The sequence below is a fragment of the Aythya fuligula genome, chromosome 1, assembly GCF_009819795.1.
Source record: "Aythya fuligula isolate bAytFul2 chromosome 1, bAytFul2.pri, whole genome shotgun sequence".
NCBI lineage: Eukaryota > Metazoa > Chordata > Aves > Anseriformes > Anatidae > Aythya > Aythya fuligula.
The window spans coordinates 103602669-103746847 of NC_045559.1; the positions used below are offsets into that span (position 1 = coordinate 103602669).

At 42.1% G+C, this 144179-nt stretch overlaps 3 protein-coding genes across 4 annotated transcripts; 1 reads left to right on the plus strand and 2 right to left on the minus strand.

Annotated features, from left to right (window-relative positions):
- Positions 1-3192: 3192 nt before the first annotated feature.
- On the minus strand, positions 3193-59545 carry HUNK (hormonally up-regulated Neu-associated kinase). The gene is made up of 10 exons (XM_032207778.1): positions 59258-59545; positions 39908-40200; positions 32172-32227; positions 26392-26527; positions 24448-24575; positions 18556-18691; positions 13881-14049; positions 12880-12963; positions 7865-8045; positions 3193-5488 (listed from the first exon to the last, which is right to left on the minus strand). The coding sequence occupies exons 1-10, from the start codon at positions 59543-59545 to the stop codon at positions 4842-4844; spliced, it is 2118 nt and encodes a 705-aa protein (XP_032063669.1). The 3' UTR covers positions 3193-4841.
- Positions 59546-82382: 22837 nt separating this feature from the next.
- Positions 82383-128205, plus strand: SCAF4 (SR-related CTD associated factor 4). Of its 2 annotated transcripts, XM_032200485.1 has the most exons (21): positions 82383-82573; positions 94505-94588; positions 95218-95262; positions 96609-96770; positions 98790-98925; positions 101443-101582; positions 102135-102311; positions 102624-102724; positions 103281-103328; positions 104493-104601; positions 104937-105104; positions 106276-106361; positions 106957-107147; positions 109295-109395; positions 110415-110528; positions 111227-111383; positions 112853-113007; positions 118446-118608; positions 118754-118834; positions 118935-119123; positions 126859-128205. In XM_032200485.1, exons 1-21 carry the CDS (start codon positions 82544-82546, stop codon positions 127698-127700), a joined length of 3279 nt encoding a protein of 1092 aa, XP_032056376.1. In that variant the 5' UTR covers positions 82383-82543; the 3' UTR covers positions 127701-128205. The 2 variants fall into 2 exon arrangements, with proteins under 2 accessions (XP_032056376.1, XP_032056366.1); XM_032200475.1 differs by lacking the exon at positions 103281-103328 and having other exon boundaries at positions 82384-82573.
- A 2705-nt stretch (positions 128206-130910) lies between these two features.
- On the minus strand, positions 130911-135503 carry SOD1 (superoxide dismutase 1). The gene is made up of 5 exons (XM_032207748.1): positions 135358-135503; positions 134612-134705; positions 134048-134117; positions 132207-132321; positions 130911-131470 (listed from the first exon to the last, which is right to left on the minus strand). The coding sequence occupies exons 1-5, from the start codon at positions 135430-135432 to the stop codon at positions 131360-131362; spliced, it is 465 nt and encodes a 154-aa protein (XP_032063639.1). The 5' UTR covers positions 135433-135503; the 3' UTR covers positions 130911-131359.
- Between the last annotated feature and the right edge of the window lie 8676 nt (positions 135504-144179).

Here is a 144179-nt window from a genome sequence, read left to right on the forward strand (position 1 = left end):
TCTGTTTCCTTCTGTGAAAGATTGAAACTATTTTGAAATAAAGCCTCTGGTGGCTTTTATTTTCTTGTCTTTGTTTTAGATGGTGTATTATCTTTACTGGTTGCAGGAAATACAATAAATTGCAGTATTTTTACATTTATAAGTAGGAGTGCTATTCATACAACATTAATAAACATATTTCTTTAGCATCTCAAAAATGCATTAGTCCTGTTTTTAGAATATTAACCAAAATTTCGAAACAAGTTTAGCACCTCACTTTTAATCAATAAGCCTTTTCTTACTTCTTCTCTCTTGGGTATTTCACTGCCCCAGCATCAGCAGCCACACCACAGGGTAGCTCATATGAACTCCAAATCCTATTTCAGGCTCTGTCCTGACACCCTTTGTTGCTAACAGCAGCTAATTGCCTGTACCTAAATAATAGAAAGCATCATATTACAAGCTTCATTTGATTCTACATATTTAAAAGACTCAGAATGATGTAACCTGTTTTCCCTCTACATAGATCTGCAAGCCATCTTTGTGAAAGACAGGTATATGTAATGCACACGTCCTAGGAAACACATGCCAATGCCAGTGTTTGAGAGTGTTTTAGGAATGAATACTCAAGAAGCTTTCTTGACAGAAAACCTGCTGCAAATAATATGCTCCCTCCCTTCTGAGGGAGCACGCTTTTCTTGATGAACAGTGAGGACACTAAGCTGTACCATCTCCTGGTGTCCCCCCACACTGTTCCTACTGGAGGCCACCTGAGACGTGAACAAGCCATGCAACCAGGAGGTAGGGAGCTTGCTTAAGGACTGTAAGAGTCACATCCATGAATGAATTTGCCACACAGATGTATTTGTGATCTATAGTTCTCGTTCCACAGAGCTATGATAGCTTTTTAATAGGAAAAACGGGTATTGCTGCTATACCCAGTGGTTTTGTTATGCTCAAGAAGGTATGTGGGGAAAGTTCACCGAGTATTTGAAAAAGCAGGGAAGAAGCTTTTTTGCAAATCTACTGCACACAGAAATAGCTTCCCTGAAATTTCTGCTTTCTTCTTGATAAACAAGGTCCGGAATCACATTAACCAGATTTGTGCCTGGCTGTCTCTGGGGTGGCACTGACAAAACATTTTACTGATGCTCTGAGGATTTAGGAGTCACCTGAAAACATGACCCCATCATCTTGCAGTTATGCAGAGGGATTTTGTTGTGAAGATCAAATGAGGTAAAGTGCAAAAGCATGAAAAGAACTGTTAGTTACTTTAAGGATTTGTAAACCTCATTATTCTGCAGTTTTAATATTTATCAGCCTACCTACAAGGCAATGACAAAGAACAACACCTTTAGCAACAGATGCTGTGTTCTTTGTCTTGCTGAATAAATTTGACACCAGTTTCTCTAGGCAGTAAAGTCTAAAAATTACTTTAATACTACAGATCCTGAGCTGCTGTCCAGTGATCAGGTAGTCTGCAAAGCCCTTCAGGTGCTTCACCACCGGTCCACTGACTCCATTGGGTTGTGGACATAAATAGCACCTCAAAAAGGCCCCATTAACCACAGTGCTTTCCCCTTGCACTTAAAGCTCAGAAGTGCCCTCTTTCCCCCAGGGCATGACATGAAGTGTAAGGTGTGTTTTCAGATCTATCAAACGGGTTCATCTTGGGCTTGGTGCCAAGCCTGCTGCAGACATCTGAAAGAGACCTCTGCTGATTTTGGAGGTCTTCAGAATAGCTGCTGTGTGAAAAAAATAAAATCAAAAAGGTAGGAGGAGGAAGAAACAGTCCTTACAAAAACAGTGAGATCAACAACAGAAATGCTCAAGCTGAAGCTGCAAGCTTGACAGTCTGTTTGCACGGCTGTGTTGAACTTAGCAAAGGTCCCTACAACTTGAAACAATATAATCTAGAGGCACAGAAAGCTGATCAGCAAATACTTTTGTTTGTATCAGTGTGAATTCTTATCTGTGGGACTCACCTGGATGCCCAAGAGCTCAGTTCCCATCTGAATTCATCGACTCTATTCCCGTTCTTGTAACTCAAACAGCTGGGCACTGTTGGGGAGCAATTCATTCCCCTATTTCAAGCCTCTATTTTAAGGTAAGGAGAACTGGAGTTCCCTATCAGCCTGCACTGGTGACGAACAGCTTGGATAATGAACACAGATGAGACGCGCAACCTGAAGGGGGCTAATGTTATGCAAGGGAAATCCCACCCTCTACTAATCATCCACCTTTTAGCTCACTCAGAGTTTAGAGGCAAATCAGCAGCCCTTGCAAAGGAACAGCCTTTGATGGGAGAATGTAAAGTCACTGGTAATCCTCCTGTCACCTTGGTGTTTCACTGGTTGCTTTGTACTTACACGTTCCTTGCTATATAGTGACCTCGCAAACAAAGTCAGCACTCCATGGCAATCTTGTTCAAAAAGTACATATATTTAATAATGATAACAAATACATTTTTTCCCCTGGAATTTCCACTACTGTATTTCAATTAGTCCCTTACATGGTCACTGCGGTTTGACTGTACATAGCTACTGTCTAAGCTGGATACATGTTTATGTTTTAGCAGTGTAGTACTCATATATTCTCTATAAATATAATAAAAGATTTAACATTTCTGTTTTCATTCTGATTCTTACATACATTTACTGGGTTTTCACAAAAAATACATGTCTCTTTCCTGCCTCCCCCAACCTTTTATTGGGTTCCAAATAAACCTGAGTTTGTAATTCAAGTCAGTATCTGCCATCAGGTACACGAGCCTGATGCACACACACGACGGTGTTTCAGTTGTCCCTGCTCACTAGCTTTGCAGCGCAAACGTGTTCTTAGTGTGAAAGAAAAGAAAATGGTTTGATGTTTTTAAACAAAAGGAAGAGATAAAATGGACCCCTGGGATACTTGGCTGTTTCATACAAATAGAAGATAGCAACTTTCAATCTCAAGACAAGCAAAAGTATTTCAGGGCTTTCTTAATAAGTGAGGATTTCTATGTATATAATTTTAGAGCTGCATTAAGTACCACAGAGGCGTGCGTCCTCACTACCCTGAAGAGTACAGTAGGAAGCACGCAGACTCCCCCGTACAACCTGACAGGCTGCTTTGAAGCCGAGGTGAAGGTCCCATCTGCAGGGATGAGCATTCATGCTCTGCTGGTTTTTCCAGCAAGCACTCAAAACACTGAACAGTCCAATTATCCATGCTGTTAGTATTTGGACTGATGACCTTTTTTTTTTTTTTTGTGGAAAATGAGGAATATGCACTCAGCTATGGGCTCTGCTGGGGACCCTTTCACCGCCTCTGGTGGCCCCGCTCCCCTAGTCCTTCTGCACCTCATGAAACTGGAAGGAAAGCTTTTCAGACAAGGGAAACTCTCCATATTCATACAGAAACCAAAGCAGTGGGGCTCCAAAATCATTTGCAATAACACTGATAAAAATAGGACGTGGGTTCCTACTGATGCAAAATCCCTATATTCCAGTAAAGACCCCAATAAGAGAGCAATGATTCTGCTGCCCCATTTGTGGAATGGCGAGAGGTGGGTGGGCAGCAGTGGGGTACCCGGGGGGGGACTGGATTAGTACAAGCTTTGCTGAGATGTCCCGTATACACAAACACATATGCAAGCGCAGTACAGACGAAATAAAAGCATAGTCTTTGGCTAAACCTTCTAGTTTATAGGAAATGGTGAGAACACAAAAACAGAACCAAAAAATGTTGCCAACCTCTCAAATGTATCATTTACTTAGAAAAACAAGACCAGTATGCAGAACAAGTTGCCTTTTAAGAAACTTAATCTTCACAGCTCATAACAATACCAAATTTTTGGTAACCACTGCATTACCAATCTTGCAGTATAAAATGGCATTGGTACAGGTTCACATGTCCTTTATTAGTCTCTTTAATTCACTGCAGTCTCTCAGAAAAGCCTTCAGGTATGTCCAGTGCTGTGTTGCTGTAACAGGGGCTACTGCAATCCTGCACACAGGAGTGGAGCTAGTACAGCTACAAAAATTGGAGGTGACTGGGTTGTTTAAACACAGCGTGTTGCAATTGGGATTGCTGCCTAAAGCATCCACTTGCAAACCCATTACATGAAAGGAACGGGCCTTCAGTATGGTAAATTGAATCGCCATGGGATGTACCTTGTTTTAAAATAATTGTGTTTCTTCTGAATAACATCATTAAATCATTTTCCTTAGAAAAAAATGATTCCATTATTAGCTACTTTATTATTAACTAAGAGCTGCTTTGACTTTCAACATTCCCGCTTTTTCTAAATGTTTAGATCACCCATGTCTTTATTCAAGCTTCTACCAACTTTATCTTCTTGGCAGTGCTTTTTAGCAAGTTGATTTTGGAAACAGCATCTCGAGTTTTTCCACTTGTCGAGCCACGTGAGCAATACCTGTAAGAGCACAACATACAGTGTGGCACAGGCAGGTGGAGCACGGACAGTTTTACCACTAGTCCTGATGGGACCAGCGCTCATGGCACCACACCAATTACCTTGATGAATCAAATCATTAATGCTCGGCGTTCTTCCAACCTACTTACTGCAATACTAGATCACAGCAGTGAAAACACAGACTGACATGGCTCTTTCAAGACATGTTTTACTGTACAGTCAGATGTGAAATGCTAATATTTCTTAACAGCCCAAGCAAAGCCCTCTTCTTTCAGCTTTATTATGTAGGACAACCCCTTCCTTACAAGCAGATCTTTGACTTTCTACGCTGGACAACTGTAGTGTATTACGTAGCAACGGTAACATGCCTGTGGCTTTCCCCTCTTTTTAACAATTAAAAAGGCTAGGTCCCAGACAACAGCAGTACAAATCCTGGCCTGCCAGATTAACACTGGCCGCTGACGGCGTCTGCAGCATTGAAGGTGATCTGCGTGGGGCTCATCTGCTGCAGCTGAGGCATCCGTGCTTCCAGCGGCTTGTCGCTCACCGACTGCATCGTCTGGTTCCTCTTCCGCAGCATCTGTCCGATCCCCATCATGGGGAACCTGCCCCTGCTTTTAACACAGTTAGGGCTGCCCAGGGGGTTGTTGGAAAAGAGCTGAGTAGGGGACACAGCTTCTTCCTTTGTGGGATATGCTTTTTCCTCGTACGTGAAAGAGACTTGGGTGGGGTGGACGGGGGAAGTACTTCCTGGCTGAAAAAGCGGGGAGAGTGTCCTTTCACTTGAGCTTTTGTAAGGGAAATTCATGGGCGAGCCTAAAACCTTGTACTGGTGGGAGGGGGAAACCTGGTCTGTTTGGTCCTCTCTGTCGACAGACTCGAAGGAGTGCACGATATTCAGGATGAGAGGAGAGTCCTTGGCCCGGCCCCCGGCCCGGGCTGGCTCCTGCTGTGGGGAATCCTGCCTCTTCAGGAGCCGTGGGGTCCTGGGCAGTGGCGGCTGGACCTCCAGGTACTCCAGGGAGCTGGACGTGACGCAGCCTGTCTTGGTCACCACGGGCTCGTGGAAAGGGCTTAACCCGCCGGTGGAGTCTACAAAGCAACCAGAAAAGGAACCAGAAGAGCAAATGGCAATCAATGGCGCTACCTTCTCTGCCTTGTGGCAGACAGCATCAGACATCACCTCTAACAAATCTGCATGACAAATGCACCAGCTAAAACAAATGGTCTGAGGGATACACTCAATGCAGCACTGAGGAACCTGATCCTTGTTTGATACTCATGCTGTTGTTTCATGGGTAATTTATCTGCCACTTTCCTCAAATGCAGGAAGGGCACTTAAAGTGAGTAAGACAAGGACATGAAAAAGAAAACCACTGATGTCGTCAGCTGTTTGTAATAATTATATCCTCTAAGGCAATGTCTGAGAAATCTCACATTTCTCCCTTGCATGTTTTTAGCTAGGTCTGCGTACTGTATTCACTCACATACCTACAGACATAGGGAACAACAGTGAGTTAATTCCTAATGCCTCTACTTGCATTTTGGAACAAAATCTGTTCTTGGTTTCCCACATGTAAATACGGAGTAACTGCATTGGCCAGACTCAGGCTGTTACAGTTGGAACAGATTTGCTGCACTGACTTCAGCGAGAATCTTCCCCAAGCAAGGACCGAAAATAAATGGAACAATCTTTTCAGGATTTGGCCCAGTAATACAAAACAGCCCATGGAGAAGATCTACTCAGTTTCTACAGAATGTTGGCACTCACGCCAAGATAGTTGCAAGAAGAAAAAAAAAACACACCACATTTTGCTGCGTTTAGGAAAAGCTAGCCAAGGAGTCTGCTTTGCTAGATTCCCCCTGATGGAAAGAATAGCAGACTGGCAGTTCATCACTGTCCATGACTTCTCCCATCCTCACTCTGAGAGAACAGGGGATAGAAAGTTTCTGAGGTCTGCAGCCCTCGGGTCATAGCCACAAATCTCACGTGTATATCTTTTGAAAGGGATGGTCTTGGCAGAGGTTGAGATGTCAATAATGGGCGTATGGGATGAAATCACATGCATTGAGAATAGCTTGGGAAAGGCAGACCGGGTTTAATCTGACTAGTCTCTTTCCAAAACTGGTCAAAATTATTTGACAAGCATCAAAACACAGTTTCCATAAGCACAGAAATGCTCTAGTTGAGATCTGGGTGATTTTCAGGTTTTACATTAGTTCAAAAAAGCAAGGAGAAGCCTGGAGAGGAAAAGAATATCAACTGCTTATTGCCAGCTGTGCCACACTCCCAAAAGTAGTGGCAAATTCTGAAAAACAGATTCTTTTTCTTTTACTTTTTTTTTTTTTTTTTAATTTTTCACAAAAAGTATGTCCTATTTGTGACCATCTCTACAGATTGCTGCTGCCTTACAGCAGAGGTGCCCGTGCTGCCCGATGAACACCATTTTGACACTTCACGTTGAAAGCATCAAATGGTAAGTTATGAAGGTATGAGAAAGGCAATGAAATCACCCAAATCCAAGGCTCTAAATAACCGCCTGACACCACAATTAACATTTTAAGTTACTGTATTTCTCCATGCTGGTCTTTAGTTACCCTCCCTTGTTCAACAGCCAGCTACGTCACCTTCCTGCTCCCCTCTACGTCCTGCCCACATATGCACTCCTGCAGCCCCATTTTCCCTGCTGACTGTTCTTTTCCCCTCCTCCTTTGTCCTGCCATCCTCAGAGCAGGTCCCACCCAGCACTCCCCAGGCTGCCTCCTTCCCTACATTATTTATGTTTTCTCTTCTACATCTGTCTCATCTTTTCCTGTTAATGTTTTTCTTCCTCCTTTCACTGCTTGAAATACACAATGGTAGGCAGTGCCTGCCACTTTTCCTCTTGGCTGCCCATCTCCCCTTCCTCCACCATCAGCTGCTGCCATTACTTCTCAAAGGTGGCCACAGGTACCAGCACTCTCCTCAGGGTCAGCAATTTCATTCTGTGCTGCCCCTTATTCCTCTCTGAGCAAAATGCATTTGTTGGCAGAAAGAAGCTTCCCTATCAGCTTTGGTTTGTCAGTGAGCAGCCCAGCACTGATCTGGGGTGGGTGTTGATGCTTTCAAAGTGCCAATGTGAAGTACAGATGATTTTGTACAAGCACATAAAAATAGGAAAAGATTTATTTTTTTTTTTTAAATGCAGTGGAAATTCTGTCACATAAAAAAAAGAAGTAAAAGTGAGGATTCATGACTGCTGAACATTGTCATGGTTTCCTCAGGATGTTTTGTTTAAAGTTTGACTACATTATTCCATCCCTGTTCACATCACCACCTCCAGAGCAGGCAGCAAACGCAAGCACACGACTATTTACTAACAACCATATGCCACGTAAGACACTCGTATTGGTACAGGCAGACCCATGCAAGCACATTCACGGGAAGGCACATGCGCACAGAGCCACGCTGGTATTTCTCTCACTGACCTTTCTCTGCACCTCCAGCCTTGGTAGCTTTTCGGTCCCTCAGCAGAGCCTTGGTGTTCTGTATCTGTGAGATAAGACAGGAAGAAGGCTGTCTATATGAAACTGGACTTTTCTCAGCTTTCTTTGGGAGCTGACGGTGAAGAATCTCCCCTTTCTTTTCTTGCTCTTTGAGTTTTTTGTCCTTTAGGTTGTAAAACAAACAAGAACAATTTGGTTTACTTCAGGAAGTTTCAATGTCCTTCACCCCCCCAAGTTATAAGCACACCACTCACTGAAGTCATATTGAAAACAATATCTTTACAAGGAACTTGTACAGGTTACTCAAAATAACTGCAGCTTCCACATCACATTTTCCTCTGACCCATTTGACATGGTGTCAGGGTTCCCATCTGCACTGACACACAGAGGAAAAGATGCTTTCAGAAAATTAAAGAAAAAGGACAGCTTTCTGTTCGGAGGTCATTTGTCCTAGGAGACCTCATTCAACCAAGTACATGAGGATTTGTGTTCTTTCAGATCTGAAATTTGCCTGCCCATTTAAACACAGAAAAAGGTCTTTGATTCCTGTTTATTGCACTTCCTCTGATATTTCAAAAGATGAGCTGCACAGCTTTAAAGAAGTTCAAACTTTCTGAGTCACTCATCTCCTCTCTGGGTAAGACCTTGAGGAACGTGGCCTTTGCTGTGCATCCACAGGCTCTGATTCTACGTGTGTGTTATGCTGTAAGGCAGCAACGAAGTTGGGATTGCAAACATGGAGATTTGAAAACATAATTTTGATGTCCAGTGATGACAGAGGGAAAACTGTACCCATGCTCCAGCTTTTGAAGAGTTGTTTTACAGTAAAAATTCACTGTTTCTTTTCAACAGGAATCACTAGGTTCTGTAAGCTGCGTAATACTCCTCATTGGCCACTGATTTCAGAGGCAGCCAAAGGTATTATTTTACTTCTAAAACTCAGGCATCAAATTTATGGCTTGCATTTTGCTGTCACTCAAAGACTTCAAGAAATTCCCACTTTTCTTGAACAAACTCGTGTGCTTTTTGGTTTTAAATGTGAATCTCAAAGAAGTGGGGCTTTTGTTTTGGTTGCTTTGAGGTTGTTTCTTTAGAGGGGCACCTGTGTGATGCAAAGGAATGTGCATAAATGCAAGAGAGGGAAATAAGGATGTACAATACATTTTGTTTGTCTGTTTCTTCCATTAAACACCCCTGGAAACATGTTAAGACACATAAGAGGAAAATCACTAGGCTGCACCCATTTTGATCACTGCCACATCAGACAGAACTGGGCACTGCGTAGATGGTGTCTGGGCACTGCTGGGCTCATTGATCTTTGACTTTTTGGAAGCTGTGGAGTCAGAAGGAAGAGCTTCAGGAAATCACAAACTAAGACTCTAGTCTTATTACAGAAGCTGTGACGTGACTGGGGAGAGAGAAAGAACCAGGGATCCTCTGGGAACTCCTTCCTGTCTTCCTCCCCTCCGTGTACTGCCACACACCCATTTTTTCCCCAGCCTTCTCTCCATATATCCCTTATTCACTCTGGTTTGTTTTCCTTTAGCCATCTAAAGCTGGCTAACTCTTCCACAGAAACAAACCAACACTTTTTGGAGCTGTCATCGCTTTCCTTGCGTTATATCTCCTTGTTCACCTGATGTCTTCCCCCTTGCCTTTAGAGGCTGTAGCCACGTCAGGCACGGAGCATTTATACCTCCCTGCCTGTGCTATGCCTGGAACAATGCAATGTCTGATCCGTCCCAGACGCTATCTTGGCGAGCACAGTCACTATTGATGACAATGAAATAATAACAACAGTAATAACAACAATAGCAGTAATAACAATAATGCTGTGTGAATAACAGACTATAACAATAAAGTCAGTGGGAGCTGTGCATTTAATTCCGAGCCCACCAAACTATTTTTTTCTTTCAAGGATGTAAAACTCTGCTGCCAAGTTCAGCAGAGACTGGGTTCTACCAACTATCCTTGTTTTTAAAGGTACTTGTGAGGATGAGACCAAGTGGTGAGTATATAAAGCCTACAGGAGCCAATCACAATTGTTTAAGGGCTTTTTGCTATTTTGGATAGGTGAGGAAAGAATTTGCATTTTGGCTGCTGCAGCATCTGTCAGAATGCAGGACGTTGCAGCGCTGCGATCATTTTAGGCTAATGGTACGAGAGCCAAGCCAGAACTCCTCACCGCTCTCCTCTCAAACACATGCCACGTGCCCCTGGCTTTGCTTTCACACTGCTGTAATGTTTTATAAGCAGCAGTAACACAGTTGTACCATACAATTAAAGCGCCGATGAAAAAGCAAATCCACGCATCCGGCATTAGCAATGAATTACTTTACCCTGGATGAATGTTGTAAATAGCCTTATTTTTAAAATTTACCAAGACTGCTTCTCTTTGATGATAGTGGTGGGAGGGGAAACGGCCAAAATCCTAAACTCCCAAGGTGCCGTGTGCTATTATATTTTAAAAAGGAAAGGAAGTGTTCCTTCAGGGGAGTTATAAAAGTTCACTCCTCACCGTGCTGTACGCAGTCGTGCAATGGCCTGCTGTTGCACAATGAAAGAGTTGTGCCGGTATGTTATACTTGAATAGGTTCGGCATTACATCAGCCTCTGCTATTTCCTGTCCTGACCTCGACCCTAAAATCTATCCTAGTCCCGGCAACGAACTTGGAAGGAAGATAATGAGTATTTGCCTTGGCTTTGCCTAATATTGTGATAGGACAACGACACGAGTTCTTATAATTACAAATTCCTCCAGCCTAAGCCCACCAGCTACTCAGAGGGCAGCAGAAACCGCCAGTACTGGTCCCCTGGCTTTGCTGCAGGGATGACTGCTCATCACCTGAGCTGTCTGCAACCAAAAAGAGGCAGACAGACGGCTGTCTCTCTCCATACTCCTACACTGCCCCAGTGCCCTGAGTGCTCAAGTGAAGCCAGCCTGCAAAAACACCCGTCTGCTTTGCCCTGACAGCACGTATCTGCACTCTCAGCCCCAGCACACCACTGCTACCATGCCAGTTTGGGAAAAGAGGGTCTGGGCATGTCTGCTGCATGCATGCTGTGCTGCCTGCCCCAGCCACAGACAGTGCTGCTGGCAAGCAGCCCCTGACCCCCAGGAAAGTCCTCATTTCACATGGCGGGAGTGAGATGGGAGAAATTCAGTCAGCTGCTTCTGCTGAACCCGACCACCTCTCTCCATGGCATTTCCATGGCAACACACAGCGATGCTTCCTTTGCATTATCTGCCCAGGGACCAATACCTCCCAGTCCCAGTCTGGAAACAGGGGATGGGTAAGGGGACCCTACCTACAGCCCACAAATTTGTCCGAGCTTATGAATTCTGCATCTCTGGGTCCCAAAGGCAACCACTGATCCCAGCAGCACAATTCAGACACTTCCATGGCTGGGTTCCCACCCCCTGAAGGCATTTTTGAAGAAACGTCTCCCACAATTACAAGTGGCAGGAGCATCTCAGGGTCTGTGTTCACCCAAGCGTGCTGTTTTAAATGTCCTGGTACAATCCCCCCATGTAAACACAGCTAAAGTGATATAAACATGTTTTATACCCAGCTATGCCCATGAAGAAAGATATTATACTGTATTATTACCACAGTGTCTGCGCTGCAATTGCTTCAAGATAACTATTTCAGGAAAGAAAGGACACCCCCTCATCCCCTAAATAGCTACACTGGGACTAACTGAACGCAGGAGAGGTTTTGGAGGGAGCCTTTATCCCTAACTGTGCATACAAACAAAACTGGGGTCATACAGTGACACCATCATTAGTTTTCAGTGATCCTTACAGAAGTCAAATATCAGCTCCCTTCCAGGGGTGCGGGGAATACAGGAAGAGCACAAAAACAGAGCATGCATTTCTCTCCTGGCTATGTGCAGGTGCCCAGGCAAGCCTTGCTGCAGAATTGCCTGTATGTGGCGTGGATGCAGACACAGTGAGCCAGCCATGCAAGTTAACTGCCACAGAGTGTTTTGAAATACAGTATTCATCGAGCCTACCCACTGCTGACACACGTTAAGTGAGGTGGTTCTGATTTATGTAAGGAAAGAATGAGAAGTACTTTGCCCTGATATTTCCATCTGGCTTGCAATTCAGCTTTTCTATGAAATTTGCAAGCAGTCTCTAAAATAAACAAACTCAGCCATAATACAAATCTGTCCCTGCAATTAGATCATCAATCCAACACTGGAGAGTAGCTTTTGAAACAGGTAAACTCTTCAGGAATACTGCTATTTATGTTGTTAGATAGGACTTGCACAGTTCATGCAACCCTTGTAATTTTAGTGCTTGGCAAAGAAACAGACAAAGAAGAGAAATCCATACAGAAGAAGCTTCCTATTATCTATTATGGATTCCTCTAATAAATTACTCCCTCTATTGCAGGAAAAAAGACTGGAGACAAACAGAGTGAAAGGTGATTTGGTTAAATCTTTTCTCTGGCCAAGGGAAGTGTGTCACAACACAGTGAGCTAGTTCTGCATCAGTTCTGCTGAAAAGCTTTTCACCCAGATAGAGTTTTGTACTAATACAGTTTTACATTTTCTAGTAGTCAAGTCAGGACATTGCACTCTGCTGTGCAGATTTATGGCAAGTCACCGGGGAGAGGGAACCCTGGCAGTCACACAGCTCTCTGCCCTGCACCACCAAGGTCTTTAGACTCGAGGCAATGCAGTTAGAGTCTTCTTCAGCAACTTGCACATCATAATGAAACTAAGGTTCCCCCTGAAGAAGTTTGTGTTATTTTGCTAAATAGAGCATTTAGTTTCCTCATGAAAGCTGAAAGTTGTCTTTAAACTTCGCCCTAAGGGGCTGCTATTTGTTCCTTCAAAAAGAAATTGAGAGAATTGCCCTGTGCAGCCAAGACCGCTGATCTTTTTTTCTTCACAGCTCCAGAAATTCATTGTCTTATCCCAACAGCTGGGGATCCTCAAATTCAGCCTGCTTTCAAAGTACCTTAAGAAGCTTTAATGAGCTTTACCTCATAGGAGTCTTTATTTGCCTTGTACTTTTCTATCTGGTATAGCTGGTTCTTGTGGCAAATGTTGTCCTGGCCTTCAGACTTCTGTGGAGAGAGAAGCACAGAAAATCAAAGTATATAAGATAATTAGAGAAAGCTAATGTTTAGCTACTGCTTAATGGACCATATCCACTCTTGGCGTTCAGCAGAGTCTCATCAGCTTACGGATGTGGTGAATTTGGTCCATTACATTTTAAATATCATTGATGGCATCATCGTTAAAACACGCTTGCTAAAAGAACTGAGAAGAGAAAAACTAAGGTGCTGTTGGGGATAATTTCTCAAAGAAACAAACGTTAAAAATAAAACTCCATACACAGAATTATAGAATGGGTTGAGTTGGAAGGGACCTTAAAGATCATCTAATTCCAACCCCCTCTAATAGACCAGGTTGCTCAAACAAAATACAGCCCACCCTATTGACTACGCAACTCATTCAGGAGCCTACAGACTCTTAACTTTTTAAGACTCCTCGCCAGACCACAGATAGCTGTGTGGAGAGATAGCCATGGGAAGAGAGACTGCAGCTTGCCTTGGTGCTCTTTGCCCATCCTAACAAATGGGCTCCCAGCTACATGAGCTGGACAGTTGTGCAGCACTAGCACTGTCACTGGATTTTAAGGAGAGCAGCACTAAAGAAGAGAAAAAATGACCTGGGAGAATGTTTGCAAAGTCAAGCAGGCCAAACTGCATAACACACTAGGCACAGCCTGCACAACAGCCTACCTTGGGGTGGCAACTGTACCATTAGTTTTCTATGGAAAGATCTTCAAAAACATGGAATCGTGAGACATCAAGCCTATAAGCAATTACCTCAGCAGCTTGGGGAATTATCATTGGAAATTATGCTTTTAGTATGAAGGAATAAAAATCCAGGCAATACCTTGAGAGCAGGGAATCTTTAAGCACTTTTTTACCCTCTCACCTGCTTGTCCAAAGAATCAACACCAAGCAGAACTTACCCTGAGGCTTGCCAAATAACGCTCCAGCTTCTTATTAAGCAGAAAGTAGATGGCAAGCGTGTGACTTGCCCTGTTTGAGAGCACAGTGTTGATGACATCGCTGTTCTTGTAGCCGAGCTTCTCAGTCATATGGAGCAGCACACTTTGACTGAGGTCCTCCAGGTGGATTCTGCAGAAAGAGAGGTGAAGCACATTGCTTGCACTGTCCTCCCAGTGACAGAGCCTTGCTAGCAATGGCAGAGAAGAAACCTGAAAGGCTCAGTAACATGGCTGTGATGAGAAAGGCAGACTACTTGGGAACCATGTGCACACTGTGGTAGCTGAACAAACCAAGCCAACCTATCACATCCTACCATGACATGAAATAGCACTGCGATGCCCAGGATGTCTCAGTTTGTCACCCTAGATCTGGCCAGTGAAGACTGTCAAGATCATCCACCCGGTTTTGAAGGAAAAGATGTAAAATCCAACTTAGGTGGCTACATTTTCCTTTCTGAAATTACTCTTTAAAAGACACCACAGTGTTCAGCTTCAACCCTCACCTTTTGCACAATATTTATGCACTAGGTAGCTAGAGCATTTCACCCCAGAGAAAGGTGACACACAGGGAGGGTTATTACAGCAGCTCCCAAAATGGTAAAACTGCTGCTATACTCATATTGGTTAGAAGCAGAAATACAACATGAGTTTATGGATGTACTTTTCTGTAAAGTCCATAATAGACTTAGCCAAGGCGAGAAGTGCAGTACAGGAGGCTGTGGAAATAGCAAAGCACTTTCACAGTGTAAGTTAAAAACAATTTTTCCAAAGAACTCTGCTCCTGTTTAGACACCTAAATATGCTGGCCAGATTCCCAGATGTACCTGTCAACTCCCATCCACCTCCAAAGAAATGCTGGATTTTGTCTGCTTTCTAAAGGATATTCTTTGCTCCCAATATCAAACCTAATATTTGGCTAAGGCAACTAATGGAAGCTTAGGTTATGAGTTTTTTACAACCTACTTTCCCCCCTCAAAAGGATAATTCTCTACCTTTCTCACCCCTGCTCTCCTATACCACTGTCCTGTACACCTGTGATGTGAGGAATGCCCAGAGAGCAGTCTGGGTCTGACATAAGGACTTAGACAAGATGAAAAACAGACTCTGGAAAATCTCAACTAACTGTTTTCCTTTATTCAGCATGCTAATGAAGATTCATTGTGCAGTTAAAAAAAAAAAAAAAAAAAAAAAAAAAAAAGCTTGAGTGTTTTTTTTTTTTAAGTTCATAAGCAAAACTTATCTTGGCCATTGCACATTAAGGCATTTGGATGGCAAAAAGAATTCAAGCAGTTTCTACTCGAAATGCACAGCAAAATGGGAAATATTTGCTTGCCTATTTAACAAAAACAAGCTCATAAAAAGCCTGAGAAATTATTTGCCTGAAAATGCATTTTCTGCTGTTCTTCTACCTTATCTTCATGTTCTCCCCTTTCCTACAGTGTTGCTGCCTTGGAAACAATGGTGGTTACGTTAAAATGGTAGAAGAGAACTGCAAGAACAGAACAGTTTCTTGCTTGTGCTATAAAAAGCATGATTAAGAAAGAAAGTGATTCCTAGCATATTTGGTAGTTGATTTTTCAGAACAGATAATATCTTACCCACATTTGCACACTAACAGAAACTTGAAGAAACCCTATTGAAGCTGACTCTAGAGGTCCTTTTGGAGGCAATCAAAAGGAGGCAAATTATGTCTTTTAAATATTTCAAACTTTACAGCATTTTCCCAATAACGCTTTAGTAAAGCTCTACAAATTCTAGGTAGGTCAAGCTTTGGGCAGAAACTAATTAAGCTAATTATTTTGTATCAATTTAAAAATAAAGAAATAATATCAAAAAAAAAAAAAAAAAGGAAAGGAAAGACAGAATCATGATAGCTTTTATCCTTTACAGGTTCACTGACTTCATCATAAAACCTGTGTTCTGAAAGAAGTAGTTATTTTTCTCTTATTTTCAAATAGAAAAAATAAGAAAAAATATGCAACGAGAGAAAAAAAATGTAGCTGATTTATTTAATAGCAAAGGGTACCTCTTCACATTGATACTCCCTTTAAAAGTGCTTACAATAAGTAAGGATTATGATCATCACTGTATCCACATATATTCATGAGCAAACATGCTCTCTCTATAGTTCAGTATTGCATTTTCTTCCATTCTTACATTTCATTTGCCTGCTGTTAGGAGGGGATGATTAATGGGCACTCCATAAACAGCACTGCACAGCTTTTCTACCTAATAGAGGTTGGCCACTCTCCTAAATCTCCGACCTAATTGGACTAGAGAGTAAGCTCTAAAGTGACACCTCCACCACAGCCTGTCTGTCTAAGGGCTGATAATTTCAAGCTAACCAAGTCATGAAACCAAGGCATGAAAATGTACCTACAAACTCAAAAGATTTCTGAAATCACATTTAAGCCATATTTCTTTTTTTCCTCTTCTGCAGATAAGACACACGCAGCAAGAGAATTAAATCACCCATACAGCTCTCAGTTACACTTACATTCACTTACCAGATGCCACGTTTAGCAGATTGATTAGGCTCATTATGACAGTGATTTCATTAGCTTAACAACTCATTCAGTTTACACTTGTTTTCCCTTTCTTTACCATACAATGTTCATATGTACAGTGCACTTCGGTACAGTCCAAAGCACCATGGAAACTCAGATTTCCTTTTGTTGCACAGCATACTACTCAGATTAACTCAATTGCCCTTAAATTTCAGGCAGTAATGTTGAGATAATGAGTCTGTCTGTTCTCTATCTTATTCCCTGCAAAACAATCATTCTTACGGGCCATTTTTATACTCTGTCCACGTACATCTGAGGATCGCATGCAGCCAGCCTCACAATTGCTTCAGTGGATGGCTCTAGTGATGGCACCCGTTGGAGAACAAGCATCCAAGCTGCTCAACAACTATCCAGCCATATTTTGAGAGTGAGAGACATTATTGTCCTCAGGCCAAAGAAATGCATAGTTGAAGCAATTCTCCACAAAGCAATACTTAAAACGCTAACTCAGGAAGGGAAATGCCTGCTGCTAAATGAGGGCACCTCAGCTGCCTATACATATAGAGGGGACATGGGTAGCAGACAGGACTGTGACCTGTAAGCCAGCTGACAGCAACAATGAAAGGAAAAGTCTCCAAAATTTCATGAAGGCTGTCGTGAGTTTTGGGACCCAATTTGATCTCCTGAGCTCAGTTGTGAGCAGTATCAAGCGCTTCAGCAGTAAGAGACTGGCACTGTAGGTGCCTGTCAACCCCACAAGGTTTGGACCTACAGCTATTCACCTGACTAGAAGGTGACCAGAGGGGAGGGCAGGTGGGGAGGCAGTTTTGTGGCCTCAAGTGAATGCTCAAGTGAATGCTCTGTTTGCATGGTCTGAGCTTGCCTAGGCACTGAGACTGTCAAGGCACTAACACAAAGAGGTGGCCTAGTTGATGAACATGAAATCATATTGGGTAGAGGACAATGGTTCAGGCATTCAGACAAAGAGAGGTTGTCACGCCCCTAGGTGTATGCTACATCAGGTACCTGGCACTTGAACAAACTTTAGAGTAGAAATTAGGCTCTTCTCTTAGGAACTTGTCTCTTAGTGAGTTAAGAATTAAATTTTGGGGCACTATCAAATTTTAAGCACCAAAATCAAGCTTTAAGTTGCTGTCTTTGCCTCAGCACTACTTTGGATCTTTGTCTGAGAGCTAGTAACTACCACAAGGAATCCTCCACAGATAATAGATTGTGTGTGCTGAAGGGCTTTGATGCAGGAAGGTTGTTTTGTCTGATCAAATAAAGACATACATTTCTAAGTGAGTTGCCTGAGGCTCTATTTACATTCATGGGAGAGAAACTCAGATCTCCTGGGCACAATGTCATCCTACTACAGAATCAAAAAGAAGTCAGATGAATCATTCTGTAAACTGTGCCCTTATTTCTCTCCATTGACTGTAAGGAGAGCCCACGTTGACTTGCTCATGTGAAGACTCTATACTGAGAGGTGTTGAAAGTCAAGCAAGATTATTTCTAACCAAAGTGGACCAGAAGTATTTTTCTTTCTTTGTTTCTTCTTTTTTCCTTTTTTTTTTTTTTCTTTTTTCTTTTTTTCTTTAGACTGATATCTGACTAACCATGAGATTTGCTACCTGTTTGCATGTAGTCATGCATTTAGCATTGCACAGGTATTCAAGATCAACAACCAACAAATGAAGGTCATTTAACTCTGACCATTCTCACTACTGTTTGCATATTTACCTAATCCACGGAACCTGCCATATGTATCACAAATAGGTATAGCCTCTACTGGAAAAGTAGTATGGGTCTACTGACAAACAAGGAGAAGATCAGAACTGATAAACTATCTTCACAAACATCTATTCTAAGGCCTGCAGCCAATTAATCACCTGATCTGTACCCTGGACCACCCCCCAAATGCATCATATGCCAGCTTCTGATTTAAGGTTTGGTTTTGGTCATTTCAGGAAATACATATTCAATGGACAATCCAAAAAAAACCTTTAAGGATTGAGTCAGAAAAGCAATCCCAGAAAATGCAGTGGGACACTGTCACACAAATGAAACTGTTCACATTTTAACATCAGTACACACTGGCTGTTTTTTTCTGCTCTTTCACACAGTACCTGTTTGGATATGTTACATTAGGTGGTGCTCTCCCGGGGTAATTCTCATTAAGCCACCGATTTGCAAGTGCCTGCTGTATGTTTGGTCTCTTTGCAGGATCTGGCTCTAGCAGAGATCGTAGAAAGTTTACAGCCGCTGTGAAGAAATCAAGAAAAAACAAGAGCTATGTCATATGCTTTATGACTTAACACGGTAGTTGAGATGTTATGCTGTGTAGCCTGACCCCAGAATATACTAAAAATCAACTTTTTCCTTCTAGTATGCTCAAATGTCCTTGAGAAAAAGGAAAGCCTGATAAGAGATTAGTAACTAAAATAAACGGAGATTTATAGAGTCATAAAGGAGAGGAGAAAAAGAACTTTTTGTTTCAGAGCTTGTTTGAAGTTTCTGAGTATGCTAGTCAAAATTTTTGTCTGAGGACAGGAGACTGGAGTGAGATTAGAGGGAAATCACTCATACTCTGTTTAGAGTAGAAAGAGAGTGACTGGGAGTGAGTGGAGGGGAGGGAAGGGATGAAGAGCTGGGAGGGAAGACATGGAGAATTGGGTTTTCTGCCCCCGTTGACATGGGGAGAAATCCTCTTACAATTTCCATCTAAACTACAGTCAGGTGCAGGAGATTTTAGCAAAATTAAGAGTACAGTAAAATTAATGGACTTTATTCTGTTTTCAAATACCATAGCTTCAACTTTCAATGACATTCCATGACACCTTGGGATTTTCTTACGACAAGCCTCAAAAGTAATTTTCCAATATTTGTAAATAACGTGCTTCTTATATGGTTACGAACAATGAAATCAAGAGATTTGCTAAAAGACTCACAAGAAGTGAATATCTGAGCTGAAAATAAGCTCTATGTTAAATATTCCTGGTCTTTACTCCTTAAATTATCAAGATTAGATTTAGTTTATTAGCTACAAAACATTAAAGAGTTAGCTATGTCCTCTATCATTCTCTAAACAAAAGACAAAGAAACCTAATTCTGGGAAAACCAAAACCAGAATGAAACAGTCCAGTGGAGATGCTGAGTGCACCCTGAACAAAGTCAATGGCAAACAAAGGACACAAGTGATGGCTTCCAGCAGTTTTCTCCAACTCATATGGATGGCATCTTATAGGCTTTTTTCCACCTCATTCTGCAGTAGAGCTGCAGCTTCCCTCCCAGACTCTCCTGAGCGTCTTATCTATTTCCAGACCTTGGAGAGACCTTGTATGGAGACATTGGGCAGTAGCAGCACAGGACCACTGCTATGCTTTGCCTGAGGCTTGGTAGAGTTTCTGAGGACTGAAAAATTTAACCCTACTTCAAGTCTTTGGATTTAACAGCGGTGTTTTAGATTAAATAGAGTCTTGTGTTATGTAAAAGTTTTGCCAGAACTGCCTTGCTGATTAGGTATATGAAATGCACTGCTCCTCTCACGGACAGATCCTCTGCACAGACACAGCACCGCTGCCTTTTAAGAATAAAATTCTTTTCTGTGAGACTTCTTCATGTTTGCCTGGTTGTCTACCCAAGCATTCTCAGGTCTCCAAGCCCACCCACAGCAAGGGACAGGCTGGATGGGCTGATGTGCCAGAGCAGAGCAGCAGGAGAGGAAGGGAAGGTTTCTCATCAAATAAATCAAGGTTAGATGTGATAGGTGTTGACTCCTAGCAGCTTGGGTAACCTCTGTGTTCACCATCCTGCAACCATCAAACATCAGCCAGGGAAGGCCCTTAGAGGATATCTGTTTCAGTGCAGGCCTAGTGTTAAGAAGTTTATATTTGGAAGAGAGAGAGTTATGATTATGTATTTACCAGTTCAGCTAGGCATGAGCTTATTTTTTTTTCTAAGCTCTGTCTTCACAAATAGCTGATTTATGTGAGGTACTTCACTTTAAATCTTTCCCAACATTTTTGTTATTTTCCTATGACAGCAATATTGTGGAAACAGCAGGAAGAAACTACATCCAAGTTCATAAATCTCCTGGAAGCCGATGTTAGGACTGCTCCCTGCGTACCCTGAAAGCCCGCACGTCAACACATCTTGGGCGCAGACCCTTGTTATGGGAAACAATCGCCCCATTGTTCTGCCATTTGAGTTCCTCTCTTCCCAGTACTGCCCCGTTAGGAGCCGCATGCATCCCACGGGCTCAGAGCATGCTTCTCAGTGCAAAGCAATCCCTCCCCAAACCGACTGCCAACGCCCTCAGCCCCCAAATGAGCCAACGGCTCCTTAAAAACCTTGATTTTTTTCCCCCCTTGTCAAAAGACAAAGTAAATGAGGTTTGTGAAGCATTACAAAGTGCAGCAGATTCAGAGCAGGAGAAACTGATTCCAGAGAGGGGAGCCTTCCAGGGAGATTCCCTCACCAACCGGTCCCAGGAGATGCAGTAGAGATTTTTAACAGCACCTTTGCTCACCTGAGCTGTTAGATGGTGTGAGGAAGACTGGGTCTTTTTCAGTTAGCCATGCAGCTGTAGGACAGCTAAATTAATCCCCCAGGAAACAAACACGAAGATAATGAATCGATTTTTGGACCCACTGCATCTGAAGCCGCTTTTCATGCTGAACCAAGTAGCTTCATGAACAAAGGACACTGTGAATTATCCCTCCAATGCTTCATTATGTGAGGGAATGTGAGGGCCTCATTTACAACGAACTCGAGGACAGCACTAATCTGATTAGCCAGTGACCTGCACTTGATGGAATTTTGTTTCCATGGTGTAACTTTGGGGCAAAGTTTGCTCTTTTGACAAATGACAGACCAGGACCATGAGAAAAACAACTCTCCCTTTAAACTTCCTTTAGCGTATTGAGTTCAGTAATGAACAGAAACACAGAGTGCTTCAGGTATGAACTACGAGACCTCTGCTACTTTCATTTGCTTTGACATGAACAAAACCAGCTTAGTGTCTTGTTTAGAGAATGCCATGCTTTGAGTGGGCCCTGGTTAAAATAGGTATACAGGTGCTGCTTACAAAACTGGCCAGAGAGAATGAAATAAGGTCATTTCACTTCACAAAGCCATAAGTAAGCTCAGAACTACAGATGTGGGCAGATGATTGCTTGCTGTTCTTAAGAATTTACACAGACCTCAGCTTGACAACACTGCCTCTTTACTCCTGACAGTGGTAACATCTAGCTGAGGTGCAGTAACTTCCCAGGACTGACTTGATCAATGGTTTGCAATTAATCTGTACTTCACAGAGGAAATATAAGTCATCAGATGATCCACATATTCCTGGAGTTTAAATGATCGACTTCTGAATGCTCGTAAAAAGTGACACTTCATTTCTGCTCCAAAAGCATGGAATACGTGGCAACATGTGCAGTAGTTAGTGTCTGATAGGCTTTAAAAAGGGAATCACAAGAAAGTAACATCAGTTGATGCTACCTTTTAGACTCTCAGCTATGAAAGACATGGGTTTCTGTAACAAAAAAAGACATCAACCATGCAGAAAACTTATCAAGTAAAGGAGCTGAGGATCTAAAAAAAACCCTTTTTTTAGAGAGATTCTTCTAATCTCCACAGCACTTCTCTGTTCTAAAAGGAAGACCATAAACACACAGAAGCAGTACATTGAGAAAAAAAATAATGTGCGCAAGGTGAATACCAACTTCCTTAACAACTGAACTCAGCTCACGTAAAATCAATAATCAGATAGCTGTGTTGTTTATGCAGCTTAATGAAAAACAGTTTCCTAAGTGGGAAAATCAAATACTAACCCCAAATTTTCCCTGTTGCTACACAGTTGCTTTGGGTGTCCATGGTCACACAAAACTGTAACTAATACAAATAAAATATACTCTTGTTTAGTGATAAGAATAGCTATTTTTACAACAAACCCTGCATTCAGTAGCTGTGAAATTAAATGTTGAAAGAGAACATAATGAACAAGCAAAACAGACTACTGCAAAAAATCTCTTCTGTGATCTCTGTGAATTAACAGAAAAAGAAAACCTGATTTAAGAAAAAGATCCGTATACCTAAGGAGTTAACTAATGAAACAATTTTCAGGGCAGAGGAGAAGATTTTCTACCTACTGACCCAAAGCCTAGGTGTGTCAAGAACAAATGTCATCTTAAATCACAGCTTGCCATGTTGGTGAATGTGCAAGCCTGTTGACTTAAACCAAGAACCGATGCATGACTTTTTCACAGTGAGTAAAGGTTAACATGTTTAAATCTATCCCATTAATTTTCCATCATCTCTGAAAGTTCAAGCTGCTGTTGTTCTCACAGGATAAACAAAATATTGTTTTCACAGGAGACCATATTGTTAGTGAGCCACAAATTCTACAAAGACATGACGGTTAGAAAATTTGATCTCCATGATAAAACTGTAGGATGACTGAAACAGTAAAATGAAGCCTGTCAAAAATAATGTTATCTTTTTTGCTACACAAAGTCTGGTCTTCCACAGGCCTTTCAAGGGTGATTCAGACTTTAACACAGGAGTTGTCCCCGTAAAGTCAGTGAAAACTCCCACGTAAAAAATGACTGTGGTTGAAATAAAATGACTGGGGAAACAGTACATTGGATCAAAGCGACTGTATAGTCATTATACAACAGATAGTTTTTGGTAAAAGTCTCACTGTGGGAGGTCCATTTGGTAAAATATTTGGCAAACTTGGGAAATCTTTACTACTATATCCAAGTCCCTGAATCCAAGAGTAACTGCAATTGATGTAGGATTTGGCTTCCAGATCAATACAATATGAAGCAGTCATCTGCTTTATACAGTATAATCCGTCTTTTAATTTACTCAGTGGGGCTTTAGAACATGTGCTAGAACATTAAAATAGCAATTTTGTGCAACTGAATCCTACAGGGGAGTCCTCAGAATGGAAATACCAAATACTCTAACTGCATCAAATACATGGCAAGACTTGAAGCATCCCAGCTCACTTGTAAACCTACCACTTTACAACATGGCAGCAACATTAGCTGCTGGCAGAAAATATGTACTTAATACAGATGCTGAGCAAATGAGAAACAACATACACCACTTGCTTCACAGATAAACCATGTGAGAAAATCCTTAACTATCTACTTCTTCTACTTGCCGGGAAATCTGTCCTTGGAGAATTCGTCTTGCAACACAACTTTCAAAGTTTTTTTTCTTATACCCCATGGCAATCGTTTGCCATTATTAGCGATCTAAGTGAAAGTGTATGATCTTTCAAATTTTTCATATTTGCGGTATTTTAAACCTATTGAATGTCCCTTGCAAACTGTCTGCAGATAAGAACAGAAGCTCTCCATGAGCATCAAATTTAGCATACAAAAATAAAACCTAAGTACAAAACATAGTTTGTTCCAAATGCTGACACAGTCTTGCTATAAGCTGAAACATGATTCTGTTGCCTAGTGACATGGCTTTGAAGAAGGAATTAATATTTCTAATATTAATGCAATGACAATTTTGCATTTTCTGAACACACGAAGGTTATCACAGGCTACTGTCCCAAAATAACTTTCTGAGTGCATGTCATTATTCCGTAATGAATGTGAGGTCATTCAAGGTAGCTTATCGCTCAACCTTAATCATGATAATGCCCAGGAACGTGTTATTCCAAAATAATGAGTTCATGCATCCATACCCTACACTAAAATCATCCGACCACGCAAAACTGACCAGCTATTTTCTGAAAGCAATTTCACAGATTTTCACAGATTTGTTCCTCTCATATTCAGTACAACTTGGCACTTCTCCAGCTTACATACAAAAGTCAAAACAAAAGGAGTTATACTACACCAACACCTGCAGATCTTTTGGAGAACAAAATGAAAAAGAACATTTTTCACGATTAGTGTGCCATGCTGGTAGCATGACTCACAATCAAGAATTCAATGCAATGGTTCCAACCAACTGGATCTGAATAGGTCCAAGCATATTCCTTTGATTACCTGTAGAGAGCTGGGTGGGAAAAGGGTTCATTTCTTTGTCCACCATTTTCTGGTATAAAGCTCTCAAGCTGAATGGCTCCACAGTAAAAGGTAATGTTCCAGTCAACATCGCATACATGTTTACCCCACTAAAAGAAAACATACAATAAAAGAAACCAAAATGATCAGGAACAAGGAAAAACTTAGTTTGAGGTTTTAGTGACTGTACTTTGTTTTAAATGCCTAACAACTACTAAACAGGATGGAAAATGTTCTCCTTCTGTTGCACACAATGATTTGGGCAAGAGTTTACAGAGATTTGCTCATGGAGGGTCGCACAATGTGTAAGACATAAGCTGGGAGTCACAGAACCGAGTCCAGCTGTTAGGCAAGTTCTCAGCTAAATGCCAGTCCACAATTATGTCTCTCCTCAGGCTGCATAAATACTTAAAGTGCTTTCAGGAGCCTTATACTGCTGCTGCCCTGGGTGTGGTGTGACTGCCCATGTCCATGGGTACATCGCAAGTCCTGGCTTGATACCAAAAGGCTTCCACTGGCCTCTGGTGCAGCACAAAGATCAGGTGTGAACAATTAAATTTTTCATAGCAGAAAACTTATTGCTTATTTTTACCCAACAGAGTCAGTGATGAAAAGTGGGTTGGGTACTCTTGTTCTTCTCTCCCACAAAAGGACTTTAAATTCAAGTGAGTGGAATTCCTTCCTTTTGGGAATTTGTTTCCTCAGTCTACTGAATAAACGTATGTGAACAGAAAGAATCTAAACCATTGTGCTATTACGAACCATGATCACAGCAAGCATTTGTTCAGCTACAAGGAAGGGTAGGGTTAACTGTATTTTTCTTTCTTAAATAATAAAAAAAAAAAGCAGGATATTATTACTGGAGAAGTTTAAATGGTTTACAGGAATGACTGTGTTCTGTTTGTCTGCATTCCAGTCCCAGTAAGAGTGCCTGCATTCCTCAGGGCTGATAATCTCCCCCTTGATGTGGAGGGATGGCCCACTGCTGGAGTGAGAAGTGAAGTAGCCATGTGATGGGTGAGGTGCAGGTCTCCTGGAGCACAGACTGCAGATCAAGAGTATTATGGTGTCACAGGGTGCTGACCAGATCAGTCTGAGAGATGAAGTTGACCCAGGTCCTAGTCTCATATGTAAACTATGGCCAACCTTTCTTAGCAGTAGTAGCACTTATACAGCACTTTATGTTTTCAGAGTATTCCAAATACTTGAACTAGGGAACCACTACAATCTACTACTTCATTTAAATTGATTTGTGTTTTACTATCCCCATTTCACTGGTGAGGGAAAATATTCAGATCCTAATACAAAAGCTAAAACTCAGCTAATCTTACCTAATTCCTCTCTGGGAGAGACAATAACTGACACCATGGCCATGGCCAACAGTAGGGTAGTGGGAGTTACACAGTCTAAAAAAGTACTGCAGATAAATTCATTGCCTCCAGAACACGTTTATAGCTTTCTCCATCTCTGGCACAGGTGATTTTTGCCTCTTCTTTTGCCTGAATGTTACTAGGTTCTCAGGCTCACAAAATTTCTGGCCATGTCTTCGTTTTAACTACTATGCTTTCAAAGGGATGACCTGACTAGATTTCACATTTCCTGCTAGATGTGACTGTGGATAATGCATGGAGACCATGTGAAAGTTTGAAGTTCCTTTGGGGAAAACAAAACACAGTGTTGGTCCTCTTGTGCCAGAGCCATGTTTTCTACTGTGCCTCAAAGTCAGTGATGAAGCTGTACTTTACTGCAACCTTGCCATGCTATGTGTTCTACCAATCTACATACAGCTCTATTTCAAATCAAAATATCAGTGCAATTTAGTTCACAGAGTCATGTTAATTAAAACAGATTTTATGCTTATTTCTCATTTGAGTAATGGGTAATGATGACAAGTAATAACAATTATAAGCTAGAGAAGTAACTCACATGGACCAAACGTCTATTTTGGGCCCGTATTTTTTCCTTGCCAGAAGTTCAGGGGCTGCATATGCTGGGCTCCCACACTGGGTGCTGAATGGATCAGAATAACCCAAGATTCCTGCACAGTTGCTCAGTCCAAAGTCTGTGAAAAGCATAGAGACAGAGTTATGAAAGAGATAGATACAGTAAAAAAGCGCTAAAACAGCAAGGAAAAAAAGCACTTTTTTTTTTTTTTTCAAAAGCTAAGCAACGAACTGTCTAAGAAAAAATCATTCACATGAAAATTTTTTACAATTTGTGCTAATAAAAAGAGATTTCAACAAGCAATAAAAATCATCTTAGAACACACATGATCATCAGTTTCACAGACAAAGCAATTATGTTTCACTGGGAGCTGGATGGCAGCAACTGGAGCTGAGTTTGTCTCATGCCCTCACCGCATGATGGGCATGGGGCAGAAAGCAGCCTCGGATTGTCATGGGTTCTGTACTGGTACTAAGAGGCCAAGCATTGCTTCTTCATTTTTTTTCCTTTAAATCTGTTAAAGGAGCCATCAGATTTACGGCAGGGAGGTTGCTTTCTTGGGACTAGTGTGGTGATTCACAAACACATGGGGTTGCAGAGTCGGCGTTTCAGCTCTGAAGCAACACAAGGGAGATCTTGGAGCAAGAAGGGGAATGTGTTGATTTGGCTCTCCCTCCCCTTCTTCTGTCTTGAATTATTGTATTTCTGGCCCCTGGGTGTATCTGATGTTCTCTGCTGGCAGTAATAGCAAGGGACTGGCAAAGGCTGGCATCATGAACTGATCAGGAACAAGACGCAGTGTCTCCGCACCAGAGGAGGCTGCAGTTTCACAAGTGCTCTCAGCCAACCCAAGCCCAGGCTGGCGCCAAGAAGGGAGCTCTCCCAACCTCTTTCGTCTGCTCCAGCGCTGGTATGGCTGCAGGGTGAGCTGTGTTTAAGAAAGGATCTTAAAAATTAAACCACTCAGCAAGGAAAGAAATTTGCAGAGAGCAGCTGTGGAACGGGCTTGCCGCTCAGTCACACCAGCAGCAGAAGAGGCTGGGGGCAATGTGCAGGCAGGGGTGTGCAAGCCCTGTCTAGTGGTAGCCCACACTTGGCTTGGTAGAGAGCAAAACTACAGCCTCAGAGATGACAAGGGAAGGTGAGGAGAGGTTGCAGAGGGTCTTGAGAGAAGGCAGCAACTTGACATGATAGAGGGGAAGAAGTGAGGCAAACTGGCAAGGAAGAGGAGGATGCAGGCAAAGCTGACAGGCTGGGAAGTCTGCCTTTGTAGCAGGGCATCATATCCAGGAGCAGAGGATCTACAGAGGTCACAATAAAAGAGGTTCACGTTTATTAATAGCCTCCCATTGATGACAGCTTCAACAGAAATACTGGTATTAAGAACACTGACATCTGTTTGCCTCCTTTTTCATTCATCCTCTCTTCTTAAAAATTCCCCAAATGTAGGTGTGTTTAAAATTAAAAGTGTCTTATACATAAACAATGCAGTCCGGAGAAACAGACCACTGAATCCTGTTCCTAGAGACTCATGTCTTTTTTATCCACGTGTCTCATAAAACAGCCTTCTGTGTGTGCAACCCACCTGCCCAGCTGGGCTAAAAGCATTACATCTTGGAGGCCAAATATAACAGGCTACTGCTGAGTCCATGCCACCCTCCACAGTCACTGGTTAGAGTCTCTCTCCCTTATCTGCCTACATATTTGCATGAGACTTGAAGTAACAACCTGTCAGCCTGTCCTTTAGGATTCACCCTATGCCAAATGTGGCTAAAATTAGACAAGAGTCCCTCAAGATATTAAAAGCGCCCTGCTGGGGTGTTCACATAAGCCCTGTTCCCTTATGAAACTGGGCTAAAAATGAATAATGTTTACCAAAAAAAAAGTACAAAAATGACTATGTGGGTTGGAGTGTCCAAATGACTGCAGAGTGCTTGCTGCTTGCCTGGCTGGCTCTCTGTGAGGGAGGCAAGCCCAGCACCACCACATTTAAACAGCCAAAGAGGCTCAGAGGGGTTTGTTGGAGAGCACTGTAAAAACTGTAGGGAGGATCAAGGCAATTTCCTTGCCTCTGATGGAAAACAATTGTCTCTGGACACTGCTTAATCATCTCTGCTAGATATGTATTATCCCTGGGGCTTACACAAATACTTCTGAGGATCCATTTACTTAATTAATTTATTTATTATCTATGGCCTGAGATGGGTTATGTCAGCTGTAAAATACTGTTTAAAACTAGAAATAATACCTCTGCAGGGTATTACTCATGGTCTTTACCCTACTGTGACATACCACCTCAAAATTACTTGACTGTAACATAATGCTTCACACTCAAAATAAATAATGGCTATATTCTGACCCGGTATAAACCAGCATCTGTTTATCATTATCAACGGAGGTATCCTCTAGTGAAAGTTTTCGCTATCTTATTTACTTAAACTATAAACATCTTATTGACTTTTTCTCAGCTCATTCATTACAACCAGGCTGGTATACTTTTCTTTTTCTTTTCTTTTCTTTTCTTTTCTTTTCTTTTCTTTTCTTTTCTTTTCTTTTCTTTTCTTTTCTTTTCTTTTCTTTTCTTTTCTTTTCTTTTCTTTTCTTTTCTTTTTTCTTTTCTTTTCTTGTTCCTGTTGAAATTAAAAATGCCTGCAAATGCCTGCATACTGGGGACGGGGATTTTATTGCAAAAGAAATGGAAATATTGTTATGAATACTGTGGCAGCACATCGTGATCGCAGGGTCATTTGTAGTAAGGATGCGTTTTTATCTTGGTAAGAATGGTATTACCACCAGCATTGATAATTTTACTGCCATTCCTGTCTCTTTCTTGGGCTTTTTTCAATAAGCCTAGCTAATTACAGAATTCAGATCAAAGGCCACACTTGGTTTTCCAGAGTAAATATTATGACATGGGAGCTCCACCACCCCCACTCTTCATACTATCGAAGTATCGCATTGCACTACTACTTTTCAACGCCTCCAGGAAATCAACATTAAGCTATGGATACATGGCTATCTCTGAAGCTGTGACAGTTGGATTATGGAAAAAGGCATTTAACAGCACAAGCCTTAGAATAAAGTGAGAGATCATGGACAAGGTTGACCTTTGTCTGCGGCAGCAGAGCTTCACAGACCTCAGTAGAGCTACTTATGGGCAGGGTCCTTTTGGTGCTGTAGATCCTTGAGCAGAGTGGCAAGGACTTTGCATGGTCTGTGAGTGGCCTTTTATGGCACCTTAATCAGACACCTACCACCATGGGCTTGTAGATAAAGGGAAGTGAATTACTTCCAGCATTGCTGATCCTGATGTTCCTTGATTTGAGACTTACCAAGCAGCTAGCAGCAAGTCCACTTAACACAGCAAATGGAATTTTTCTAATAATACTATCTAAGCACATATTCCAAACCATCTTATCACATAGCTAAAAAGAATAACAAAAAGTAAGGTGTCACTTAGCAGCTGTGTGAAGAAAGGGATTCAAGGGATTTGTCTCTCACTGAAATGCATGAGCAAGCAGGGACTGTCAGTGTCACTTTATGCTACATTTTTCATCTTTCATTCATCTCTTCTGTTTCCTTTGTGTGTTTTTTTTTTTCTTTTTTTTTTTTTTCCCTATTTTTTATATTACACAGCTATTACAAGAGCAACATTTTCAGTAGATACTAGAGTGTTTGCTGCTTCACAAAGCCTGGAGACTAAGCTGCTACTGCAAAGCAGTTAATGTCATCTGGTTTTGTAGCTCAAAGTCTCTTCTTGAAAGCATGACAAGCAGCACATAATTCCTCTAAACATACTCTTCTCTAGTGAAGAACCTTCCTGGGCAGCACTACATGACAACACAATTGATTCATCACATTTCTAGAAAGATAGACTACATAAAACATTTTACTGAATGTGGAACAAGATGAGTGAGGGAACAGGCATGGAGGAGGAACAGGAGTAAATTATCAGGTCTATTACACCAGGCACAGACATGTGCTGGAACATTTCCATTGCATGAGTTGTGCAGAAGCAGGACACGGGACAGCCAGCTTGTGTGAAACATGGGAAAACAAATCCTAACTGTTTGGGGTTGTTTAATAAAATAGTGGCTTCTCTGGAAAATTAGATCAGAGGTTTTCCTTTGGGAATGGGAGGAGATGAAACAATTGACTTAAGCTGACTGTTGATAAAACACAAGTGTTTGAGCAGACTATGACTTTAAAACTGTTTTTACTTACAGTGAAATTATTACTAATAAAGCAACCTTTATTTTTTTATAACATACCCATTTGGACGGTGCAATTTAATTGCTTTGTTTTAAGATACATACTGTGTACAATCTGCCTTGTTCAAAACATCAGGCTGCAGACCTGAGGACAATTTATCTCAGCTAGCTAGGCTACGGAAGATCTGTCTCTTTCTCTATACGTCCCACACCACCCACTGTGAGGAGACCTTTCTATGCAACTGAAGCAAACAAAACTGCAGGAACAGCTCTGAAGTTATTTTTTGGCATGTAAGTTTTAATTGTACACACATCATCTGATTAGATCTGGTTTTGGATGTCAAGTTCACATACTGTTGTGTAATCAAACACCCAATAACAGGAAAGCTATAGAAATTCTTTAAATCTATCAGATGTTCATATAGCACTGTTGCAAACCATCTGGTCTCACTTATCTGCTAAATCAAGATAATGGGTGGTATCCATCATTACTGATGAATGATTCATGGTAACATATCAGTATCCTCTGACCCATAACTGAGGTAATGCAGCATTCTCTTTTGCTTTTATTTTCCCAGAGACATTTGATTCACTACAGAGTAATGACTAGAAGTCATGGTAGTTCTTCTAGAGACCAAATTCCCTGAGTAATTTTTGAGTATTTCAAATTTCATTAACCATGCTCTTCTTGCTTGTTTCAAGATGTATGTGCTTTATACATTAAAAAGACTGTCCATTTGATCTGAATGCTAAGTGTTTTTCATCACTTTTCAGGTGATAAAACTTTTCAAAGAAAGTCAGTCAAGTGTTTAATTTGTCTGCAGCCACAGACACTGCTTTGGCAAAAGTGTAGGCATAGAAATAAATATTTTTTTTATTTTTTTTTATTTTTTTTAGTGAAGGGCATATTTTCTTTTCAGTGCACACATTAATGTTAATGGCAGTTACACAACGGCAGTGAGAGACTATACCCACAGATGATTAATCTAAAACATCTGCATAACTTGAATGAATTGAGTACTGCACACAACTGACACCTGAACACAATCAAGTCTCTATTGTTGATCTTTTTTATATTTTTTAACAGCCCTCTAAAACAATTTCTTATTGGGTTCTGGAAGCAAACTTAACAAATATAAATAAAGGACCAAATTTTGCTAGATGCTAAAAATGCTTGCAACTCCCACCGACTTCAGCGGAAGCATATGCATATGGGGGCAGAATCCAACTCAGGAAATGCAAAATTATAAAGATAATAAAATAAGTTACTTCTGCGGTGTCGGTTCTCTAATTCTTTACAAAGTACCTGATTTAAATAGGAAAGCCGCTTGTTAGAAAATGAAGGATTATACCCATACCCAGTTAAAGCTGAATTATTTGGAACATTTTTTCACAAGATGCTGTCAGGAACAGCTTGATTGCTATCTATACTCTCCCAGCTCCTCTTTGCAGCAACATTAGCAGTTGTCACATGGAGGATTATGAAGTCTTAAAATTCTCTTTATAAAACCACCAATTTTAATTACTGGAATTGCCGAACTAGTTTCATACCAATAAGCTTGATATTGTTGTCTTCATCTAGCAACAGATTTTCTATCTTCAAGTCTCTGAAAGAAACAAAATATTTTGAGTGAGCCTCTGAAATAATGAAGCAACTTCCCATCACTCTCATCAGTTCATTTACAAAATTCATATATATAATAACGGGTATTATGAAAGCAGCGCACACAGTTCCACATTCAAAGCAGAAAGCCCCATGCACTGTCTCCTCTCCGTAATTACCAGTACTTTCACATACAGGTTCACACCAACTCTTCATGCACAGAAAGAATTTACAAACATTTGTCAGTAAATCCTGTAATTAATCAGATTCTTTGAATTTCTTGTGTACTTATAAGCCTGCAGAAACCTTGTACATGGGAAACATTTCAAATATGTTTCTGAATTGGAGGTCATTTTCTCGTTACTCTTCATAACCAAAGTCTCTTCATTGGATGTAGCTGGAGAATAAACTGCAGAGATTTGAGGAGCCAAATGTCTCTTCTCTGATATTGTCTACTGTTCTGGGGACCACAATCAGTCTCCCCATGGGGATGAGACATCCAAACACTTTACAAAGGTGGTCAACACTAGAATGCTAGTATAAGGCTGAAATATAATACAAGGAAGAAATTTTTCACAGTGAGGGTGTTGAGGTACAGGAACAGGTTGCCCAGAGAAGCTGTGGATGCCCCATCTCTGGAGGTGTTCAAGGCCAGGCTGGATGAGTCTTTGGGCAACCTGGTCTGGTGGGAGGTGTCCCTGCCCATGGCAGGGGGTTGGAACTGGATGATCTAAATGAACTAGATGGCCCCTTCCAAACCAAACCATTCCATGATTCTAAGATTCTCACGTGCTAGAGTTGAAAATTGAGGCTGAGGGATTGAAATGGTTTGCCTAATGCCATCCAGTATGTTAGTAAGAAAGCTGAGAGAAGTCCTCACACAAGTTTTCTGAGTGCCACTTCAGTGCTTTCTCCACCGTTCTATTCTGCTTGACCTCCCCAGAACCACTTCACAGACTAGGGCCCAGACCAGTTTGGGGGGAGAGAAGATAAAATGAAAACAGCTATCTGCTACTGCCAACCAGTCTGCTGACATGTATTTGTGAGCACTCCATTCACATTACATGTGTTCTTTCATCATTTACGAATGTGGTTGTGCATTTCTAAACCATGTTCTACATAAGCAAAATATCACAAAGATTATTTTCCCTAAAACAGTGAATGAATAAATAAATAAATAAATGGTTCAAGTACAGTATAAGCATTAAGTATAATATGAAAAATCATTTAGGTTGCTACACAACTTCCACACGACTTCTAGGAATTGCCTGTGTCTTTCTTACAAGAATTTTTTCCACAGTCCAGACATAAAATATTTCTATTAGCATGCCAGGATATCAATAGCTCAGACTGCCAGTGGTGTTTCTCTCAGTACACTTCGGAAAAAAATGGATAATAAAGCCATCAGCTATAATTATGGGGAGTCAGTGACATCCATGTTATTTTGCCTTTGTAAGGAAGAGGGAGTAATGAAGAATGCCTCTATTGCAGATGAAGATATACGCTTAATAAAATAAGACAAGTAAACCAACCAAACCAAACAAAGCACTTTCACAAGAAAGGATCTGGGAAATAAAAATAACTGTGACCAACTCCAAGCCTTTTTTTTTTTTTTTTTAAATGTCCCTCTCCCCTCATTTTATGTCCATGCTATCTTTCAAAAAACTCTAAGAAAAAAGAATATTTGCATGTAGGATGACACTCACTTCACCCGTGCAATCACAATGACCATCTCCCTATTGAACAGATGTTTCCATACCCTAGCTAGCATTTCTTGCAGATTTTCCTTGCTTCATGCATGAAAAGAAAGAGGGGAAATGATACATAAATCTATTGAAGAAGAGTATTTTGCAAATCTCTGCTATTTGGTGGCATTCCTCTCTTTGCAGGAAACTCCATGCATTGCAACGCGCTACAAACCCACCTCTCTGCCTCCTCCAAAGGGAGCTTCTGCCGTATGGTAACCACCACGGCTGAGAAATTGCTTGGTACAAGAGTGACGTGCCTTGCCAGATGGATCCAGATCAACCCACTTCCACTTCCCCCCACTGCCAAAAAAGGGCTTATTTCTTCACGTGTCACGCCTTTATTGCTTGCAGATGGAGATTTTTCCACAGACAGGGTGATTAGCCTCTAGAAAGATATCGGGGCCAGGTATTTAACAAGAGAGAGTGCCAAAAAAACAGTATGGAAAAGAAAAAAAGACTTGAAAAACCAACAGAACCAAGTGGGACTTCAAGTCGTACACTGAAACACTCAGTACAAACTCTCAAAGCAAGAAGCAAGGCAATTTGGAAGTTCCAAGTACATTAAACATTAGCTGAAAAGAGGTAAACTTTTAAAACTAGAGGAAAGAATATAGAAAGATGAAAGCTGTAAGTTGAGGCAAAAAGACATGCAAGCAATTAGAATAACAAATGAGTGACAGAAGAGCTAAAAATAAACACAAGATATTTAAAAGGATTCATGGTTAAAAAATAAAACTAAGGATAAATATTACAGGGAATCTTAAAGCTATCAGAGGAAAAAAAAAATAAATATAGCTTCAGTATAGAGTACAATCAGACCTGGTTAATTAAAGCCATTCACCCATACGTCTATTCTCAGCAGACTTGCCAGTAAGCAGTAGCTGATCTAATAGTTCATATGTACCACATTTTTGTCAGTCCACGTCAACATGAAAGCCCTTTTTTTGGTGTGTCGCTGGGAACTAGGACAACAGATTTTCACTCTTTGGTACAACCTAATGAAAAGATTCCATGTGAACCTGTCTAAGAAACACAAAGCTGTACAAAACCAGACCAAGAAAAGCCAGATTAGACCATAGCTGGAGAACCACTGCTACACAGACATGGACTATCCAGAAAGTGCAGGGCAGCACCACCCCGCAGCCTGATCCCACTGGGATGGCCACCAGCAGTGCTCATAGATGACTGGTACCGATGTATGGCAGGAACCTGGCACCCATGGCCAGGGCAGCAGGAGTGCAAACACAGCCTGCTGGTCAGAGGGCTTATTCTGTGAATACTTTAAGTGATTTTAACAATACACCAAATCACCCGCTATTTCTTTTTGACAAAAAGCGTGATTGTACAATCTGGTTTTATGTCTCTCTTAGGATCATCTTGTAGAGACAGCACTGATTTCCCTCAAGTTCCTAAATGTTTTATTATGTCAGTTCAATCTGGTTCCAACATAAGTGTTTTTGTTTGGTTTTAATTATTATTACTATATTATGATTATCATTATTTACAGACAGGCTTATCTCGGTTGCTACTTTGTTTGAATGCTTACATTAATTCCTTGCAATGGAAAAAAAAATAGCACCATTACATTGAAAAGTTAGGGAACAATGAATTTCATGCACAACATTATAAAAAGGTTGACAAACAAACAAAAGCAAACATCCCACCATACGTATTCTGGTGAGATTTCTTTTTGCACGCTTTTTAATGGTATTATACTGCAAGGCAGAATGCGGGTTACTTGCTATGACACACATAATGCTTGAAGTCTTTCTTGGAAGATACTGGGAAGACACGGAGCAATTAAACATTAGGCATATATGCAGGTCCCTGCAGACTCAGAGGTTCCTGTAATTCTGAAAATGGCTTGCACTTTTCAACAGGACACAGCTGCTTTGTGACTGAGGGCCATGCAGCTGTACACGTACCACAGTATGGGGAACTGAGGTGGGGAAAAGACATGCAGTTGCTGGAGACCTTCAGTTCAGAGTGGGACGTGATTCATAGGATGGCTTGTTTAGGTTTGGAGTTTGTTCTTCTGTTGATGGAGCTGATTTTTCCCTGGCTTTGCTTAGAGATTCATAGACCACTTTGGAAACCCCTACTCAAGCCAGTGATTCCACAGAGCAACACAAACCTGCTTCACTTAGCACACTACCTTAGGCTTGTGCCACCAAAAATCACATCTCAACTACCAACCCACAAACTCACTTTGTAGCCCCATGAAAGAGCTGGGAAGGGTGCAGAGTTTTGGGTTCATCATCGTGTTAACACACATTTCAAAGGCACTGCTTTGTTATCAAAGTGTTGCTTACTGAGCCTGATTCTTCTATCAGCCACAAAGTCACTGAATTCAATGTGGTTGACTCTGTAAAAGTGGAATTTGTTCCATTGTCTTTACTAAAACAATGTCTAGTTTGTTTACAGCAGAGCAGTCCAAGAGACAATGCCTAAAGGTAATTTTGAAATCTGACATAAAATAGAAAGACAAACCAGCTTTACACTTCAAAAAGAGAGTTTGTTCTGTAGTGCAGGATCTGTCATAAATACTGCATCAGCAGCCAGATTACTGGCACTTAAAATTAATGGGATGGAAGTTACTAAAGCCAGCACACGTCAAATTAGTGGGTATCAAAGAAGGACTCCCGTAGCACCCTAAGCAACTGCATCATCATACCACCTTACACTTCTTGGTGTGCTAGGGAAAGAGCAGAAGGGTATTATGGAAAAATATACAAACTCCACTCAAAACCTCAAGTATTTTCTTATGTCTCTCAAACTCCTGATCTGCTTTTAATTACAAAATGGCAGTGGAAGGTATGAATATACTGCCACGAAGACTGAAAAAGGGGGAACACAGAAAGCTACCTTTGCTACCAATACATTATTAAATTCTTTTCTTTGACATCCTGACAGTAATTGCACTGAATGGGATTGAATTTTGTTAAAATTACTTTAAAAGGGTTGTTGAGAATTTCCTGTGGGATGCAGTTGCAAGCACCAAGGCTTTCACTTCGTTTTCTCTGTTGTCCTTATGCTCCCAAGGGGCTTATTGTTCATCCTGCCTTTTGACAGCATGAAGGCCTGTGTAAACACCCTCTGAAAAGAGAAAGCTTCACCAGATACTGCCATTTGGGTTTGTTTTCTTCTGTCAGAGGGAAAGATAAATATTCCTACCTGATTCACAGTCGAGCTTGTTGCAAGTGTATTTTTAGCAACCAACCAGCTCTTCTGATAAAAGCAATGAAACACAAGTGATTACACGGAATTATATTTAGAATAGCTGCATTTCTTTCTCCAGAAAGTGGCCACTGAAACCTGGACACTCCTCATCAGAGATGCTGTTCCTACACTGGGGTGCTTGCAGCTTTTATATATCATAGAAGAAATATTTATAATTCAAAATATGGTCAAACTCAAATAATTTTTTAATCTCTCTAATTAAAGTGAGGTTTCTCAAAAAACTTTAGACTGCTTGCATGTCACACTGCTTCCTAAAAGAGGCTTTTCTTTTCAGTTCTGGGTCCCTTCTCTTGTCAGAGTGCTTTTCTGCCATGCCAAGTCTTGATTGTAAATCATGAAGCCAGCTGAGTAATGTTCATCAAATAATGTAACCAAATTTAATGCAACTTCTTTCTGGCTTTTTTTCCATCCTGAATTATAGAAGAGGGCAAGTCATCTAGATTATTCCCTGAATAATGAGGACAAAAATGCCGGTGACTTTTGTAATCAAAGGTTCAGTGAATACTTTTCAATGCTCTGCCTGATTCAGGGTGAATGATGAAAACATTTTGAGAGAGGCAAACAGCAGACCGCTTCCTGGCCTACAATGCCGTGTTTTGTTTCACACACAGCGAATGTGAACACCCACAGATCACCACCTCAATGAAAGCTCTGTTATTTTTACCTGTTTTAAAAATAACAACAATAACAACAACAGAACACTGTCATTTCATCCAGGGTGAGCATGAATCAGACTTCTGCACTATTTTTTCCCCTCTTCAGTTAAGCAGTCTGTTTTTATAGCTGCCACGGTCAAAAGCCCAAGAAGCTGAAGGACAACTCCTGCGGTAACTACTAGTCCTTGTCCCTCTATTGCACACAGAGGGACGGGAGAAGAAATTTGGATTGGGCTGCCCATGTTTTTCTTGTGTCTCTGTGCTGTTCTACATACCTTGTTAATATAGTAAGTCAAGATGCTAACAGTTAAGCCAGAGAAAATATTTTATCAGTATAACTAGAATTGGACCTGCTAGTTATCCAGATGTATAATGATAGTTTGGATCCACTGACCAGCAAGTGAATCAGTCAGTCCCGCCAGCCCACCATAAGCACATTGGATACCATGACACTAAGCAGCGGGCAGATTTCCCTGTGAGAGGTACTTCTGCTGCTGAACTCAGTGCTGCTGCTAGAAACTCAACATCCTCATCTGTTCCTGACAGGTTTTTCTCTGCCCTTCTCAGAAACTTTGACCTTTTTCTTTCCCCACACCTCATCTCCCTACATACAGGATATGAACTGATCCTTTAAAGCAATAAATAGACTTCTTCCTTTTCCATGCCCCAAACTGTAGGGTTAATAATTTAAAGAGATCAGCAGTTCAGCTGCTGATAGAGAACCTGCAGACAAGACCTGGCTGCTGCTCAAATATTTATGGTGCAGTGGTACCAGAAGCTTAGCTTGAGATAAGACCTCAGTGCACCCGAGGTTATAGGTGCACGTAGCACCTACCCCTAAAGGACTGCAGGGAACAAGCAGAGAGACCTTGAGACCAAAAAAAGCAGCTTTCTGGGTGTGTGGAGCTGGGCCTAGCAGCGTAGCCTGGTGGTATCGAGTCCCAGATCTGCAGAATTATGCAGGTGCCTCGCTCCTGCTACCGAGAGGATGGGGCCTACATGACGTGCTCAGCGCCACGTGGCAAATCTGTGGGAGTTCAGACTTGACTCCCGTCATCCCAAATTTAGAAAGTGTAGTCTCCTTCTTAGACAACATCCTATAAATACACCTAGGAACAGAATAAGAGACATACTGGGTCAGACCAAAGGTACATCAGCCCACCATCCTCCTGTCTCCATAGCAGCCAAGAGCACATAAGTGGAGAAGGAAATAGGGGCAGGCAATCATGTGTGGTATCTCCACCTGTGCACTCCCAGCCTCTGCCAGGTGCTGCTCATGGGCTTCAGGCAGAGGTACAGTAAGGCTATTCCTTATTCCGAAACCCTCAGCAGACCTCTATTTGATTAACTTGTCCTGTTTCCCCTTGAGCCCAGGTAAACATCCTGCTTATGCACTGATTAAAACAAGGTCCTAAAGAAAGAAACACATCACACAGCATTGCAGCAGCTCTGGATTTCTCCTGAGAAGACACTGCAAGATGAAGTGAACAGCTGCATACTCTGGATTGTACTTCCCTTTCTCCGATCTTGCGAGGTCCCATTGGGGCAATACAATTAGTGGAAAGAGCAGAGAAGAACAAGCAAGGGACTTCTGTGAACCCATTTAGGCTTCATCCTTGACAGACTTTGGGCAAACCAGTTCATCTACCTGTACTGCTGTATTTCCACCAGCGAAACAGCAGACATGACCTCCTCAAAGACACAGTGAAACCATACAGTAGTTAATGTTGGTACTGAGCTTCAAAGAAGCAAAATAGTACTAGTGTAGTACAGACCTATGTTGATGTAGTACAGGCCTATGTTTAAGGACATGCAGTTGGTGCAGCTACTGTGCACTTTTTCTGAAGTTAAACAGTTAGGTAAGTTCTTTCTAGAGATACTGTCTAAAATATGAACAACTAAACAATATCTTAAAGATTAGCCAAAAAGCTGGCTGTAATAGATTTTCAAAAGGAAGTCACCTTGCTATATAAATACATGCATAGACGCCACTTTGAGGCTCTGAGGTAAATTTGTTCCAGAGAGGGTTTTAAAGATTACCTGTGGACTACTCCTGCCCGATGAAGATGTTCTACTGCCAGAATAAGCTGCCTGATGTATTTGCGTGCTTCATGCTCTTCAAGTCTTTTTTTCTCATAGATCTTGTGCATCAGGTTGCCACCAGGGCACAGCTCCATGACAAGGTAGTAGCTGTTCTCAGTTTCCAGTATATCCAACAGCTGGGCTATATTTGGGTGGCGGATCATCTGCTGGATCTGCCCTTCCCGTCGCAGATTCTTAGTGACATAAGTGTCCTTTTTGGCTCTTTTCTTGTCAATTACTTTCACTGCCACCTAGTGAAAAACAGAGGAGAGGGGAGTTATTAGCAGTCACACACTGATGATTTATTGCTTTAAACCTGCACAAACAACCTCAAAAATAATAAATAAATAAATAAATGGCTGTAATTCCCAACTGTTTCAGTTCATACACCAATGTTTCAGGCACAGCTGCCCAGGTCAGAGAAACAGCTGATTTTGCAACCCCAGCCTCCACTAACAATTACTCCCTTGTGCGATGACAGATAAAAGTTATTGCAAGGAAATAGGTAACAAAGGGAAGACAATGTTCTCATTAACCACTCCCAAATACTGAGCATATTTAATGCTGGACATATAATTTCATCTACCATCTCAAAAAGTCTCCAAGCTGGTATTTACAAGTTGTTAACTGTCATTTTTGGCTTTTTCTGGCTTAGGACATACGACTTCAGATGATCTGCTTCCATTACAAGTTCCTGAAACTATAGCCAACTGTTAGTTTTACATTACTGAAAAGAAAAAAAGAAAAAACAAAAACAAAAACAAAACAAAACAAAACAAAACAAACAAACATAAAACACAGTTGTTTTGGTACCACTCTCTTGGCACATTTCTTTTTCTCTTTTAAAACATACATGAAAGACAGTCCCCTTGTTACTTCTAGAACTGAACAACTCTGCAAAATGCAAGAAGGCAAAACTTTTTTTTTTTTAAATGTGGGTACTAAATTGCATACCACTCAGAGCTGTCCAAGTCAACTGAAGCCCATCATGAAAGTATGTAATAAAAACAAAGAGACTCTGCACCACAGCCTATGACACAGTCTAGCCCCTGTTGAAGTGCTTTCATTCCTACTGCTGGTGCAGACACTACATGAGAACAAAAGGACAGGACCAGTGAGGATATCACTCTTTTCTATGCTTAAAGAATCTGATTCCTGTTACTGTTTTAATGCAGGCAATAAATAATTGCAATTAATTAGTATCTGCCTTTATCTGCCTCAAATTTGTAGATACTTATTTATTGAGATTTCTTATTTAGAGTGTGTGCTGCAGACTTCCAGGTCATCTGCGCCAGACAATGATTTAACAGCATATGCCAGCAGAGCAACAAAAGGCACTGGATCCTCCTCCCCTGCCCCTCATTTCCTCAGAGCTCTGCAACAAAGGAAGTCCTTTAACGCATGCACCAGCCCCAGCAGCTCACTGATCATTACCCAAGTGACAGTTGTTTGTCGGGATGAGGGAAGGGGAATACAGTGCTTGGTATTCCTGTGTGATGCTGAATTTTACATGAAACTGGTTGGAAAGGTTCTTTTTTGCACAGGTATGGGTCCAAGAGAAGGCAGAAAAAATGCCACAATCCCTCTGCCCTCCCTGATGGGGGCACAAAGATGCTACACTTGCATCTTTGCTGCATGCCTTGATTTGGCCTTGGAGGACCTCCTGCATTAATTTACTCCTACGATGAGAAGAAATAACAAACATGGGGAAAATCTTGGAGTTTTACTGACTGGATTGCTCATTCTCAACATCCAGAGAGTAGCTCAAGCCAAACAGGCTTCCATCCATCTCCATCTTGTACAGCATCCCTCCTCATGGCTGACAAGCTACTCACAACACACTTGCTTCCAGCTACAGCCAACTACATGGTTAAAATCCACGGCATTATAGGCTGCTGGTCTTGGGCATCAGGGAGACAAAGTTGTTCACAAAATGCCTGGCCCCCTCCCTGCATGAGAAAGTGTCACATCAGTCATGTGACAGCTCCCAGTTTGGCTAGCCTAGCCTTTTTTCTACAAGAAATAGAAAGTTTGAATTAGTAAGCAATTTGGTTTTTCTTCAGAAAATAGAAGCATTAAATAAATAAATAAATAAATAAATAAAAATACGCCCAGACTGTTTAACACAAACTCCTTGAGTCAAAGTCAAGTTTTTATGAGCAGATAAATTGGAGAATAAAACTACAGGAGTCTGGGCTTAATAGTTTGTCTTAACAAACAGAAGTCAGCATCATGGCATACGTTATTGGCTGGACATATTTCTGCTGTTAAAAGATGATTCTAATGAAATACCCTTGATAAGAAGGCAAGGCTAACCACCACATGCGTGACAGCTGCCTGGGTGAAATGTGGAGCAGCATCAGAGCCATAAATGCCTGGAAGCTACATTCCTGACTAGTCACATTAAAGAAAGATCATTCTGTTTTAAGATAAGACAACAGGCAAATCAGAGCTTTACTTAACCATTTTTGAAAGCCTCAGGTGATTCACCAAGGAAACAGTCTTAAATTAGCATGTTCTTCAATCTAATGAAATAAGACCAAGAACACAGAGGCTTGCATGGATTATTTGGACAGCAAACCACAAAAGCTATTCTGGTGAGGACAAACAAATTCGTGGGTAAAAGAAACATGATATACCAGTTTGTTTGCTGGCAGCACAACACAACCTCTGTAAAAGTTGAGAACAATGCACATGAAAATGCTGCTGTTTTCTGCAGCTGCAGGATACACAACATGGGTTATTAACAAAATGGAGCAGTAACCTCTTGTCCATATCAGGAAGTCATCCTGAACTCATTGACTAAAAAAAGCACGTTACTAAACCCATGCATATCTCCTACGCGGGCTGAGCATGGCTGTGGGGAACAAGGGCAAACACCTGAACCCAGGAGACAGAGCCAACTATGTGACTACTTGCAAACTTTTTCACCATCACAAAGAATTAGTCATCTATGTCTTAAGGACAAATTTTCTCTTTGATTTTGACAGATGCTTGGTCAGGCACGCTATCTATCCCAACAGAGCTGCCTTCAGACCCCACCTTGAGTCTGAGCTGCCTTTTCCATACCTTCAATATCCCTTGCATTGGGTCCAAGAAGTCCATCAGCACAGCTAACAGCCAGCTGACAAAGGAGGCAATAACAGTTTTGTTTCAGCAACAGCTTTGCACAGGGGAAAGAGAAGAGTAAAACACCAATTAAGAGTACTGAAAGCTTGCATTTCCCATATCAGAGAGGACACAAGGTTCTGTGACACCTTGCTTGCTCCTGGGACAGTGCAAGCAGGACCTTGCTTCCACTCCCAGTTCCATGCTGCAGCACATGGTACTACAGAAATATTTCAGATGGATGAAATATTTATTCTCTCTCCATAGATTTTCTCTCTCCATCTCAGGGATAATTCAAAAGCTTTAAAGAAATCTCCATATGTCTAAAGAAAAAAATACACAGTTGACCCAACACATAAGCATCCTATTGACTGTCAAACAGATGTTCATAACTGCTTCTAGCTGTTGTGCCTCTCCATCTCTCTTCATCCCAGCTCATCTTCGTTACAACTCCTTTCATTTATTCTTTTGCTCTTCTAGTCACTGCCCTTTCCCTTGCACTGCTCTTCTTGCTTTTGTTTTCTCGTAGGATCCTTTTTCTTTCATAAATGAAATGCACCCCATGATAGGGAGTCAGCACTGTCAGGCAGAGCTCCGATGGTTTGTTTTGGTTTGGTGTTGTTGTTTTGTTTTGCTGTAGGTTTTTTGTTTTAGTTTTTGGTTTTGCCTGTTTGAATTTCTTGGATTTTTCTCCAATTTACAATTCATTCTTAAGCATACAGAGGAAATCCATGGATCAAAATGTGCGCTCAGTAACTCCAGGATTGACTTAGCTCAATATCCTTGATTTTGAGTTCATCCAGAGTTACACTGAGGTAAGTGGAGACGGAATGTGCCCTGACACATTTAATATGCACAGACTCATGTATGGTGCATATGCACACACACACCTGAAAATTTCATCCATGCAGAAGGAAAAAGCATTCAGTATAGAAAATACCCTAGATGCTAGCTAACCACAAAGCAAACACATTCAAGCTTTCATAACCTACTCAAGATAAGACAATTATTCTGTTTTGCTCTCCCAAGTTTCACGTGGGGGTTCTTTGCATCACGCTTATCTCCTGACTTGAATTGCCAGCCAATATTGGCATAGAAATAAAAATAAATGATAAAGCAAGTAATTACTCTGAATATGTATCAACAGTGGCTCTTGACATTCAACACGTTGCTTTTGGCTAAATCTTTGCTGTGTAAATAAATAAATGGTTTAGGTTATTCTGTGTTATGAGATACGAAGATGAGTAATAGGCCGTATTTTTGGTTCCAGAGTCCTAGAATTACTGTTGGAATGAATTACTTTCCTGAAGTTTATGGTGTGACACATCATATGAGCAATTGCTGCTTCTCTCGATCGTTGCACTAAAATAGTTCAGGCTGGGCTAAAATGTACTGGAACGGAGGTGAGGGGGAAGTGTAAACACCACTATTCTCCAAAGATAGTTGTAGGAGACAGTTGCATTGCTTGCAGAAGCCAGCGGCTAAACCAACATCGGCAAATACAGGCACGTGCCATCACCCAAATAAAGGCACGTTTGACACGCGTGGGAGGAGGATTTTTGCCACTTAGTGCTTCAGGAGGGTTTCTGAAGCTGCAAGAGAGAGGCAGGGGGTGGAGCTGGCTGGCACCAGACAGCACAAAAACAGTCACAGCAAGGCCCTGAGAAAAAGCAAGAAGAGACAGTTTAAAGGACCAGATGTTGCCTGGAGAAAGCTGGGAGCAAGGGCTTCAGCATCCAGAGAAAGCACATTTTGCATGCTCTTTATAAACAACCATACCTTCACACATAAAATTGCAACAAAACATGGAAGGCGGCTCAGGGGAAGTGTTCGGAGTTTCCCCATGATCCCAAGTGAGGACAACTAATGCCTTTGTTCCTCCTTGCCTATTCCATTCTTCCCTTCTGCTCCTCAAATGCAAGGCGGGGAAAAACTTTATTATGGAAGGAATGACTTGCCCAACAGACAGACCCCTCTGCCTTCAGACCTGACCACAGACAGACCTCAGCAGACCACCCCACAAAAGGCTACCCATACCCAGTATCCTGCTGACGAAGCTATCTCTGCCTTTCTTCTAACACATGCTGTCTCTGGCTGACCCAGCACGCAGCGCACAAAGGGTTTCTGCTGGGCTCACACTGCCATCTCCCAAGGGAAGCCCAGGGGCAGCCTGTATGTCTTTGTGAGAGACACACTGTGCAGTCCCACCTCCCCAGATCTGTGCCCTGACAGCACGCCAGGCCCACAAAACTGAGGATGGGGATGTTGTGCTAGGAAGGAGGAACCTCCCAGTGCTTGGTGGGCAGAAGAACCACAGAATCACAGAATCATTAAGGATGGAAAAGACGTCCAGGATCATCTGGTCCAATCGTCCTTCTACCCCCAATGTCACTCACTAACCCATGACCCTAAGCACCACGTCCAACCTTTCCTTGAACACCCCCAGGGATGGTGACGCCACCACCTCCCTGGGCAACCTGTCCCAATGCCTGACTGCTCTTTCTGAGAAGCAATGTCGCCTCATTTCCAACCTGAACCTCCCCTGGCAAAACTTGAGGCCATTCTCTCTAGTCCTATCACTAGTTACCTGTGAGGAGAGGCTGACACCCAGCTCCCCACAGCTTCCTTTCAGGTAGTCGTAGAGAGCAATAACCCACGGTCATCTTTTCCCTGCCCCTTCTGGGGCATGTAACTCCAACAGTGACATTCAGAGAAACCATGGGTCAAAGAGTAATACTTTTGACAGGTATTCCTGCAGTGTCCTGCTGATGGGAAACCAAATGTTGGATACCACAATGAAGTTGAACAAACACACAAAACAAAAGAACATTGGAGGGGGTGGCAAGCCAAGCCTGCTATGGAGTTGATTTTCAAATATATGCAAAATTGATGGCAGTGTAATAGTGGTTTTGTTTGTTTGCTTGTTTGTTTGTTTGTTTGTTTTGTGGGTGGTGTTTGTGTGCATGTGTTTTAAGTTACTGGGTTTTGTTTGTCTCCAAAGCTGCAAAGAGTTTTATTCAGGCTATGATTTTGCAACAAAAACCTCTCTCTACCTAGCTTTTCCCTGGTGAATCTCAGGCTTCATCCAGTTACGACACACCATCATTCCGCCCGAATGAAACTAAGTTAGCAAGCATATGACTACCAGTGACTTCAGTCACACTGTATGTTAGCACCCAGGGAACCCAGGTCCCAATTTCGCCTCAGGTTTCTTGCTCGCCAGATTGGATGCCTTTACGCAGGCTGTCTCTTGGCAGGCGGATGAATCTCAATGGAAGCAAGCCTTCCTCTTTGCCAGAAAATGGGTTTTCTCAATGGCCTGTTTGCTAAGTCGAAGTCAAGAGGTCTTAAACAATACTCATGTCAGACGCTTGCGGTAACAACTGGAAGAACAGTTTCATAGCAATAGCCCCGGTCTAGCAAAAAATGTTATAACATGCTTAACTTTATAGAGAACAGAAGACTGCATGTGACCTTGCAAAATCAGGGTATGACATTTAGAGGACTCTTTAAGAGTTTTCCCACTTATCCAGCCACTTGAATAGTTTCCTTCTGCAAATTCGCTCCTAACTTTTAATAAGAGGAAGCCAGTTCCTGCAGATCTCTGCCAAAAGGAGCTCCAGCTGAACTGAGAGGAAGCTGGTTTGAATAAGAATCCAGCAGGCACTGTGGGATTTGGCCAGGAGACCAACACAACACAAGAGGAGAAACTTCAGCTATAGACTACTGGAGGGACACCTCCTCCCCTCCCCATCTCCACATCCCTCCTTTTTCTTTTTTTTTTTCCAGGAACTGCTGGTGGCAGCCCTGCTGGAGGTGATGCCAAGCCAGGCAGCCGAGCCAGTTCTCAGCACTGTCCCAGTGCACCCTGACCATTCACATGGAACTCAGAGCTGCAGGTTACCGGGTGCAGCCAGGACGGTCAGTGGGAAAGACTGAGCCTCCACAATAAACCAAACCTTTATATCCTGATTTATGCTTAGAGGAGAATGAGACAAAGAGCCAGGCCATGTAGGTATTTCATATAGCCATAGTTAGTGCAAGTCGATCTCCAGCTGGTTTTTTGAGGTGACCAAGACAACTCTTGCAGTGAATTCATTTTCTTTTTTTCCTTCCTTTTGGTGACAGGTGTCTGGCATCACTCGTAGCTTGCTTTGTAATCACCACTGCTCTCACTACAAAACTCTGAGCTTAGTTTTCAAAGCTGGATGGCGATTTTTGGGGGCCAATTCAGGGCATACTAAACAGACCTAACTTTGAAGCCTGCACAGTTCTCAGCGTATTCTTGAGAGCAATCCCTTTCAGGGTATCTCAGGTTGGGCAACCAACCAGGCATATAATAAGTTGCTTTTCATAACTGAATCCAAGGATTAGAAAATGCTAACTTCTTTCACTAGACAGTGTTTATTCTTTGCTTTAGCTGTTAAAGCTTGGTAAATTTTATAGTACATCAGGGGAATATTTTCATAGATCGTAAGTACCAACATCTCAAGAAACAAAGCATTAAAGAAAAGGATCATCCAAGTAAATGCATACCAGCAATCAATAAGCTGTACACCTGCAGAAAGGACCACGCATACTCTGCTCAGGACAGGGAGAAGTCAGAGCTTTTCTGCTCAACTGTCAGACGTGGCTGAGTCCGTGCACCATTACATAAACACAAACTTAACTTTCTCCATGGCCTGATGCTGGACATTCACCGAATTACCCATCAGTCTGTAGCAGCCAATTCAGAGGTGCCAGGGTGGCACTTCTGGAGGAACTCCCCTCAGCTACCCTGCTTGGCTGCCCAGTTCCTTAACAAACGCCAGCATCCTATTCACCTTTCAAGAACTGCTCTCAAAGCAGACTGCAGAGCATTTCTAAAAGTATTACAAGAAGATAAATGCTTGTTAACCATTCTCTTTACAGCCTAGCCATTCACGTCAAGGAAGTAAGCAATCATCCAAACCTACAGCAACGCGTGAAGGCAGACTTTTCCACAAGAATGACATCTGTTCTATTTATCAAGGACAGAAAAGAACAACCATTCAACCATGGCCATCTGATACCTTTTATACTTGCCTTGTGTGCTTGCTATGAATAGAATAGGAGGATCAGAGACTGAGTTAAATGTGCATGCATGTGCATGTATATGCACTGAAAAGGCTTCTCAGCAATACAATTAGAGATGCATTGAGATTTCATGTTAAACAAGCAGTATCGTCTCTCTGCTTCACAGTTGAGTGGTGATGTTCAGCCTTTGATAACTTTTGTGTTTGCTCTTTGCAGGACAGCTGAATTATATATTCTGTTTCATTTGTATTTGCTCTGGAATTAGTAAAATCAACAATTAAAAAACATAGGGAGGAGTCACTTTTGTTAAAATATTGTCTTCTCTTCAGAGTCCATGACAGTGTAAGCCAAGAGTTTGGGGTTTAGCAAGAGATAAAAACAGCTGCTGTAGAGATAAGTACAGGATAAATGTCTTAGTTCGCAGGGGACCACTCTCTCTGTTGGCAGACTAGACAGCCAGGAAAACTTTAAATCAGCCCCTAAAGGGGAATAAACTTTTATAAACAGGAAAGTAGCTCAGAGTATGCTCATTCGTATACTTCAGATTGAAGGTAGCTTGAATGGAAAGAATCAAATCACTGGGAGATAAGAAAAAAATCTTACCATTACCTACAGTGCAAAGACAACAGTATCCAGCAATGTGCATAAGGATTCAGATAAGCAAATGAACCCTCTTGATGTCACAGCTAACTTAAATGTAATCCTTAAAAGCATAAGCAGGATGTATTTGTTAAGGTAAGAAAAGGTATTAATTACACCTGTACATGGCACTGGGCACTATTATTAGATTACTAGATCTAGTTCTGGCACAAGCACTTCAAGAATGATGTTAAAAGTTTGCAAAGAGTTCTGAAAAGAGCTTCAGGAACAGTCTGAGGTCCAAGAACTGTTTGTCACAGTATCAGACTGAAGCTCAAAAATTTTAATTAAGAGAAAACTAAGCAGTGATGATGATTTTCTGCAAGTACCTGCAGGAGGAAAGGGCTGCTGATAACAGACAGCTCTTTAATAAAACAAAATTAACTGCCCAAAAGGTAACATTGGGCAAACTCAGGCTGTAAGCACGATCCATGTTATTCAGGTGCAGTGAAGCAGTGATAGGAACATCTTATCTTACAGAGATGAAAGTAGATTTTGAATCCCCCCACCCCCAGAGTGTGCAATAGCTCAACAAAACATTGCTACAGATACGCCCAAAGAGAATACCAGCTCTTGTCTTACACAGGAGGTCAGGCCGGATGACCACCGTGATCCCTTTGAGCTTTAATAATTGTACAGGTGAGAAGCATCTCTGGTCCCAGCTGAGACAGGGGCAAGGCACAGCACAGGAAGACTGGAGTTGAGCTAGGCAAGGCAGTCTGGGAGCAATTAACAGTCACATCAAGGGATGCAAATGTTGAAAGCTCCATCCGACATCCTTTCCTGAGCTCTGTGGCACAGAAGACACAAAGTGTCACGAGGACTCAGGCAAATATTGATGCTTCTGCAGACAGCCCTACTCGCCCACGCTGCTGCTGCTGCCTATTGCATCAGCACAGTCGAATTAGTGTTTCCATGAGGAGCCAGAGTCCTGATGTATCAAGGGACTGGTGTTTGTAAGGACATACTATAGGGCTGCTCCTACCACGCTATGTGCAAGGGCAGACTGTATGAAGGCTTTAAAACAGTCAATATTGCAAGGCTGTGAGCACAGACTGGTCAGAGCTTCCTCATGATCTACCTTCATGCCCTTTTACATGGTACAGCATTCCCCGTATCTCTGCAATGCTTCCTCCTCCTTCAGTCAGTCAGGAAGGAAACAGAGGTAACTGCTGATCTAACACACAACTAATGCCTTGTTCGACATGGTCTATTTCCACAGAGCAGCTCAGCTTCACTGGAGGAGAGCCATGCCCAGCCATATTTCTCTTCAACATGCTTTTTTACTTCATGCCATATTTACAGGTAACATCAAGCCATCCTTCATGGGTAACTACAGTTATCCTTTGCTGGACATACTTCTGCTCAGCTGTTTCCGTAAAGCTAACTACCTTCTTCCCCCTCATCTTCTGCTTCACTCCATTTTCAAACTGAATGAAGTACCCTTATCTGCGAGCATCTCTGCCACCTGACACGGCCAGACCTTCAGTGACTGCCAGGAGATGGTTTTGAGGTAAGGGGCTGCAGCAATTCTGCCCTTTCCCATGTGTTCTGTATGGAAATCCCCACAAATTATGCTTTTCCTTGGTGCTCTATGTCCAAACCAGCAGAATGTGTACGATGCAGGACTTTCAAGAGCCTGTGCTGCTACAGCACTGGCACATCTACAGGCAGGACACACGACTTGTCCTGAGTGGGTCATGGGTGGGATCTGCCTGGCCTTTGGCAGAAAGAAACCAATTCCAGTGACCTTTCACTGCTCTCTTGGTCAGCTAATTAATGGGGTAGCAATAACAGTGTCCCCCGAGGGACAGGAGCACGTTTTACCTTGCTGGCCTCTAGTGATATCTACACAAGTCAAGAGAGATTATGCAGAGACCGATGGACGTGGTGGCGGCAGAAAGCTGGAGGTGGAGATAAATGAGGATGTGATACCAAGGTTCCCTAAGAAATCCTTATGAGTTTGTCAAAACCAGCCTTCAGGCCTGGGCCATGTGCTGCAAGAAGAAAGCATGTGTCTGAATGCCTGAAATGGCTGGATTTGCCCAGCCATTGAAAAGTAAAAATATTTGCCTGGTATCACTTTCCAAATATTAGCTATTTTGCAGAAAATGGCTCTTTGACATGCTAAAAGACCATCCATCACTCAATTCGAGATCTCTTTTGAGCTCAAGGTATTAACAGCTAGAGGGAAAGATGTTTTTCAGGTCCTGTTACATGAGCACATGGGGGCCTGATGTGCAGCCACTGCAGCTGAGGGAAAGCTGGCTAAGAGGAGCAAGGCCCTTATTTTACATGGAAAAAAAAAGATGATGGCTACTCACAACAAGCACGAAGGAAGCTGTGTGATAACTTCTGGGAAACCAGAGGTCCTCTTCACCCAGACACAGCCCCCAGTAAGCTGCTAGGACAACAGGAAGCAGAGAGCGCTGGAGCACAGCAAGGCATGCTCCATGCCTTGGTCACAAATGAACCATATCCTATCCAGCTGCTTCTGATAAACTAAAACTCGCGTTTTTAACGCTGAAAACGTCTTCTGTCACAGCAAGATGGATGAGGATCTCGGGTTACTTGTGGGGAAACAAAAGCGGAGAAGTGATACCGAGTAACATTCCTCCAGCACCACTCCTCACAGGAGAAACCTTGCGGCTAATGCCGCTTGCCCCTTGCATGATCACGGACCTGTGGCATGTTTCATATTAAGCAGTCCCTGCTTCACATTTTAGTGATCACATCCATAACTGGACTTACAGAAGACCAAGTGTCCCTAATTTAAAGTGCCTTAACACCAATGCAGCTTTATGATTAAAAAAAAAAAAAGGGAAAAAAAAAGAAAAAAGAAAAAAGGACGTTTGTTACATCAACAAAAAACACTGCTTTCAAGGCCCAGTTTAGTAATTTAAAATACAGGAGATAAAATATTTACAGTCATTGGGAGCCAATCTAAGGGTGTTGCCAATAAAGTTTATATATATATATGTTCTCTCCCTTAGTTCTGTGGACATTAATCACAGAAAATAAATTTATTCTTTGAAAAAAAAAAAAAAAAGAAAAGAAAATGTTTCCATGACAATCTTCCACAACAGGCAGAAAGCAAAGGAACTTCATTATATGTAACTTATCTTTTTTTAGTTCTCTTTGTTGCGATGATTTTCCTGGTGGCACCTGATCTCGCACCAGGAATGAGAAGAGCTCGACTGGGACCCACGTTGGAAGTGCCAGACTTGCAGCTCAGCAGCACAATACTGCAGCAGAGCATGCTCATAAAAGAAAGCTTTGGTTGAGGCAACACCAGTTTTTCTAGGTGATCTCTCTTGGGGACCACTTTAAATGCTCAACCACTCTTTCCTGAAGTGGTCTTTCCCTTCGGGAGGAGGAGGTTTGACTCTGTTCCCTACAAGCACTGACACCAAACACAATTTTGGCAATGCTTCACCTCAACAGCTTAGAAACGGGCACCTCTGTCCTAGCATGGGCCACGGGGTCATGCCAGTGGTTGCAGCTTCTCTCCTTCTGCAGTAAAACTTACCAGAAAAAAACTCCCTGTCTCTCTTCATCAGCGCCAGCTCCATCAGCCCACTGAAAACACTGGCACCGCTAAGTTCATGCCCTCGAGGAGATTGGCCAACAGACAGCAAGCACATCAGGAAAGTAGAGCAGAAAAGGTTTTACAGAGACACAGAATGAAGAGGTTTGAGGTTTTTGCTCCTCAGCTTAGCTGAAAATAGTAGTTAAGCCAATCTGGAAGAGAAGTAGTGCAAAGTGAGACCACACTGCAGGCAGAAGGTACTCGGGATAGCCTGCATCTATCCTGGTCCAGCTGCACCCCATACTGCCAGGTCAACACCAACACAGCAACCCACGTAACTCTTCTTCTGGCCAATATCTACATAACCACTGGTTGTGGATGGTTTTAGATCCCTCTCTAAGATCTCAAAGACTAGCATAATATGCACGCAAACTTTCAGTCTATTTGTCTATTGTTATTTATACGACACAACAGCTTGGCTTTTAGGCTATTATTGCAATTCAGTCACCATCAGGGCCATCCCGTCACCTCATGACTGCTTTACTTGTGAGATTGTTTCCTTGCGAAGGGTAAGTGCTGCTCATTAATAGCATCCACTTTCCCGAGTGCACGCTAACAAATAACTCACAAGGGCAGAGGGGCGAAGATGCCTAATGTGTTATGTCCACTGAAAAGCATGAAGCTATGGTAGCATTCCCCAGCTCATTAGTATAAAAAGGGATACAGCAAACTGCAAGAGGTGGAAAGCTAGACGTGTTTTAATTACTAACACTCTTGTAGGTAAGGCATGCCTACAAAAACAGGCTCGCAGCTTTACACATCATTAAATATGTTAAAAACACAAAACTTGGGAGAACAAATACAGGGATCCAGATGTGAGTGCCACAGAAGAACTACACCTGGTATCAATTCAGCCTCAACACTCAGCTTCCCTCAATCCTGCCTATGCCACTAAAATTATAACGGTCTGTATGAAAAGCAGCACATTGCTGACATGCACTGTTAGTGACGTCCTTAAAACTGCTGAATGTAAACTTGAAAGCAGATTATCTCAAGAGGATAAGCAACTGCCACATGTGCATCAATTCAGCTCATTGCAGAACAAGTTGCAAGCTACAGCTGATAAATATTAAAACAAGCTTCCTGGAAGCAGCAGACTGCAATAATGAACAGGCACTCTTGCCTATTCAGGCCTATTCTTGCTTACTCCAAGCATGCAACACAGAAAAGGGTTAGAGTCAAGAGTGTGGCTTTATAACAAGTGCCTGTTGCAACTGGTTATCCTCCTGATGAACCAACTGTTAGCAGGTGCTCATACAAGAGACTGAGCAGGTGAGCACACATCAGCAGTCTGGTGTTTATTCTGCCCCGTGCTCAGATTCTTAAATGAACACGCTTTGGAGAACTTTGTGCTGACAAAGCATCCAGTTGTCTGGTCCTGCTTCCAGCCAAGTCCTTACTCATGTCACTGCAGCCATGACAGCACCCTTGAAATCCTTCTCTGAAGTATTGCATGTTAATAAAAGCATGTGTTTAGTGGCTTCAATACAAATTATGCATTTGCGTGCACGTACACAAACCTCTGTGAAAAGAATTGTGTCAAAGCTGTGAAAGCAAACACTTAGAAGCAAAGAAATGTCAAAATTAAGGCTGCAGAAACACCCTCATTTCACTTCCTCGGTGCATATAATTAAGAGCGGCATCATAACACATCATCCAGGTGTAACAGTTGGCAGCTGTTAATAAAAATCACAGGAGAAAGCCACCATGCAAATTTATGGTAAGTACTTTCTTAAGCAAGCTTTTTTTTGGGGGGTATAGATAAAATGTTAAAATATGTAGAGGAAGAGCTAAGAAGAGAACTATTAATTAAATACTTGCAGTGAGAGCACAAACACATTGAGGAAACTGATATACAAGTATCACTGGAGGAAGGACAATCTGCAGCCTGACAGTATTTGGGAGTAAAAACAAAGGGTTGGACTGAAAGACCGATGGTCACATTAGAAACTCAACTTTTGTTTGCAGTAAAGTAACTTTCTGGCCCACTTGCTTGGTAAAATGGCTTGGAAGTGACCCCCATACACACACAGCCCCCCAAACTTAAAAAGTTATGATCCTAGAACTGACTACATGTGAGTATAAGCCACATTTCTCTGTTCCCAAGCCAGCATTACTACTTGGGCAGCCCTGGATCTTGCAATACAGGCACGGCTGACGACGGCAAATCCTGATGCAGAAGTCCTTCATGTGAAGTCCCCATCAGGTTTTGGTTTCCCAAAGGAAGAGCAGCAATGTTGCAGGGCTGGCACAGTTATCAAGGGCAGGAACAAGGCAAAATCTCACCTGCTGATGCACCCAAAGGCTTTTGGCCACCAAGTCAAGCCCCAATCCCCTCAAGTCCATGGCAGAACATAAGAGGAAAAGAGTGAATTTACTCAAGGCAAATTTAACTCCATAGCATGTGTTAACTTTGCATAAAATGCAAAGCATAAAATGTGTATGGCGTTGTAACATCTACTGATGTGTGCTGGCATTACTTCTGTCCATGTTTCTCTGTGTCCATCTGGCTATATTATCCTGAAGGGTTGGTGAGTTTCCTAGGGGACACTGCTGGAAGACAGGAATTATGCAAAACGCATCACTCCAGCCTTTGCTCCTGGTAGCGAGCCCATGAGCAACTCAACAAATGTCCTCGATGCCAGCAAGGGATTAGAAACGGGATGTTGAGACTAGGGTACAGATTGTCTGACAGCCTTCCCCACCACAGCAAGGATTTTAGGAGCCAACAGCCTCGGCTGGTGTAGGGCAGCAGCAGTGTTAGGTCAGAGGTTGGACTTGATGATCTTGAGGTCTCTTCCAACCTAGAAATTCTGTGATTCTGTGATTCTGTAACACCTCTGCATCCCATTTTGCCTCCCTGCAGGCAGCTTGAGCCCTATGGTTCAGCACCCACCGCAGAGGTGGAGAGCCATGCAGATCCCCCCAGCTCTTGCACCCATTGATCTGCTTCAGAAGGTGACGACAAACTGTGATGTCCTAGCAGAAATGCACCCACTGTGCCAGCGTGTAATTCTGGAAAATGCAGGCAGAGCAACGTGCCACCAGCAGGGCACAGAGCCTGCAGGACTGCTGCCCAGGTGCCCTTTGAGAACACCTCCCCTGTTCCTTCCCTGGGGCGCAACAGCCCACGCAGCCACCCCGGCACTTCCAGAAATCTCAAATGCAGTGTTTTATTTTATTATTATTTTTTTTTAACACAGAAACGCATTCTGAAAGCAAACCCTTTTGTGAAAAGGCCACTTTCGATATTAATTGCTTTGCCTTCATAGAAGCTGGTAAACTGTATTTTTAGCAGCCACTTCCCACTAAGTAGCATTGTTACTGAAAACCACTCGATTCACTGTAACTAAAAATGTCTCCTTTTTGAGCTTAACAATAGCGCTAAAGAAACTGATAAACATGTTTTTTGGTGGATGAGAAGTCAAATGATTCAATTTGCTTCAATGTCTTTTTTTTCTGTCGAGCTAAAGGTTGTACCTAAAAGTAGACAAAAGCAATCTCAGGTCAAGTTTGTTTATAAAGACTCATGCTCACGCCGTTCTCTCCCCTCAACATACTGCCATCCTGTGATGCTGTATGGAGTTATTGAGACATTTCATCGGGGTCCACAGAGGATGACACAATCCATCCGGTCTACCAGTAGAGCATATTACCCCCCTGCACTGACAGGAACCCAATTTCAGCTGTCTGAAACTACACAAAGATATCATTTTGCAATATTGCCCGCTTTCTGCTGCCCAGAGATAGACCACGCCGAGCCTCAAGCTTGAAACAATCCGGGAGTATCTTGTGCACAGGCTGCAAAAGTTAGCTGAATAACAATACAGCTAGCTCAGTGGGGTTTCATAGCCACAATTTAAATCTAAATTGGCTTGCTCTTCATAGAGAAACTACACTTCCTTAGGACTGGCAATAAAGACTGCCTGAGCTGATCTGACAAATCAGCCTTTTACTCCAAAATCTTAGATTATAGGCTGTGATATTTTTGTTCAAAAGCAACGGAAAGAATAATCTGTTCAGCATTCTCCTGTGCTCAGCTAAAATACACTTAATTGCATCAGGCATTACCAAACATTTTTCAAGCCCAGAAAATAATAACATGCCTGACATTATGGTAACATAAACCACAAGAAGCACTGCAGCAGATTGGATTTAAAGCCCAGCGCTGCAGACACTCACAGCTAAGGTTTAAGATCTCACCTTAGCTCACCCTCCCGTGCTCAGGCGCTCGGAAGAGCTGCTGGTTGCAGCCCCACACACTGTACTCCAAATGCATAATCCAGCCAGCTGCCCTTGGAGCAGCTGGTAAAGCAACTAGCGTTTGGCCCACAGCATGCACCATCTCAGACTCTCTTGAAGACCTCTTTAGCTCCTAGCAATTTCAGGGTGAGGTAATGGCAGATTTTTGGCATTCACTCCGCATTGCCTTGATTCTGTACAATGCATTGTGTCAGTGCAATGGATCCGAGCCTAGCTGGGGACTCATTAATCCACAGATTTCATTTCTAAATACACAGTTTTCTGAAACAATAATGCGCATTAACTCCTCCAGAGTTGCTAAAGTCTGCTGCAAATCAAAACCTGGTTGGGCACCCCTGGCTGAAGTCAGATAATCTGGTGACTGTAGCAGCTTGGCCTGTGCCAAACCAGCTACCAGGCATTAGCAGTGAGACCCCTACTTCACACTATTAGAGCAATTTTATTGAAATTCAGACAGCGCCTTTGCTTTACAAAACAAAAATCAAATGTCAATTATTATTTTTTTTTCCTCTGAAAATACATGCAGGCACTAATCCTGGAATAATAGACTCATAAAACATCAGCCTAGAAAAATGCAGCGACTGGGACGATCCAGCGGGCTGTCCGCAGGAGAAGGCTTTGTTTCCACGGCTCACTTTGCTGAACTCCACTTGCAGGCGCACTGCCTACTCCCTCCTGCAGATTAACTTTTCCTCTGCAAGTGAACGGACTGGAGGACAGTTTCTGGCTCACCCCACTGACTGGGGGACAGGCCATAACAGGGCGATGTTCTCCCCCAGCCTTGCTCTGAGAGGATGTCCCGAGCTGGGGGAGGGAGGTGGGTATGGAGAGGTGTCAAGGGGCAACTGTCACATAGTCATGCGCTCTCAGGCAGCCCTGATAATGCCATCCTGACTCTGGTTTCCACCCCGGAGGAGGGCTGTGCTCGGCCTCTGGTGGCCTCTTCCCACAGGACCTCCTTCCACGAGCCGGTACTGCTGGTCCCAGCTCTCCCACTGCCTCATGCTTTCCCTCCCCGTTCAATGCACACGCTTGCTTGCCAGCCCCAGCCTCCTCTCAAATGCACTCCCAAAGAAAGGAGCCCGGGTAAGCAGATGTTTTTCTTCTCTTCCTCATGTTACAGCCAGAGCTCTGTCGCCTGTGGTGGGCTCCGTGTAGGCAGAGCTGCCGGCAGCTGCGAGGCAGATCCAGTTTGGGCACGTTTCAGCCTCTTTTGGCTGGAGGCCACGCAAAAGTGTGGTGGAGGAACATGCCCAGAAGAGCTGAGTGTCCATCAGCTTCTCTGCCGGGAGAGATACTGGACCCGATGATCTCTTGAGGTCCCTTCCGACCCCTACCATTCTGTGAGATACTCATGTGGGGTCACGCGTGGGACGGAAAGCATTCCCCCCTCCGGTGAGAGGGAGGCACCTCGCTGAGATAGGGCCTCACCTGAAGGAAGTCATTAGCTGCCCTTATCTCCCATCCGTTAACTCAAATCGCTCATCCATAAATACCTGAAATTAAAGAGCTGCGTTGTCTGGGCGGACGGACCCTGAATGTGTGAATTTGGAGCTATGCGACCGACCTTTTACCCGCTGAAGCCGACAGCGAGCGCCTCCTTTGACCCCGCGGCACAAGATCGGGTCAGGCAGAGCTCAGAGATCATCGCACCCGGCCACGAATAAGGACACAGGGGCTCAGCAGGAAGGAAGGGAGATCCTCCTAGAGTTTCTGCTCAGCACTTTGTCATAGCATGTGTTATTCAAGACACTGGGGGGAAAAAAAAAGGAAGGCAGCGGGCCTGGGAGCTGAGACAGAGGGGCGTGTGGTGGGCCTTTTTATTTTTTCCTCTTAACAGACTGAGATAAATGTAGCAATCCAAAAAAGTGGAGGTGGGAAGGACGTGTGTGTGCATGTGCCTTTTATCAACGAGAGGATCATTGGATGTATCTGTTACCAAGGAGAAGCACACGCTTGGTAACAGAAGAGCACAAAATTATTTTCCTCTCGCGTTCCTGAATGATAATAATCACTAACATTACCATTTTTTGTCCCGATGAAATTCAGAGCCCTAACTCGAAATTTCATTCCACAAGAAACTTACTGGAAGGGGAAAGAAAAAACAGCCAGGAGTGCAGGAACGCATACTACGAAGACGCAGCCGTACCGACAGCTTATTTAGGGTGCTGGAGGGAATTGCCGGAGGTGCTTGGTCCTGGCAGTGCAGGGAGCTTGCAGTAGCAGTAAGGTGTCCTGCGTTAGGTAGAGCTTTGTTATCTGGTCTGATCCGACAGGGCAGCTCTAACGGGAGCAGGATAACTCCTCTGTGGGTCCCGAGCTGGGTGGACCAAACTAAAGCACCCGCTGCTCTCTATCGCGTGGTGACACATCCTGATCGATGGGCAGGAGGCTCCACTAAGGGGCTGGGGAGAAGAGACGAGGAGCAGAGCCCCTCGGCGGACTTTTCTTACTAATACCCGAGGAGGGGGAGGAAAAAGAAAAAGGAGGGGAAGGTTTTACCCTGCCGGCACTCAAAGCGAGCAAACCCGGAGGGGGGAAAAGGGTCGGTGCGCCTTCAGCGGAGCATCCCCGGGGGGCAGCAGAGCGCCCCGCCGCCCTCCCCGCGCCGCTCCCCGCCGTGCCCAGCCCTCCCCGGCCGGCCGGCCGGCTACCTTCTCTCCGGTGAGCACATGCAGCCCCTCTCGGACCTTGGCGAAGGAGCCCTCGCCCAGCTTCCTGCCGATCAGGTAGCCTCCGACGCGCTTGGTGTGCTGGAAGTCGCGGAGCCGCTCGCGGGGCGGCGCGGCGCTGAGCCAGGCGGCCAGCAGCCTGCCCTCCGCCGCCACCGGACCCGGCACGGCGCTGCCACCGCCGCCACCACCGCCACCGCCACCGCCGCCGCCGCCACCGCCACCGCCAGCCACATCGCCCAGCAGCCCGTCCCCCGCCGCCGCCGGCATCCCCCGGCCGTGCAGCCGCCCGGCAGCAAAGTTGCTCGGCGGAGGGCGCCGAGGGGAGGAGCGGGGCGAGGGGGGGGCCCCTTGCTGCCGCCCCTCTGCCTGGGGACGGCGCCTCCCTCTGCCTCCGCCTCCTCCTCCTCCTCCTCCTCCTCCTCCTCCTCCTCCTCTTTCTCTTCCTCCTCCTGCTGCTGCCGCCGCTTTGGACTGGCGCTAATTTCATCCCGCTTGCACGGCCCCGCAGCCCTGCCCCGGGGGCTGGGGGCTCGCTGCCCGCCTGTCCCCAGCCGGATGGGGTCCCCCCTTCCTCTGCCACCCCGCCTGCTCCCCTCCCACCCTCCTGCCTTCTCTCAGCCTCCACCCTCACACCCCAAAGACTTGGAGCTGCCTGCAGCGGGCTGTCGGAGGGCAAGCGGGGCGCCCTGCCCGCAGCACCCCCCGTGAGGATGCTGCTGTACCTGGCCGCGGCGAAAACCCCGCTGGCGGCTCGCAGGGCTGCTTTCCCGCTAGGGGGCTTGCTCTCCCGTGCCACCTCTTTTTTTTATTATTATTTTTATTTTTTTAGGCTCTTCTTTCACTCGTTAAAAAGTGTCAAAGCGGTTTTACTCCGTGCCGCCTCCGCTGCACGCTGAACGCTGCTTGAGCCGAAGCCCTCTGCTCCCTGCCTCCCGAGGAGCCCAACCGCAGCGCTAATAGGATTTCGGCTGGCACAGGTGTTGATTAGCCGTGTGCTCCTCTCACAGCAGCTTTCGTTGACAAGGCTACGCTGGTAAAACTTCCTAATTTAAGCCAGAGCTGAGAAACATCATCATTTTACCCTCCTGACTGTAGCGAATGACAACTGGGAGCCTCCTGTGTAAGTCCAGGCTTCGAAGTATTCAGGACAAAAGCACAGCCAGGGCTGCCTTCAGGCAAGGAAAAGTGTAGGGAAAGAGAACCAGGGAGGCAGACTCACTCTAAACCCTTCTGGAGCTCAGCTGGCTACCTTCCCCTACCCCACTTTCACTCCCTAAAACTTCTACCAAAGCCTCCAAAATTGATTCCCTGTGGCTACGTGCACCATAGATCCACTTCTGGGCTGCAGGCTGCTGTGCCAGCGCGATGCTCCCAGTAGCTGGGGTCCCCTCGGATGCCACAACGTCTCTAGTTTTACCCTTGGCTGAATTTCGCGCCATTATCAGCCTGTCCCAACCCCGCCAAATGAGCCAGGGCTGGTAAATCCCGCCAATTGTGAGCAGTCCAGGAAATAGCTTTGTTGAGGCTGCCTGAATCAAAGCTGGAAGTGGGGAGGTGCCCAGGGCGCCCCGCTGTTCGAAGGGAAGGTGACCCCAGCCTTCCACAGGTTGCTGTGGTGTGTGTGAGCTTTTTAACAACATGGATTTATGGGGGGGAAAGTTGTACTGAAGAATGGAAGGGGAAAAATCCTTCCGTGCATACCATCCTCAGTATGCATGGAATGGGGGCACAGCACTGCCACTGTGTCCTCCCAGGTTAGGGACACCGTGTGACCCAGGGCATCGCCTTCAGCGCCTGCATCCCTGCTGGTGCCACCCAGGAAAAAGTTCACCCTGACACCGTGGGGCTCAGGCACCCGCTGAGTGGTCCCAGAGCTTGCACGAAGCTGTATGCTGAAAGACAGACAGACAGGCAGGCAGAGGTGTGTGCCCTTGTTTCGGCTTACAGCTCCCACTCAGCTAACAGAAAGGTGGTCTGGGGCCACCGTGAAGGTTAAACAGATGTTAACAGTAGGCTATGTTATTTTCAGTCAAACACCTAAAAATCAGCCTCCTTTAAAAATTAAACAGGCAAGAAGTGGCCATTACAGAAAACATTAGTGGAGCTCCAAAAGAACCCAGTGAATTTTTATTTTTTTTTAATTTGCTCAACTTGAGGATGTAATGAGTTGACAGTGCCCTTTTAAACAGGCGAGACTGCTCCCTTCTCACGATTTCTATCCTGTCCAGCTGTGCCCATCAGGGTGCAGTCTGGATGGAAGGGGGATCAAAGGCTGCATTCATTTCTGTCCATGCTTTAATTTAAATTTAACTCCAGTGTGCTTTATTTTGAGCCGCAGTCCTCCTAGGTAATGACATTTTCTGATTAACTGTTGAAATTACTAATGAATTAAAGGCAGTAGTCTGTCTTCAGGTTGCAAAAGCTGTAATAACAAGCTACTAAAAATAATTTAAAGCTTGATTTAAATCTGTGAAAGCAAAGAAGTTCAGAGTTACCCTGACAGTATTGTCCTTGGCCGTCTGCACCATTCTAAAATACTGTAGTGAAGTGCATTGTCGGTGGGCAGACGGGGAGTTTTGCAGCCCCGAGGAAGGCTGAGGCCCCTCTGCACCATCCCAGGTGCCAAGGGCTGTGTCCTTCGTGGGGTCAAGCTCCATGGCTGAGTTCCCAGGCTCTGCTGCCATGCCGGGGGAGGATGCAGCTGGGGACAAAGCTGTAAAGAGCTCGTCCAGCAGCAGAACGAAGGAAATGCTTGTGACCCTGAGAGCCCATCAGCAGAAAGGCTCGTCTCACCTTGCTGGTGCCTCCTCTGGTGCAGCTGCCAGTGGCAGCTTGCCAAACGCTCCTTGCAGGAGCACGGGACCATCGCTGGGGATGCTTGAATTCTCCTTACGCCTCACCTGCGCGTGCGATCCATATTAATTGCTTTCTGGAGTGGTCTGAGGTCCTTGAGCAAAGGAAGGAAGAAACTGCGTCTCTTTTCAACAGCACAGGCCACCGAGGACCTTCTACGTTTACTGGCACAGTAAAAGTCTGCAGCAGCAGATGATGCACCTGATACAGCCAGGGTGCCCGTCCCCCTGCACGTGGCAGTGCGGACAGAAGTGAAGGACACGGCTCTTCCAGCACAGCAGTGATGGCCAGGATCGACTAATAACATCATGACTTCTCTTCCTATGGGTGAATGCTGCAGATACCGTCTGGCTGATGTTCACAGTCATATACCTAAATCCTTGGGGTCTTGTAATCGTAGAGAAAGATTACTTCACCTTGCAGCAGCAGCAGGAAGGGGACTTTCACAGTTAAGCTTTCGTAAGCTTAAAGCTTGTGTTTGAGAAATATTGAACAACGTTTGTCCTCAAAAATATTCGGGACGAATATAGGTGCAAAAGTGCTTGAGTCAGTAAGCGTTGAAACTATTTGCTGACTTTTACACAAACGTGTTGGCAATGGGTTTATCTGCTGTTGTCTCTCTGAGCTCTGATCTAGCTTTCCCTGTGCTCCCACTGAAATCTTCAGCTTGCTCTCTGCCCTGCAGCTTCTTTAATGTAGCTCTGTGCAGCTGATATAAGAGTCAAGAGTGTGTGATGACTGGGAGGTATCATGAAAGAAATTGAATTTAATATCAAAGTAAGCAGCAGGGGGTAGCTGTGTTGATGTTGTTATTCTTTTCCATATTCCACTAATTAAGAAGTTCCATTTTTGAACTTAAATTGCTGTGAAACCCGTCTTGCAGTGCACAGTGTCAAAATTTAGCACCTCAAATTTAAGCTCCATTTACATGTGAGGGAACACAAGAGCATTGCTTAATTATGCCTATTGGAAATCCTTATATTTGAAAAAGCCTTTGGATATCAGTGATGGAAGACATGTAAAAGACAAGGAAATCAGACTTTTGTAAATCTCTGGAATTAGTGTATCTTTTCATACTGCATTTTTCCTGAAGTTCTCTGTGGTAATTTTTTCAATAACGGTAGGGAATAAATATGTAACTCAAATCTGGACTGTCAATACCACAACCTAGACCATCACACGTATGCGAAATTTAAAAGTAAGTATGGCCAAATTCAACTTAAGGGTCTTGCCATGCAGTGGCCTCGAAGACGAGGAGGGCTTGCAGAAAAAGGTGCAAGGTATTACAAATGCAGTCAAAGCCCCCACAATGGACTGCCAGGTCAATCCCCGGTGTCATGTTGGTGCACTGTTAATGTGCTCTCAAATAAATTTAAATGAGCTTGTAGTTGAAATGAAGCTTTAGATTTGAGTAGGGACTGACGCTAGTCCAAATGATCCTATAAATGGTAAATGCGATGCTAGACAGCATTGAAGTAAGTAACCTACCATGAAGGAAATTCAGAATTAAGATGCCCTCAAGCCATGAGGTTGCATCTCCTTCTTCTCCTTTTCCTTGGCAATAAATCAGAAAATGTGCCAGTACTGCAGAGCATGATATAGGACTGGCGATTTTCCCATTGTTGCTGCAGGCTGAGCACCATCAGCCCGTGGCTGCTGTGTGCTCGCACCTACAGTAATCGCTGATTTGGGGGTTGAAGCAAGTCAGCTATTTAAATGCTTTCTTGCAAGACAAGTTCCAAGCACCTTGTTTACATCAGTGCTAAAATGTGAACAAACCAGTGACTCACTTCTGAACTAAGATTTCCATGTTTTGTTTAAGCCTGAAAGAATTTTGTATGACTGAATGCATTGTTGGAAAGCACAGTTTTACAGCGGTGAAAGTACACGTTACGCTATCACAAAACTATTAGGGATATGTACTCTGTACATATGGGCTATGGGAGGGCTCACGGACAGGATCCGAGGTGCTCAGGTCCAACTGGTGTCTGCCTCTGCTTGTCCTCCCTTACCCCTGCCACAGGCTTTGCCTCCTATTTCTCCACAGACAGGGGCAACAAGCTGCCTATACCTATATGGAGCCAGGTGTGTGCAGGGGGCAGCTTTGCTGTGCTCCTTCCTTTAAGGGAGGTACAGAGCACAGTGTTAAAGCCGGGATTTCATGCAGAGCAACTCTGCACTTCTCAGCTGTGGCCCAGCTTCCTCAGTTCCTAATAGATGTAGGTTCCTATAGGTTCAGGATCTACTAGTTATACAGCTCATGAACTACGCGAGAGTTCATCTCTGACATACAGAAGGAGTGACGTACCTCCCTGATGGCACAGTGAGTCACGGAAAAACAAACAAAGTTTATCCAGTCACCGTTCTAACTGCTGGTCATGCAAATCCCATCATAAAACTGATATAAACACAAATCTTGTGGGTATAGTTGGTGTTAATTAGAATTTGGGAAGCCTTACATATTTAATCAGATTAAAAACCTTGACATGAATGCTGTCTTGTATTCAGCTATGAAAATTCATCTTGGTGCACTGAAACTGAAAATACTAATTTTCCAAGTGCCTTCCATTATATACAGATAGACTTCCTTCATGATTACTGCAAACCTCACCTGCATGTCATGGTTAACTAGCTGCAGTCATGTTGCTCTGTACGCCACTTTCCTAATTTGAAACCACACCAAAAATTCAAAGCTGGGAATTCCAGATATGAAGTGTGCATTTTTTTTAAAAAGGTGAATACTTTGACATACCTTCAAGACCTGGCACAGTCCTGAAACATTTCCAAAGTGATATTAGCCTAGTAACTAATAAAGAAAAAAAAGAAAAGAAAAGAAAAGAAAAAAAAAACTTAAATTGTGAATCCTGTTTGAGTGATTTTACCTAAATGGGACTTGGAACCTGAAATTTCTAACAATTCCCAATTAGCATAATAATCTATGTATTTATCTTTAATTCGCAAAATTAGTTTATTTATAAGATTCATGTTTTGGTAGGACAGCTCATGCAGGAAAGAAGGAGAAGACCTGGCTTTTGGTCCTTGCTTTAGAGTTTTGCCAGCAGTGAAAGGCTGCAGCAGGTGTAGAGGACAAGCAGTGGAAGAAGAAACAGCATAAGGATGGACCTGACGATGCCGATGCTGCACAGGAAGAAAAAGGCCAAACTGAGCACAGGTGAATGGAGGTGAACTTGGAGGAGCACATCTGATTTTGAGTAGAAACATAGTTATAGAGCATCAGGGGCTCTACAAGAGCTTTTAGGTTGGAACTATGGTACCTGTGGCCTAGGGTACTTTCTAACATGTTTTGACACCTTCTGATTCCCCCCTGGTTTTATATCTATGACAAAAGCCTGAAGGAATTAATCAGTACCTGTTTACCACCCTCCATTTAGTTCATAGGTATTTCAGTCAACGGGTAACCCAGCTGGATGCCAGGCTTGCAGTACTTTACTTTGCGTGCTTAAAAGAAGGACCAACCAGAGTGAACTCAAAAAAGGAGAAGAAATACATTTCTTTCTTTGTTACCTTGAAATTCTTTAAGTTTTAATAAGGGCTTTGTGTCACACAAGCTTCTTCTGTTCGATGATTCAGTGTTGGTTTAATCCTGAGCATATAATGTGTGCCAGTCTGTTGTTACAGAAGTGTCTGTGATGTGATTTCTTTGCAGGACCGAGGCAGAAGAGCCAAGGAGAGATCACGCTCTTGGTCAGGTGTAAAAAACCCTAGCGGCACAGGCATCAAAAGGGGGTCCTTTCAGTGAATCTATTTACTGTAAAATGCCCGTAAGGTTAAATTATTTTGTTTAATTTCCCTGCAGTTGTTAACTTTCAGATAGTCTGCACGCATGCAGATTGTTTAAAAAACAGACACGTAGCGCGCTGGCCACTGTTCTTCTTGCACAGACTCCCACGGGACACGTTAACCATAAGCCTCGCTGCCAGACCCTCCGGCACAGATCTGAGCAAACAGATGGGCCTTACAACGTGCCCTGAAAGTCAGCGGACTTTGGCTCTGCTAGGCCGCTGGGAGAAGTAAATTCCTGAGCTGAGCATGTTTCACAAGGAAAGCAGAGCTTACACTCTCCAGATGTGCAGATTCAGGGTGTGCCGGCGAGAGTGCTCTGGCTGCTCTCAGCTGTCAAGATAGCGCTCGGAAGAGGAGAGGAGGAAATTCCTCGGGCAGCCCCAGTCCCAACCACACAGCTTCACTGGTCCAAAAGGGTCGTTGCAAATCCACAGCCCCAGGATCGGTGCAGGAAGCAAAGATTGGAAACAAACAGAGCATGCAGACAGTGTTTATTTAACACGGGACGCTGCTCTTGATAACGTAGTTCATGCATGATATTCTAGTGCAACTTTTTTCTAAATGATCCAAAGTTTTCCTGCACTACATACCTATTCTTTGTTAGCCTGGTTCTTTTGCTCTTCCTTAGCAAAATCTGGGGACTTTGTACAAAGCCCTCCTTCCAAGGCTCGCTTGCATCCCACTCACATTTCAGCCCACAGATGAATCTCCACTGTGCCCTCTGCACACTCAAAAGGGATGCTTGCTCCATTTATTTTCAGCTTATTGCTTCTCCCTTACATGACTTTCAGTCCAGAAGTGCTAGCAACAACCTACTGCATTGTTTCTACATGAAGATCCTGAATCTACAGGCTCAAAGCAGCCTCCCAGCACTGCCAGCTCACCTCCTCGGCCAGCTTGCCTGCACTAAGCTGTGCATCTAAAAACCATTACTCAGGCTTCCAAAAGTCACGAAACTGTTCTGCAAGTAAGTGCTAGCTCTTTACATTCTCCCTTCTTGGTTTCTGTCTCTTTAGGTTAGGGCTGTGTAGGACATTTAGTCTAGCCCTGAACATATGTGCTCCTTCAACTGTTTGTTTACACGGGTAGTCCATATTCATATGAACACTCCTGCTTAACAAAATCATACTAGTCCTTATCAGGAAGTTTTACAAATTAGGTCCTAAATATGTGTGGGATGATCAAATCCATTTTGTCTATAAAAAGAGTTACTCACTTTTTTTTTTTTTTTTTCCTTTTTCTGTAGAGAACTTTCAGTGAGCATGTCCTTGCAAGTTATTCAACGGAAAACTGGAAGCAAATAAAGTCCTTACATTTTTACAGGTAGACTTTCTAGAGATATTAAGAAAAAAAAAAAAAAAAGTGATGGGTTCATGCATTTACGTGATTGCAGCACCACTCAAAGATGTGTTTGAATATGCCAGGATATCAGGTTGACTATTACAAAACACAGTAGATTATTCATTTCTGCACCTGTTTCTATAGCAAACACTTTCTCTCTTGAATCAGCACTCAGTTATCCACCTGGCTGAGGAACACTATGTATCATGAAACATTTGGCACGGAAGAGGAATTGCACATGAAAGCTTTGGCTTTGGTATCATTCAGACCCTGCCACTCCCTGTTTGCTCTTAACTTGAATGACCAACAGAGAGAAGGTGACTCAGGCCCTAGGTGGGTATTTCTGCTTATAAAAAATATCATCTTAGTCTATTTAAAGTGTGGCCCATAACTGCATACACAAAGGAAAAAGAAGGAGGAGGAAAGAAAAAATGTTAAATTATCAGAATATCCTGCACTCATGTAACCCCATCTGGAAAACCACATCTGGTTCTGTTCTCCACAACTCAAGAAGTGGGCAGACCGAAGAAAATTCTGAAAAGAACCATGAGAATGATTAAAGACCTAAATAATACACTTCACAGTGGAAGAACTCAGTCTTTCTAGCCTAGCAGAGGGAGATGACGACTGTTTGTAGTCTCTATTGCTCAGAAGTATGAATGCACACTCACAGACAAAGCTATAATGAGATCCAGCGGTTAAGAGCTGAATCTAGACAAATTCAAGCTATACAACAAGACACACATTTTTAACAGTAAGGGTAATTAACCATCACAGCAACCCCGTGAGGTGCTATGGCAAATTCTCCTTCTTTGGAATTTTTTAAATCAAAATCAGATGCCTTTTTTTTTTTTCTTTCTTTCTTTCTAAAGACTTTATATTTCAAGCAGGAAGAAGCCTGATGCTGTGTGTCAAACAGGAAGGAGGGCTAGAGCATCACAGTAGCCCATGCGGCGTTACGAACCACAATTTGGAATTATTCTTTTGTAATGAACAAGATTCTCTGGGAAGAAGCAGGGTGAAGATTTGCCATTGGAATTAGAAGTTATGTTGCTGGAAGACTGACAGTGAAAAGGTGAAGCAAAGCACTATTTATAGGCAGAGACGTTATCTTTCATTCAATCCACTGATACAGTTTGATCAAGCTTTCACTAGCTTGCCTGGAGTTTCTTCCAGCTATATGCATTCACCTAATAAAATATTTTATCTCCTGACAAACCCAGCTTCACTTATCATGGAAAATGATTGAAGATCTAGTCACAAGATTGTCAGTATGAAATTCAAGGGGAGAGAGAAGCAGATTTACAATGAAGATGAGAAACAGCTGTAAGACATGGAAAGGACAAAATGGATAAATCTGTGTTTATGCGAAGAATCCAGTGGCATATTTATATACCTACTGATTAGGTACACAGTCAAAAGCCAGAAATTCTTGGTTTCTATATTGCAACGGTGCTGAGCTCCTGAGCATGCATGGAATTTGGCACACAAGTTTAGAAAATTGATAATGGCTCATTTGTTTCATCTTTCTTTTAATCAGGGATATACGTTTCATTTATGGGGAAAAAAAAAAAAAAAAAAAAAAAAAAAAAAGCTCTAACCTTTGAAGACCTTATGCCCCTCTTCTTTCCCTCACGTGCATTTTACAGCATTACAGGGAGCCTGACAAATCAGCTGGAACATCTGCTCCCCCTCTCGGTCATGGAATTGAAATCCCACATATCCTTAGACGCAGTGGTTTCAAACCATCCGGGCATGGCAAAGTGTTAGCTGCATGCACAGCAACGGGATAAATAATTTACAGACAACTACATATGGCTACGTATAATATAAAGCACATCCTATTTTTTCGATCCATACCCGCATTGTATTGTGCAAAACCCCCAACTCTTCAGAACCAAGAGTATCACAGCTTAAAATTACTGCTGTCGTAAGAACCATCAGTAACAAGCTTGATTTTGCAGAAATGTTCAATTGCAGGACCAGGAAACCTTGAGCTGCCTTCTAGCCCCTATAAAGACCTGAGATGGAGCAGGAAAACTGAGTGTTGAGCACCCAGGGTGCTGTAAGCTTGTTTCTAATGGCAATAATCCTGCAAGCCCCTCATAGAAACAGTTTTACTGTGCCAGACAGTCAAGTGAGCATGAAAACCCAATCGACTGACAGACAGTGAAGATTATGTACCAAGAGGATTACAATGAAATACCTAGTTATTAAGTGCACTGCAGAATTCTGAATCACTTACAGTTATGATATAAGATACATGCTCCTTATGTGGAGAGCCTGACTGCTAAAACACAGCAATATAGGATAAAAAGTAAGACAGCTGAAAAGAAATAGGTCTTCATCTTGAAACAGAGTAAGCAGTTTTATGTGGATCAAAGACGCGCACAAATATATTAAAAGCATGATATTCAAAATGAGTCCATTGTTACAAAAGTTTATTTCTAGAAGCTACCCTACTGATAGAGTAGGATAATATATATATATATGTTTATACATATATATAAGGATGAGTACTTGAGGGAGTTAAAGGTTTGGGCTCTCAATAGCCAACCAGTTAAGCAATAAGGAGGGATATAAACAAGTCATCCTCTGACTAGAGCAAAGCCTGATTTCATAAAAAAATACTCAAAATAAACAAAAATGCGTACAAAAAGCATAATGACATGAGCTTCAGATTCTTGGTATTCTAAATAAAATGCTAGCAAATGTCATGCTCATTCAAAGCTTAACACGCGCATCTTCACCATACATGCAAAATGTATCTCATTTCCAGTTGGTTGGTTTCCAAACAGCGTTAATAGCAAAAATACAGAATGGTTTTAAGAATCTTTCCAAATGTCAGAAATAATTACTTCTGAAGTATGCTTCAGTCACTACATTCAAGCAAAATATCTAAATAAAAATCTTATTTAGAACCACATGTATTCAACATTAACGTTTCCAGATCTGTAAGCTCGTGGCAAGATATTTTTCCTGGAATCCACTACAAAGTTATATTTTTACAACATACCTCATATTTGTAGATAAAGATTAATCACAGGAAAACAGAATAAAGTAACTAATATATCAGAAAATGTTTGCAATGTACATGTCTCACTACACAAAAAGCCCCAGCCATATAATCATTAGGAAAATGATGCACGCATGATACACGGATGCAGGACAAGGATCACATATATGAAAGCAGTGTGGTTACAATTAAGTTATCAGGAGAGTTTTTGCAAGTATACTAAAATTAAAAGACAGAAGTTATCAATTTATTCTGGTTTAACTTTAGTATAAAATATGTATAATAACTACATATTATACTTCTATTTATACACCCACTTAGATGGTACGTCAACAGAAAGTACTGCAGTGATCTTGAGTAAATAACTCACTTCAGATAACGTACTACGAATCTCCTTATAGAAACTCCTTAGTTGCACTATAGAGCACAAAGGACACATCTATAAGTACAAGGATGTCAGGTGTGGCCACCTGAAAATAAAAGAGTTACAAGCCAGAGGTTGCTCGAACATACAGGCTAAATGCTTTGAAGGCCTGCGGCAATGTCGGGAAGGGCATGCAGCGGGCCTGCAGGGCAGCCAGTGTGTCCTGTTTGTGTCAGTACTCAACTTTTACATACTCCCTACCAAATTACACACCATAACTCATTTCAATCAGTATCAGAGGCAAGACCTAGGCAAGGAGGAGGAGGCTGTTTGTTGATGGTCACATCACCAGCTTTGGGTGGCATTAATTTCTGTGTGTTAATATCATCCAAAGAAAGGGTCATGCAAATTGCTATTAGTGTTTCATCGCCTAGCAACAGCAGAGGAGAGAAACCAAAGTATTGCCAGACTATGGAGTTCCAGCAAGCTCTCACAAGGCAAAATATTGCAAATATATAATGAGTCCGCAGAGTAACAAGACAAAATTTAGTAATACTGCTCTTTTTAACAGGAAATTCAAAACAAAAATTCTGAAAAACCCTAACGACTTAATTTCCCTGAGATGCAGGAAGGCTTGGGGCTCAAAAATGTTGACCCCCCAGCAGTTTTCCACAGGTAACTCTGGAGTCTTGCCTTCTTTGCTCTTGCTACCTGTGCTAACTGCATTAAAGCTGAGAGGGGCCTGCTTCTCTGCTTTACAGTCAGCCTCGCTCTTGCATGGTAGACGCGTGTCCCTACAGACAGAAACTGCAGGAGAGACTGGATGGCTCAAGGAAGAAGAAATCAGCTATTTAATCTTTGCTTCCCAGACCATAATTATTGAATAAACCAGGCCAGTTCTGTACACCTCAGCCACTCAGGAATACCACTAGACTATCTAGGGCCCACACTAGTCAGCAGCTAGCAGACACCACTTCTCATCAGGACCTACCTGATGGTGTTGGGATGCTACTCACATATTGGTAGGTCTTTCTCAGAAGAGTCTGAATGGCTTGGAGGACAAAATCCTACCTTCAAAAGTATTTGAACCTACCCAGGTGGGTGGCACTGGGATATCTGACAAGGGTCCTTCTCCCAGATGTCTGGCTTGCCTCCCACAAGAAACACTGCGTCTCACGGCCATCTGGTTCCTGTGGACTTTTGCAGTTTTCTAAATACTTTTGTAGCTTGAGGAAACACTTTTGGATTTGCTGCTTTTTAAAGAGAGCTTTGAGACTGCGTTCAAAGGCAGAATTCACCATCTCTGTAAATAACAAGTGCAGCTGAAGGATATACTGCCTGAAAACTTACTATGCCACCACTCAGGCCTGGGATGGCTACTTATAGTATCCCCACAAAGCAACCAAAGTTTACTTTATGTTCACAGAAGGATTTCAAGAGTACTCTTGAACCAATTTAGAAGCTTCAGCAACCAACCAAATACCTCTCTAACTAGAACCTTCTGGTTGTCTCAGCAAAGTACATCAGCTGTTTCCATCCCAGCCATGGTGGCAGAACACTAGCTGTGCTATAGGGCACACTGTCAGGAAGTTATGCTGACAGTCTACAGCTTTTCTGCAGAAAAATAAAGGGCTGCCCATCTGCAGACCCAATTGATTAGCACCCTGTATGATAACTTCACATGCTTACAATGGGATTTGTGTGTTTAAGTTAAAACAGCCTACATATGTTTTGTGGGAGGCTATGCAATTAGCTGAAAAAATCACCTCACCAGTGGATTGTTATTTTGATAGACTTAATTTCAGTTAATGGGTTCAGCAGCTGTTTTCAGACCCTACCCACTGAAATGTAAATACGTCTCCTAACATATTAAGGAGAGTCAAACACACACCGGTATGTACTTAAGTTTCCTATTTTCTTGTTTTGCAGTGGAACACATATAGACCTTTACATCTCTTCATAAATGCCAACCCCTCTGAGACTGTCCAAGTGAGTAGTGAATTCACCCAAGAGGAACCATCAAGTACATCTTACAGAAGGGTGCCAGGGCCAAGGGGCTGAGCCGTAGCACAAGGACGCTGTAGCAAGGCTACAAAAAGATGCCAGGACTGCCACAGTACCTACCTCCACATCTCCGTTACATACAATGCAGATTGCTACGTCAGCCATTTCTTTGTAGGACTTGATTTTTTCAAAGTAGCAAGACAAACCACATCGTATAACTTAGGTTCTCTTTTTAAGTAGGGGAAGAGTCATACATGCAGAGTAATATTTATTTTGGCAAGGCCCATTTTGATAATTTTGTATATTTGAAATGACTGTATTTGTATTAAAAAAAAAAAAAAAAAAAAAGTTCTGCAAATGAAGTAACAGTTGAGCTGAACAGTTCATGGCTACAGAAGGCAATGTATAGCACATGCATTTAGTAACAGGTACGTTCACACTACCAAGTACTGCTTGAACCTTTGACCTGAAAGAGCAAAACAGCAAAAGAAGGCTTACAACTCACTACCAAGCACCTACACACATCCAGTCAAAGTACTGAGACCTGGTTTGCACAAAAAAATAAATGAAAGTATGCAGTCTGGATAACAATTGTGCCTCATTCCAGCTAAGACCCTGCTTGGGACCATCAGCAAGCCAGCCCACCCACAGTGCTTCTCACAGCCCTTCCTCCTTTGCTCAGCTCATGATCTTTCATCTCCTGCCAGTGGTCAAATATTTGACATTGGCATACAGTCGACAGCAGACATTTTCCAACTGCTTTCCAGTCTGTTGATTGCAGTCTTCATACTTCCTCAGGCCCAGGACCCTTTCCAATGTCTCATGTGCTTAGTGCTTGGATGTGGCTCTTCGAAGCTCATGCTGGGGTTCCGCACTGCTTAATCTGGTCTTGAATCGCAAAACTACCATCAGTGCCAGGGGATAAACCATCTTCTGCAATTATCTTTTGCATATAACAATGGGAATAAACTGGCTGTTAGTGGCCATGGTGCAGTATACATGTGAAATATAGCTAAACATATTATGAATTTCCTACCGAGAAACACTTGATGAAAACATACACTAAATGTTTTCAAGTTGTTCACAATTATTTTTCTGACCTAGCCTGGATGCATGGGCTGGGGAAGCTTGTAGACAAGTTGGCACTCTCCATTAAAACACTTACTACTTTTACACAGAACAAAGCAAAGTGTCTGGAATTAAATTCTAAAAATAAATCAGAAAAAAAAAATGGTGGGGGGAAGAAGGCTGTGGGTAATGGCAGGTGAAATGGACAGAAGGTCTTGAAGAGTCAGTAAGTATGGCTATTGGTGTGAATTAAAAACATCAGTGAGCCCCTGGCAGACACTGATAAAAGGTTTATTCAAAGAGCTGTGACCCAGCCTCCCCGTATCACTACCCTGTGAGACTGCCATAGGCACCAGTCCAGGGAGTCCACCACACCAAGCAGAGCAGGCCAGACAAACCACTCTGACTTCTGTGCTGATTTAGATGGGGCCCATGATCCTCACAAAAATACTCTGTCAGCCTTGGGAAGCTGCCTAGATAGGTTATAGTCACTTTATATCTTCCCCCTGCTCTGGTCCTTCTCCTATGTGCAAATTCAGTGCTCTAACCCTTCAAACTTGGCTACATAGAAGAGCTGCATTGTTTTAACCAGTCTAGTTTAGAGTAATGCTCCTGATGTTTGATGAAGTTACACCGGCATAAACTGGTTCAATATCGGAATGGCTCATTACAAACAGGTGTGAGAAATCAGTTATACTAGAAAACAGGGCGACTCAGTCTCCACTAATGATACAAATGCCTTAATTTGGGGTGGATGAGCAAGTATAAATACAAAAAGTGATAAAGTTTTCCAGGGGAAAATCAGTCTTTACACCAGGTCTTAACATGCTGCACAAAAACTCAGCTAGAAGAGACGAAAATGATAGAAACTGTTTTTGGACTTTTAAACTCTCTTTAAACAACAACAACAAAAAAGCAAAATTTTTGTTTGATGATCACTTTCCTAATTCAGAGGCAAATCAGATCCTTATTACTGAATAAAGAAACAAGAAGTTTCCATGTGGAGTAACAAGTTCCTGGACTTTGTTCTTGAATCTGTGCTCCTCATGCGCTGTGAGATCAAAGAGCTCTTTTATCCTGGGAGTTATCATTTCCCTAAAATATGTACTGAAAAGAGTGAGCAACAATACTTGTCAACATGTTCACCATGCAGGTAGTAAACAGAGTTGTGACCACACACACAGACGTACCCTTTAGGCCCTGATCCTTCATTCAGGTCTGCACGCAAACATTTATACTTGGATAAATATCAACAGCAACTCATATACAAGGTCAGACATAAGGCCACACAGATGAAATATCAAAATCTGTAACTATATATATATATAAAAAGATTAATGCGAAGTGTACGAAACAAAATTTTAAGTGAAATTTGTATTGGACTCCCTCACCCCTTCTTCGTGGTATACAAATACCATCTTCTGGCCGCAGCAGGGAATGCAAGAGAAGTGTAAAAAAGGTTAAAAATAGGTTTAATTTTCTTTTTTAAAAATTATTTATTTATTGTAACGACAACTTGGAATAAAGCCTGTGAGGGGAAAAAAATAATAATTATTATTTTAATTGTTGATTTTATTTTTTAATTATCTTAGTTATTAATTTTTAATTATTTTATTTTATTTTATTAACTATTATATTATAATTGTTTTTTATTTAGGATATTTTAATTATCCTACAGTTAGTAGTGGAGAAAGAATAAGTGCACATAGATTTATTGTGAAGAAATTCTTGTGAATTTATTGTGAAGAAATTCCATCTAGAAGTTCTTCCCAAAGGTCAAAGCTGTCACATCCTTCCAATACTCGCAGGGCGGGGAAGGATAAATGCAAAGCTTTGCTTTTACAAAGATCTTAATCAAATGTTACTTGCCTCAGCTGGATGCAGCTGCCCCAGTGGCCCAGAAAGTCCTTCTTACTGCATGTTCCCAAGATCAACCTGCTGAAGCCTGAAATGCTCGATGTAACAAAAAAGGAATGTGTCACTGGTATTTCTCAGAAGCATCAAGGAAAAGTGTTCACATCTCATTTAGGGCACATTAGTGGAATTTCAGAGAACCTGACAGCACTGTGTTGTTGTACTACAGCAACAACACCAAACCCTACTGAAAGCAGGTATTTGAATCAAGCACATCTCAGCAATGTATCCATGCATCTCCCATTTATATGGAGAGGACTACTTAATGCCACATTTTAGAAACTTAGCCAAGAGTCATTGTCACTCGCATAGGATTTTTTCTCCCCTCTCAAGTCTAATCAGATAAGAAGTGCTTACTAGTATATTGTACAATCTGTTTAGAAGTGATAAAATTGAATGTAACTTCTTATCTACTTCATGATTACATTCCCATAGTAAACAGACTTACTGCTAGACACTTGTCTGCCTTAAAATCCCATCTCCTGAAGTAGCAACTACATGATGATCTTGGGCTTTGGCTAAATAAATAAAACCAAATTTTATCAACAGTATATAACAAAGAACCCCCCTCCCCCCCCCAAACAAACAAACAAAAACCTAGAAAGCAAATAATTTTTAAAAAATCTGTTGTTCTTGGTGATTTTTAAGTCTCCCTCCGCATAACAAGAAGAAAGGAGGACTGGATGTGATTTTTTGGATGCCTGATATAGAGGATATAAAATAAGATACTTTAACACAGGTTCAACAGAATAAAACACTATGCACAAAAATCAGTGTAAAATCCACCACCACGTTTCCCCTAGACAATATGGAGAGGGAAAAAAAGAAGTCAAGAAGCAACAAAGGGTGCAGTTTATTACTGTTTCTGTGTAGGATGTTTGGCACACACACTTTTGAGACCTGAAGTAAGTATAATGGATTTTATCATAATCATGAGGGACAAAGCCTCCAACACTTCCAATCCACAGATGCCAGTAGGAGGTTATACACAGAGTAAAGGAACTGAGTCCCACAATAACATATCACCAAATCGTATAAAGTCACACTGAAACCTGTGGAAGATCCATCTCAATGAAGTAACAAAGAAGTACAGAACTTAAATAAGGACATCAAGGTTTAATCCTATGTAAAAGTGTTTTTGCTACATATGCATCAGGGCTAGAGCAGCATATACTCCTAGATTTTCCTCACAGCAAGCTGAAAGTTGATTTCACAAAGGCAGCATTTTCTGCATCTATTAGCTGTGTAATGTGATTTTTCTTCTCCTAAATAAACAAGCAAACACACAAAACGAGAAACATAATTCCTATCCAGATAGACAGGAAGAGTTTTTTGTTGCTTCTCAGCTCACTTATTACAGGAACGGGGAAGAAGAAACCTTCTGAAGTCAAATTTTATTGTACAAGTTTTTGAAAACACTGAATAACTTAATGTGACAACGTGAACATGTTTGTTACAAAAATTTGTTCTTATAAACCCTACATTGTATCAAACCGTTAAATAATCACCACATATTCCTGTATGTTTGCTTGCCATATATCTTAAATTCCATGCGTTCACATCATGTCTTAAGCCATAGCTAAATGCTGCATTTTCCAAGAGAATTAATCTTTGTTTAATGGTTATTAGCTCTCTCCAGTCTCTGTGTCTCTCGTGGACAGCAAGAACAGAAATACGACGATGACCACAGAAGGAAGAAGTTTATGACACACTCTGATTTTTAGTCTTGCACCTACAACAAAGCCATGTCTAGTCCCATAATCTTGCCAGCCTGCACATCAGATCAGAGGTGGGTGAGAGAGCTATGGAGGAGCGAGTGGGAAGTCTGTTCTCATATGTCTACTGGCAAAAGCAAGAGAAGTCTAGATTCCACAGAAAATGCAAATGGCAGTTTGTCTTCTGTCAGGTTAATGTTCTATCCCACAGGCTTTCATGTGCAAAACCTCTATTTACCTAACCAGGAGTTGCACAGAGATCTTGCCAAATGTGCTCCTTGTTACTACCTTGGTGTATGGCTTGGAATCTCTGTAAATACCGGGGTATGATTCAAGATTCCCTGAAGGTGGGGGATTAATGGGCTGTCCCATTTCCACGTGGTTATCAAAGGTATGTTGTTAAAGGCAGAGGTTTCTTATCTGCAAAATATTAAAATAAATGGTTACACTAAGCATCAGATACAGACAAGCCACACCCTCAGCAGTTAGATATCCATCAACAGCACTTTAAGATGTCGTCTCATCAACACTTAGAAAACAACTATTAATTATTTTTATACTAAAGCCCACAGTAGTAAAATTATGGCAGAGCATAAACAAGAGACAAAATTACTGAATTCCCACTGTTCCAAACCAGTTCCATAAATAGTACAAAAGTAAGCACTGACCAGAAAGAAGTATTTTCACCAGGCTCAAACCTTGGTCTTCGTTAAGAATACAAGAGAAAGTCCCATAGCTAGACTATCTTAAGTGCAATCATTATAGATCCAGCTGTCTACACTACAGGGCTGTCTGCAGAAACACTTCTTTATTGAAAACTAGCTCCATCCAAAGCTTATGCACACAGATTTACCCCACTGAGCAGGCAGGTAAAATGCTGTCTGTACTATGAAGTTCCCCCAAAGGCCCTCAAGACCAGTTCCACTACAGTCTGCCTGTCAGTAATGCTCGAGTTTACAAACAGTAAAAAAAAAAAAAAAAAAAAAAAAAAAAAAAAAAAAGGAAGATCAGCAGCAAACCTTCTGTTTGACTCCAGCATGGAATCACAATGCCAGCCCTACAAGTCTAAAAGTCTAATCCTTAGAGAGTACAGATAAACGGTGACAGAGAGATACATATTCTTCCCTCAAATACCTATCAATTTCAGGGATAAATTTTTAGTGTGGCTTGTATTTGGTGCCAACATTTAGAGAATAACGAAATCCTTCCCCATGATGTGAAGTAGATCCACCCAGAGTGCAAATATTTATAGCTCACAGTAAGCTTACACAGTATTAGTTTAATAAAGATGACAAAACCACAGCAGTATATTGAACCTATCAAGAAAACCAGTTTTGTCTTTCTATAGAATGCAGGACTTCAGGAAATAAAAGTTAAAAGCAGTTGGCCCGTAAACTAAGTTACACCAGCAAATTAGCGATCATGGACAAAATGCTCGGCAGTAACTAATTCCTATTGAATGAGTCAGACAAACACTGATAGCCAGACACAGATAAACAAAGAGCAAGGAACGTGACTTTTTTTTTTTTAATGGATGATTTCTGTCAATAATTTTGTCAATAAAGATGCAAAACACTTATAATAATTTAGCAGAAGGAGCAAAGTTAGGCTTCTGAACAGCTTGAAAGATCAAGACGACATCAGTACAAGAAAAAAAAAAAAGAAAAAAAAAGAAAAAAAAAAAGACATCATTATGTAAAACTTCCTAAATGCTCAACTAAGTGAAATTCAGTTAGACTTGTACTTAATTTTGGCATAGAATGACAAGAACTATACTGAATTCAAAAACATTTCAGACCAACAAACTTGAAAATGACTATCATCTGACTGAATGTATGCACAAAAGACAAAAAGAATCATTATTACATCAAGTAACCATAATTTCTTCTCAAGCACAATTTCCACACAGTGGAGTGCATATCTCTTGCCCTTCAGTCAAAAACCAAAAAGCAAGCAAGCTGAATATAACCAAACTCATGCACCATGACAAATCAAAACTGCTAAACATAAGATGTATGGAATAACAAGGAAAAATGATTAAAAATATTTATTATATAAACAATTGTAAGAAATGCTCTACGAGGCAAATTGGATTGCATGATCCTTGAGGCAAAAGCCATCCTTGATATTGTACAAATATATGAAACAATGCTAGGCATCGTGCACTGTATATTTGTACAATGCCTAATGTTATAAAACCAGTTTTAAATAATACACCTGCTGTGAGCTTAAGTATCTCCAAGTGTAGAACTGACAAAAGCACAATGAAAGAACATATTTTTTTATTAAGAAATTACACAATTACCTCCTTTGTCTCAACAAGTAGTCATAATACAAGCAATGGCAAATTTTAATTTCAAACTGCTGAGAATATTATCTTGATGAAGCAGATTTGCTTTGAACAGCAGAACCATAGCCCAATAAAACCCGACTTAAGGCTAAATCCTGATTCCATTAACCTGCTTCACCCTTTCTCACCCCCAAATCCTAACATCCAGCCCCCAGGGAATCAGAATTTCATTCTCAGTGAACAGAAGTTGCCAGGGATAACTCTGCAAGTTCTAAGGATTTCTCTGCACTGAAAGCAGAACCAGGACCTTATTATAGAAAAGATGAAGCACAACGGATTTTAGCTAGGTAGTGGAATGAGCACAGAGCTCAGCACAGCAAAGCAAGCACTAACAGCCAGCCCATCTAACAGCAAGGCACTGCACCTACCAGTGCTTTTACTAGAGAATTTTGAAACACATCGGGGTGTACCTAGACTATTTCCCCCCACAGATTATAAAATGTAATTACACAAACACAGTACATACAAAAGCGGATGCTTTTCAAGGAAGATTCATAGAATCATTAAGGTTGGAGAAGACCTCCAAGATCATCTGCTGCAATTCGTAATAAAAACAGCCAAATACATAAATAGCAATGAGGAAACCAGAAAGCATTTAACACTCAGAGGAGTCACTTCTAGAACCTGTAGTGATACTTTATGACAGGCACATACATAATATCAGAAACCTGAAAGGTTTGAATATGCAAAAGAACTGCCAAATTTGATACGAATTTCCAGAACCACTCGCAGCCTTTCCTGTCCTGAGAAGATGGCATTGTGTTTTTTGTTTTTTGTTTTTTTTTTTTTTTTTTCTCTGTACTCTGCATAAGCTACTGATGTTGTGTTAGGGGACACCTTTGTGTTACCAAGTATATACTGAAGGAATCCAATGTCGGGTACTCAGCAATGGCTGACATTACAGAAACAGCTGTCACCAAATAACATCCAGGTTTCAAATCTGAAAATTATTTGCCTGTTCAGGAAGTTGCACCTCATTAACTCACTATCTCTCCCTAAGCCAAGAACCCCCAAGGAAATGGTTCTTACTTCTCCAAGAGCTTTTCAACTGCTGTTAGAGCTGGAGAGAGATAACTAACTTTTTCAGTCACTCATCACATACTCCAGTTCTACCTTTGTTTGCATTTTTCAGGTGGCAGGAGGAGCTACCTTGATTTTTGTGAATTTTTGAACAGCAGCATGAGCAAGAATAGTAGTCAAAGCTACATGTGAGGCAATGTGCCATGTCAAAACTAGCAAAAAATAAAATCTCACACAGCAAAGACACTGACACTGGAAGGACAGCATCACCTTCCATTTCTGTTTTTTTCCATCTTGTCAGAAAGGACTGTGAATGCTAGGACTTTCAATATTTTTGATTTCAACCTATAGAAATCAGTGGCATATGGAAGAGCTTTCCATTTGCTACTAGAGCTTATTCAAAAAATTCCTCTGAATAACAGCTGTACTCAAACTGTGCTTCAGAGGTTTCATAGTCTTAGAACAAGAAGTCTCGTTCCTGTCAGCTTTCTTAACTCGAATGTTATAATACTTGTTTTTAAGGAGGAGTAATTCCAGAACAGCCATATATTGATGGAGGAGGAAGGAGACTCCTAAAAGCAATTTGCATTTTATTAAAAACTCAATTAAATACCAGGCAGAGTCCAATTGCGGAACATTAAGTAAAGCTAAATATACTTTCTGTGAGATTTCTGTGACACCCTGCATCCCCTCCTTTCCAATTTACTCCCTAGCTGATGTATCAGACCGAACAGTAAAATTTACTCCCTAACTGATGTATTAGATGAAAGAATTAAATAATATTTAGACTGCCTAGCTGATGCATCAGAGTAAACTGATAGAACATAGCGTATCATGTGGAACTATCCGAATTTCAAATTGCTAACAGTCGTAATGCATTGCTACGGGGAAGTGGTTGAGTCACCCTCCCTGGAGGTCTTCAAAAGACGTTTAGATGTAGAGCCTAGTGATATGGGTTAGCGGAGGGCTGGTTAGCGTTAGGTCAGAGGTTGGACTGGGTGATCTTGGAGGTCTCTTCCAACCTGGGTGATTCTGTGAGTTAACAGTGCACCTAATAAGGGTGCTCTTTAATAGGTGCCGTGGCCATGTGGTGTCCTTGAAAGTGCATTTTGTGGGACGTATGGCTTTCTCACGAACATTAGCTTCTACAGTTGGTGTGAATGCAATCATGGGTGAACCCATGGCTGTGGTGGTATAAAATAGTTGAGTTTGGGACAGAGTTTGTGCTCGTTTTACGACGTGTGAGATCCCCGGCGCAGCTTCTCCCACCACACAAAACACACCACCAAGCGGCGGTTCTTCGAGACAACACAGAAGACACAATTACGGGATTATTTTATTTTTTTTAAAGGGCAATTTTTTTAATGCTAAGCAGTGAAGGAGCCACAGCTCCCTCCCCCCCCCTCTCCCGCTCCCCGCCATTTCCCCTCCCCGGGGGCGGGGCGAGGCGCTGACATGGCGGCGCCCGGGGAGCTCCCCCGGCCGCGGGTCACGTGACGCCGCCCGGGCGCGCGCTCCCGCCGGTGCCCTCCCCTCCCCTCCCCCCCCGCCGGTGCCGTGCCGCCATCCCGGCGTGCCGCGCGCGGCCTGGGGGCGCCGCCATCCCGCGGGGGAGCTGACGGGGCCCTGCCCGCCGCACCGGGAGGCGGGAAGCAGCAGGAGGAAGAGGAGGAGGAGGAGGAGGAGGAGGAGGAGAGGGAGAGGGGGGGGCCGCCCAACGGCCATGCCCGCGCGCAGCCCCTGAGCGGCGCCCGGCCGCCCCTCCCCTCCCCCCCCCGCGCGGCCGCCCGCCCGCCCGCAGCAGCCAGCCGCCAACATGGAGGCCGTGAACGCCTTCAACCAGGAGGTGGGAGCCGGGGGGCGGCGGGGAGGAGGAGGAGGAGGAGGAGGGAGGGAGGAGGGAGGAAGGAGGGAAGGAGGGAGGGAGCGGGGGCCCGGCCGCCATCGCTGTGTGTGTGTGGGGGGGTGCCCCCCCGATCCCTTCCCTTCCCCTCAGCGCTCGGTTTCCGGCTCTGGGCCGCGCGGGCCCGGCCCGCGGCCTGCGCTGGGGAAGGGCCCGGTAACGCCCGGCCGGCGGCCTGCGGGGCTGGGGGAGCGCGGGGAGGGGGGAGGCCGGCAGGGAGGGACGGGGAGAGGGCACGGCGCCGGCGGGCCGCGACACGGTGCGCCGTCAGGGGCTGGGAGCCCGCTCCCCGCACGGACACAGGGCCCCCGCCGGCCTCTGGGGGCTCCTTGTGGTGCTCTCCACGGCCAGGTTTTGTTCCCAAGCCGTGTGGAACAAGATGGACAACGGCCGGCTCGGCGGGCTGTGTGAGGCAGCGCTCCGGCCCCTCATCGATAAACTTTTCGGCCTAAGGCAGCTCCTGGCTGCACCGCGCTCGGCAGATCTGACTGCTGCGGGTCAGGTGTGGGCGACAAAGCACGGCCGTCTGCCTCGCGAACAGCCGGCTAAAAGTAAGGCAGGACCTCTCCCGCAGCGGGGAGCGCGTCCTGAAGGTTGCCGAGCGTGTTTGCCGAACGGAATGGAGAAAAATGGCAGGCTCCCCTCATGTGATGAAGTCACGCTGTGTAAAGTTCACTCCCTGCAACTGCTTGTCACACACACTCGGCCGAAAATCCACTCCTTGTTAAACAAAATGCGTATATTTAACAGCACAAAGTGAGAAATGGAGAGCACGGGTGTCCTGTGAACAATTTTTTTCATTTGTGCACGTTACGTGTTGAACCAGGCGTACAAAAAAGTGTACAAAAACCCTTCCCAAATACATTAGAGCAGAATGGCACACGTGCTGCATCTCCGGTTTGCATGCAGAAATTTTGTTAGCTGACTAAATATAAGCAAATTCTAGCAGCTGATCACTTCTACCTCCTTCATTTCAGCATGTTTCTACCTGATAAAACCTAATGGTACAGTGCTTCGTGCTTCTCATACAATAAAAACCACTTTTTTTTTTTGCTGATTTGGGGGTGAAAGCATGTGCGACTTTAGAGTCGACATCCATGTGCCTTGGTATTCTGTGACTAACCTCAGTTTCAGAAATAAATAGGCATGTTTTAATTAATGCATCCTCCTTTCAGATGAAGCAAAAGCATAATTATTTTGTTCGATACAATCAGAAATTTATTGTGTAATTTATTGTGTAAGCTGAAAGGTATTGAAACGCTGGATTTTATTTCAGTGTCAGTTATGGAGAAGAAAACTACTTGGAAGAACTCCTCTTCTGCAATCACTTGCACGTATGAGTGGCTCCATAGGACTGCTTGTGCATAGCATGTTAATAAATCTATTTTTTTTTTTTTTTTATAATTACTGTGCTGTACTTGCAGGGTGTGTTTATGGTGTTAGCTAAGGACATAAAGTTCTTCAGCTGTCCTTTTAGCTTTACAGAACGTATGCTGCCTGAAACTGCACCCAAAACAATGCAGATTAAAATAAAGTTCGAGACACCTCATGCTTTTTTTGAGGAGGGAAGGATTTACTTCAAACACTGTTCCTTTTCTGGGTTTTCTCACTGAAAGCGGAGGAAGGGCAGTTTTACAAAAATTGTCAATGTTCTCACAGGGTGGTGGGGATGGGGCAGGCTGGCGAGTGTGTGAGGACTCATTTTGTCTGTAGGACTGGACTAAAATGCATGGATGATGTAAGGACTGCAGAGGTATTAGTCTGTGCTAACCAAATAATTATTTTATTGAGAGTAAAACAGTTTCAACAACAAAGATCAGGGTTGTCCCCAAATACCCTGTAGGTCAAGGATTCCTCAACTTACGGTCTGACAGTTGTACAATACCATTGTAGAAAGGGACTTGTGGTTTTATAATGGCAACTTCAACTGCAGCAGCCGTGGGTTTGCTTCTGGACTTGCCGTGTATGCTGGAGGGGAGGCATTTCCAGCTTTGCTGTCCCTTCTGGGGTGGAGGTGGCAGCTGCCGGATCTCAGCCATTCTGAGTGCCAGCAGAGACGTGCGCTACTGCTTCAGGTGGTCTTACGATCTTTTGGGATTTGGGGGGCAAGTTTGGTGATTACAGTGACTTCTGAAATGGTGGGAGGTCCAAGCTCAAGTCATGTAAATTAGGCATCCTCTGGGCTGTTACATTGGTCTCCTCCTCTCAAAAAAGGGAAAAGCACCAGCAACATCCTTATTAATGCAATTTGTACTGTTTGCTTTGCCTGAAGCTGGTCACCCGGTCCTGTACGAATCATTCCTCGTTTTGGCTGACTCCGGTTTCGCTCAGAAGTTCAGGTTTTGGCCTATGAGTTACAGGCTTCTGACTGTATACGATCATGTTGCAGTGAAGTAACAAGTTTCTGCCTGTCAGCTAATTGTGATAAGTATGCGATCTTAGCTGCCCGTCTGAATCGGGAGGTGAAACTTCAATACAGAGCTCTGAGCTTGCATGTTGTGCTTAGCAATTGTGGCAAGCTACAAAAGAACACTCCGAGTCCATTCGTTTGGCTCTGGTGAGGGGTGGTAACTTACAGGGGTTGCGCAATTTGATCGTGTTTGATCGAGTTGCCCATTCCTTCAAGTCCTGTTCTGTGTACCTCTGTTTTGAATGCAGGCTTACCTGTCAGTGTGCCTCTAAAACTCTAATTTTTATAATGAGCGGGCACATTTTTTTGTATTCAGTGGACACGTTTGCTGCTTTGCTTTTATCCATCTGCACTCCGAGCAGGTATTACTGACTGAATAGGTAGGATTTGACAGTTATGTAGTACAGTATATTTTCCCCGAGGAAATTAGTTCAAAATGTGTCTTGGAAGAATGAGTTAGAATTCGTGTATTTTTTGATGAATATGGTTTGTTACATTAACATCGCGGTGTAAGTAAATCACAAAAGGTAATTTGATAATGGTACAAAACTTAGATCCGTCTTTAAGAAAGCAAGTGAGTATTTTTCTAAAACAATAAAAACACATCTGCCACGGTTCCTGAATGTTTTAATCCTTGTCGTGTTTGAATTTAGGGGATATATGTTTCCCTTTCATTACTCTGAAAAAATTGGAGCCTAAGGGTTATAAAAGTCTGAGACCAGAAGTAGAGATTTCTTTACAGTCTTGGTGGAAGTGGGATAAAGCCAAGTCTGCTATTTTGTAATCTTATATTTGTATTGAGTAATGCAATATGTTCATTTAATCATATGTCTCAGGTTGGGAGCAGGTAATCTCGACCACTACAACAGCTGATAGCCCCCTAGATCACAAACGGAATAGATACTTTGTGGGCAGCTCATTTTAAGTTCCAGTTGCAGCTTTCTTCTTTACCATTTATCTTTAGTCAGTGAACCAGTCAGTTGTATTTTTGTTCCGTACAGCTATCTTTCGCTGGTGGTAGACAACCTTTTGCATGTTCTGTTACAATCCCCTTCCCCCAATTGTTTTCTTCTTCATTTTGCCGTTGCCAGCAAGCTCCATCTCCCTCTGTGAAGAGGGAGGCATTCAAAGGTTTTAGCTCTGGTGAGCGAGGTGTGGGTAACCTGCATTCTCTGTTGCTCCCTCTTCTTCCCCTCCCCACCCCAGTGCCTGCAGACTGAGGTTAGTCGGTTTCATAGTGGTTCTTCGGCAATTTACTGAAACTCACCAGTCCTGGTTAGATTCCCTCTGATGTAAGGCAAAGCAGGAAGAACACAGCTGCCAATATCTGTGGTTGGAGGAAAGACAAAGGTCCCAGTCTTCTGTGCATTTTGCATCCCCCTTTGTCTCTCTCAGAAAACAGTGAAACCTTCTGCAGCTGACTAAAATATGTCCTATGTTCCAGAAGGTGCTATAGGATGTATTTTTAAGTGAGCATTGTCTTCCACATGTCCTGAGAGAGCCGCTCAAGCAGCCCTTCAAATGATGCTTGGATGGTGTAGAGGGCAAGAAGGGTAAGAGAGTGCTTCTAGAGTTTTAGACTGAATTTAGTCCTCCTTAGTGGGTGACGGAGACCGAAATCATTGCAGAGGCAGTGTGCAGCTCTTTGGGGACACAAGTTGCTTTGTTGCTTTTATGACTGCATCCCATTAGTTGAAGGATCATCATCATTCTGATTGTGAAATATCGGTGTCTGTTTCTTCTGGACTAAACCATTTCCAAGAATATGGAAATCTGTGATGTCTCACTTGAAATTCTTGGAAAGAGAAGAAATAAGATGAAAAGCTTTTCAGGAGATGTGCTGGACTAGTGAACGTAGCACTGACCCAAAGAGGCAGATCAGTTTCAAAAACATTTGTGTAGAAAATAAAGTTTTTGTCTGTGTGCTTTTATGCGGTCATCTCCATTTGACTGTGTTTGTTTTTTTTTTGGTCAAGATTTTTCTACCCAGAGCTTCTGAGTTTGTGAACGGTCTTCCTAGGCTGTAGCTTAGTGGATCGAGTATTCTTTTTGCTGGGCTTCGTATCTGATCAAAGTTAAATCTCGCTTTATTTTCCAAGGAATACAGGCTGGCTGCCGTAAATGCTGTGGTGATCTCTGATCTTCTGTGACACCTAATACTTGGTATGCTTCACAGCTGATGGTTAAGAATTTAAAACTTACATTGATCCTCTGAGACACGGCGTAGGAGCAGAAGTTTGGTAGACATCGTTATCTTTCTTAGCAGCCGAAGGAAGAACTGGGTGAGACCTTGGGAAGAAAGGAAGCAATGAGTTTTATAGGGGAAGGAAAATGTGTTTAACTGGTTTTCTTTGGACCCATGTGTATTTTTTTTGAAACATCTGACCTCTTAAAGATCTAGCCATGAATGATCTTGCTAACAAAGCACCATTACTGTTATTGTGCTGTTTGTGCTTGGTAGTCATGTCTTCTACAATCCATTTTTCTCTAAGTGCGTGAACAAATACCTATGCTATATGTGTGTAAGTGACTTATAAATTGTCTGTCTCCTGTGGTTTCTAAATGTGTAAATATATTTCAAAAAATAACAAGTGAATATGCAGAGTAATGACTGTATCGTGTGTGTGAAGCCTGCTTAAAGAAATGCTCTTGGACACGTGAGACTTGCTAAAATTGTTGAGGGCTTGTTAGACTCCTCTATTACAATTGGAGAAGGAAGTTTGAGTGAGAATATTTTAACAAAGACCCGAGTGCTTGATACCCACTAAACACTGCATTTCTTTTAGTAGGTTACGCGTCTCCTGCTCCTTTTCTGTCGGTTTTATTTAGTGAGTATATAATATATGAACTGAGCCGTACCTCCGTATTTGTAAATAGATCTCTTTATAGCAAAGAGACTTAAGCGGGAGAGCAAAGCCAGAGAAGTCAGCATTACTTAAAAGGTATTTATCTCCCTAATATGTTAGCTGGTGCTTAAAACAGATAAACAGACTTAAGATCCGGCATCAAGCTCAAAACACAACGAAGATTGTAAGCCTGATTTTTTTTTTTTTTCCTTCTGTGCCACTGGGATAAGTCTCACAGGATGTCACTGTTTCATGTCTTCCCTAGTAGTTTCAGTTTTGGGAAGTGTGTGAGCTGTTTCTATTCTTTGGCTATTTGTCTTAGGGTAGAGTAGAAGAATTCAGTCGGAGGGGACCTACAACAACCATCAGGTCCAACTGCCTGCCTGCTCCAGGGCTAACCAAAAGTTAAGGCACGTTACTGAGGGCATTGCCCAAATGCCTCTTGAGCACTGACGGGCATGGGGGCACCAACCACCCCTCTAGGCAGCCTGTTGCAGTGTTTGACCACCCTCACGGTAAATACATGTTTCCTCATGTCCAGCCTGAGCCTCCCCTGGAGCAGCTTTGTGCCGTTCCCATGTGTCCTGTCATCGGTGAGCAGGAGCAGAGGCCGGCACCTCCCTCCCCACTTCCCCTCCTCGGGGAGGTACAAAGTGACAAGGTCGCCTCCCAGCCTCCTCTTCTCCAGGCTGGACAAACCCAGTGTCCTCAGCCCCTCCTCACGGGACATGCCTTCCATCCCTTCTGCCAGCTTCGTTGCCCTCCTCTGGATACTTTCAAGGATCTTAACATCCTTTTTGTATTGCGGAAGCAGAACGGCACAGAGCATTCAAGGTGAGGCTGCACCAGCACTAACTATAGCGGGAGAATCGCCCCTTTTGAGCGGCTGGCTGTGCCGTGTGTAACACACCCCAAAATGCAGTCTGCCCTCCTGGCTGCCAGGGCACACTGTTGGCTCACGCTGAGCCAGCTGTCGACCGGCACCCCCAGGTCTCTTTCTGCTGAGCCACTCCTCAGCCGCTCCTCTCCCAGGCTGTGCCTGTGGCCAGTGCTTCTCTGTCCAAGGTGCAGCTCCTGGCATTTGCCTTTGTCAAGTCTGATGCCGTTGCCGATTGTCTAGTGCTCCAGCCTGTCTAGGTCCTTCTGCAAGGCCTCTCGTCCCTCTGGGCATCTGTTCATCTCTTCTGGCATGCACACATCACTGCCTGAGTTTGATTTTTTTTTTTTTTTTTTGTACTGAATTCAGTAATAAAGTGAAGCTGATAGTATTCCTGCATTTCATCCTTCTTGATAAGCTACGCTGTGCCAGATGTGCTGCCTTTTTAGGGTTCTAAGGTAGGGCTGTGGGTAAACTTCCAAGTAGAGCATATCTCTTCTGTTTCAAAAAAAACCCACCCCAAAACAGTTTCTCATGCTTCTTTGTAAAATAAACCCTCGAAAGACATTAATGGTCAAATAGCAGAAATCAGTAACTTGGTTTTTGGAAGACTATTTTGAGCAACCTGATCAAATGGGAGGTGTCCCTGCCCATGGCAGACGGGTTGGAATCAGATGGTTTTTAAGGTCCTTTCCAACCCAAACCGTTCTCTGATTCCCTAGGCCATCATCCTGTTCCTTCTCGCATTCCCTACGTCTCCTGCTGCACCTCACCCTACACCTTCGGTATGAACCGGAGCAGGTTGGACAGTCTGAGTTGGAAGGCCCTGTTAGTTTGCTCAGTTCTGCCACATGTTTTCCAGTACTTCTGCATTTTACATTGATCTGGGGGGACGTTTACTGGCTCACCCTTTAAACAGTGTGCAGAACAGGTCATCACCTTTTTACTCTCTGCTGAGCTTTAAGGAGCGGCTCTTTTTTCTGTTATTTAGTCGCATTTATTAGTCTGAAAATGAGCAGGTGATTTTCCTCCCTCTGAGATTCCTGGCTTGAGAGGTATTTTATCCTGTACATCCATACTGTTATGGGAAGTGTGCAGAAATATTCTTGAATGAGTATTTTGTATTGTGGTTTGAGTTTAGTAGGCTCTTCATTCTTTTTTTTTTTTGGTAGTACATGGGTTGATACAGAGCAACAAAGAAAAGATCCCTTTAAAAACATGGTGCTTTTAAAAACGTGCTGCCACAGCACACAGACTGTCAGTTACACAGAGGGAGGTTCCAGAAATGTTTGCAAATTCTTAAATTGAATGGTGTCCTAAGCCAGAGCTTGTGTACAACAACCGAGCATTTTTTCCATACTACTTTCAACAGGTAAGATGGTTTTAACTGACACAGGGAACTTTTCTAAAGACCTTTGATGATGATCTTGATAGCACTTTGTGGCTAAGCCCTTTTGTTAGTTACTCTACGTTGTTTTTCCCTTGTCTGTGAAAAGATCCACACAGATGGCAGGATACAATTCTTCTTAAACTACTGAAATTTGTAAAAGTAAACAAAAATACAAGTCTTGAGTAGTTCTTGGGTTTATTAAAAGAAGGTTTCACTTCATTTCTTCTCCCTTGCTGCCTCTTGCCCTGTTGTGCCCCCCATCCTTGGCAGTGGGATACCCATTTGACTCCTGATTGCCAGGTGAGCTGTCTGGGGTCAGTAGCCTCTGCTTGTTCCTTTAAACAGCAGTGTCACTGTACAGGGAAGGAAGGCAGGGAGCAGCTACGAGCTGTTTCTTTTCCCCAAACATGCGGTTATGGTTGGTAGGAATGCGGTGGTGAGAGCAGCAAGTCATTTCCGAGCAGGTCACAGGCTCTGCTCTTGGAGGCAGCCTGCTGGAAGTGCCCTAAAAGCTAAGCTTTCGCACCTAGGCTGCTTCTTGAATTGCTCGTAGCGCACTTTGAGGAATTAGATGTTGCAGTATTCTTGGAAAAAGACACCTCTGAAAATATTTTTTTTTTATTTTTTTTTTTTGGGCATATATTGGTTCTGGGAACGTGTATGAAAAAGGATTTAAGTCTAGTTGAACAGAATAGTTGAACATAATACTGAACAATTTCCCTTTCTGACAGAAAATTCACAAGGAACTAGTAAGGCTGTTTAAATTTTAGGTTTATCCTTCTTTACAACACCGTTTTGACATGTGCAACTATTATAGTGAGAATTAAGTAAAAGCCAGGTTTAAAACACTTATTTGGTAATCTAAAATCATAAGAAAATCCAAAAGGCGAGGAAGGTTTGGTGTGCCATTCAAAAAGCTAGCTGTGTGTGTGAAGAGAGAGCAGAGTATATATGCAAGCATGTGTGTGTGTGTGTGTGTTTAGGTATAAAACTATTTTCATCTTAATCTGATAGGTGTTTCAGCTCTAGTTCATCCTGGGCTGTCTTCTCTGGAAATATCTGCCTGTACTGACCTCATTGCTTTTACTGTGTTTTTGTTGCTCTTGCCCAGAGTGCTGTCTGTAACAGCAAATGAACAATTTGCAGTCATCTGCTCAGTCCTGTTCTCCCAAAGCTTCTGTTTATTCCTGCCTTATTAGCCTCAGCTCCAGCCTCTCGTGTCCTTTAATTAATGCCTTCTTGAAGCTACCATGTTGTTTATTGCATCCTCCCTGGCTACTTCACTGCATCTAGCTGGTTTCCCTTCTTCCTGCCCTCCAGCACTTCTGTGCTCCTTGCGTTTTTTTCCCCCAGTTGTAACATCATTCTTGGGATACCTTTTCAGACACCATTTTTTTTTCCCTTTTTTTTTTTCTTTCCCTCTTTTCTGCATCTTGTTTATTGTCATGTCCTGCTACGAGCTCTCCCAGTTTCCTGGTTCTCTCCTGTGGTGTTCCTGAAGAAGGAGCGCTGAAGTGCTGCTTTCACGCTGGCTTCTTTGTTCTGGGAACAGGGGCTGCCTCCTTTTTCTGCAGGGCTGGTTGCTTCGTGGTGCGTAAGGGAAAGGATACGGAGTGCCGGTCTTAAAATGTTGGCTCCTTTTTCTCCTGCTCCACCTCATTTTTCAAGCCTTCTGGTGGTCTGTTTGTGGGTGTTGGGTTCTTTGTTAGTTTTGTTTTTCATTGCATCTTGAAACAGATTTTCCATAGTTTTAATGTAAGCATTGGCTTTGTTCATCTTGAGCCTTTGCACTTACTCTATAGAAAATTATAATTCAGAATTGAAATTAAAACGCAGACACCTCTCTCCTTCTGTCTTTTATCAGACAGATTTTATTTGGCCATATTGTGATTTGTCAGCAAGCAGAGATGTTAGCTGAAGTGTGTCTTACAGCTTGAATGGTTTTAAAATGAAATATTCTGGCACTGGAGCTTGCCTTTTATGGAGATTTGTAACGAAAAGCCATGGTTATGACTTGGTGTTGGTGTTGGAAAGGATATCTGGCTACCGCTCTCTTGAAGGACAATTTTTCTTCATTCCTATCTCTTGGATTAGGAATACAATTAAAAATATACATACATATATTCCTGCTTACCCTTTATGTTTGATTGGTGTCAAGCTTTCATTTTGAACTGCTGAATTAATACGTTGTCAGTTTACTTGCCTTCAAAAAATTGGCTGTAATTTTTTTTTGCCTTCTGCATAAACACACTTTTTTTTTCCTTTAACTGAGACAACAGGTAAATCTGTGTAAGTTGGTCACTTCAAAAATATCTCAAAACTTTAAATTCATAGAAAAATAAGGGCGATTTATAAATGACTTCTTGCTTTTCATTGCACTGTCACATGAAGATATTCTGCACTTTGTTCTGTGGCAGGCAATTCATTACATTTTTGACTAGTATTCAAGGGTTTTAGTTTTCCTTTATTTCATTGTGACAAACAAAACCACTGATGTAATGCAAAACTTTCTTCTGTGATTTGTGGGGAAAAATTCAAGGTAAAAATGATTGTGTAGGAAATATTGAAGATCTGTTCCTTGCATTACAAAAAACGTGACAATATGAGGATTCTTTCTGCATTTAGTAAGCCATGACTTAGGTTTAAGCTCAATTAAATTAAGCAAATTAAGTTCATGGGAAGATAGAAAATAGTATTTAGTGGGCTGAGAGCACCTAAGTATGAGGTGTGATTAGGAAGGAGGAGTTAAGAAGTAGTACTGGAACATCCTGGCTTCTGTTTCTGCCTGGAAGATGGGAAAGAAGATTGGAGAAAACTGTTCTGACACGCCAACGTGGATTGTGCTTCCAGGTCTGCAGACGAGCAGGGTAGAAGCAGTCACAGTACGCCATAAAACCATAGCGTAGCATATGGTGTAGTTTCAGCACTCGGCTATTTTTACGATGGGAAATTACAACAGCAGCTTATGGAGTACATGGAGTTCAGTGTAAATCCAGGGTAGGCAGGCTGGGCTGGGAAATGGTGAAAGGTGCACGGTATTTTGGTGTCGTGTGTGCGTGTGCAGCACATGCTGCTGGTGCCTGACTGGAGGACTGGTGTTGAAAAACAGCCCTTCCAAAATCTCTTATCTCCGTGTTCTCGTTAAAAACTCTACACGCAGCAAATTAGAGTAAGAAAATTACGCCATTGAGATGGTGCTGGGGACCTGAGGAGAACACGGTGCTCTTTCCTCGGCTCTGTGGTGCCAGCTGGGACAGTTCTACATCCAGGTTTTAGTTTCTTTCAGTTTCTGAAATGTTCGTGCTTCCAGTGTCATGGAAGTGTCACTGGAAGACCAAGTGGTGTTTTTTTTCTCAATGCCTATACTGAAAACTTTGTGAGACCATTTTGTAATAAAATTTCTCATGTGAGATGCAAGTCACACTGATGCCATTTGTGAATATGAAGTGCTTTCAGTGAATTTAGACTTGAAAAAAATAACAACTTGGATCCTGCATTACTAGAAATTCATTTTTGTGCTTAACTTTCTTAACAGACCAGCACTTGGGGTTCTTAAATTCTGGTAGGATTACAACTTTTTGATATACTGTACCTGGGCTATGCTTAAAGAACCTAGGGTATAATTATTCTTTAAGTCCAGCTCACAGAGTGCCACAAATTGCCATCTCTGTTACGACTAGTCGCTTCTGAAAGCTTTGTCCTTCAGGATCTAACTTTTCCACTGGGCAGCATTAGGATGGAGAACAGTGCAGTGGATTCTACAGAACAGCTGGTGCAGTTAATTTTAATAATAATATGGGATGTTTGTAGCAAACCAAGTGTCTTCGTTAAAGACATTAGCAATGTCTATATATATATAGCAGGATAATTTGAAAACTTAGCATTGATTTAATGGCCTTGATGGATGAAAGTTGGCATGCTTCTATGCAAATTGTTTTAAGATTATATCAGTCTAGCTATCTGTAGGGATGTCCTAACATTTCTATTTTTTAAGGAGACATTCAGGCTAATTTAAATCAAGACACGGTTAATTGATTTATATTGCTTCTGTAAAAAAGTTCCTATACTGTAAGCAGGTACCTGTTTTTAAACGTAAGTGGGACTTTGACCAGTGGGCCTTATCTTGCAAATTGCTGAATATGGGCTACTTCGCAAGGAAGACAGCTTTGAACATTGCCTAGAAAGATCTGCTTGGTAGTCTTGTTGTTTCAAAGGCCAACCAGCGTTGCAGTGATACGTAACGTGGAACATCTGTAATCAATCAGTTGTCTGAAATGTTGTCTTTTTGGGTAACAGCTTAAACTTCATAACACATTTTTAATATTTGTTTGTGTTTTCTTTTTCTCTTCAGCTCTTTTCATTGATGGAAATGAAACCTCCTATTTCCCGAGCAAAAATGATTCTCATCACAAAAGCTGCCATTAAAGCTATTAAGGTAAGGTACAATAGCCTAAAAATAAAACCATAACAGTAGCAATGTGTTATTGTTTTACTTCTAATCAAATGCATCTCCAGACTTCCCAGTCTTAGCTTCATGGATGTTTTATTCTAGCTGGCATTAAGAAACAAGTGGGTGGTGAGCATCATCTCCTGGTTTTAGACTAGTAGCATAATGCCAGCTTCATTTTTTGAATCATTGCTTTTTAATGCCACCCACTCTAGTGTTATGATTTCTGTGTAATAAAACTTTAAATGTTGCAGCATGCAACTGAGTCGTAACATATTAAAACATATTGAACTTGCTTGTAAAGTAAATCCAGAAAGTTCTCACTAATACTCAAAAAGCAGGATGTCTTTTGTGTACATATTGAAACACTTCTGTAGAAAGGATGGCTTGTGTCTGTCTGTTCTCCCTGTGAATTTTTTTCTCCATTAGCTATAGAGCTTGATTAATTCTAACATGCTTCTTTCTCGAATGTGATTTCAGTATTTTATTTGTAGTCCTTCCTAAATGATAGTAAGCACAGAGTTAAAACGTTTCTAAAATGGTGTCACTGTCAAGTAGTTGATAAATTATTTGTATTAATTGTATGTATTAATGTATTAATTGTATTTATTTTTCAGCTCTACAAACACGTTGTCCAGATTGTAGAGAAGTTTATCAAAAAGGTAATTTAAAAAAAAAAAAAAAAACACTTGTCTGCATCTGTTACTCCATATTATTAATAATGCTGGTAAATATCCAAAAAGGCTACTGTTATTCAGGGATTGACGGAAGCAATTCATTTTTTTTAGGGTTTTATAGGTTTTATATGTTTTGATATCTTTTTGAGTATATAATCTCCTCGTTTGAATCTTCCATACTACATTCGGAAGAGGAAGAAAAAAAGTATTGTAAAACTCCCCCCTTCTCCAATCACCAACTAGGGAGGAAACTAACAATGCTGAACTTGAAACTGATTTTCACTGGTAAAAATAATGCATATTTTAGGAAATACAATTTTTATACTTGCCTAGGCATGTAGAACAACAGGCTAGAATGTAATGATTCACTGAAAGGAAACTCGCATACTGCCTAACATAAGTTCCCCTGAGTGAACAGAAAAAATACTTTTTCATTTGTGGAAGAGAAGAACTTGCAGTTCTTTTGCAAGTTGCTTTAAATACCAGAACATAGAGTTAGTTGATGGAAGAAGTCCAGAGCGTTTGAGTGTAAGGTAGCTTGACAACACAATTGTGACAGTCTGTACAGGAAAGTAGTAGATCTGTTGTTTTCAAGCTAAAGATGCTTTAAAAGCAGAGATAGGGAAGGTGAAGGCTGCTTCAAGCTAGGCAGGCATATTTTACTCTGTTCCAAATGTTAAAGCATTTTTTTCCTTCTGTCTCGATTTCTATCAACAAAAGTAAAGCATTGAAAGGATTCTACCTAAGCATGATACAAAAGTCTTTTCTGTATGCACGCGCAGCTGTAACTTGTGTTTCTATAAAAATGTTAGCACCCCATTTTTCCAACTTAATGAAAATAACAATAACTTTTTACACAATGTAGTATATAAATTGAAAGTTTTTTCAGATTAAGATTCTTAATGATGCATAATACCAACTTCTTTCAGTACAGTAAAATAGAGTCTATATCTTTTTGTAGAAATTTGTATGTGAACATGATATTACAGTTCACTTTTTGTTGTCCTTAACAACTATTACTGTTGAATCTATTTAAATACTTGTTTTCATTTAAAAAAAAAATGCAGAAAAACGTTTTTTTTTGGTGGTGCTGCCATAAACATTAGATCTGTGATCAGTTTGAAATTCATCATTCTGTTTGCTTTTATACCATACATGATCTACATAGACTGAAGCCTGTATGGTTTTAGAAACAAATGGTAATTGCGTTGACGTGGTTTTTTTTCCCTACCTTAATATACTAAGTGTAGATTCCTTGTAGGGAACTGAGGTGAATGCATGCCATCTTCTTAGTATCACTGGCTAAAGGACATTTTTTTGTGTGTTTTCAGTGCAAACCAGAATATAAAGTCCCTGGATTGTATGTTATTGACTCTATTGTTCGTCAGTCTCGTCACCAGTTTGGAACGGACAAGGATGTCTTTGGGCCAAGATTCTCTAAAAATATTACTGCCACATTCCAGTATTTGTATCTCTGTCCATCTGAAGACAAGGTACAGCTATGATTTCTTGTGTTGTTGTGAATTGATAAGTGTTCTTGTGACATTTATATTTACAGGAAAGCTAATTTGGTGATTCTCTATGTCCTTGTAGTGCCTATTTATTATATGAGATGGTAAAACATGGCGAGAAAGATTGTCAATGGCAATAGTTAAATGGAAGTTCTAAGTTATACCCCCCAAAAAAAACATTTTGCCTAAATTCATCACTTTTGCTCTGTGTATGCAGACACACGAACATTGTGAGTGTGTGAGACTATGCCAAAACTTTTCTTCTTAGTGTGGAGGGTGGTGTCTCCCACAGAAAGGTGTTGTAGAAGTGCCAGAGTTGTAGCAAGTGATGGTTCTGCTCCTAGGCCTTTCCTAATAAAATGACTATCTTTATTTCTGCAGTCTTGACACATCCCGCATTTGAGAATTTAATTGCTTCTCTCCATTGTGAAGACTTATTTAAGGCCTCAGTTTTCTTAGTTTACCCTTAGTTTCTTAATGGTCCCAGTTGCTACCAACAGAAGATGGCTTTTATGCCCTCTGTTGGAACACATTCAAAAGGCTGCCGGGATAAGTGCATTTTAGGAGTTGCCAGTTTGCAGAAAATTGCTTACTCACTGCAACACTAAGAGCAAAATATTCTTTTTCTAAGTGACTTTTTTCTAACTTCCTACCTAAGCTGTTGAAATGTTTTGATACTCTGTTTTCTAGGATGGAAACTGAAGACCTTCAGACTGAGTCTGATACTCTGAAACTTGATGCGTGAATGTCTAGAACCTAAACAAAAAATGACCTGTAGATGCAGAATAACCATGGCTGATATCAAAAGTGAATGATAACTGTATTTTTAATAGCCTTTTCGTAAGATTATTGTGGGATTGAAATTACTACGTGATTTTCAAGCCTTTCAGAGAGATAGAATAGTTGAGGCCAGAAATGCTGCTGTCCTGAAGTTTAACTATTCTTCAGTCCAAAATTTTGTACAAAAATAGCCATTCCAAGTTTCTGTCTAATTGATACCATTGTAGAAATATTTTGTTAAATTCTTCAATCATTTAGCTTATGACAGTACCAGTGGATTTCTATGGGTGTATGTAACTGAACACAGTAAGACATTTGACTGTTGAAACAAGAACAGAATCAACTCATTCTTGGAAGCTGCGTTAGAACTGAGAAGTACTTAAAATGTATGTGTGTAAGTCAGATGACTAAGTATATAAAAAGGATGGGTATGCCAAGATTAAATATAACGTTTATTCTGATTTCTATCTGTTTGTATGTTACACCTGAAGCAGCACATCTAGTTAGGTATTATTGATTAACGCTAGGGTAAAGAAAGACTACGTTCCAGCTTGTTCCTTAAGGTTTATTTTTTTTATTAAAAAAAAAAAAAAGAACAAGCTTAAAATAACAGCTGTCAGTCAGAGGTTCTAATTTAATCTTCCTTCAGTGATCAGTTAGAGAATTTTCCACCCGCTTTCCTGATCTTTTGAATGCTGATAGAGATGAGTTTTCTGGTGCCAACATAAAATTGGTTGGGTTATTTGAAAAAATTTCAGTCTTCACTAACTTTGAAACTTTGTTCTAGTATTTTATGGTCTGATTGCCCCTCTCTCCACTGGGCTTTCCTAGCTCATCTTCATTTTCTGTCTTGTAACATTTGTTGCTTGTTTCACTCCTTTATGACTGTCTGTGAAGAAATGGTAGTGGGGCTGATGTGACTTCTGCTGCTGCCGTTTTATCAAACTGGATTTTGTGATGGGCTAGAACAGCTTTAGAAAAATGGCACAAGGGGATAATAAGTTGGCAGGTTGTATCTTTGCTATATGCAAGGTCTTGCTGACCTGTGTGACAACACAGAGGGTTAGTTAAAAGGTATGCCCAATTCTGCTGAACTACTGGACTGATCAACCCTTTCTTCTCAACATTAAAAAAAAAAAAAAAAAAAAAAAAAAGATGAATTTGGAGTTTGTGAATTAGGGAAGCTGTATTTAGCGTTGATGTCTGCTTTTGTTTCGACAGAGTAAAATAGTCCGTGTCCTGAACCTTTGGCAGAAAAATGGTGTTTTTAAAATTGAGATCATTCAACCCCTTCTGGATATGGCAGCGGGAACTAGTACTGCTGCTCCAATGACAGAAAATGCTACTAATAATGAAGGTATGAATGACATCATGGCTTTTGCTACCTCTTTTAGAAAGGTGAATGGTGTTAGAAACATTCGTGCTTTCACGTTAAAGTGCTACTAGTAGTTTCAATAGGAATGTATTAATAAAAATTCAACTTTGCTGTCACAACTATGTGGGCCAGCTGTAGTCAGTACTGATACTGTACTTTAGAAGTTATCAGGATGTGAATGATCATTTTCAAAATACCCCAAGTCAATACTGTGTGAATGCATATGGATACACACGTTTTCCATAAAGATGACTTAATGTTCACTCTTAAAATAATCTTTTCTTTAGTCTGAAATATTTTTCTGTTGCTTCTTAGTTTTATAATTCTCATGTCCCTTTTTCTTAATGTTAGAATCATGCCATAAAGCATGATGTTCAACATAAGAGCTTACACTGAATCATCTTAATGTCTGAAAGCAATAGCTGTTAATCTCTTTCAGTGAGAAACCCCGAAACATTTTATGCTGGTGTTTCAAATCCAAATTCCTGAACAGTAAATTTAAGACCGGTGGTAGGCTTTTACATGGACTACTGGTAGAAAACCACTGAACTAAAGAGTAAAGTAATGACTGCCTTCTCACAGTATTTTCACTGACCTATTTTATGCCACACAAAAAGCTGGTAGTGAGGTTACTGAATTGTGGAAGAACAGATGCTTACCACAAATCCCTCTTTCTCTGGGGGACCTTCTTTTTGAGTTTCTGTATTTCGGTCTTAGTTTTTGTAACCTCCGTATTTGCTGCACTAGTATATGTTGGAATAGGACTGACAAAAATGTAATAATGTGAATGAGGTGAGGTGGCACTCAAAATAATGATGCACAGTAGCATAAATGGAATCTTCTCCAGTCGTGTTCAGGAAAATGTATCTATTGATTTTTTTTTTTTTTTTTTTTTTAAACATGGTGAGGTGGGGAGAGGATATTTTAGCATCTCAGCTCAGATGCAGACTAATGGCTATATGGTTCCATTCAGTTATAACAGACAAGTGGCACTATTGTTCTGTCTCATTACTGGTAGCTAACAGATCGGGTGCCTTTTATGTAGGTGTTCATTCTCATTTCAGTCAGATTATTCACATGCACAAGAGGGGATAATTTGGCCCTGAAATAAACATGCTAATGATTAATAATAAATATATTAATGCATTATATGAAATAGAATCTCTTTCACTTATGCTGCAAAATCTGTTTAGCCAAAAAGATAATTTTGTTTTCTCCATTGAGCAAGCAAACATCCCTCTGAATATATAAAGGAAGTAATTTGGGAGTTAAAAGTATATTTTAAATCGATCATGGATCTTTTTGCAGAATTTTTATGTAACATCTGACTGCTGGGAAAATGTTATTCAACATTTGACTCTGCTTGCTGCTTGTCAGCACTGCAGTAGTTTAAACTGCAAACAGATGAATGGGTTTAAAGATGTTCATACCATGAAGCAAACATTTGCTTAGTTTCTCAAAAAATGTATTTTTTTTAAACTTTATTTCATGGTACAATTTTGCAATATTCTGTTAAAATATATTTACTGAAGAAGAGTTACTTGCTCACAACATGGAGAAATTGCTGGTATTGCTGCTAATTTATGTTGTACTAGCAAAACATTTGTTAAAAGACAAAAAACATTGTAACTTAAAGCAAAGAGAATGGGAAAGCTGCATATGTAGACAAAGCTAATAGCATGCCTTACAGTGATCTCTTTAGTGGAGTTAAGGGGAAATTAAACTTTTCCTGGGAGAGTTTGTATATGGTGATTTATACAATAGGAGGATTTATCTAGCAAATGCAGGTTTGGCTTATGTCTCTGCAGAAGTGGCATGTGAACAAACCTTGCCAATGGAAAGAGTTGCTTGGGAAATAATTTGTACAAACCTTTAATTATTACCAGACTTCCCAGCAAAAGTTCTGTTACTGTTAGAAAATAGCTATCAATATTTCAAAGGAATATGGTTAGAAAACTCAATTTTTCTTAAAGTGAGCCATTAAATGATTTATTTAAAATAATAAATAACTCTTGAAAATAACTCCTGAAAAAGGAGTCCAGATTTTTAGACTTCGAAAATAGAACCAGGATTTTAAGTGTATTGATGTGTACTGCTTAACGCTGTCTTGAGTAGTAGTTTTGCTCTTAACTTTCCTCCAATTGTAAAAATGTAAGCATCGAGCTGTCATCTAAAATACCACGATGGACTAGCTTTCAGATAGGCTTGTCTTTTTTCTTTCTCCTTTTTCCTTTTTTTCTTTTTTTCTTTTTAAATATATTTTCTTAGTGTGTCCAGTGCAGAGATATGAGCAGTGAATAGAGCAGTTAAAGGCAAAATGAATAAAATATGCAATTGGGGTATTTCAGATAGGAGTGCGGAATTGATTTTTTTTTGTTTTGTTTTTGTTTAAATAAGCTACTGTGGATAGACAGGTGTTTCAAGGAGGTAGATGTATGCACTGATGAGTACAATTTTTTGAGTAATAAAGCTTTTTGTCCATTCCTATGGAAATTTTAGGTTCACCGCCCCCTCCGGCAAAGGTTACTTCGGAGCCCCCTCAAGTCACTGCTAATTCAGTACCGACAATGCCACAGTTGCCCAGTTCTGATGCCTTTGCAGCTGTAGCTCAGTTGTTTCAAACAACGCAAGGACAGCAGGTAACTTGTTCATATGTAAGATGGGGGGGAGGGAATGATGGAAGAAACATTGATTTGAAGCAAAATAATAATTAAAAAAAAAAAAACAACCTCCCTGAGTCTTCAATGGAAAACTTGTAAGAGCTGAGGTTAGTATTTGAATCTTCCATGACCTTTCTATCCAGAGATTATTGTATTCAGGAAAAGTCATTTGTGTATTACTAAAGAATTAGTTCTGAATTGGTACAGTTACAACATTTCAAGACTGAATACATAGAATGAAAATTGAATTTTATTGTTTGGTACACTCAATTAAGCAGCTGCAGTGTTGGAAGGCCTAAATACTGAAATCTTGTGATGTGCTGAATTTTGCCACTGATGTAATTTTAAAACGACTTCTGGTCTCACTGAAAGTTCTCCACCTTCATAGTTCAGTCAGGTTATTGGTTGTATGCATCTGTGCTACTGGTGTTCATCCTATGCTATAGGCTGATTTGATACAAAATTTATATCTTGCAGCTCTAATAGTAATATATACAATGACATTTATTTAATACTCTGTGTTTTTTGCAGCTTCAGCAAATTCTTCAGACTTTCCAGCAGCCTCAAAAACCCCAGTCACCGGTCATAGATAACACTGTGATGGCTCAGGTTCAAGCTATTACTGCTCAGTTGAAAACTACAGCATCACAACCACCAGAACAAAAAGCTGCTTTTGCGCCACCTGAGCAAAAAACATCCTTTGACAAAGTAAGTTTTCATTTGTTCCTTGTGTTTAACATCTTCAATTCAACAGGAAGCTGTTTAGTGGATAACTGAGTGTCTTCCAGATGCTGGGGGGAAATGGTGCAAATTTTGTTTGTCTTCAATGTGGAGGTTGCCTTCCTGTTTTTATAGACTTTGCATTTTCTGAAGCTTAATAAAACTGATCTTGGACAGCTTAGTTCATTTCATTTTTTTTCCTGCTTCTAACCTTTTCTTTAACTCCAGAGATGTTAGAATTTTGGTTTCCAGTGGTATAAAATATGGCAAAAATATTTAGCTCACTGTAATTCCTTTTAGAAGCTGCTAGACCGGTTTGACTACGATGATGAGCCAGAAGCAGTGGAAGAGTCAAAGAAAGAAGATTCAGCTCCTTCTCCTTCAGTTTCTCAGCCAGCTTTGTAAGTGTTTGTTTTTTTTTTTTTTTTTTTTTTTTTTTGTTTTTTGTTTTGTTTTTTTTAAATCAGAATAACCATGTTAACCAGTTAAACCCTGTTTTGTTATTAAAAAAAATCTTTAGGTTATAAAGCTTATTAAAATTTCAGGTTACTTCAGTGGTTAACTGTTACAGTCCAAAGTTAAAATGTTGTTAACTTCTGTTTTTTTTTTTTTATACCCTGGTGATTCAGTGTGGGTTTGGCATTTTGCATCATTGATTGAAGAGCGCATTTAGCGGGAAAGCTCAGTTTTGATTTCAAGATGAGTTCTGTATTTTTATTGCACTGCTGAGCGTGTCAGGGCATTGTTAGTAAGCAGCTGGATTGTTTGCTGGCCGGGGAAAAGATGATTTAATAAACAAAGTTTTATTTATTAGCTATTAGAAGTAAATTGGCTTTGAAGCTTCAAAATCTCAAAGATTAAATACCCATGCAAACTAACTCGGACTCCTCTTTCCCTTTTGCTATGAATTCTGATAAAGTCTTAAATTACATGATCACATACTAGTTTTTTCCACAGGACCTCTCTCTCATTCAGTGCACAGTCTGGAAGGTGCTCAATACCTGGGTTAGTCGATATTTCCTGTTTTCCCTGCTTCAATATGTGGCCCCATGTCTTATTTTCTGTATATGCCATCCAAACCCTGCTCTGAAAAACAAAATCACTAACTTTGTCATCAGCTTTCTTAGTGTGTTTTATCACTTTAATGTTCCACAAATATTAATTAGTTAATTAAAATATTTTTTAAGTAAATTGGTAGTATTTTACCTGTAATACAGATAGGAACTCTTGAAGTACAGAAAGATGAGGTAGGTCAAATATATCCACTGTTTCTATATGCCCAACTGTTAATAGTTGGACTAGGCTTTTGAGCTTGTTTATATTCTGATTGTAGCACTTCTGAGCCTCTGTCCTTATTATCTTGTGTAAGATGCCTCTGAAAATTGGATTCCAGAAGTCTCTCCTTGAGCAAACAAAATCAGAGGTATCCTCTGAAAATCAGAGGTATTTTCAAATTTGTATGAAAAACTGATTTGTCCAGAGTCATGTAAGAATTGTATGGTGCCTGTGTTTTAAAATGGTACACAGTTTCATTTCACATCACCATTAGATTTCTTTATCTTCTTTGAAATCCTGTTTGTTTTCTGACACAAACTGCATCCTTTAAACAGGTTCTATTAGCTGCACAGACCTCATTAATTCCCTGAGCACTGTCCATTCTGCGTGTTGAATCAGGAAGTGAATGATATCACTGTGATCCTTGTGCGATATACATATCCCTTTCTTCTCTGCCCTAAATTCCTCTCAAACGAAAAGGTGTTTGTTTGTTGTTTTTTTTTCCCCAGTAAAAGTATAGTCACTGTCTTTTGTTCCCACAAGATGAACTGGAAAAGAGTATAGTTAGCCTAAGGTGGACAACCTTCATGAAAAATTTCCATAAACTTACGGCTTTAGCAAGATAATACAAGAAAGAGGAAGGGGAAGAAAGAGGCTTTAATTTTTTTTTTTCTTTGTAGCGTTTCTTTATATGTTAAAGGACTGCTCTGAACATGGAGAAGAGATAAAGAAGACATTCTTTTTGTTTTCACTTTTTAGAGAGGAAATGGGATCATAATACAATTTTTCTGTCTAAATTTAAAACAAGAATATGTAAATGTAGTACAAGTATGTCAAAGGTAAGAAAGCCTGTATGTCTACTGACTTGTCTCACCAAAATATTACTATTTTTAGTGGATTTCCAGGAGAAGGTATACAACAGCCAGTATTTCCTCAACTCCCAAATATGGATCCTTTTCAGCAGCGAATTATGGGAATGCAACAGGATCCAATGCGCCACCAGGTAACTTCAGGGGTTTTTAGTTTCTTCCTTATCCTTTATGTCTTCTGTGTTTTATACTTTCCTTTGACGGAGAAGCAAGGAAGTGACACTTCTGTTAGTGAAAAGTGAATATGGCTTAGTCCTCCAACTTTCCCAGAGAAGAGAATTTTGTTGTCTATTCTGGTTAAGCTTTGAAGAACGTGGTTTTTATTCTATAAGCATAACTGCCATACCTACTTCATTTTTCTCAGGCTTCTGGGTTTTTATTGTGACTCCAGAGCAGAGAGACAAACTTACTTCTGGAAAACCTAATGTGTTTTTCCTAACTGAAAATTTTTGTGTTTTGTTCTTGAAAGGTCCCACTTCCTCCTAATGGGCAAATGCCAGGTTTTGGTCTCCTGCCTACCCCACAGTTTCCACCAATGGCTCAGCCTGTGATACCGCCAGCAGCACCTGTGCAGCAAACCTTTCAGTCTCCTTTCCCAGTACAGAGTGAATCACACATGCAAAAACCACATCAGCAGGTGAGGACCCTTTGGAACAAATAAGTTCTTAATTTACAGTGCTCTCTAATACTTGTCTTTATCAAATGCACATAATTTGTTCCGGAGAGGAAATTTCATAACTATCTCCAGTGGTGGCTGTGAGGTTTGTTCATCTGAGAGAACGTTGGATAGCCACAGTGCCACATGATGAGTTAGGTATTTCAGGAATCTAGCAAAAACAGCATATGCATACTGTATGCTTCTGTCTGTATCAGATTTTGGATTGCATTTTCTGTCCACTGAGTTCTTGCTTCCCCTCATCATCCCTTTCCTGTCTCCATCATCCTTAAGGAATGTTTTGTTCCAAGAAGTTCTAACAAGGCAATCCCGTTCTGGAGAGAAACGGTTTGAAAAAGCTAAGTTTTAAGGGCTTGGTGGACTCTGACATAGAGAAAATGGACTTGGAAGTCTGTAAAAGTTCTAAAAATTCAACATATGTGTATATACCTCTCTCTTTCAGAGGTTATTGTTGGTATCGTGACTGCTAAGAAGAAATCAAAGACAAGTCTCCTTCTAAGCCTGTATTTAAAAAAAAAAATAAAAAAATTCGTACAGCAATTGAATATATTTACCTCATTTATTCCGAGAAAAATTCTAAAATGAGAAAAAGAAATGATACCCAGCTGTTGTTATGTGGTTACCTGTGATGTCTCAGGTTCTATAAATAATTTCTGCTTTCCCCTTGAAGTAAAGAGAGAATTCTCAAGATATCTTCCTAATTAGTTTGTTAGTCTTGAAGTGTATTGAATCAGTAAATTCTAACAAACGGTCTGTTCACATATTCCCTACTAGGGCCTATGAGTTTGGTCACAGAGCAGGAACCACTGACTGACTTTAATTATATTTTTTGGACATCTAAATGGTGCTGAAATAAAGGAAAATGCGGAGAAACAATTTACCAGTTGAAGATGAGAATTTTGTCCAAATTGTTTCTGTGTTTTCAGTGGTTGTATTAAATTAATTTACTACCAGACTATCTTCCTGTTGGCGACTTTAGTAGTGGTGAGGTTTCTGAGGAGAATGGCATTATATTTTAATTTCATGTGTGCGACTATTTAATATAATTTTAGTGCTGCTACATAATTCAGTATAAGCACAAAATGAAACAAAATGCTTGCACCTGTAACACCAGTCAAACTTAATATTTTAGGACATGGAAGTGGAACAGCCACCTATTCAAGAAGGAAAACGACATGTTTCTGACAGCAGAAAGTCAAGATCTAGATCTGCATCAAGGTAAATTAGTGAAATCTCTTATTTTAGTGAGTGTATATGTTATATGGAGTATTGGATCTTAACATAAGAACTTAGGAGTATCATGTCCAAAGATTTGAAAGGGCATTCAGAGTACTGGGGAGAGCTAGGCTCAGAGCTAGGTTCTGTGCTGCCAAATCTACTATGGGGGTGACAATTTCTAACTGTGAGAGAGCAGAGAATACTTTAGAGGTGAGCTAATTCTTCAGACTGTTCTTGGAGTTCATTTTCAATGCCTTAGGACAGTCTTGTTACTTGTATATGTGTTGACTTTGTGGGTGCCTCACTCAGTGTGCATACTTTGCTTTGGGGATCACTTCTCAGAAGTGCCTAGTTCTGCTGTGCAGGTTGGATTCTATTACTGCATGCCAAGACACATTTAGCAAGAGTCTCATTTTGATTTAATCTCAGGGTTACTTACAAGAAATTATAGTTCCATATATGATTCTGTGTATGGACAACACTAGTGAAACTTGGTAGTCAAAGCTGTCAAGGGCTTTAGTTGAATTCCTTCTCCTTCTGGAAGGAGTAAAAAAAAAAAATAATTTTTAAAAAGTAAATTGTTGGTTTAAACTAGGTCACCTAAAAGGAGGCGTTCAAGATCAGGCTCCCGCTCTCGAAGGTCGCGTCATCGTCGATCTCGATCGCGGTCCAGAGATAGACGCCGACACTCTCCTAAGTCTCGGTCACAAGAAAGACGTGAACGTGAGAGAGAGAGAGAGCGTAGATCAAAAGGCCTTCCGCAGATCAAATCAGAAACTGTTAGTGGTAAGTTCACTTTTTCTGTTCATCACTGATAAATTGATGTAACCTTGAAATTTCTCATAGTACCATTTTTCAGATGCTCAGCATCTTCATGCTTCATACATGGAATTTTTGTGTGCGTACGTGTGTGTTCGGAATGTTTTCTATAATGAATTTTAGAGTTCTGTAAAGCTGAAGGCACTATATTGTAAATACTGTGCCTAAGTAAAAGGGAATGCTAGCAAGACAAACTTAAGTATTTTAGAAAAACTGTAAATGTTGAAAAAATACACTAATTAGACTTTTTTTTTTAACTTAAATGTTGACTAGTCCACTTACCTTTAATATATGATGTATGATGAGAATCTCCCAGAGGAAAACTCTAAATCTGATGTGTGTTAATTCTTATTTATCAAACTACCATCTTCCCAAAGAACACACCAGAGATAGCCCAGTATATTGTGACAGGAAAAAAAAAATCCAGTTGTGTAATTTTTAACTATTGTCTGCTCTTGCTATGATTCCATTTTTCATAGTACTAGAAATCAGAGTTTAAATAAGCGTCAGTTCATTGATAATGCATAATTGTAACTTCAAAGAGCAAGAAAGCTAAAACGTGAAAAAAAAATCAGCTGTCTTAGTTACTTTGCCTTCTCTCACTGGAGCGAAGACACTGGATGGCCTAGTACCATTTGGAATATTTCCTCTGATCTGAATCCTTCTTTCCTTCTCTAGCCCTTTTTCTTGTGTTTTGTGCTATTTGATATAATCCCCAAGTCTCAGCCAAACAAAATAGAAGTAAACTGTACTGTGAATTATTTTCTGAGCTATTTTAAAGCTGTCAGGAATCAATTCCATCACATTTCTGTTCTTCCTTACACTAATAATAGACAATGGGGCCCTTGGGGATAGCTTCAAGTCAGAATTATTCTGGCTGTAAGGTAGGAAAAGATAAAGATGAAACACTGTTTTTCTTTTCTTTCCTTCAAGCCATGCAACATAAAGCAAATTGAGCACAAGAAGCTGAGTGCATGGCTGTGATTTTTTTTCTAATGATTCAGTGTTGTGTATCTTTCCAACCTGAAGGAGATCTTTGACCTGGAAAGCATATAGGCTAACGTCACAACTTCTTAAAGAATGTTGGCTTTGCCTGTGTTTGCAGACAAAATGTAGTAGCTGTCTTCTAAATATTCTTGGGGGCATCAGATCATATCAAATCAATCTTTTTGTATAAAAGGGATAAAAGATACAGAGTTCTAACTAGCCCAAACCTTGTGGGTGGCAATAACAGCAGTTTAAAGAGACTGCTAAGAATTAAAATTTAATTTAAAATATCTAATGGCAGTGGTGTAAGATAGCTTCTGCCAACATCTCTCTGATTGTCATATAATGCCTTTTATGTTAGTGATTTTGTATCAGGTAGTTGGGAAAAATAGGTAAGTACTGAATGTTGTGATAGTGCTCTTGAGGGAATGTGATACCATATGCTCATCTGCTGTTTCATTGCCTTCAAGAATGAAGCGAGGTAATCATATTGATGACTTTTTTCCCAAAAGAAGAAGTTTGTGTCAATAACTTTTCAGTTAACCATTGAGAGAAGTGGCACTGACTAGGTTGCTAAAGATGATAAACTCACTGTAGTTTGCCACTGCATTCTGGAGGAAAATTCCACTAGTAGCATGCCTGTCACCATAAACAATCTTAATTCTCATCTTGCTAGTAAGTACCACCCATAACTTGTGGTGCTGGCCCGTAGTTTGGATTTCATACGTAGCAGAATTATCTTGTGAAATATCCCGTGCATGTGTAAGGGTATTTCATAGAGCAATCTTAGCAGCAAAGCATACTTTCCTTTTTGTAATTATTTGCAGAGCTTATGATCATCAGAACTCACAAGCCATTTTAACAGTAGTTAACTGGACAGCTTCTCAGCATGTGCAGTTCAGGGATTGATTCTGATGCAGGCACTGTGGTTCACTCTTAACTCAGCTCTGGGCAGGAGAAGAAAGAGGCCTTTGTCAAATACTCCTAAAGATATATTTTTTGTTGTTCCGTTTCATTTGGCTTTTTCATTTTGCTGTAACTGGCTAACCTAACATGACTATTTTGCTGTTTTTGGCTTATGAAGTGTGTATTTACAAGCGCTCTTACAGACTGTTAATTCTTTGTAGTTTGTAGTACTACACTTTGGGTAGGACAACTTGACAAAAGGACTACGCAACAGGATGTTGGAAGTCTTTTGGAGGAGTTTGGCCCAATTGAGTCAATAAACGTAAGTATAAATGGTGCAGTGCAAGCCTTGCTTTCAAAAATGCTTTTCAGACTGTTCTAAGCTAGCTTTATTTTTGATACATGCAGAAGATTCAAGAGCTATCATTTCCTTTGCTTTTGTTTTCTAATGTGCAAACTCAATTTGTTTGGCCACTTTTAGGGAAGAAAAAGAAAAAAGGGCAGTTGTTTAGCTGTTTATATATTGATGCCTCCGGGATAATTTTCTTAATTACACCCATCTTCATGCAACTCATGCTTTCTTTAGAGGGAATTGAATGAGAAAGGTTCCTGTACCTACTGAGTTCCTTGTCTGCTCCATTTTGTGGCTCATTATAGGAATTAATAGGAGTTCAAGCTGGTATTCTTTCTTTTGCTAGTTGCTCTTCTGTTTGTTTTAGATGTAAGCATAGAAAACCGTTATTATATTGCTGTATTAAGGATACTTTATATGTAAACGAAAGCTATGTTCCAGTGGCTATGATGTTTTATTTAAACAACCATAAAAGATGTGACTAATTGTCTTGCTATTCCCGAATTTTGTTAAAACATCATTGAAGCTTTTTCACAAATTCATTGAAAATAATAAAAATGATTACAAAACTGCAGGTGAAACTGAATGAAGGTGCAGATAGCAATTTGTGCTATTTGGAATAAAGTTGGGGGTATTAGTGTATCGTGTTTCTTCCAACAGATTAACTGATTCCAGTGCCGTAGCGCTTCCATGTACACTACTATTTAAAAATTTTAAGGATTAAATATGCAACAGGAGCTTATATTATAACAATTAATAGAGTTAAAACCTTCCTGCATAGGAAGTTGCTTCTGATTTACTAGAATTTTTTATTTTCAGAAGATGCTGGCTATATGAGCCCCTTAAACTAACATTCTCTTTCATATTTAATAGTCTTCTTTGAAACACCTGCTGATGTTCTAGCTTACTGTAATTTAATACTTGTATGTTGCTCATTGCTTTGTTACTGTTAGCAGAAACTATTTATTTTTTCCTTAAAATACAAACAGATGATACCGCCTAGAGGATGTGCCTATATTGTAATGGTTCACAGACAAGATGCTTATCGTGCCCTGCAAAAATTGAGCCGAGGCAACTTCAAAGTCAATCAGAAATCTATAAAGGTATTTCTTGGAAAATGTCAGGCTGTACTAAAATTACTGTAATTACTAGAATCTTTTTCATGTAATCTACACTTTCTGATATTTCAAATTTTTATGTAGTCTACATTTGATTTTCCATAAATTTATGTGAATGAACATCTTTATTGATAAATATTCTTCTTGTTCTGTCATGCGATTAAAGGAACTTGTATCAGTTTCTGTGAAAGACTGTCAGTAATTGTGTATCTGAACAACAAAAATGGTGTCCTTTTAGTCATCCCAGTGGACCATAACTATGTTTTTTTGTTGCTGCTTATTTGTCTTACCATCTATAATTAAACACAGTTAGAATCCTACAAATAGTGCTAATAATTAAGGAAAAATGCATTCATTAGTGAATTTTTTCATTTTGCAGAACACTATATTAAAGAGTGGCACTGTCTTTTGAAGGAAAATAAAATTCATAGTGATGGGGGAACATTTAAAGAAAATGCCTGTATAAACTTTTACAAATTACATGCAAGAGACAAGCCAAGACATAAGAGCTAATTGTGTCTTAAAAAACTTACTTTCAGAGTGTTTTTTCCTGCTGTTTCAATTAGAGTATTCTGTTTGCTTTGTAGCTGTTTTTGGTAATGCTATTTTGTGATAACAGACCATTAAAACCATTAAAATCAAAACATTACTAACTGCATTTATTTTTATTTTTTTTTCCCAAGATTGCATGGGCTTTGAATAAGGGAATAAAGCCAGATTACAAGCAGTATTGGGATGTAGAATTAGGTGTTACTTACATACCATGGGACAAAGTGAAACCTGAAGATCTTGAAAGTTTCTGTGAAGGAGGAATGCTGGACAATGAAACTCTTAGTCCAGGTAAGGTATTGCTACATCTTTAAATACTGTTAAAAATTGCCCTTTTTATTAATACACTGAATTTGGTGTCTCTTTCCTGACTCTGGAATCGTTGAAATGGCTACAAAGAGCAGGATGTGTAACCAGTAGATTAGACAGACTTTGTCAATTAATGACAGTCCTCAACAGGCAGGGGTTGTGCATCTGGATTATTGGCCTGGGCTAAAATTGCAGTTGTATAGCAGACAAACTGAGCTGCACTGGGATTTGCCATTGATAGTAACCAATGTTGCAAGTGCTTGCTAGTCCCAGAGCCTGCCTGGTGGTCCACTGGTTTGTGTGAGGTCTCCCTAGCAGAGGAGCCTGCCTTTGGAGTATTTGTGTAGCAGCTGATGACAGCAACTTTGTAATTTCCATTAAAAGTGCCTTTTACTTTTCTACTTAGATCAGTTTCAGTTCCATTAGCTTTGTGTTTTTCTTGACCTAACTAGAATTCTTGTTATTTTGTGTGTAAAGCAGTGAAAATAACAGGCTTCTATTTTATATTAAGAACGTATTAAGAAAATTACACCTGTTTAAAATCAGCAGCTTCAAATTAATATACAATTGCTAGCATGCTGGCTGTTGTGATTTCTAAAAGTAATAAGAAATGAATGCAGTACTTAAGAAAATGAAGTTGCTTAAGGTTCCTCAAACTGGTGCCCTAGACTACTGTGTTGGCTTTAACAGTGCAACCATTGTGTGGTGTTCTGTCTCGCTCCCAAAATATTATTTCAGGATTTTGTCACTCTGTCTAACTTGCCCTAATTGGGTGGTTATTACTCTATAAATAGTAGCGTGTCTTCATCGTAATAGATATAAATAAGTAGAGTGTTTTTAAATCAAAGTCTGTCTAACTAATGCCTCTTCTCTGATCCCTTCTTACTCTTTAGCTGTCTTTTCTCAAGAAGTTCTGACAGACAATAGGGCCGTATTTCTTTTCTAAAATGACCTAAGCTGTATTTGATGTTTTCATTTTTCCATTTTGCTCTAATTGTTCATTATTGTATTCTCCTTTTCCTTTGTTCAAGACTTGAAAATGCATTTTTTTTCAGAAATGAATTCGCAAATCATTAAAAAAAAAAAAGCTTGATTCTTGCCATAGAATAATGGAATCTGTTGAAATTGTCCCAAAAAAGCCTTACTGTTTTTGCTATAGATAACATCAAAATCCCAGACATATAAATGCTCTGAGTGCAAAGAGTTGTTAAATGACTAATGAAAGGAATAAACCTGCTTGCCATTTGTCAGTGATTTGTTGTAACTGTTCAAAGACATTGGATTTTTTTTCTCAGAAATATATGTAAATGTTTCTTAGCTCTGCGTGCTTCTCATCTGAAAAAATGCTTTAATTATCTCGTTCTTGTAAACATCACATAGTACATGGCTTTTAAATGGCTTGACTACTTGTCCACTTCTTCTGAACTGATTCATGTATAACTTATTTGCAGAGTGGAAGGGGATTCCCAAGAAGTCTGAAAATGAAGTAGCTCAAAATGGAGGTGCAGAAGCTACACATAACGAACCAGTGTCACCTATACCTAAAGCTTTACCTGTTCCAATTCCCGTTCCCATGCCTGCACCAATTACAGTACCTCCTCCACAGGTGAGAGTTGCTTCGCACTTGCTCTGAATATCTGAACAAAAACTTAATTTAGATAATTATTTACTATGGCAATACATAAATTAAATAGAAGGGAGAAAATACAGTGAATAACTAGTTGATCTTGTGCACGTTTGTTGTGTTGTTGTCCCCGCTTAAACGTGCTCTTTTTAGCAGGCTGGCTGTGCTGACATCTTATGTAGATAACTGTTAAATAACTAGATCCAATATGCACCTGAAATCCACTAGTTAATCTTCTTTACCTAGATGATCAATACAGTCAAATAGACTCTTCCTTTTCTGCTAAGTTGCAGTGGCAATGGAAGGCTTGAAAAACTTAACGTGATCCAAACCCTAATGGTTTTTTGTGCCCAGCAGGAGCAGAGCATCTGGTTTGGGTTCCTTGAAAAAGGATGTAGTTTGCATGTACCAGGACAGCCCTGGGAATTGAATCAGCACGTAGTTCACAGGAATGATGGACAGTTTGCTCCAAAACTTCACTGCTGCTTTAATGCTAATGTGGCAGACACATACGCTCCTTACACTGTTGGAAATATTTATTGTAGGGCTGCACTTCAAATACCTGAATTTCAATCTGCACGTTTCAATCTGAATAAATTATTACAGTAGATTATTTTTATGAATGAGATTAATTGCACTCTCTCATTTTTATGAATGCATTAATTATTTTTCTGTGATTTCCTAATTAGTTTTCCTTACTACTGGTTTAAATAAGCTATAGACTTTCTAAAATAGCATAGCACTTTCATCTTGGTTTGTATTGTGTATGCTCTCTTTGAACAGCCTTTGGGAATTGTGTTTGAGAAATTTCATATTCTGCCTTTTGTTATTATAATGGTTCTTTAGGCAAAATTGATGTTGTGTGTTTGTTAAAACAACACTGACTGAAATTTTACCATTATTTTAAGTAGTGTGTGACAAGAATTATTCCCTTTAGTGTTTTACAGTCTATTTCTTTTAGCTTTATTTGTTGATAAGAGTCTTACGAGTTTTATAATAGTTTCTTTCTTGTCACTGTTAAGATAGTAGCATACCTCCTCCAAGGGGGAGGAAGTTTGAATAAAGCTATTTTAAATATTGTGAAAAATTATGAATTGCAGTATGGCGGACAGTCAGTAAAGACCAATAATTCACATTATTTGAAGACACACAATTTAACAGTTACTTGATTTGAGAACATAGTAAGTTGAATTCAGTGTTATTTTGGCACAGAATTCATGAAATGCTCTAAGGCATTTTAAGGAAATGAACATTGGAGTCAAATCTCAAATTTCAGAGAGCTTTAATAGCAGTTAGCTGTAATTAGCTTTAATTAGAATTAACTATCAAATATTAGCACTTTTATTTTCCTTTAAATTCATGCTGGAAAAGAAAGCGTAAAGAAAAAATCAACCAGTTTCAGAATATGAATGTGGTGATAGTTTGCCTCAGCCTCGCCAACTTCAGTGTTTTTATTACCATGGCAAAGACACTTGCACTTGTACAAGTTCAGGCCAGGATCAGAGAACTGGCCTTTATCTCTGGTTTATCATGTTTGGCCTATATCTCTGGTTTTGCCATGAACTTTTTTTAGGCTGTGTTATACTCGATCAGTTCTTCTGTCTGCTCTGGGGTGTCATAAAACTGAAACAGTTTATTAATTTGTAAATAGTTCTTAAAACTTGCAAATTAAGTTCAGCTGCGATGATGGTGATGGTGCTAGTGGTAAAAGTAACGTCTTCAGGACTGTAAGGTGTGGGGAGGCTGTTAGAGGAGCTGGGTAGCTGCTGATTCTGTCCAGCCTGGAAACGGGCATCAGTACAGGGATACCAGTGCACACAGCCTGTCCATCTGCTCCCCTTTCAGGCAGGGAAAACACCCTGTCCACCCTGCTTCCTCTGACCAGATAAGCAGGTTTGGTACGTGTGATATGTTTGATTCATGTGATATGTACCAAACCTGCTTATCTGGTCAGGAACATATCATATGCATTGTCTTGCGTTGGGCTGGGATGATCAAGCATAGGGCTGCCTGACAGATACACCCAAACAACTCTGACTGCATCATTCCCATACCTTACTCTCCATTTTCTCACTTCTTTACCCTCTTTTTGTTATGGTTGTTCTTCTTTCTCCATTCCAGCATCCTCACAAGTAAACAACTGTAGCCTAATGAGTTTTCCCACGTTGACCCCAGCTATGCAGCATCCATAACCAGATCTGCTGTTTGATACCTTTACCTAAATAACATGGTTCCTACATGCTATTCCTGGGTATGGTTACTTAGGCATTATTGACTTTGCAAGGTCCTTTTCCCTGTAAGATGCTTCCTTCAGACTGGGAAGCGTGGCTGCTGTTTACAAAGCACCCCACTAACCACCTGACAAATCCAGCCATCACTTAGGGCACTGTCCATAAGCTCTGTGATCTGCCTGCAACCCTGACATTGTCCCACTGAAAGGTTAGGATCAGAAAGATCTGCATCGTTCCTTTCTTTGGTAGAGCCCAAACAGGCCTACAGTGCACGGGCTGCACACACAGGAGGCCTGCTCTGCTTAACGTCGCCTATCGGGGTGTAACTGCCTGCAGCCTGGCCTCCTGTCATAGCCAGTACCACTGGGACCCATTAACCTACCCAGTAGTAAGGTGGTTAAAATGGATAATGCCCCTTTAGCAGTGACAGCCCTCATAGGTAAGTCTGGTTCTTTGGCCTGATGGCATGCACGGCATTGTTTTCATCTGCATGGCCCTGGGTTGTTGGCAAGACAGGTGGAATATTGTTGTTGTGTTGTGCCACTGGAGTGAGCTCTTCTCGCCTGTAGATTCAGACCTCTCAGCCGTTGCTGAATCTGGTCCCACTCTGCAGGTCTGAGTGATCCACCTCAGTGGTCCGCTCTGAGGTCTGTGTTTATTTTTAACTTGATCTTGGACACTGCAATATGACTTAAGCCAACCTTTTGATTGCTGGGACTCATTTTCAGTTAATGGCACTTGTGATGTCAGTTGTGTTACACATTCACCGACAAGCTTATGGGCAACTTGATGGTCCATTTCCCTAGCAAAGCTTGGTGGTGCCCTACCAAAACTGCAGTTCTTTCACAACGAAGAATGCTTGAGGCTTTGCTAGTGTTACAAATTTAAGTTCAGGGATTTGCTGTGGCTACCCTTCCTCTGTGTTTCCCAGTCCAACCCGAAGTCTGATTTTTTTGTTTGTTTGTTTGATGGGGCTTCAGCCAGAAACCACGATCTGAGATGTGTATGTATCCTGAATTTACTGATATATTACCAAACCCCTCATGCTCCTTCGTATAACTGGATATAGTAGCTGTGCATTGATCCAGTGTCCATTCTATGCTCTTCATACTGAAACCAGCAGGCTCCTTTCCAGCCTTTCCAATGGAGGCTTCAGGTGCTCTTAAATATGTATTTAGTTGTCTTGGAGCATGGATGTAGACTGTGCTTCTTCAGGTCACTGGGCCAATGATAATCCTTCAATTCTCAATCTGAGAATTGTAGAATGATGTTTCTGTTACTTTGTTTTTTCCAGTCCACCAGCTATTGTTGTGAAACTGTTCACCGCTTCTCTGTTGTTTTTTTTTTTGTTATCTGTCAGCATTTATTAGCCATTGGTTCCATCTCTTTAAAAAAACAGAGAAACTTTAAACTATATTTTAAATTAGATTTTATGACATTTTTGCATGAATTTTTACTGCCCACATGTGTTTTTTTTTTTTTGTTTAAAGGAAAGGTTTTACCTTGGTACTTACAATCATATGTTGGAGGGTTAATTTGGGGGGGGAAAAGGTACAGCAGTTATGTATTGATAATTAGATATGAATATCCTCTACCATGTATCTGAGTCACCTTCGTTTGTTACTTCTATTCTTGTTAAGTCACAATGTTTTACTATTCCTCATCCCTTCTGAAGCCACTGCATATACATGCTTCATACGTGGTTTTCTCAGCTTTTAACTACCCCAGGGCTGCCAACACTTCATAAGTTCCCCCAGTTTTAGACCTCTTACGTTCTTGATACCCTTGCTCAATTGTACACACTGCGTACACACTAGTTTCACAGAACATTTGTGCAGTCAACAGTTATATCTTTGTCTAACTTCCTTCAAGTTGTTTTTCTTTGCAGGAGTGTCTGCAAACAAAAGGACCTACCAGGACTATTAGGTTACTGTTTTCAGAGCACTTTTTCTAAAACTTTAGCTGGGATTTAATGGAAACAGCTCTAGGATTACTCAAAGTTAATGTTCACCTAGGTAATCTCAGCCATACACAGTATTCCTGGGTTATGCTTAACTCTTCAAAGTTGGCCTTGCGAGGTCCTAGTCCTCAGAAGATCCCCAGTACTCCTGTCTGGTTATCTGGAGGTTTGGCGGCTGTTCACATAACGCTCCCTAAACCACACACAGAATCAAACCAGCCGTCTCTCATGGTGCCACCTGTAACTTTTGTCAGCTTCTCACATTGTTACCTGACCGGCAGTTTCTCCTTTCATGCCCAGGAGTGTCTCAGATCCTGTTAATTTAGTTTAACTTCAGGCCAGGGTTTAATCAGCATGTTGTCATAAACCAAAGATAAATAATTAATTTAACATTAAAAGATGCAGTCCTATATTAAAGCCTAATAATCAAGGAATTTGAACCTATTTCTTATATTTAATTGATTTTGAAATACTAATGGTACAAGCTGTAACATGCCTCAGCTCACTAGCCATTGGTAGAGAAGCTGAAACAGAAATCTAAAGTGATATCAGGTGTCTGGCAGCTTTAAACATCTGCAGGTTTAAGGAGAACATTTTGCTTAGTTCATTTCTTTCGGTTCTGGGGGTAAGATAGGAAAGGCTTTTCCTTCTTTACTTCAGAAATAACTATTCAAAAAGAAAAAAAGATATGAGGGGTCTGAAGGTTTGATGGTCATGCAGATGAGTGAGTTATGGTCATTTGACTACACAGCTCTCCTTCACTTTAGTAAACAAATTTTAAATGCAAAACATTTTGATTAAGCTTTTTTTTTTTTGTTTGTTGCAGTTGCTTTGAAACAAACCACGCTAACATACAAACTCAGGAGAAAAAAGAAAGCTTTTAATTGCTTCAGATTTGTAGTGTAATAGGGCATCATACCGAATGCTGAAATGAATTCCAGCTACTGTGTAAGGGGTATATTCAGATGAATTACCATCATGCATTAATAACAGTTTACCACAGAGAATCATTTTTTCTTCAAGAACAGAGGCAAACAAGATCAATGTTGACATTTTAAGTTGCAAGAATGCTTTGACTGCTAATTATATCGCCTTGTTGTGAAGCAATTTAAGGTAGTTTAAATTGTTTTGTTTTAATGAACTGAATACAGAGAAAAGTAGTCCATATCTGAACAGCAAATAACTGATTCAGTCTTGAGGTAACATGCTTTTTCTCCTTTTTCCCTTAGGTTCCACCGCATCCATCAGGTCCTCCTGTGGTTGGCGCGCTCCAACCTCCTGCTTTCACAGCGCCTTTAGGAATCCCGCCTCCTGGATTTGCTCCTGGCGTGCCACCGCCACCACCACCTCCATTTTTACGACCTGGTTTTAACCCAATGCATTTACCTCCAGGTATATATATCTATATATTTACCAAGTAATAAAGTCCATTTTTTAGCCACATAGCAAGTAACAGTATCTGCCATATAAACAACACAACATCACTTTACAACTTGGTAAAGTGATGCTCACTGTTAGTATGTACTTTCTTTTATAGGCTTCCTTCCTCCTGGACCACCACCACCTATAACTCCTCCAGTATCTGTTCCTCACACTCCAGCAGTAAACATCCCAAACTGTAAGTGTTTAAATCTTGAGCAAGCGGCAGTGGAAGGACAGTGTCATGCAAGCAGAGAAGCTGATATATTTTTTTAATATGCCAATGCCTTGTTCCTTAGCTACAGCAGCTGGAGTCAATGAAGACACTACAAAAGATGCATCTGTAGGAAATCCCATCCCAACAGTGGTTTCTGGATCCAGAGGAAATGCTGAAACTAGTGATAGTTCCAAAATGTATGGGACTGTTCCACCTCCCGTAGCACCTACTAATGTACCTGCTCCTGTCACCCAAGCTATTCCGCTTCTTGGTAAGTTCACTTTTGTATATATTCTTCAAATTTTGATTTTGCTGCTGACTTAGTATGTGGGAAAGTAAAACATTTTTCTATTTAAAAAAAAAAAAAATCTATCCTTCTAGCCTTTAAATAATTTTAGAGGTTTGATTTTGCATGGAAGAAGCAGTAGAACTTCTATTATTCAAGATTTGTTTTCTGAAGAAACAAAAAAGCCGTAACATTTAAGTTACAAATTCAGGACAGAATGACATGCTGTCTGCTTTAATAAATTGAGTCTTATACCATATAGAAAAGTAGTTTACAACAAAACATCTGTATGGCATATGAACTGTTTTATACTCCTCAACTATTACATGTATAGAGGTTTCTGTAAATATATCTTACAGAGCAACAGTATTTATTTTAGTGTATTTTTTTAATCTATGAAAATACAGTATACTTGTTTATGTATTGAATGAATTATCTTAATAAAATGTTTTTTAAAAAAGCTATTACTTAGTCCTGCGGTATTACAGGTTCTGAAACCTTTTTTACCTATATGCTACCTTACAAATGCATCCTTTCATGCGTCAGTGTCAAGAATACACTCAAAAGACGTTTCCTACTGAGATTTATATTTATGGTATTTCACACCTCTGAAAAAGAGCCTGACAAGCAAATGGAAAACATACTTTTAAGTGTGTTTCTGTCCAGCAATGTTCATTGTATACTGCAAAACAAAGAAGGATTTGTCTCCCTGAGAGCTGAACTGTGCTGTTGGATTTGATGCCTCCATTTTTCAGTTGTTGACTACTGATTTTTCGTTGCTTAATGTTAGAAAAACAAAATCCCTTTTAAAGGGATTTTTTAAAAAACAAATTGCCTCTGAAAATCAGTCTTAAAATCTATCAAAGCAGACATCCAAGACCAGCACCTAATTGTTTTGGAGTATCTTGGATATTTAACAAGTAGAGAAAAGTTTTAAATAAATAAATAAATATAATCCTGTGGTGACACCATAGGTTGAGAGAATTCAGTAGCGATAAGGATTATTGGACCTTATATTTAAGACATTCTTGTCTTAATGACTGAATGGCATTTTTAGTATTTGTAATACAGTATTAACCAGATGTCTTGGAATTTCATAGTACCTTGTCTTGTATGGCATAACTAATGTTTTATTCCAAGCTTTCAAAACCTATTAAGTTACTCTGCAGTTTGCTGCATGTATTGCTATACACAGAAGAAAGATTTTATAAAATGAAGATGGGAGTCACATAAATGAAATACTCACGTTAGCTATTCAGACAACAGCTTTCTTACAAACTCGAGGAAGCTGAATTTGCTAGATCTGAAAATTGAGAATCTACCTTTACTTTTACTGGTCTGTTTACCAAGTAGTTAAAGAGGATAAAGCTGCCCATGGGGTCAGAGTGGCTGCTCTCAATGTTCAGTCTCATCAACAAGCAGATAGGAGAATTTTTTCTTTTTATGGGATTGCAAGTCTGTCTTAATGTGAGCTGACAACATAGACTTGAATAGCGAAGAGATCTGTGTGTTTACTCATCAACATAAAATGCATTTATTTGTCTTACTTCAAGAAGATACTAAATCAGGGAGTTGGGTAAAATCCTTCCATCCTGACATCTCAGAGTTAAGGGGAACTATTCACCACAAGGTGTATGATACAAGAAAACTGGAAAAAAAACAAATCATTTTATATGATTAAAAGTAAAAGATATTTACCAGTCTCTTTTCTTGCAAGGCTTTTCAATAAGTTAACACAAGTGAAACATTTTTTCTAAAACCACCTTGATTCACTCAACAACTGAGCTTAACTCTGCGTGCGAGAGTTCAGATGTGGTCTCTCCTTAAATGGGAAGAAAAACATGACAGAGGTGATGTTTACCACCATGCATGCTGATCTAGATTGCAAAGCAGTGTCCCTTGAAGTCTTAACCTCCCCACCATCTGCATTTGGGAGCTGGCCAGGCTGCATCGTCATTCCTCCCTTCTCATTCTGTGCGTCGGGTCTCACTCCTGGGGAAATCTAAGTGTGGGAAATGGAGTGTGCCAGGGTTTCACCACCTGTGCGGATGGGAGATGCAGTCTATGTCTGCATCCCATGTCCTGGAGCCCAGAAGGAGTTGCAGGCCTGACTGTTTAAATGTAGCCTTAGTGCACAGTCTTGTACAGGTCAGAGGTGAATGAACTGGACAAAGTACGTGAATAGCTGCGACGTCACCCTCAGTTAGCCATGGGCAAGTACAGGGCGAGGGAAATCAAATGCTTCAGCTGAAATGAACTTGTATTTACAAGTACATGGTTTAGCCATTTCAGTATATGACTGATGGTGTGACAGGTTTCTCACAAAGTCCTCTTAAATTGCTCCTTAATGTGCCCATGATGGGGCTGTCCAAGCTGAGATAAGAAGGTGGAAGAAAGATTTGTGTGACAGCATCGTGAAGTATGGCATGAGGACTCTGCTTGGGGAAGTAGGGATGAAGGGGCTTGAGTAGTTTAACAAGAAGAATGAAGAAACGTTCTTCGGGTATTTGGGCAGGATAGAAGAACTTACTGCAGCAAGCTGAAGGCAAGGAATGAAGATTGCTTTGAAGAGACTCTGAAAAAGCCAAATTTAATAATCTTGCTTGAGAATACCTTATGTAATCTGTACAAACGGAGGAGCTCTTTTCTAATCTTTGTAATTTCAAAATTAAGCTTATCTGTTCAGTTTTTATGTGGAAGACGTGTTACAAAGTAATTCTAACTTGATGATTGTAAGATTTCATATGTTCTGCATTGTTTCACCTCCACTAATTTCATTCATTCCTCCAATGTAATTCTTTCATCACTTCCAACAAAGACGTGTTTGTGCTTCAGAGAAGTGATTTCTTGTGGACATTACGTCTAATTTTTTTTGTGCTTATTTCTAAAAACCACCTTCAGGTTGTTTTGCCTTAGTTGTATCCTTGGTCATATTCACTGTTGTTCCAGCTTCTTGTTCTTAATTTGGACAAGATTATCCAGATTGTAACCGTTTTTGTGAGTGTGTGCTCATGTCATTTTTAAATCTTCTGCTCAGCAGATATTTTAGACTCCTTTTATGTGTACATACTGCAGAAAGTGACAGCCTTTTAAATCATTTTTGATTCACCAGCTTGTTCTTAGTGTTGAGCAAATGCTGTAATTTGGACCAGTAATAAATTTCTGTTGCAGATGCTGTGTTTCAAATATTCAGATTCTGTGGTCTATTATCTTGATTAAACACACCACATTGCAGTTTGTAGGTTCTGGTCTAATGCTCTTTTCACCAAAATTTCTACAATGATAATTACATATTATCAAAGAATAATATACCATAGTTCTTAATGAGCTTGGTATTCATTTCCTGTTAATGCATGCTGAATTACTCTTCTTTGCTCACTTGCTGGATTGCTCTTCAGTAGCTACATGGTCTTCTTGTAATATGTATTAAATTATAAAAGACAGTGTACAATTTTCTGAGCTCATCTGAGTATTAAACTATTATAAACTGTGTATGGGGAAAATTGGAGAAGGAGCTTCTGTTAATACAGGATATGAACCGTGACTAACCTAATACATTTCCGACTTACGATAGCTCATTTGAAAAGCATAACACTGCACATTTGCTAATTCCATATATGTGAATGTTGCTTTCATAATACTGAATGGGAATTCAGAGGTAAGGGAACGTGAATTCTCAAGCACCATTCATGGAATTCAGCTTTGCCTTGATGAATCCCTTGACCTGGATCAATTTATGTTGTATAAAGAAGGAATTTTAGAAATCAAATACCAGCAACCAACACTATCCACACGCAAGTTTGACTCTTGCATCCTTGTTGAAGCATCTTACGTGAATAGGAGCAAGTTCCTACTGGCTTCAGTGGTGGGCGTTGACGACGGTGAAAACTGTTGGTACTTAAGGCAAGTTACTTAAACTGTGAATTGGTATTTAGGCTCTTAAAGCTTAGGCTTCTTTACATTCTTGACATGTTCTGAAGGATTCCTTATGAAACACCAGAAAAAGACACAAGACTTTACATTGTGTTTGTTACCTTTTCCAAGAATTTACAGATAGTACTTAATGATTTAGTTTAAACATGCAGAATTTTCCCTACTGGAGAATCCAGTGTGACATGTTGAATGCTGCAGAACGTGAGCATCAGTGTCATTGTGTAAACCTCTCGTAGGTCCCCAGGCTTTTGACTTTGTGTTCTCATATGTACTTCTGTCCCATTTGCAGAAGGAGGTATATTTGAAGTAGGATTAGTATGTTAGATACAGAAAACACCTCCACCTGCTTTCTTTTAACAACACAACAGAGAAGTAATTGAACAATTATAAGACACTGTTACCACTTACTGAGCAGAGTTCAGTTCAAAACCAAAGAAGTCAAACGTTGCACTTCTGTCTTGCGTTAGCATTTTTAACACTGATAATTATCGCAAAAGCGACGTGGGCTTTGTCCAGCCAGAAGAGAAGATGGTCAGAAACTGGATTACAGTGGCATGGAAATCTGGCTTTTTACATAGTTTATCAAAATGGTTAAAGACAGCTACTGGGATCTCTCTGGATAGAAGACACTTCTTCAGGACAGCTGTAGCATTTCGGGCTATGCTTTATGAGTAAAGAGAAAGCACGAAACTTGATGCTGTGTGATTGTTCTTACATCTCTGGAAACACTCAGGTGGTTGGTGATGGGGTCATCCTGGTGTGAGTTCTTCATACTAAACTCTTGGCAAGTTCTGAGGATCTTCTGTTACGCATCACTGGTAAAAGTCACAAGTAACAAGAAGCTGTGAAAGCAGTCTGTTTTTACACGTTTAAACAGAATTAACATACTAGGTATAAGCTCTGAGGATTTTATGTCACCAGCAGTAAAAGCCAGGTCTTGTAATAAAAAGCCATGGCTTGGCCAGCTTGTGCAGAATGCGCAGCTGGTGAGAGGGCTGGCTCAAGATTCATACCCATAAGCAAGGTGCCAAGGTTAGCTACAAAAAGCCTAAAATTCTGAACAAGTTAATGAAATACAGGCCGGGGCAGATAAATTCCATCGCTCATTTGCACAGGTATGAGATGGTCATTGAATCACTTAATTGCTTCTCTAAGAGCTGTGCTATTTCTTTTTAGTTTGGCAAGCTATTTACATTTTGCATGCTGTTTTTCCCTACAGAGAGCAACAAAGAGCTTTAAATATTCCCAGGTGCTGCACATGATATGTACCACTAATTTTACTGACCATGTTCAGTAAATTTGGATGTATTTCTGGAAAACTCCTTTGGAGTAAATTTTTAATTAGTGCCTAATTTGTTAGCACAGTAGGGACACTAGTAGTACTTTCTAGGTTGTACTCCAGCCTGAGAATTTGGGGGGCTTACTCAAAACAAAAAGCGTTCAGCTGCCTTAATGATGCAAACCAGATTGAAAGAGAATGGCTTTCCAGATACATTATGCTGCTTCCATGCATGATTTTATGTAGAAGTACAACTAAGAAATTAAATGACTGATATTTGTTTAATTAAACAAACTTTTATCGCTTGTCTCACATCCATGCTGTCATAAACCTTACCTACTCTGCAGCTAGAGAGCGAAAACATATGCTTATCCTCTTCAGCTCATTAGGTCTCAGTTACTCCTTTCTGCCTTATTTTTTAAATTCCACGGATGGATTTACTTTAAAATATCCTCAAACCTCAGAATTCAGCAAAATAAAGTCTCTGGGTGTCACTGGCTGTATGCTTCTCTTGCCAGCTTTGTAGTAGTAAATCATGGGAGGAGTTGAAGCGAGGTGACTTACAGCCTGATTATGAACACGAGGGGGGAGGGCTGCTCATTCTAGAAACAAAAGCCCTCAAAAAAAAACAAAACAAGCTGTTGCTGATGGATCATTTCTTTCAAAGAGTAAGATATATCAATCCGTGTCTTAAAGTGACTGCTTGGAGGGGAAGGTAAGATGATACCGTGGACTGGAGGAATGAATGTTCACGTCTTTGCTACCTGAGTTTACTGATCACAAAACATAATTTCCTTTGAGTATGAAGAGCACTGAGATAAAAAGGTTTCTGTTAAGAGATGTTCTTAGGGTAAGAAGCAGCGTGATGACCGGGCAGTAGCTCTTCAGAAGGCTTGCTCGTAGCTGGGATAGAAATGCTAAATAAATTAGTTACGGGAAGAGGGAAGCTGGGGTGGCTGGTTGGGGCGTGGGGGATCTGCAAAGTGGCACGGCCGCTCCGTTTCAAGGAAAGGCTGGACCTGGTGCTTAGGGACATGGTTTAGTGGGTGACACTGGTGGAAGGGGGATGGTTGGACCAGATGGTCTTGGAGGTCTCTTCCAACCCTACTGATTCTCTGATTGCGCTCCAAGTGCAGTTTTCGGTGTGACACTGCTGGGCATTTAATTTCAATATTACCTTACATACCTATTTGACATCGTAGTTCTACCCAAGGGCAGGAGTTAAAAACCTTCATGTAACCTGCGTTCTTAACTTCATTTTTATTAAGACATGCAAACAAAACAGCATAGTCTTAACATATTTTAAAAAGGAAAGCAAGATGGAGCAGGAGAGATTTTTACTTAGTCTGGCAACTGTTAATGACCTCTTTAATTTTGGAGTTTGCTTTAAATATGTATATGTGTATGTATGTGTATATATATGGTATATATAGCTGTGGTTTCTTAGATACACGAAGCTTGTTTTCAGGTAAAATGCTAGTGAGCAGAAGGGCCCAGACCTGGTAGATCCGGTGTAAAAACCACAGAGGACATGAGGCAGCAGCATTACTTATTTAAACAAAGTTTTGGAGCCACGTGAGAGGAGCTGGCACACACAGAGGTGTGAAGTACTCAGCTGGAGCTCAGCACTCCTGTTTTCAGTCACTGCTCCTTGTGCTGATGTCAGCAGGCTTTGGGCTGAGCTTTCTGAAAGTGGCATGTTTGGGGAGCTCCTGGGTTTCCTCTTCTGAAGACCATGCTAAAGCCAAGACTCCAGTACGCCAGGAGCAAGAGTGGAGAATAGTTGGCATTGGATATGCACTACAACAGATACAAAACTGTATTTAAAAACAAATAATACAGAAATTACCTGTTGCATTTCTGTTTAGTTTTACATTGCAAGGTACACTCTACTAAAACTAACCTTAGTTTGTTTTATGCATTTTCTCTGGACTGGTAAATTTTGCAGTGCCATTTCCTGCTCCTTCCCCAGCCCTGTCCTGGCCGGAGCTCTGCTTTCATCGCCCGCTGGTACCTGCTGCCTGTTCTGCGCCTCGGAGAGCTTGTTGATGGCCCAGTTCAAATTTCAGAAATTTTAGCCAAAGATGACTTAGATGGTGTTTAAGATAGAGAAGTTTCAAAGATAGCAAAAGGAGATGATGCGGCTGTATTTAGGAACCTATTGGGAAGGTGTTGGGTCGGCAGTCAACACGAGCGCTGGGCTGGTGGTGAGGAAGAGCTCTGACCTGCAGAGCAGCGATGGCTTCGTCACAATGGGAGGCCCCAAGGATAGGTGAATAGTTGCTACCCATTCCAACAGTAATTATTCATAGCACAAAAGAAATTCCTGGTTTAGACGGCGTGCTCTTTACGGTATGCAAACCAGCCCAAGACGCTTTGCCCGCTGCCCTCCCCACACACAACTTCTGTGTTCCTCATTTCTTGAGAACTTTTGAGCATGTTGAACGGATGAAAGCGCTGTTTCCCCCCGCTGTTCTTCTAACTCGTGCGTCTGTTCCTCTCTTCCAGGCACCCAAGGCGTCGCGCCGCCCCCGCCCGCCCCCGTTGTTGGGCTGCAGACTCCATCCACCGGCCTCCTGGGCGCGCGGCCGGGTTTGATCCCGCTCCAGCGCCCGCCGGGGATGCCCCCGCCGCCCCTGCAGCGCTTCCCCCTGATGCCGCCGCGCCACATGCCGCCCCACATGATGCACAGAGGGCCCCCGCCGGGGCCGGGGGGCTTCGGGATGCCTCCTCCCCACGGGATGAAAACCCCCTTCCCTCCGCCGGGCCACTTCGTCAGGCCCGGGGGGATGCCGGGCAGCGGAGGGCCGGGCGGGCCCGAGGATAATCGAGACGGGAGGCAGTTCAGGAACGACAGGCAGACGTTCACTCCCAACAGAGACCAGGAGAGGTTTGGAAGGAGATCTTTTGGGAATCGGGTAGAGAACGATCGCGAGCGCTACGGCAACCGCAACGACGACAGAGACCACGAGCGCCTCGGTAATCGGGAGCGGAGAGAGTGGGGAAGAAGAAGCCCCGAGCGCGATAGGCACAGGGACTTGGAGGACAGAAATAGGCGGTCCAGCGGACACCGAGACAGAGAGAGAGATTCTAGAGACAGGGAGTCCCGCAGAGACAAGGAGGAGAACCGAGGCAAGGAGAAAGGCGAGATGACAGACAGGGCAGACGGCGACAAAAACCACGAGTCCCATAGTGGCAAAATGGAGGACGCAGACATTGTTTCAGAACTTCCCAAAGGAGAGTCTGAACCTTCAGGTGTAAAACCTGACGACGCGTTAACATCCGAGGCTACCTCATCCGTGGAACAAGCCGAAAAGGATATGGGCTCAGTTGCCGAGGCTCCTCGCTAGAGACTGGAATTTGTCGGTGACCTTTGTGGGAGTGTAGAGCTTTAGAGTTGTACAGTCTGCTGTATTATATTTGCTTCTGCTTATATCACAGCCCCTCAGTAGTTGGTGGGGAATTGTAAGCAATTTGATTGCTTCCCTTCTATTTAAAATAGCCACAACATAACACAAAAATACTGAAGATATGATTAAAATATTACCCATTTTTGCTGTAACTTTTTTAAAGTTTTGACTTTAAAAAGTTTACAAATCAGAAGTAGAAGTGCTTTCTATTTTTTTTTTAATTTAAGAAAAGGTAACGGTGAAAGCTCCTCAAAACAATAGGGATGTGTTTTTAATAAACTCTATTTTCGTAACAAACTTTAACGTGTGCTATTCTTCCTACACTGCACTGAAGTGGAAAAGGATTGTTCAACATCTTAAAGTTTGAACTGTTGATGCTGTACTGGAGTCTAAATTAGACTTTTGTTTATATTTGTTCAAAGAAATACATCTGTTTGTGTAGCTATTCACAGAAGCAATTTTTAATTGTAACAGTCATCTTGATTTTTAGATTGCTGCATTTTAATGCTCTACTTGACCATTCTAGGTGAAAGTTAGTTTTAAAATGTTAATTGAAGAGGTAACTGTTTAGTGTTTGCAATGCAATCAATTTTTTTTTTATTTTTATTTTTTCCTTTTTCCCCCACTCCAGCTGGTTTTATGGTAAATGTTGCCCTAATTAGCCTTTTTTTTTTAAAAAAAAAAAAAAAAAAGAAAAGTGGACACTTTCAGACATACTTAGTCTACTCTGCTTGTAATGTTATGAAATTATTGTGTGTGGTGGGTGAGGAAGCGCACCAGTTCAGCATCTTTTGTACTGTTTATTCATTGATGCTTTTTGGAAAGTGGGGTGAGAGGAATCAAAGGAAGACACCAAAACACAATATGAAATGCTAACCTATTTTTTTTAAGTGGGGCTGGGAGAAGGTCGGGGAGTCGCTCAAGGATTTTAAAATGCTGCCTGTTCGTTCACACAACTCGGGGCTGCTACTGTTGTCTGTGTTAATGATGTCTACCTCCTGTAACCCTGCAAGAGGTAGGTTTAAAATTTTTACTCACCTCGTGTTGTACCTATTGGACTGATGGAAAAAAAAGAACGCTTATTCTTGTGTTTGTGTAAGTTTTTACCATCTTCTCGCCATATTACCTAAATAATTTTGTCAGATTTTTTAAGAGGGCGAATCCTCGTTCTTCGTGGTTGGCCCTTCAGGTGCAAACAGTTTGGAAAGCCCGCTACATTGTGCTGGGGAGAGCCAGAGCCCTGACGAGCCCACGCTGAACCGCGCTCTCCGGTCAGCCCCGCACTGAGCCGCGCGGCTCGCGGCGCACCAGGCGTTCAGCTGCAGCTTGTTGTGCTCTAGGGGTGTAGTAGGAAAAAAAATTGTATGAATCCTGTGCATATTTAATATTTTTTTTTCTCCTTGATATAGGTGTGTTCTACTTTTAAAGTTGGGTTATTTTTCCCTACGTGAAGGGCAGCTGCTTTCTTACATCAGTACTTTTTCATAGCTGCTCTGCGGCAGAGGAAATTTTTTTTTTTCTGGGGGAGGGAGAGGGGAGGGAAAGCAAATGTGGAGCTATGGATTGGGGAGAGGACATATATTTTTATGTTCTTGCAATAGCAGAATAAAGAGAGAAAAAAAAAAAAAACTGTTTACATACTTGTAGTGAACTCAACTTCCCTGTGTTAAAACGTTGTGTCCTTAATGTTTGTTTCATGCTGGGCCAGTGGAACTTTTTTGATACACAGCCAGACATCTATGTTTAAGGCACTTAGTGAGAACTGCCATCGCTCTGTAAGGAGGTAGGATTTTTTTTAAATACACTTTATTAAAAGATTTTAAGACGAGTGACAGATGGAAGGCTGATCTGTGACAATTCACACAAGTGCCACCTCACATTCCCTCCCTTGTGAGGAAGCTGAGAACAGCGCCTGGGACGAGCCTTAAATGTCCTTTGCAGGATGATTTCTGACTGCCTTCGGAAGCAGCAATTGTACGGTGAACCTGCTGGGAGGCATCGCCAGTGTATCACATCCTACTCCTGCATTAGCTGCCCAATTTCTGGCTTTTGGATGAGTCAGCTCAGCGTAAGCACCCTCCACCAGTAAGAACATTACAGTGTTGGCAATTAATGCCTTGAGCACTGAGCCTCTGCCTGTTACGGGTGTTTATAGGTAGTCCCAGTATCGCTCCCGCAGCCCTCCTCTGGGCTTCTCAGCCACAAAGAGGTGGCACCCGTGCGCACTCAAAGCCTTCTGGGCCCTCTGGTGCTTAAGCAGCAGGCTGAAAGCTGCATTCACCACCTCCCCCCTGCTGCAGCTTCAGGGGAGCCCCCGGGAGGAGGTGCAGGTGGGTAGGGGCTGCACACAGTTGTTCGCCAGCTGTAACAAATGTGAGGTTGAAGTGCTTTTTTTTTTACGGTGTTGCTATACAAAAAGCTGCTCCATCTGCACCATGCTAACACTGGGATTTGGGTGTCTCTAGAAGTACAACCAACTACTTCCATGAATCTCACTGATGTACAAGTGACAGGAATGTTGATGCAAGTCTTCATTAAAATTAATAATCTTCTGTTACAAGACTTGTCAACCCGTGTCTGAGGTGCATATGAGGAAATCTGAAAGCTGGCACTACTACATGGTGATCATACCACTGGAAAGCTCCAAGAATTTGAGTACAGGATTTCTGGCTTACATGTATGCTCTCCAATTAGGACCTATTCCATAGGAGATGCCCTCACCAATGCGGCCAGACTTTTTTCACTGAGGGGAGGCTTTCTCCTCTGTCCCCAACACTCCAACCCACACACCCTGAGGTCCACACAGTGACACAGAGACGTGTGCTGGAGGCAGACCATTTGATGCTTACAGCTCCTTCAGCACTTCAGATATTTGCAAAGTTGGGTACATAGCACATATGTAATAGGCTCCGGGTATCAGGTTATTCCTACAGGGTGTGGAGTACTTCTACAGGAATGCAGCTTCTTTGCTACTCACATACCAGTTGAGCTGGTCAGCACTTCCAGGGCTGCAACCCGAAAGCAGGTTCCTGGATGCTGTTGGTGCCTCGCAAATAACTGCTGCTGTCAGTAAGCCCAAGCCTTCCTTCCATGTTGTTTCCCTGTTGCCAACTCAGCTGGTAGCTTTTTCAATAGACAGCAAGACCAAGGTGTATTTGCCAGCAAGTTTATTACGCAACTTTGAAATGTACAACATGGCAAACTGCGCCCACTGCTCTTTGGTGGGTAGCCCTGGCAGAGCTCCCAAGGCTCCGCATCTCCCCAGCCCCACCATGCACTAGAAGCGTTGTGCCCAGCCTGTGACACTATCGCCCATCGCCCAGCAGGAGCTGTTCCAGGTAGCGAGGATTGTTCTTAAAGTGGTTACAGCAGGTGCTTTAGCAGGAGACTACAGAGCTTTTCCATCAACATCACTTTAATTGCAATATACATGGTACAAAATTAAGTCAGTCTTCACCAGTTTAACTGATACTCGAGAATGCAGAGTAGTAATGAGATTAACTGAAATCTGTTGCTTGAACGAGGAAGAGCAAGTACAGCGACCACAATGAACACCAGCCCATTTCTCACTGTCAGCTCGAGCACTTCAGGCACAACACTCAGCACTTGGCTATTCCGATGACACCACAGGCCAGGCGAGGCCCGGCATTCCCGGTTAGCGTGCTCTCGTTATCTCCCCCTTTGCCCAGGTCATCGCTTTTTGCGTGGACCTGGAAGAGAATGGCAGATGCTGGTTAGTTACACAGCAACATGAGTTCAGGCATTTCACTGCGCACACAAGCAGCAACAAGCAGTACTGCCAGCCACCAGCAGGGCATTACACAACAGCCAGCACCCACCCCGTTTGTAACACTGGATGCCAAATTGGTACTCGTGCTGAAAGTTTAAGACTAGACTTGCCCAGAATGCTTCATCACCTTCAGCTGAGTTTGTTTGAACTGGAAGCTACCAAAACCCCAGGATTCAGGAAGTTATTATTGATCCAGGGACACACTTGGACTTGCAGCCCAGGCTCACCCTCGCAGCACAAGGCTGCGGTGAAGGCGCAGAGCCCAGCGCTGTTACACCGCCCATCTCCTGTGCTCGGTCATCAGACCGAGCCTGCTCAGTGCAGGAGACGCACACAGCACAAGGGGAAGTGCCCACGGCCAGGCCTTTCACTGGCAGCATTTGGGCCTCACTGCCAGCTCCCTCCTCAGCTCAGTTTGCTTTGATCACGCACAACCAGAAGCAAACTTGGAGAGGAATATCCTCAAGATAATCTCATGGTGACAAAGTGTTCATACTAATGCATAAAATATTTTCAGGCAAGGCTTCAGAGAACTCCCCATATCAGAAGCTTCGCACTACAAGTCACACAGCACACCGGGAACCAGCCTCCAGCATCACAAAGCCTCCACTCACTGGCAGTGCTGCCCTGGAGCTCTTTAGGGGCAGGACACTTACCACCATGGTGCGCCCAATGATGCAGTGTGGTCCAGTCAGAGAGATGACGGAATCTTCTATTTCCACCTCTGCTACTCCTCCTTTAGCAGTCACATTGCCGAGGTCGCCCACGTGCCTACACAAAGGCAGAGAACCTCGTGGAAACCCTGGTTAAACCCAGAGCCCTAACGGATGGATGGCCTGGGCAGTACAACGCCCAGGGTTCCTACACTCCACGACTCCACCACCTTATCTCGCAGAGCACACGTTTCCATTTACCACCAGTGAACCTTGATTACTTCCACTACCTTAACTCTTTCAGTTCAAAAGAAACTAGAATTCAGTCCTAGGGAGGACCTGAAACCAGCAGGCTGACCAGCTCTAGAGGCAGTGCTGTTATTGCCCAGCAACACGCAGCTTTTCCAGCTCCCAACCCCTCCGTGCTGATGGAAGGGGACTGTCTGCTCAGAAGGGAGCTCTCAGTTCAGTCCCTAAACCTTTCCTGCGCATACAAGGCTGGGTAAAAGCACTGCTCCTATGCTTAACTTTTAATGTATAGCACAAATCAGCTATTCTGCAAGCAGCCGCGGGCTTTAAGCTTAAACAGGATTAGTAAAAGCAGCCTGTCAAGTACTAGGTCAAAGGGGATGCATTAAGTGCCGGCTGAGTTCGAACCAGCACTAGGAGTGATTGAGACTCTCAGCTTTGGCTGGTGTTTTCCCACAGACAGCACTACGCTCTCCTACGCAGCTCCAATCAGAGCTGGTTCACTGCATCTTGCTTGGAAAACCAATCCTCAGCCAGCTCAGTTCTCACAGACCTATTGCTCATTCCAGTGTCTCGTTCCCTGCACATCCACCCCAAACAAAGCATTCACTCGAAGCTGGTGTTCTGCAAGGCGCTATGGATGCAGAGCCTCCAAAGCTCTGTGCACAAAGGGTGACCAGCTCAGCCACGTGCTGACTGCCAGCTTCTTGGAGAGCAGGGTGCAAATTCCATGTGTTTAACACAGCCCTATAAAATGAGGACAAGGGCAGTTTTCCCTTTAGGAATTTGTTTGATTTAAGCTTTCAGGAAATTTTACTACCACCTGCCCCAGCTGCAGACTGACAGAGCCATGACCTAGTTCTTTTTACCTTCACAGAGAATTCCCCAGCCAGCAGTTACACTGAAAGCAGGGTCTGACAAAGCAGGCCCAGCAGAAGCCACAGTGCTCATGCAGCTGTGACCTTTAGCACTGGAGCATTCGCCTGCCTGTGAAGCCTGTAAGCACATCATTTCACCCTGCTCGCAGCCAGGCAGCCAGCCAGCAGCCTGCTTGAACCACTCGCTCCACTACGAATTGATCAATCAGAAGCTGCACATACAGACTTGGGTGCAGGCGCTTAAAAGCCTGACCAACGCTGCAGGCTGGCCACAGCACTTGTCCAGAACTGATGACCCCCCTATAGCACACAAAGAGCCTGTGTGCAGCTCAACAAGTGACGGTTCAGGGCCTCTGTTGTCAATAGCCAGCCCCAAACCAGAAGCAGAGCACCACTGACTACATCCTGAACCCTCTCCCTTTTCACTCGTATCCTAAGGAACACTCACCAAGGGCCCTTTTTTCTTCTTCTTCCCCCCAGGCCACAATAACTCCAAGAATGCACCAGAGGCTGCATTTCACACACTCTGGGAGCTAAGGTTTCTGAAACACCACCCTACCAAACATTGTTAACTGACCTCAGAAGTCCTGCTGCAAGTACCAGCTTTCTCCTAGTAATTTCCTAGCATTAGTCATGAACCTGGATCCCCAGCACAACACTCAGATGGCTGCTGCATCGAGCAGCTACCCAGGAAGAGGTCAGGCCCCTTAAACTCACCTCTCTGTATCCTTTGGTCCACCGTGCTTCTTGCCTTCAGGATTGAAGTGAGCACCTGCACTGGTACATCCTGAAACAGAAGGCAGCCAAAGTAGACTTGTTGCAATAGCCAGCTTAAATCTGCTGCTTATGCAGTGTACCAGGGTAATACTCCTACAGCCCGAGGAAGGAGGATCATTAATGAAACTGCCACTCTCCAGCCAGATCCACTGATCCTTTGAATATAAGGAACTATTACAATGTCAGACATTACTTCAAGTCCACTAAATTAAAATTATTCATTCCAGAGTGTTCTGGGCTCAGATGAACATGCTCTCATTTCTTAACACTAGGTTGTCAAAGTATTTAGGTTAATGCTCAATATACTACATCCCGAACACTAGCCCCAACATGTTTGAGGTATTTAATAAGAATCAATTCCTTAGGAAACACCATTTCTTAAATCAGACTTGCAGTCTTGAAGTTTAAGTACACTTAATGCCAGTTGTTGTGTAACACTAAAAGAAGCTCTTTAAAGCTGAGCACAGTTCAGCTGTACCTCAAAAGCCCGGAGGCACGTCTTACCATTTGTGTTGTCCCCAAATTCATGGACATGGAAGCCATGATCTCCATCAGACAAGCCACTGATTCTTCCAGTAACTTTTACTGGTCCATTACCCTGAAAGAGAAGGAGGTTATAGCTGCTGAAACGACCACAGCAAGGAGCCTCATACCAGGTGAGGCTTCCTAGACTATCTAAAGCAGTAAAAACTCCACTAAGTTCGGCTACCAACACAAGTAATTACCTTGCTAAACTGAGCCCATATGCCAGCAAAGGTAGATTCCCTGTGAAATGCTGCATTTAGCTAGTAGGAATGTTCTGGGTGGCTATCCCCAAGCAAGAGGAACCCCAGAACAACCGAGGTTGAAGGGACTGCTGGAGGTCACATGGCCCAGCCCCTGCTCAAGTAAGGCCACCGACTGCTGGCTGCCCACTGCCACGTCCAGGCGGCTTCCAAAGACCCCCGCAGAGGGAGGTAAGGGATTTGTGGTGTTATTCCTGAGGCTGCTCACGTCTGTTCACAACCACGAGCAACCCCGGCGCCACTCCTCCTCCCGCAGGCAGCCTCACCTCGCTCGGCGGGTCAGCGCCTCGTGCACTAACGGTCACAACGGTCACACCCCCACACACTCCCAAACCGCCCCCCCCGGCTGTGAGGAGGGGAGGGGAGGGCAGGGCCGGGCCTGGCCGCCCGCCCCCCGCCGTGACTCAGCACCGCCGCCCAGCAGGGTCCCTCCCGCCCGCCGCCGGCCCCAACCCCAGCCCCGACCTGCTGCTGGAAGTGGATGACGCCCTCCACGGGGCCGTCCCCCTTCATCACGCACACGGCCTTCAGCGTCGCCATCTTCCTGCACGCGGCGGGCGCAGAGCGGCGCTACCCCCACGAACCCGCTGCGACCGAGCGCAGACTGACAGGCCCCTCTCTCCCGCCCACCTTATATAGAGTGGCCCGCCGGCGCCGCTGCCAATCAGAGTGCGCCCTCCGCTCTCCTCGCGCAGTCATAAGGCGAGGATCGATCAATCAAGGGGAGAAGGGAGGGAGTTGTTGCGCAGGAGCCAATCGGCGGTGCCATGCCGGGGGCCAATGGGCGGGCGAGCTGACCCCAGCCGCGCGGTGTTGTGTAATGGCGGTGGCCTCGGGCGGGCGTGCCTCCATGAGGGGCTCTCTGCGCTTTATTTATTTTTTAACTATATCCTCGCCCCCAGAGGCTATCTTCCAATATTACCGCAGCCTGAGTTGTATCACATCATGAACTATTGTTTAAAGCACGAACATTGCCCTGAAGTTTCCTCTGAGTAGCTTTATATTTCGAAATAGCCATCCCGTCCAAAAGATGTTTTATTCCCTGTACAGAAACTGTCAAAATTACAATCTGAAGCTGGTGCTGCTCAGCTGCTGGCTTCCCTTGGTGTGCTGTAGGCTTTTTTAGAGATGCCTTTTCACGTAGACTACGCACAGTAACAGGCAAGGTATCCAGTAGACAGCTCTGCTTCAGGTGGAGTCTCTTGATGTAGCCTTGGATCAGTGCTGGGGAGAGATGACAAAATACGTTTTAAACATATTTAGGAAATATCATTAAAATATACATGCATCACAGAATCTTCACAAAGTTCACTCACACCAACAAAAAGAATTCCCCACACCATTATATCACCACAGCACTGACAAAGGTAGACAACCTACAAACATCCTGCCCTTTGTCCCTCCGCCATATTATCGCATACATTCTCCAAAGTTATTACACTCTGGCAATGTCCAGGCCATGTTTTGCTCATTACCTCTCCCGGTTATCTCCAACTCCTCAAGCTCCACATTGGGCACCAGAAAGGACTGTGGTGGTTTAATGCCAATGAACAGCTCAGCAGGCAGAGAAAATATGATGAAAAAAGGCTCTTGGGTTGAGATAAGGATGGGGAGATTGCTCACCAGTTACAGTTACAGCCAAAATAGTATAGGGAGATTAATACAATTCTTTGCCTACCGGTAACAGACTTCAACAGTGAGAACTAAAAGCAAACCAAAACCACCTGCACTCTATCCACCCTCTTCCACCTCCTTCCCTCGAGCAGCACCGGGGAACAGGGAATGGGGGCTGCGGTCAGTCCCTAACACCTCGTCTCTGCCACCCCTTCTCAGTCCCTCCCTGCCCCTGCTCCCCGTGGGGTCCTTCCCAGGGATGCCGTCCTTCCTGAACTGAGCCTGCGGGGGCTGCCCACAGGCAGCAGCACTTCAAGCACTGCTCCCACACGGCTCCATCCATCCCCCAGGAGCAAACTGCTCCAGCACGGGTCCCCCACGGGTGTGCGGCAGCTCCCCCTAGACCCCCTGCTCCACCGGGGGCTCCTCCACCCACAGCGGGGCTGCAGCGTGGAGATCTGCTCCATATGGGACCCATGGGCTGCAGGGGGACAGCCTGCTCCACCAGGGGCCTCTCCACAGGCCACAGGGGAACTGCTGCTGCCTGCCTGCAGCACCTCCTGCCCTCCTGCACTCAACTTGCAGGCTGCAGGGCTGCTTCTCACTCCACTCTCTCCCCACTGCTGTTGCACAGCAGCTGTTTCCCTTTCTTAAATCTGCTCTCACAGAGGTGCAACCAGCATTAGTGAATTGATGGGCTCGGCTCCAGCCAGTGGTGTGTCCTTTTTGGAGCCCCCCAGCTGCCAAGCCCTTGCCATGCAGATGCAATACTGATACACCTTAGACTCTAAGGGAAAGTTAACATCAGGCTTGAGAAGCACACACCTTTGCACTTTTGTTCAGAGATCTGCAACCATTTGAGTGTGTTAAGAATAAAAGATTGCATTTAATGAATTCCCTTGGCAAACCCATGTTGCTTGTTTTCCTGCTGCGTTGTTGATGGAGACATTAAATCAGAAACACAAAATGTTTTAAAGTTCCTCTTACTGTAGGAAGTCTGTGTACATGACTGAGAGGTAAGCACTTATAGCCCAGGTGGTCTTAAGGAACCTGGCTGGGAATGCCCTATGGTCAGGAAAGAAGTACAAGGTTTGTTTCACACATTAGGCTTAGCTATGAGTCCCAGAAGTTTAAGAAGTCCTGATGTTAACTATTGTTTGAATGGTATCTCCACTTGAAGAAAAAAAAAAAAAAAAGGCAGAGGAAAAAAGAAACATGGAGAGTTTTTGACTGAGAGGAGAGCATGTGTTTAATCCTGGAAAGAATCCTGGACTGCTTCCTATCTGGGAGGCATCTTGGCATTGCGAGTAGTTCAGCTCCCTGGAGTTTGTTTCTGATGCGCCTGGAGAGCCAAGGCTCTGTAAACCACTGGTGAGCAAACAAATTTGTGTGCGTGGCACAACCTGCAGCATCCTGAACACTGGCTAGATCAAAAGGAAATATTCCAGTGCCTGCGGGGCAAGCTTCATTTGATTTTTTAATGGTTTGTAAACATGGAAGGATAGTAGTGACTTATTCTACTTGTAGTCATCTCTGGCTTCTTAGATCCCTATCTTTCTTGTCAATGTCCTTTCATAAAGAGGGACATATTGAGTGCTGTTCCATAATACTTTTTCTTAATTTTAGGCCAGTCTCCTGTTTTTATCAGCCAGGTTTCTTCCTTCCTTCCTGGAGGTAAATTTTCAAGATCTGCCCTTTTTCATGCCTCCACATGAATGTAGGGCAAACAGAGGGCTAAGAACCAGATGTTGCCAGGCCTCTTAACATGTCAAATGAAGGAATTCTGAGAAACTATTTCACAGATCACATTAGGCAGCAATGATGGGTGGTTACCTGTGAAAAAAGCTTCCTAAGTAGACAGAAAGCAGCCAACAAAGATGACGTGCTAAGAGACAGCACAGTGAACAGATTAGCAGTGGAAGGCTAAAGGAGAGAGGTAGATTTCAAGGACTAATGTACAGGAGTTTCTATGGCACTTGGAGAAAGAGATCAGTAATCTTATATAGTTCATGGCCTCGCCCTTTGGAGTGTTTTCTGTTCCTCTTTTCTTTCACAAGTACAATAGCAATGCAAAAGTATTAGTTTACAAGTGTGTTATTTCACAAGAGTCTTATACAAGAAGCTAGGGAAAGTTTTTTGATTTGCTTTCTCCTGTGTACTTCCTTTTAACTCATCTGCCTTCTGAAGTCTCACCAGTAGTGAACAGGTTTGTGAAACACCCACCACAAAGAAGTGGAAACAGGGTGTTTGGTAGCAATTCCTTATTTTAGTGTTTGGAATATCAGACTCAAAGGAGAGAGAAAGGAAGTGCAATGTGTGGTTGCTAGCTTTCATAGTATGAACTGAGGTAAAACAAGTTCTAGCTGACATGAAAAACAGCGTGTTGTCTTTTACAACTCTGCCACCTTTGTTTGATATCCTCTTTTGCCCCATAACCTTGTTCTGCTTGGAAGAAGCCTAGACTTTGGGCCTGGCTGCATCTTTATAGATAAAATGGTGATAAAGGGGGCTGACCTGGAGCCCAGGGGCGTGAAAAGAATACAGGGGGACAGCCTTAGGGCTGGGCGGACACATGGCTTTGCCTATTCACCCTGTTCTGCAGTTGCCTGCAAAATGCAGCTGTTTTAACAAGGGAGTGAAGCACTTTTTAGTGTGGATCAAAAGGTTTGCTTGCACTGCATAATGACAGACACACAGGTATCTCTGAAGAGCTAGGTTTCAAGAGAGCCTTGGTTATTTCCTAATGTTCTTGTTTAAAGGACAAATGAATTATCATGTAATGTAGGTTAGTAGAAGTCTAATCTACATAGAAGCTCATCAACTTCTGAGCAAAATGTGCGTAGAAACAAAAAATCCCAAACCCTTCTGTACTATAAAAATATGGCACATCTCGAGCATAATGCCCCTCCAGCAGATTAATATGCAACCAGATCAAGATTTTATATGGATTCAAAAATTAGAGACTTTATGATGGTTGTGATTCCCATGGCAGCCATAACTCTGACACCCTGTGCAAATATATAGCATTTTTACTTGTGATGACTCTTATGGGAAGATGCAGGATGAAACTAATATTATATTGGTTGATACCATCCCAGATCACCTGAGCTTGTGTGCTCCCCCATCAAGATCATTGACCATGAATCTACATTAATGCTGTTTTTATGTTTATTCTCTTTTATTAGAAAAGCAAACAGAAACAACCTGAATTTTGATTAATATTCCTTTATATCCCTGAATGTGTGTCTTTGAAGAGGAGACTGCTGGTGAGCTAAGTGTGATGTGCTCACCCTAGCATGAAGGAAAGCAGACAAGTGTCCCTTCTCTCCAACCTCAGTCTCTAAGGATGGAGAATCCCCATGGGGTGGGTCCTGGTGCAGGTCTTTGGCTATTCTTGACTCATGCTTCCAGCTCAGCAGCTGAGCAGCCCCTGTCACCCAAAAGTGGTGAGCGTTGGCTTCCCAGTGCTGTAACGGGCAGGTTGCATGGTGTTTTCATGTAGAGCTTCTCTGTGGAAAGATGGAAGCTGCATTTCCAACGTTGGTGTGGCCTTGTGCTGTGGCACCAGCGAGGACTTGCAGCATTTGTGAGTCACCTAACGCACACAGAACACAATACACACATGCTCGTTCAGGCTTACTGAGTAAGGAGAGTGCTGCTGCTCCCTACCTCAGCCCCCTGCGCATCCCTTAAGGTGCTCCCCTGCATCTCACAGAGCGCTGGACACCGCTGCTGAGGAACCACACCAGACCCTGAGCCTTTGCGTTGTCCCGGGGAAAGCACCGTGTGTCATTGATGTCTTCCCACTTGATTACATGTGGGTAATGACACTTCCCTGCCTCAAAGGGACGTTGGGAGAGGTAATTAACTTGGTTAATGTTTGTAGAGCATTTGGAAGTTGACAAGTGCCCTGGAAATTATTAAATGCTATTTCACTACAAACTTTGCGATTGTGGCTCCCTAGTGAAAAGCCTGCCGTACAATTAAGCGAGTGTAGCGCTGATAACCAGAGCAGTCATGTAATTAAAGCAGCACCAGCCTGGAAAGCCTTTAAATGAGATGTACAAGATTAAAAATATCATTCACTGTTAACAGCTGAACTGAGCTGATCTGCTGTACTCCCTTACTCTCCATTGCTTTATGAGCAGAGTAACCCTGAAAGGTGAGACTCGGCGGAGAGGTTGTGTAAGTGTTGATCAGGACCTTTGTACCCAGCACGGGGCTTGCGGCCACAAGGCTGCAATCCCTGGTGCTATTCAAGCACCAGGGCACCGCAGCTGGAATCAGGCCCACAGGGGCTGCTGTGCTGCTCTCAGGGGAACACGGAGCCGTCGGCATGGCTGGCGTAGGGCAGACCAAAGTCCTGCGAGTCCTTCACCCCCTTTCTGGCAAACAGCCAGAAACGTTCAGGGAATGCCTGTATCTTTTAATATCTTATATATATATATATATATATATATATATATATATATATATATATATATAGTATAAAAAATGAGCTAACAAGGTTTTTAATCACATCATAGAAAAACAAAATCCCAGTTTTATATTTTTAGCTAGGATTTTCTCTGCGAATCCTTGTAGTTGTAACTAAATTTTTAATGTCACTTGGTCTGCAAGTTGCCTTTCGATTCCTACCCACATAAGCACACGCTAAAGTAGCTTCCCAGGCAGTTTCACATGGATATACTTTTCAGCTCTTCCTGTCACGAACTGTTTGCACTCTCTCTTCGATATTTACCACATTTCCATTTCTGTAACACAGCAGGTGTCAGTATACCAAAGAATGAGGTGGGTTTTGTTGTTGTCGCTGCCTTTTTTTTTTTTTTTTTTTTTGCTTAACTCAGCTGTGTGGGATAATCCTGGAGATGCAATCATTTGATTCAGTACAAAAACACAGTGAAAATGCTAATATACAATTAGAAACTACCTCAGTGCTTCGGTGGCATAAACTATTATGTTTCTGCAGTAGGAAATCAAGTCTGCCAAAAGTATTTGAATTCATCTAGTAGGCAGGTCTCCGAAATAACGAAGATGTGCTTTGATTTGGATCTTTAAAAGCATGATTTATGGTCCCAGGACATGAGGTGATGGGGGGGTGACCGAGCTCTTCCACAAGTAAGAAACAGGACTTGGGGAGCATGGGTTCGTACAGCAGTCAGGGAAATGAGGCTCCTGGGTGCTATTTTAATACAAATAACTAATAAGTGGGAATACAGCTACAACATGCATTAGCCAGGTATTATGATACAATTGCCACACTGCTGCGTAATTAATATTTATGTGACCACCGTTGCATCCATTAGGGATTTTTTTCCACGGGTCAGCAAACACCTCCAGCCTGCCAAAAGTGCAAAGTACACCGCAGGAAAAAGCATGCAGACTTTGCACCCAGCGTGCACACGCGGGGCTCGTCGTCTCTCTGGATTGGCATGGTCCAGAACGCTTCATGAAGCGTGCCCAGAGCAGATACGCAAATTCCCGTCCGGGACTGAGGCATTATGCCTGTTGGTTTTGGTGGGCAGAAGAAAAACTCCTCTTTCTGTTCACTCGTAAGCTGCTAGAGGCTTTTAAAAGCCAGCCCGCGTGTCTGTCCCAGGGCCAGGCTTTGTAGCTGTTCTGGAACAGGCTGCAGCACCCGCAGAAATGCGTGCCTGCACCCAGCCACGTCCAGCCCTGTCAGCAGCCCTTTCCAGAGCTGCGGCCATTTCAGCCTCCTCACCGCCCCTGGCACCTGGCCCACTTCACTCAGCCCCGAAATGCTCAGAAAGAGGCAGGGATTGCCCAACAACAACAACAAAATCCAGCCCTGCTTTCTGGCAGGGCCTGGCTGACACCCACTGAGCAGAACTAGCAAGTGCCTCGAAGCCACCAGGAGCCCAAAGCCACCTCTCCGCTGCCTGCTTTCATCAACGCTCGCCTTCATCCTGCTTTCTGTGGCTGGATCTGCTCCATCACGCTGTGGGAAGGCGAGTTGGAGGTATTTTGTGCACATGTTGTGCCAGCTGCACCAGCTACACGCACAACACCCAGACATTTCGTATCGGTGTCTCAGTTGCATCATGGCGAAGTGCTGGTGAGCACAGCAGGCATGCAGGGGTTGCAGGTGATTTATCCTACTTGTGCCTGAGAGCATTTCTTTTACTTTTTCAGGGTAAGCATGGGCTCTGGTAGGACCAAGGGGAGAAAACACAGCGTGAATGATTGTAGCATAGTGTGTGGGGGGTGGAACTGAGCACTGGTGTCTGCTCCTGTGAGTTCAGGGCTTAGAGATGGAAGGTGTGTTGGGGTGTGCTGGCCGCTGGATGGCATCATTGGGACGGGTTTCCTTTGATAGACTACGTTTCACAGTTAGCATCCACTCCTCCTCTGCTAAAATGCCTGAAAATGTGTAATAAAAAATAAAATAAAATAAAATAAAATAAAATAAAATAAAATAAAATAAAATAAAATAAAATAAAATAAAATAAAATAAAATAAAATAAAATAAAATAAAATAAAAATAAAATAAAATAAAATAAAATAAAATAAAATAAAATAAAATAAAATAAAATAAAATAAAATAAACAGGGACATTGCTTAGTTTATACAGACACACGACTCCCCCTGCCTTCTCCTGGAAATATTACCCTCCATCCTTCTTTAGGAAACCCAGAGGCAAGAGGAGAAATTTCAGCTGTGCCTCAAAACCCAGCTTTTCTACGATGCCACTCACCTTCTGCAGCCCGTCTCAGCCCATTTTTAGGCACTCGGCTCTCAGCAGCCTTGCATCCAGGCAGGCCCTGCTCAGCCGAGCCGGAGCTGTGCATGGTGCTGGTGTCAGTGCCTGGCTCTGCAGACAAAGCCCTTGGTGGGGAACCCCTGCACCTACCTGCAGGGCTCTCGAACCTGGGGATGGTGAGACACCGTCCCCCGGCTTTAACACAGGTCAGTCCGTTTCAGTTAAAACAAAGACCTGTAAGGAACATTTTGCACATTCTTTGCTCCATTAAACAAGAACTGTCATGGTGGAGTCCCTGTTGCCCTCATCCCAAGATATCCCTTTACCCAACCAACACCCTTGCCACCCGATCCTCTTTCATATGGGTTCCAGCCTCGGACCATCCGGCAAAAGCAGGACTTGGATAAGACCCAGGTGCTTGTTGCATGTGTTGGATGGCTTTAAGGTATGCGTGTGAGAGCTCTGAGGAAGCAAATGGCAGAAATGATGTAGGCTCCTCCACTGAACACAAATAAATTTGCCCTTTTCTAAGTAAGTCTGTAATTTGGAAATCTTTGTGCATCTTTGGCAGTGTGACAACACAAACTGTGAAAAAAAAAGTCTCCTTCCTTATCTCGCAGTGTCTGGAGAGGACGGCTGATAGTTTTCTGGAAGAGAGAATTTGTCTCACCAGGGCTGAAAACAACGTATTTGAAAAGAGATCAGAAAGCCTTCAAGTTTGTGCAAAGGGCTGCTCTAATTCCTGCGGGAGCGCAGAGAAGATCTTTATGTGGCGTCTTACATCAGGCTGTAATAACAACAAGGGGGATAAGGCTTGCTTGTGGGGAAGAAAACATCCATTACAGAGCGTGGAACCAGCCTGTCATGTTCGCATGGGCTGCCCAGGGAAAAAAAAAAGGATTTAAAACTGAATGGCATGGAGACACTGAGTGAGTTTTGCAATAATCGTGTA

What these genes read in the sequence shown, in the direction of transcription:
- HUNK (XM_032207778.1), bottom strand. Translation starts at nt 59,545, where the DNA reads ATGCCGGCGGCGGCGGGGGACGGGCTGCTGGGCGATGTGGCTGGCGGT. An exon ending in TCCCACCCAGCTCTCTACAG is followed by an intron (nt 18,692 to 24,447) that starts GTAATCAAAGGA and finishes ATTTCTTCACAG; the next exon opens with CGGCTGTAAACTTTCTACGA. An exon ending in CAAATAAAGACTCCTATGAG is followed by an intron (nt 8,046 to 12,879) that starts GTAAAGCTCATT and finishes TACAACCTAAAG; the next exon opens with GACAAAAAACTCAAAGAGCA.
- SCAF4 (XM_032200485.1), top strand. Translation starts at nt 82,544, where the DNA reads ATGGAGGCCGTGAACGCCTTCAACCAGGAG. An exon ending in TCAGTTTCTCAGCCAGCTTT is followed by an intron (nt 102,725 to 103,280) that starts GTAAGTGTTTGT and finishes TTTTTTCCACAG; the next exon opens with GACCTCTCTCTCATTCAGTG. An exon ending in TGCAAAAACCACATCAGCAG is followed by an intron (nt 105,105 to 106,275) that starts GTGAGGACCCTT and finishes TTAATATTTTAG; the next exon opens with GACATGGAAGTGGAACAGCC.
- SOD1 (XM_032207748.1), bottom strand. Translation starts at nt 135,432, where the DNA reads ATGGCGACGCTGAAGGCCGTGTGCGTGATGAAGGGGGACGGCCCCGTG. An exon ending in ATTTGGGGACAACACAAATG is followed by an intron (nt 134,118 to 134,611) that starts GTAAGACGTGCC and finishes CTTCTGTTTCAG; the next exon opens with GATGTACCAGTGCAGGTGCT. An exon ending in GGACCAAAGGATACAGAGAG is followed by an intron (nt 132,322 to 134,047) that starts GTGAGTTTAAGG and finishes GCCTTTGTGTAG; the next exon opens with GCACGTGGGCGACCTCGGCA.